The sequence below is a fragment of the Pollicipes pollicipes genome, unplaced genomic scaffold (assembly GCF_011947565.3).
Source record: "Pollicipes pollicipes isolate AB1234 unplaced genomic scaffold, Ppol_2.1 Scaffold_4219;HRSCAF=4965_pilon_pilon_pilon, whole genome shotgun sequence".
Classification (NCBI taxonomy): Eukaryota; Metazoa; Arthropoda; class Thecostraca; order Pollicipedomorpha; family Pollicipedidae; genus Pollicipes; species Pollicipes pollicipes.
The window spans coordinates 14,369,981-14,471,154 of NW_023596448.1; the positions used below are offsets into that span (position 1 = coordinate 14,369,981).

At 54.5% G+C, this 101,174-nt stretch overlaps 4 protein-coding genes across 6 annotated transcripts; 2 read left to right on the top strand and 2 right to left on the bottom strand.

Moving 5' to 3' along the window:
* Positions 1 to 7,182: 7,182 nt before the first annotated feature.
* LOC119095869 (rhomboid-related protein 1) lies at positions 7,183 to 32,249 on the top strand. Its single transcript, XM_037218731.1, has 5 exons — positions 7,183 to 7,644; positions 13,462 to 13,579; positions 28,945 to 29,126; positions 30,443 to 30,662; positions 31,150 to 32,249. The coding sequence occupies exons 2-5, from the start codon at positions 13,463 to 13,465 to the stop codon at positions 31,462 to 31,464; spliced, it is 834 nt and encodes a 277-aa protein (XP_037074626.1). The 5' UTR covers positions 7,183 to 7,644; position 13,462; the 3' UTR covers positions 31,465 to 32,249.
* A 2,373-nt stretch (positions 32,250 to 34,622) lies between these two features.
* On the bottom strand, positions 34,623 to 43,836 carry LOC119095870 (DNA-directed RNA polymerase III subunit RPC5). 2 transcript variants are annotated; one of them, XM_037218732.1, is made up of 11 exons: positions 43,743 to 43,836; positions 41,756 to 41,933; positions 41,031 to 41,132; positions 40,395 to 40,546; positions 39,242 to 39,435; positions 38,674 to 38,861; positions 38,115 to 38,322; positions 36,784 to 36,986; positions 36,302 to 36,465; positions 35,355 to 35,433; positions 34,623 to 34,807 (listed from the first exon to the last, which is right to left on the bottom strand). In XM_037218732.1, exons 2-11 carry the CDS (start codon positions 41,813 to 41,815, stop codon positions 34,634 to 34,636), a joined length of 1,524 nt encoding a protein of 507 aa, XP_037074627.1. In that variant the 5' UTR covers positions 41,816 to 41,933; positions 43,743 to 43,836; the 3' UTR covers positions 34,623 to 34,633. The 2 variants fall into 2 exon arrangements, with proteins under 2 accessions (XP_037074627.1, XP_037074628.1); XM_037218733.1 differs by lacking the exon at positions 43,743 to 43,836 and adding an exon at positions 43,638 to 43,715.
* Positions 43,837 to 44,667: 831 nt separating this feature from the next.
* On the top strand, positions 44,668 to 62,436 carry LOC119094911 (kinesin-associated protein 3). The gene is made up of 16 exons (XM_037217821.1): positions 44,668 to 44,685; positions 45,281 to 45,362; positions 45,650 to 45,838; positions 47,599 to 47,735; positions 48,949 to 49,111; positions 49,610 to 49,788; positions 52,510 to 52,672; positions 53,932 to 54,072; positions 54,626 to 54,807; positions 55,229 to 55,394; positions 56,197 to 56,322; positions 56,698 to 56,796; positions 58,936 to 59,021; positions 59,499 to 59,661; positions 61,953 to 62,001; positions 62,337 to 62,436. Exons 1-16 carry the CDS (start codon positions 44,668 to 44,670, stop codon positions 62,353 to 62,355), a joined length of 1,962 nt encoding a protein of 653 aa, XP_037073716.1. The 3' UTR covers positions 62,356 to 62,436.
* Positions 62,437 to 87,642: 25,206 nt separating this feature from the next.
* On the bottom strand, positions 87,643 to 89,899 carry LOC119095871 (uncharacterized). Of its 2 annotated transcripts, XR_005093940.1 has the most exons (3): positions 89,860 to 89,899; positions 88,951 to 89,133; positions 87,643 to 87,962 (listed from the first exon to the last, which is right to left on the bottom strand). XR_005093940.1 is itself a non-coding variant. In XM_037218734.1 (2 exons), exons 1-2 carry the CDS (start codon positions 89,242 to 89,244, stop codon positions 87,798 to 87,800), a joined length of 459 nt encoding a protein of 152 aa, XP_037074629.1. In that variant the 5' UTR covers positions 89,245 to 89,410; the 3' UTR covers positions 87,643 to 87,797. The 2 variants fall into 2 exon arrangements, 1 of the variants encoding a protein (XP_037074629.1); XM_037218734.1 differs by lacking the exon at positions 89,860 to 89,899 and having other exon boundaries at positions 88,951 to 89,410.
* Between the last annotated feature and the right edge of the window lie 11,275 nt (positions 89,900 to 101,174).

The following is a 101,174-nucleotide window of genomic DNA, read 5'->3' on the forward strand; positions in this document are numbered from 1 at the left end:
AACGCTGTTGGCGCAGCTCATACGGCTGAGTTGAAATTCGAGTCGTGATGCATGCATGGCTGAAAGTCAAACATCATCCAGTCCTTCTTAGGACCCCATAACATCTGACGACCGCCGGAAAGTTAGCTGGCCGAAGCGTTTCGAGCATACTGATACGCCAGACGAGGACGTCAGTCTGAACAGTCATTACAGCCGTGTTCAGCGCTGCTGTGCCATCGCCTGTTCGCCGGGAGTGCTGCAAACTCATGCTTTAACTCAAACTCCCGTTTCTACTCTCGGTGCCACGCATTTCACAGTCTGCCTCAGTTTGCCACAGTCACAGTTTGCCCCAGCAAAAATTTCAGTTCACTCCATCGCTACGTAACTGAAATGAGCGTTGTACCATGGACACAATTTTTATAAAATTGTCAATGGCCTCTGCCTACTGTCATCACATCAGACTCCCTGCTCTAGGTGTATTTTTAAACCAATATAATCTGAGTTACGATTTATGACCTCGTCAGCAGTCTAAAATTTCCCGGTGCTATATGCATTGGCTCGGACTGCGGGGACCTCACACCGGATGTGTTGACTAGTGTGTCACGGCAGACCTGCGCTGATGGACTATATTTGTTCGCTAGGAATAAAATGAACTAAAATAAAATAAAAAATCGCGGCGGCACCGAACCGCATAGGACTGCCGGCCGATCCCGCACACAGCTGATCGCTAAGGGGTAACATCGCTGATCGCTAATCGCTAACATCGCTGATCGCTTGTTGTCCCCGAGGTTTCCAAATACCGCCAGACACTCTTCCGAGCGTGAGCCAGCAAAGTGCAGTGGTTAAGCTGCATGTCTGGGAAGTCAGAGGCACGGGGCTCGATTCCCCGCGTTGCACGCTCTCCATGGCAGGATGGGATGCAGGTGACGCCGTATAACCTCAGCAGCTGAGTGCATGTAAGCCCCAGTGATATCCTTCGAGTGTAAGCAGCTACGTCAAACACAACAGCTTTTGCCGGAACGTTCAGGCACCGTTCCGCGCTGGTGCTTTGGCTTTGGGCGAAATTCCGTCTTCACCATTTATCACGTTGAATGTGTGACGATGCCTCGGTTCATGCCCTGACGAGAGCCGTCACCACCCCGCCGCACGGGCCCGTCGCACGACGGGCACTCAGGTGCGAGCTCCCGTCGACGGCGCCCCTCTCGCAGCGAACGGGCCGCCGGTCGCATACCGGCTGCCTCTCAGCCGCATTCCTGGGCGGCTGCCTGCGTCGCCCGGGGGCCCTCCAGACGTCTGGTCCCGACCGAGTGGGGGAGGGGGCGGGGGGGGGCGTGCACGGCCGCTGCCCGTCGGCAGTACCGTGCCTCGCATGCAGAGAGGGGGAGGGGGCGGGGGGGGGGGGGGGGCGTGCACGGCCGCTGCCCGTCGGCAGTACCGTGCCTCGCATGCAGAGAGGGCCGCCCCCGGGGTGCGACCCGGCGGCGGCGGCGGCGCCAGCCCGGCCTGCCGTGCCCCCCGGCGCCGCGGCGCCGCCTGTGATTTCGCGAGCTGCAGACCGGGCTGTGTGCAGTATGGTCGCCCCCCCTCCCCTACAGTATGGTCGCCCCCCCCCCCCTCCTCTAAACCCGCTAATGGTCATTACGTCGTTAGGCGTTTACTACAGGGATGTGCAGAACAACGAGGTGTGGAATTCGCAGAAGCGACCGGCGAGGACGAGCCTGCTAGTGTTTTGTGCATGCGATGTTTTAATGTGCCTTATTAAAGTGATTGGTGGCGGTTGGACACGATCTTCAGACTGGACCATTCGAGCTTTATTGGTTGGGCTTTAAATCTTCTCGGGAACAGCCGTTCTCCCAGATCGCGCGGACACTCTCCACACGGACACACGCAGCAGAAGCAGTTGTTCATCGGGCTGACAGCGCCGTATTAACGGGTATTTTCGTACTGGCGCTCGATAATTCAGACATTGACAATGGTTCGATGATTTGGGACCTATTGATCTGCTCTGGTTACCCTGGCAACGCGTCGATACACCAGCGGCTGTCGCTGCAGCTATCGATGAGCATGGGCCATGTCACTTTCGCCCCATCTGGACATCCGTGCATGTATGTGTGCATGTGTGTGTCTGCGAGATGTGCGCATGTATCCCGTCCAGCAAATGCGTAGGCAATGTGATGAGCTTACTAGATAGGTGGCCCTGTCCATGTTAACCGATTGACCGCCACGTTCAACGACTGGCACGACGCGGGATACTTTTAAGCTTTCTTTAAAAGCGCAGCAACAATGAGCCACTGCCGATCCAGCTCTTGAATGAAAAAGTCCGTGTAGACTCGCCGATGAAAAATACGATTTCAGCCAAAAGCGGGCACTTGATGGCAACAAGCGGCTTGTGGTCGGGTGTGGACAGACGGGGTGTGTCGAACTGATCCGGCGATCAGCTCTCGTTTGTGGTAAGACGCGCGATGAGCCGTACCTGCGAAACCGATTGGACTAAGCTGTAGGCTGCGGCGTGACGGTGCATTGATGGAACCACTCAGCGGTAACCTTGGCCAAGGTCGCTGATGAGCTGACCAGCTCGTGTGTTCATGTCGTGCGCCACGAACTAGGCACGGTTGATTCCATGTAGATTAGAGAAACCCTATCACTTTTGGAGGTCACCAAAATATACTCTGCAATGGATGTGCGTAGCTACGTGTTGCTATTTCATGATATGAGAAAGTGTGCCTAGTTATCCTAGGCATACTAGCAACTTATTCCGATGAAATTTCAAGCATAAAAAGCTCGGTCAAAGCTGCAAACAGCATTTTTCACTTGTCTTGTGACAGTCATTATTTTGCCTCAGGCGGCCAGCCAATCAGTTTGAAAAACCTCACGCAACGGCCGCATGCGTAGTGGCAGATTCTGCCGTCGTCCGTATCAGCAGACTAGGGCTGCACTCTGAAGCTTCAAGGAAGGAAAGGAGTGTAATGCTATTTCAAAACGGTCACAGCCTAATTTGGACTTGAAAACGATCCAAATTTATCTCTGCATCGTACATTGGTGGTACTGCTGTAGCACAACAGTGCTACTATTAGACGTAACTGACCCTGAGGCCTTACTAAAGTATGCTTTTGAAATATGATGCACAGGTGGGACACTTCCCCTAACTGACGTATTTATAGAGATGCAACCTGGTCAGCTGACAACATGTCAGGTTTTTTGCTGGCAAGTATGCATGTGAATAGCGTACCAAATGTCCTTCCAAAGCGCATTGTTCATTACCATCATTCAAAGAGCAGGTTGAGTTATTTCTCCCGGTCTGTGATTGCTAAAACAAGAGTGATCTCAAAAAAGAGCTGTCACGATTGTAAATGTTCCGGGTGTCTTATTGCCTCGCCCATCGGACGCGTCAAAAAACACCAACACATTAAGGCCTGATAATGCTTGTAACTCCTAGCGTGGAGCTTCGCAAATAGATACACCCGCTCGCTTCGTGAATAAGACAACATATTTTGCATGCGATGCCACCCATTTTCCAAAAATGCCACCTGAGAGCGGGAACGGGTGCCGGAAGCTGCGTGACGTCACGTCTGTCTGCGGTCTCGTTGCGGCGTGCCTGTCCCTCAGGCGGGCGGCGGGCCGCTGCCAGCCGAGCGCCGGCGGCGGACAGCGAGCCAAGAGCGCCGCCGGCGGCGACGTGGCGGGGCGGCCCGGCGCGTACCGGGTCTGTGGAGCGGCCAGCCCCGCCTCGGGGTCCACCGACGTCCCATCCAGCTACTGCTCCTGCTGTTGCTGTCGCAATGCACGCGGTCGGGTTGGGTGTGGGGCGGGGATCCCGCGGGGAATGCCCTTATGCCCTTGGGCGGGGGTTCTGCGGGGATGCCCTTTGGCGTGGGCCCGCGGGGGGGGGGAGGGTCCCGCGGAGATGCACAAGTGACTGATTCAGAGGAAATGAGAAAAAACGGAAGCTCAAAGGAGTAGGTTCAAAGTTTTCCATGGCGTCATCTCGAGCCGTCAGGTCCCCCCCCCCCTTTCGAGCTCAGCCCGGGCCGACACGCCTCGGGCGGCCGATGGGCCGCACGTGGCGGCCCTGCCTCGGTTTCCCCGAACTGGTCGCCCGGGGGCATCGGAGAGCGGCGCTGCAGCCGCCAGTCTCGGTAACAGTCCATCGGAGCGGTGGCTGAAGCCGTGTCGGCGGCGCGGACCGATCGCTCCTGCTGGGTCTGTCTCAGCTGGGTCTGTCTCGCTGGGTCTGTGCCGCTGGATCTGTCGGCGTCAATGGTGGGCACTGAGGTGAGGCTTCGGCGGCGTAGACTATGCGGGCCCGAGGACGGCCCTTTATCCCTGTACAGTGGCAGTAGGTCCCTAAGGACGACCCGTCGCCCATGCCCAGGGGTGGTGGTCCCTGGGGACGACCCGTCGTCCCTGCTCAGGGGTAGTGGCCCCTACGACGGTTTCGAGGACGCTTTGTCGGCCCTGTACATGGTTAGTGACATATGCGGCCGGGTTATCGCCACCTGGTGAATTAGTGCTCTTACATGCATGGCAGGGTTTGTGTTGCACACGAGATGGTTTCGCTCTCTGCAGACATATTTATGCCAGAGCATTTGGGAAAGCGGCGTTCACCGCGAAGAGTTCATGACCGAGATGCGTGGACGCATGGGGCGTATTCAGGGATATGGCCCCGCGCTTTTTACATTGGCTGGACATAACTTTGGTAGTCGGTGGTATGTGTGCCTCCGCTTACGCTTTTGACGGGTAGGCCTCAGGTGGCCACGTTGTAATTCTCCAAGCAATCTTACTTGGTGTATGTTCATCAATGCGATTGCTTCCGAAGCATGCCCGCTAACGTTTAGCGCCGCCTGGCTTTCGTGCGTTCTCCTGCTCTCTGGATTAACACACGGCTGCTTCTGCAGTCGTGTTCGGTGTCATGTCGTGTCGTGTCATGACCCAGAAGCCTCGGCAAACAGTCGTCAGCTCTCCTCGTCCCCCCCCCCCTTGTCCAATTGAGCTTCATACCTTGTCAGGGCACCCAATATTTACCTCTCCATTTCCCTGTTCCGCCCTTCACCCCTTTCCACTCCTTTGCCCCTTTTCTGCACCTGTCTGTCATTTCCTCCCCCCCCCCCCTGTGATCTTTTTCAGCCCCTTGCACCTTTTTCCGTGTTGAACAGCGCCGGTGAGCCGCGTGCTTCCCAGGCTGGCGGCGGTGACTCACGCCGAGAGGACAGGATGGGGAGCGTACCCTGGCCGCGGACGGGGCGTGGGACCTGGCTCCGAACGTGCGCCGGAAGTGACCACCAGCCGCGACCGGCGAGGGCGTGCGCTGCGATGTGCTGACACCAGGGTGGCTCCTGATCTGAAGCAAGACTTCACGATGTGGAGTTCCACCGCAGGGATTGCCTCTGAGGCCGCTCGCGTACCAGCCTCTGCTGCAGGTGACGTCACATTCGGGGGCGAGCGGGGCACGTGATCCGTCACGTGACTCATGCGGCCGTGGCTAACGGCGACGGGTGATCGGCTGCGATCGGCGAGTCAAGCATGAGTCGGCAGCCGTTTGTGGGGAAATCCCTCAGAGCGTGTAGGACGTGACAGCTACCGCGGGAAGTCGGATGTGGAGCAGCGGGAGAAACAAAGCAGGGGTGACTTGCTAAAGTGAAAGGCATTGCTGACTCTACCAGGAATACAAAATGATTGTTAGTGATCTATGTACAACATTGCAATACGGAATGACATGCGAATGTTAATGTGTCATATGCAGATACATATACATATACACACACACACACACATATATATATATATATATATATATATATATATATATATATATATATATATACACATATGTATAAATATATCTCAATGACATTTGTGTTGTAAAAATATTACTTATCGTTTTTAATCTACCGTGTGTTGCTTGATTCCTTACAGCACTATTTTGTACGTATTATTCGGGCATTAATGTACCCTGAATTTACCCTGAAAAGTGTCATGGGCAATGCACGACACATAGCATCACAATCACAAGGCGACCGAGCCGATCTGGCGACACGTGACGCCGGGTGTAGTATTGTGCAGGAAGCCCACTGCGCTGGCTCGTCACCTCTCAGTCACCCGGCCCGACTCTTGATGATGACACGCTTCGGAACCGGACGGCGGGCTTTCCTGGATTAGTAAAATGTTAGAAACCAAAACATTTTGAAAGCCGTCGTCGACCCTTGCTGTCATAGACCACCAACGACTGGTTCCTAATGTTCTGACACATATAACACGCTGCAGCGCAGCAGGCCTTTCCGGCCGCTATAACTCGTCGACACGTGACTTCAACACTCGTATGTCACGAGCGCCTGACGCTGCTGTCGGCGGCACTCTGACCTGTGATGTGTCGGCGCCCTATCTGGGTCATGAAATGCCACCGACACATGTCCTGGCTCCAGCCTGGGGTCAGGTTGACCCCACCTCTGGCAGAGGCGGCGCACGGTCCGCCAAGCGCCCGAGAGGGCGGCGCGTGCGGCGCGGCTGACCTCTTGACCCCCGCCCAGCGCCGTAGCGACGGGTAATCGCGAAGCCGGTCGTAATAGAAAATGCTCAGATGACCGTCGCAGACGGGGAGTCCGATTTTGACCTCCCAAGAATGGCTTCGCTGTCTACCGTCATCAATAAACGACGGGCCCGTTCGGAGGCTCCGAAATGTGTGGGCCCAGTTGCGACGAGGGCGCAGTTTCGCAGTGTTGCTGCACGCCACCAGCCCGGTTTGTAAAGAGGCGTGATGGAAGAGGTCAGGCGTCCCAACCCTTTTCTTCCTCTGCCTGATCTCCTTTCAGGGCAGGCCCTGAAGTGGCCTGAAACTGGAGCCGGCTCTCAGCGCGCCAGCGGGCGCGGCTCGAACTAGACTGGGCCGTCAGCAATCGGCCGACGCTGACAGCGCCGCACCGACCGTGCAGTCTACCCACCGGGACTGGTCCTTTCATGCCATGCCTTAGCGAAATCATCACGCTGCAAGAAGTCATGGATGCAGGAAAAAATTATCTTCCACGTCCTCCGCTGCCGTGCCCATATTCGTCGCCCACGCGCGGGGGGGAGGGGGCGGGGCGCCGGCAGTCAGCTGATGTGCCGATGTTTTAGCCGGTCGGCGGCGCCCGTCGGCGCGCTGCACGTGTTGCAGGGCGGGTCGGTGTGCCCGGTATAAAAGGCGCGGCCGGCCGGGGTGGGGCAGTCGGCCATTCAGCCTGGGGTGGGAGCGCTCGCGCCGGCCGTTCGCCGCCGACCCAGGGCCGGGTCAAGGGTCAGGTCAGAGGTCAAGGTCGGCGGAGCCCACCTCTGCAGACCAGCTGGTGATATGCGGACGGTCGCCGGTGACCTCTGGGGCGACTGGCGATCCTTATGATCACCATTGCCTCAGACGGTGTGCTGTTCACTGCAGAGGTGGGGGTGATCATCTGCTAGTGCCAGCGACCCGCGACAGGTACCAGTGACCTCTAGACCGCCGCGCGATCTTGGACAGCCCTTGGCTGGCTCTGGCTTTGGGCACGATGCCCGAAGGTCTCGGGACGGCGGCGCCGTTGCTAAGTGACCTTCTCGCGACCTTACGGCGTGCGTGAGCGAAGTGCTTGGCTGGGACGGGCGATTTCGAACGAACAGGAAACGACACGAAACCCAGCGCCCCCGTGAGCCTACGCTCAGGTATTATCGTCGATGCCGTCAGGTGCTGGCGGCGCTCTGCTTTCGCGTTGAGCAAATAAACTTAACTCCTGCTTAAGCAAGCCTTGCAGCCTAAGAATAGGAGCCACCTGTCGAGCAAAGCATTTCTCGTCTTGTCGTGTGCGAGATGTTTTGTTCCCTCTACTCGGAATACGTGCTTCCTGTCTGCTTTTCGCTACCAGTCTGGTGAGAGCTTTCCAAGATTAACATTTTTCCCTACTATCTTGACGCAACAGTCCCAACAGTAACCAGACAAGTGACGGCCGCTCTCAGAGGTTTGGCTGGCATTTTGTGACAGTCGCATAAACGCAGCTGTTGTCAGAACTTTGCTTCGGTTCCACTCATAGAGGATTTTTTTTGTGTGGACGAAGTACAAGAAGGGCAGACATTTTCATGTTTTAATAACCTAGGCAAGCATTGTGATCCGTTCTTGGCTACCCTTCCCTACTTTTTGGACACAGCTATCCCGGTAAATCATGGAGCGCACCGTCTGCTTTCAGACTCGGCGGAATCGAAGGTGTCATAAGCTCGCCCAACTTAACCGTGCGATTTCCGCTGAGAGCTTCCTGGGACGTGGAAATCTCCTCTCGCACTGACTAGTGTGGCGATATATTCACGGCAAAATTTTGTTATTGCTGTCAGAGGTCATCACCCTGCCATGACCTCAGCAGTGGCAGTGATTTCCACCGACAAAGCCTAGCATTTTCATGCGCTGCTTCAGGCGTTAGATCCCCGTGGCCTGCTTATCAGCTTGCGTGCGTCCTTTGGCTCAGCATTGGTCGAAGCCTTCACAAGCTTAACGACCCTGCTAGTGTTGCCGTCGGTCACGTGGGCCAGTGACCGGTGGACTAACCCCGATGACGACATGTAGCTGGAGCGATGGGGCACAGACGACAGCAGCTCCCATGCCATTGAACGCTGTTTGAGCTGTGTAGTATGCCATTAAACTGTCGTGTTCTATTTGATAACGTCAAGCTTAAAACATCAGCATTCGAAACGTCTTTTATCAGAGACGAGCGTAGGATTCCATAATGGGGAAAAGGGTACACGTGTTTCTAAAAGCTGAGTTCAACGCGTGACAGGCGCTGGCATTTGGTTGGGTGTCGTTTGCCGACATGGCATATTCACGCTATCTTGTTTTTTTTACGCACATACCTGCTATTCTGAACTCAATGTTTAATCACGCATATTTTAACGCATGCCATAAACCTATTACGGAGGGAGGGGCACGCACTTCCAAATATGGGGTACAGTAATTGTTTTTGTGCATGGGTATGCCCAAAAAGATCTTAACACCAACAAAATGTCCGTATTTAATAACTGGGATGGACGCTGCTTTGTGCGGACCATGATGCGCAGTGCTGCAAAGGGTAGCGTATAGCAGGACAGCCAATGGGAGCAAGCCCGCGGTTGGTGGAAACACAGGGGGGGGGGGGGGGGCACATGAGAAGCTGCCCCTTTTTGTCCCCCGCCCCCGAACAACACAGTAGCAAGTGTTGATTAAGTGCAGTCAGAGTGTCAGCTGCGTCTCAGATTCATTGAACCTGACATTAGCCTTGTCACGTTGCATGGGGTTAAAGGGACGGATTGTGTTTGCCTTCAAAACCCCTTGTAGGATTTTTCGTCATCGGAAGCGGTTTGACCCGAGGCCAACAGACCGCAGGGTAAAAGGACAGAACCAACTTACAATTGGATATCACTTGTATAATGCCACACTCGTCATGTTCAAAGCTTTACATTTTGCGTTCACCCAACAGCTGGATTCGCCGCTTTTTACACGGTCTGTCTTATCTTCCTTGTGGTCGGAGCTGTTCTTAAAATTGAACCAATCAGAGTGGAATCCAGGAACTGTCACAAGCATGAACAGCACCTGTTGGTCTTAACATTACCCAAACGGCGGCACATATCATCGCCAATCAGTTTTAGCTGACAGACGTGGACACTAAAAAAATAAGATCGAAAACATGCGATTGTATTTTAGGGCACGCAAGAAATTCTGCGAGCCTGTCTTGCCGATCTGACCTGTCCTGCCTAACCCGTGTGACACGGACCTGTCTGACGTCCTGAAAAACGGCTTCTCGCCCGTGTTTGATCCTCTTCCTGTCTCATTTAAGAACAGCGGAATGTTTGGCCCCATACAGAATGCTTAGTGTCCACGGCGACTCCGACCTCGGCCTGAGCTGTTTCAAAGGCCTGATCGAACGTAAGCTGACAGAAGATCCAGTTTTCGCGGGCGGTGGGGGGGGGGGGGACTGATGGGGATTACCCCCCCCCCCCCCCCAGCTAACATGATAAAATAGACCCTGTGGTGAACAACTCTTGCTCCACTTAATGGCGCTGATCGCCGCCAGGGTTTGTATGGTGAAGGCAATGTGCGGTGCTGGTGTGGTGTGCTAGGCTCTTACGTAATGTGGAGCGACCGTTGTGAGCGGAAAGCGGCCACACCTGACACCGGGGATACTTTTGAGCCTCACACGTGTACTCCATGCATATTTTCTTGTCTCCATCCTTGAAACATCTGAATAAGTACTGACCACGTATGCTGAAGAGGATGTCACGCAACGGCTTAATGCAAGACGCTGAAAAATATTCATGCTCGTAAGGCTTAACGGGCTTCCGATCTTCTAGTTCATGTTTTCTTCGTGACGATTGGAACTGCATAATCAACGACCGGAAACCGGTTTTCAGTTTTTCAGCGCGAGAAAAAGTGCGACGAAATTGGCGCACCTGGCGCACCTGGGGAGTGGCGCCATGTCCCGTGTCATGCAGGTGCATAACACGGCCTCACCCGGACATTACGTGCTGAGACGGAACTCGCATTCAGGAACGCAGTCACCTGCGGCCAAAATGGCCGACTGCGGAAGAAAGATGTGCAACAGCTGCTTTCCATGAGTTGTGCGAACGTTTTTCGTGATCTAGCCGTAGTCCCACCCACAACACTCTTGGATGAATGCGTTCTCCGTTTCGAAATGGTCCTGGCCGTCGCTAGGACGTAAAACCCCAATCATTATTGTTGTTGTTATTGAATGAATTCCATCCAGCCCGCATAGAGAGGTTGACCGGGTCCACCTGACCTGATCAAAGTGGTTCACTTCCTCCTCTCCATGGTCCAACCTCTCACTCCCAACCAAGGTATCCTGTCCTGAAATAGGGGCGGGGTCAACGCTTGCCGGGCAGCCCCAGTCCGCCGCCCCCTCCTACCCCGCGGCGCTTGACTGTGCTCGGACAGCCTGATCCGGGCCGTGACGTTGGTAGTGTGATCGGACGGCGGTCTACTGACGCTCTTCGCCGTTCTCCATTTCCGACCGTCGCTCAAGAGTGTGATGGGGTGAGGGTCTACTGACGCTCTTCACCGTTCGCCATCGCCGACCGTCGCTCGAGATCGTGATGGGGCGGCAGACTACTGACGTTCTCCTCCGTTCTCCATCGTCGACAGTCGCGCGGGAGTGTGGTGGGGCGGCGGTCCACTGACGTTCTGCTCCGTTCTCCCTCGCCGACCGTCGCGCCGCCAACCTCTCCCCGCCCTCGGCCCGTCCGCCGTGACCGTGCGTGCCTCAGAGTCGGCCGGCTCGCCTCTCGGGAAAGCCCGCCGGCTGATAACTCGATGCCACGTTATGGACGGGTGTGCCATGTGCATTCGAGGCATGTCTGACCGCAGTCTGCCACCGCGGCGTTGTGCACACTGCGCTGACGGCGATCATACACATTACGCGCAAATGATGCGTGCAGTTCTTCACGGAGCAGCGTGGTTTACCTTGACGATTCTTCGCGTCCCGCCCGCTACGCCAATTAACTGACGTGTTCTGTCATTTTCACTCCCGTCATTGTTCCTGCACGGCGCGTCAATTGCAAATGTTGCAATTCTGTACGTGTGCAATGCAAATGTATCAATCATCTTGCCATGCAATGGGACGCACAGGCCTCTATCGTCAGTGAAGTATTTGGAAGCATACGGCCTCTGGAAACGGGCTTTGTAGTTCGAACTGCATGAGGTTCTTGGTGGGTAGTATATCTAAGGGTTTGACTGAAAATATAAATGGTTGTTTTTATACGCTGTTGTGCTGTTACATGACATCACGTGAAAGCCTCACATTTATCGCTATAATAAAGGACTTGTCCCTTTAAAAACGGTGCAGGTGGACCATGCGGGCAATCGCTCTCAAGGTTCAAAACTTCGTGAGATATATTAGCCGATACGTGTAGCTGCAGTGAGCGGTGCAGGATCATGGATGTTCTCGCGTTTCGCTCTCGAGAATATGACCGGCCAATTTAAAATGTTTATCGTAATTTTGGTTGCAGAATACTGGCTAGCATGGAATATGACGAAATAATTGCATCATGCGCGTGTATCTTTAATGCATGATCGTTGGTGCATTTTGTCGCATATCTACCATTAAGGTGCGGGATGAAGGTGGAGAGTCGCATGTCAGTGACATCATTCACATCGTCAAGTATCATCATCACTCGAGGGGGCTGCCACCTTTTGAGGCCGCCATAGGGGTGCTCTGCAATGAAAATACGGGACTTTAAGTGGGATAACGCCACTCCTTCAGATGGGTTGCAGTAGAGGGCACAGTAGAGAGCGCGCCTGGGCCGCAACAGAGGGCACACACATTGGAGGGCGCATCTAGCTGTCGGCATGGGCGACGGTAGAAGGTGCAACTTTGCCATGCAATGCATGCAGAAGCAATCTGTTTGAATCAAATTTCAACTCAAAAAGAAATAACTGGACGGAATCGCAGATGGGACCGATTTATTCCACGTATGGTGGCAAGCATAAGGCTGCTGGCCAACGAGTCTGAGCGACCTGACGAATTCATCACATCGTGGCAGCGACCAGGCTTTTTCGTTGCTCGCGGCCGGCAGGGGCTTTCTGATGCGCCGAAGCCTAAGCCGCAAAGTTTCCGCAGCATTTGAGTGTTTCGATGGTGTGTTTCTAAAGAAGCAATGCCTTCTAAACTTCCATGCGATTTATAATAGAATGCGTTTGTCACACAATGCACCAAAGCAACACTGGCCGCTGATAGTTGAAGCGAACGTAAGTCTTGAAGACGAGAATGCGTCTTTTTATAGTGTTAGGGAAGGAGTAGATGGAAGAAAGCACAGAATTAGCCATTTTCGGTACAAGGATTCAACTAAAGATGAAACTTTGACGTAACTGCTTTTCAATCCGTGGCGAACGCGCACACTCTAGGTACACTCCTGCGCAGTTGAATTAATGACCTGGAAGTGGGCACTCCCTCCCTTTGATGCAAAACATCGGACGCTTGTTTGCCGAGGAGAATGTCAGAGGCATGCCTCTCCCCGGCTCGCCCTCAGCTGCCCCGTGCCGAGGCTACCGACGTGCTGAGCATGTCCGGCGGGACGGCTGCCGGCCGCTGGTGAAGCCGTCCTGGCACGGGGCAAACCGAGCCGCTGTATCTGCTGGGGCGGAACTGCGGCTGTGTGCCAGAGAATGCCGTCCCAGCCACCACTGGCATGTCCTGCACGAGCTGTTGCGCTTCTCCAGCGCGCCGCTGGCTGCCAGTGAAGGCCTTGTGGACTCGCAGCTGGCAGGACTATACAAGACCTTTGATTGGACGCAACATACCGACGTTGTTATGCCAAGCATGGGACGAGAGGGGGTGGAGAGGAAGGCGTCTCTTCGACGATGGGTAGCGCGCTGACTGATGACTGCGCCTCGTCATCATCGGATGACCTCGAGTCCTGCGTGTTCTGTGTCATCGGCCGTGTTCTGAACCCGCCGCGATCGTGCATGAGCGGACCACCGCCGCTAACCGCAGCGCCGCTTCGTCGCAGGATGGGCAAGCGGCGCGGCGACGTCTGCCTGCTGGAGGAGCGGGAGCGCAAGTACTACGCCGACCACTACCGGTGCTGGCCGCCCCCGCTCTTCATCGTGTCCGTCACCCTGCTGGAGGTCAGTTCAAGGCTGGTACCGCCGCCCAAACCGCAGTCACTTCAGATAGCTGAGAGCTCTTCTAATTAGCTCTCTTCAGAACACTTCTAGTACATGACTTCTGACACCTGGCCGCTGTATGTGAGCCACCAGTTAGCGCTGTTTTTTACAGCTGGAGGTCACGCTCAGCGTCGCTCGGGTTACCTGACACGCTGTACTCGATCTGAATCGCTGCACTCGACCTGACTCGGTGTGGGATCTGGGCGGAGTGAACCTCAACGTGGCACCCCTGTGGTTGTCGCCGTTCGGGCTTGCTGAGTAGGCAGATTGTTTTTTTTTCTGGTCTGGTCGAGCCTTTTTCTGCCGCCGCCGGGATTGGCACGGGGAGCCGTCATCAGTCTTCTGCTGTCGTGCTGGACGGCGGATACGCTGAGCTGTGGTCAGCCTTTTCCTTTCAGGGATGCACTGGAAATAATGTAAGCTGAGCAGGCTTGTGGAAGAAATACGCTAAATTCGCCGCGAATTCGCGATGACCAGGGCTGATAGTGAAGGCCGTTCAGCGCAGTGACGACGGGCTTAGGCAACGCGTGTGTTGTGATAACTAATGCCCACTTTGACGTACCTTGTGGACACCGATCCTAAGACATTTGACAACTGGACGCTTCGGCTTTGGCGTCTTATCAAGCAGCGGCGTGTATGGATGTCCTGCGTGCTTGCATGACGCGATGCTAAGGCCAGCGTACTTAAAGAGCGTACATGTCTCCCCCCCCCCCCACACACACAAAGTGAAGAGGCAAAGCCTTACCTACACCGCACTTGCTTCTGTGTAACGGCTTCCTGGTGCGATCGCGGTTAGAGTTGCGTTCGCGAAGTAACTCGCGCGGAGGGCTTCAACAGCTGTTCGTCGCGAGCGGTCCTGCCCGGCCCGGTCGTTTTCGCCAGGCGCTGAACTACGGAGCGTGGCCGTGAGACGTGATTGATGCGCCGTGATCGCCACATCATCAGACACGGCGCTAATTGGCCGCCGCTGACGGCCGAAGCGCGTCGGGCGCGTCACGTTTGCCGCAGTGCTGGCGGCTCGGATCCGGCAGGAGCGCGGCCGCCCTGCGCCGGTATCCGGGCAGGAGTCCTGCCGCCTGGCGCCGCTGTCCGGGCAGGAGTCCCGTCGCCTGGTGCCGGTGTCCGGGCAGGAGTCCCGTCGCCTTGCGCCGGCGTCCGGGCAGGAGTCCTGCCGCCTGGCGCCGGTGTCTGGGCAGGAGTCCCGTCGCCTTGCGCCGGTGTCCGGGCAGGAGTCCCGCCGCCTGGCGCCGGTGTCCGGGTAGGAGTCCTGCCGCCTGGCGCCGGTGTCCGGGCAGGAGTCCCGTCGCCTGGGGCCGGTGTCTGGGCGGCGGGCACGACGGGTCGGCGTAAGGTCGGATCTTTTGTGATTGGCTCAGAGGCGCATCTCGAGTGATGCACTCGGAAGATAGGGCGGCAGGATTGGACTCATCGGGCGCCTGGACGTGCTGTCGTCTGACTGCATGTTCACCCCTCCGGTGCGTGGGATTGCAGACATGATATCTGCTATCAGGAGTGTACGCAGGGTTTCACAATGGAAGAGGGGCACAACTTAACAATTTTTTTTCCTGAAAACAGAGCTTAGCGCGCCGCGTGATTTCCCGGATATCGTTAAGAAAAAAAAAACGTTGCGTGCTCTCTGATTGTGATTTTTACGTGTCTGGCTAGGATCTGACCTATCAACAATCACATGCATATAAGTAAGTACATGCCATAACTTTGGAAAACGAGGTGCACGTACCCCCGGTAGTTGCTATGTGCGTACGCCTCTGTCTACGGTACTGATGAAAGACCATGATGTACTTCATTGCCCATTTTTATCCACCCGTCGCTATTGTTCTCGATGCAAGAAACGCTTTTGAACAAATGCTCCAGCACGCTCATGCAGCAAAGTCACACTTTTACACCGATAAGCCATCGGGCTGTTCTCTGAAGCGGAGACGCAGGCGAGATAACACGACAAGCGCGACGAACACGTCTGCCTGCCGTCTGCCCTGCGCTCGGCGTGAGGCGGTGACATGCCGTGAGCGGGCTCACTGGCGGCCCGCCGGCGCCGCTAATCCTGCGAGCACGCGGACGGCGACGGCTGCACGGCAGCGGAGGCGCCAGACCCGGCCGAAGTCCGCCGGAGCTGACGGCCTGCCGTGCCGGCTGCCGTAGCGGCCCCGACAGGCTCCTGGCCACTCCTGACGACTCCCGCGGGCTCCCGTAGGCTCCCGTAGCAGCCCTGCCATGCTCCTGGCCGCTTCTGACGACTCCCGTAGGCTCCCGTAGGCTCCCGTAGAGCACCCTGTGCTGCTTCCCACATCTGTTCTGAAGCGGTGGCCTTGAGCCACTGACGGACTCGTCCTGCGCATCTTTGTGCGTTGCCTCCTGAAGGCTTATATTGCGGTACATCAAGGGCAGCGATTGTTCTCTCCGGAGTCTGTGCAGATATGACGCGGCAACCGATCGTGTACAGGCGAGCCGCTTGCTGCTGCCTGCTTCGGGTGCATCACGTGGTACCAGTCGTCTTTTCTGACGCCTGCTATACCAGCTGGACTTGCAGGCTTACCAACTAAGTGGTTATGAAGCCCGCGGGAGGCCATCTGCGTGCGCGTCAGCTGATCTTGTAAACTAGACTACTATATGCGCTTTGGTTGTGGGCTTCACGACTCGGTGCCTTGCTCGTAGCTCCAGGCCTGATGCAGTTGTACACAACAAATACTGTATGCAAGACGGCTTCGTACACAGGCATGCGGTGACAATTGCGCATGCATGTATCCCATGCACCGCAATTATGTACAACTGGAGATAATGCATTGTAAAGTAGCTATATACGAGGGCTTGCTGGTCGTAGTCTGAGCGGCCTTTAGAGGGCTGCCGGCCAGATGAACAAAGCCCTGTTAGTGTGAACACCTTACTACACGATGCACAGCAGGCAGCGTTGCGCGGATGCTGTTCACCGGGGTGAAGCGACACAGCTGGAGTTGATGGAGAGTGAGTCCACCGCGCCTGTGGGTCGTGGCGCGTGCCTTCTTTCCTCGACGTGCAGCACTGCTGGGAGAGAAGAATTGAGGAGTGAGCCCGGCGCACCTGTGGGTCGGCTCGTGGCGCGTGCCTTTCCTCAACGGACGGAACCCCTGGGAGGGAAGAATGAATGAGTGAGCCCGGTGACCTGTGAGTCGGCTCGTGTCTTATGCCTTCTTTCCTCGACGGACAGCACCCCTGGGAGGGAAGAATTGAGGAGTGAGCCGGGCGCACCTGTGGGTGGGCTCGTGTATTATGCCTTCTTTCCTTGACGGACAGCACTCCCATCAAGGGGGCTCACGGATTACACCGTCTTAGGCACGTGCCGAGTGAATGCGGTGTGCAGCATGTGCACGTGACAGCCGGCCACGTGCACCGTGCAATTTGTATGAGTGGTGTGTGGCGGCCGTACATCGCCAGGAGCTGGCGGGAAAACTTGTCTTGCCGGAGAAGGAGCGTACTGGGCTGCCAGCTGGGTGGCGCGACAATCCCTCTGACAAGTGGATTCTGCCGGTGTCTAAGAGGAGCTCAGCTATCTAGCGTGGTGGGTGGTTCTCCATCATTCATTCGTTAATCTGAGGACAAACGGGCGAGGACCCACGAACAAGCTGGAAACGTTCTGTAGGTTTCGTTCTCACAGGGCCCCGGAGTATGCGGCCGGGTAGGCGTTTGTTCGTAAAATGCCTCATGTTTTGCGTCTTTCAGCGCAGCGTTTGTGAGCTGTGTCTATGTCGCCTGCCCCTCCATTTTTGGGGGTCTTTCCCTCGGGTCCGCCCAGCTCCCATCCCCACCTCTGCCGGATGCAGGCAGAGCGCCTGGTCTGCAGACCTGACCTGACTGTGATGCCGCAGCGCGTGCGGAATAGACCTTGGTACAGGTTACAGTAGACACGCTGGCAAAAACGGGTGGGCACTCAGAGTAAAGCTGCGAGTGACGTTTGCAAGTATGGCGAATGGTGAGGGCTCCAGAGGCAGAAGGTGTCCGCGGCCATGACCGCTCAGGCGGTGATAAGGTCATGTGGCCCGCATGACCCTTGCGGCCTCTCAGACGCAGCCTGGTGTGACAGCTATGCGGGCTCCAAGCCCGACGTGTCAGTAATTCGGCCTTGCTCGTTCCCCACACGGAGACCAGGCCACTTTTGTCTGCGATGCCCGCGGGAGGCGTGATGGCCGAGTGGTTAGCACAATTAGCTCCCACGTGGGGGTTTCCGGCTTCGAACCGCGGTTTCCCCATGCGTCCTAAGCGCTAACGTGGCCTCTGAAGTCTCCGACGCTCCATGACATAGCGCGGGAACACGTAGGCCGTCTTTCCTTCAAAAAGGAATACAGAAAAAGAGGGCTTACTTCTCGTAAAGTTGGAGCCCACCAGCTGCGAGCCCCAATAAATAGCCGACCTATTCGAACAGGTTCTGCCGCAACGCTGAATGTGAAAGACGCTCTGGTCCTGCGAGTGTTCCAAGCGGACCACTTGTAATGACGTTCCGCACGCAGTGTTTTGGGCTCGGAGGTCGGGCCTCCACATGGGGTGTGCCGCCGCGTCTCGGGCGGCGCCCTCAGCCTCGCCCTCGTGTGGGCGCGCGGAGGCCCATCAGACCGGCCAGTGAATGCACGGCAGTGTGCACCCCGTGCATAGGTTAGGCGGTGACTCACAAACGGCAGTGCAGTGGGAACCTCGCATCGCTGGGATGAGTCAGGCTAGGAGCGATTTAAACTGAGTCAGGCTGTGCACCGGGCTTTTGCGATCCCCTGGACCGTATTCACGGGAGCGTTCATTCCCTGCGGTTACGACTGGATTCGAAGGCAAAGACGGGACGAACGTGTCATGCAGTTCTTACTCAATATTACGGCACTATCCGTATTCCCATGGGTGGCGACTGGGTTTGATTAAGGTGTTACGTCGTGCGCTGAATCGAGTCGCGTGGCGTGAAGTATCATGTCTTTAAAGGCGTGCGTTTTCCGTAGTTTGGAGACGCTGATGCTAGATATTTCAATAGTTTTTACGTCATCTACATATGTCAGTTCACAACTGTGTCAAATGGTCGACATTGTTAGCATGGGGTTGACTTAACGGAAAAGCTATACGGAAAGCTAGGATGGGGAACATTTTAAGCAAAGTGTCCTTGCTGCTCTCTCGACTATGATGTGTCACATGCGGCACCAAACGGAGGGTACTTAATTTCAGTTCAAATAAGGCCACTGTCGACGCGGAATGCACGCCTGACCCTGGTCCCGACGGTTTTTAACTTAACTATGCCCATGAGAGCCACAGCTGGTAAATGGATGCCGCATCCATACAAGGCATAGGTCTCTTTCAACAATTTTAAGCAGTTGAAAATATAACGAATCTTTCTTTCAATGTACCTCTACGCAGTATCGTGCTTTTCGTCCAGTACTTTCTATCAATGACGTACGTTACTGTTCGGACCGTCAACAGTCCTACCTCACAACAGCGTCACTCCTTTCAGGCATGCTGATCACACCTCACTGGGACGTTATGGTTAGGATTTATATATATATATATATATATATATATATATATATATGTGTGTGTATATATATACATATACATATATTCATATACATATACATATATACAAATGCATATATGCTTATACATATATACATACATCTTTTCTCTTTCTTTGCATTTTTACAGAGTTTTAAGCGTGCACCCCAGATCAATTCGATTAGGTGCATATTTCCTCTCTGCGTTTGTACATATTTTTTGTGATAGGACATCGATAAAAGCTATCGAACCCAAAGGTGAAACGGGAACGTACATTTGGCGTGATGGTGATGCATATGGTGATGGTGATGCATATATATGCATTGTGCACATATATATATATATATATATATATATATATATATATATATATATATATATATTACACAAATCTATATTAGGGTTTAACATAAAGCTTAGGTGTTCATGCGCATCTAACTCTGACCACTGCGTGGAAACTCTGCTGCCCAGGAAGCAGCGCGCAGCCCTGTCTGCCATGGCGTCCTGTCTGAGGCCTGTGTTGTAGGAGGATCAGGGGGCGGGGGGAGGGGGGAGGGGATGATGTCGGGTCCGCTGAGAAGGGCGGTGTGCAGTTCTGACCGTTCCCTCCCCTCCCCTCCCCTCATCTTCAGGACCCGACGCCCCCGGAATCGAACGGTATTCTCCGTCGAACAATGGACCGCGGCGGGCTTTGATGCCGACACTGGTGTGTCTCGACCGTCCCCGACCCCTGCTGCCGCTGCAGCCCCGGAGCCAGGCCCCCACCCGGCCCCGGAGAGCGCCCGCGGTCGCCACGGCTCCGAGGTGACCGCGGACGTCGCTCCGCAACTTCACGTTCAGTGACGCTGTTATGTGACGCGCGTTCAGTGACGCGGGCACAATGCTAATGTGATCAGCGGGTCAGAGTTGGTCGGACCTTTACAGGAGCAGCATTGGATCCACAGGGTGGATCAGCCGAGCTGGTGGTTCTGAAGTGGGTTAGCCCGTACCCCGGGTTAGACAGCGATGCCTCGGGCGGCTCCTGGAGCCGTCAGAGAACAATAAGCCGACGACGATAGTTAGTCACCGACCCGCTGCCGTCCGAGCGCAGCGTAACTGGGTGCATGAGCACTAGAGACTTTCACTTCGGCACTGTAGCATTACGTGTGAATCAGGATTACATGATATGGGAACACATATCAACGAACAGTGTTCCCACTCATGCTAAGAGAGATGAGAATTCGACAACGCCAGCAAATCACCGGCCAGCAATGCCGATGGCTCCTTTATTCCGGCGATTTAAATAACGTTAACGTTGTCGTGCTTCAAATGTGCCACGCCTGCATATTTTGCAGGCAATCAGTTGGCTCGCCGCGTGGCACGTTGAGACGCTGGTGACCTCGGTAATCGGCGCGTCTGCGCCACAATCGCTTCTTACGACTGAACGGTTGTTACCGTTCCGTCGCGAGCGCGGCCGTGTTCCGGCCGGCTGTCTGGCGACTTTCTCTCCGCAGACGGCACCGCCCTGAGCCGTGGCTTGCAGCTCGACCCCTGACCCCGGTTCGCGGGTCGGCAGGGGCCGCTCGTGCCCGCGCCGGGCCCGTGCGGCCTCGTTACGGGGATTTATCACGTGGCAGGCTGGCTTTCGTCACGGACCAGGTCAGGGCTGCGGCCACCCGGCTCGCACCGTCGGAGGGGGGGGGGGGGGGAAGGAGCTGAAGCTGGAGCTGGGTGCGATCGGGAGGGCTTCGACCGGTAACAAGCCAAAACGAAATGATGTCAAGCTGTCTTACTTTATTACCGGCGCACAACACAAGGCTTTTCTTCTTTTGAGGTAGAGGTAGTTGCGCCAGAATGTTGGGGAACGATGCTCTGGGCTGTGAAGCAGCGGCCTCGGCCTCTCGGTACCGTGGTCTGTATGCCATGCGAAGCTATCACAGCGGGAGGTGTCTGTATGCCATACCAAACTATGACGGTGAGAGACGTGGCAATCAGATGGCGACGTTATTCGGCCGACAAAAAATGACGCGCTTCCGTTTCTTTCTTGGTCTCCTTGCAAGTTTGCAATGTCATTCACCCAAAGTGTGTATGGACCCCCCCCCCCCCCAATGGAAATTTGAAGTCCCGAACACGCGTTTGACCTGGCTTCGTAGGCAAAAGCCAGGTCAAATGCATGCACGAATGTATACAATTTGTACGAATGTATTGAACCATATCATACATAGTCCGCCTGAATTTGCGTACCGCATCCCGCTCGTTGCCGTTTACAGAGAAGAGCAGGGGTGTAGTTTCCTGTTCAGTTTGGGTGGGATAGGGGGGGGGGGGGGCTCCATGTCCCAATTTGGGCTTGAGCCTCCCCCTAAACTCTAAGAAAAATGGGCCAAATTCGTGGAGAAACCCGTCGGCCTTATGTGGTACGTTTAGTTATTTTTCACTGCTTAACCCCCAACCCATTTTATAAACTACGCTCGTGGAGGGGCCGTGCCGCGTAATGCTGCAGCACGTCCTCCTGTCTGGCGAAAGGGTGCAGGCAAAAGTACTTGTTGCAGTGGACGGCGCAACTTGGGTGGTGGTATCAGGTTGCCCGTGTTGAGCTGTGTTTTACAGGGATCCTGAACCAAAAGTCAGTCGCGGAAACCATTGGGAAAAAATTGCTAGCATTTTTTTTTTGTATCTGCCGAGGCGTGCAAGCTACCGGAATCAAGGCCAGCACTCGGTCGTCAGGCGGCGCGGCTCCATCCTGGGCCTGTGACGTCACTGGGGCGGTGGCCAGACGGTGAGGTGGGCCAACTTCCTGCCGCTCCACCCAGCTGATGTCTAGCGCTGGGAGAGGGGGGGGGGGGACGGGAGTCAGACCTAATATTTGGGTGGTGGGTTCACAGGTGCACAGCGCGCGGGGATGGAGAGAGAGTGCGTGCTTGGACTGCTGGGACTTATGATGTCTGTTTGGCTCGTAGAGTGGCGTGTTGGCGTGCCGTCAGCTGATTTTTGCTCGGCGCGTTTACTGTTTTGGCGTCTGTTGTGATGTGAAACAACTCCACGAGTTTACCACCAAATAAATCAATGACCGCATGGGTTGGCTTGTGGACATAAGCGCTGAGTTCTAAATCAATCTTTCTTTTCAATTAAGTGCTGCTTGGGAATCCAAGTTTCCGAGCCATCCATTTAAAATTTCTGGACAGTCGGGCAATTCTTAATCCAAAGCGCAGCCTTTTAGCCGGAGCAAATTCCGAACGCCTAAAACACTGCCACTTTTGCGCTTTGTCCTCGGTTGCAAACCCGCCCGCTAAAAGACTGCCATCACGCAGTCAGTGCGAGGTGGTGCCCGTTTTCCGTCGCACTGGTCCCGTGTTGAAGCGAAAACTTGTTGAAGCGTTACAACGCCGCGAGATTACTCTTATGAGAGAAAAGGATACGGCTGGTAAGAGGAGAGCGTTCCACCGCGTCCTCCATCACCCCAACTACGCGGACTACCATAACCATCGTCTCTCGTGGAGCTCTCTGAACACCTTGGCATTTTTTCTCGTGTAAGCGCTCTTTTCTGTGCCTTGTGTTTACATTATTCAGCCTCTTCAGAGGCGGTTTGGCTTTCTATGCGTCTCAGTTTCTTCGCTGTATTGGTTTTGTCTTTCCATGGCACGCGCAGTTGAATTTTGTTTCGAATTTTACTTCCGATGCAAATCTTACAAATTGCAAATGGCAACCTGCACAAGCATATCTTTACAATGGAGTGCCGCCCTGCGTCGCCGTCTCTGGGATACGCAGATTCCATCTCCATCTCCGTAGCAATCTCCGAAACACGGAGGCTCCATCTCCATCTCCGTCGGCATCTCTGAGAGACAGAAACTCCATCTCCATCTCCGTAGCCGTCTCTGAGATAGGTAGACTCCATCTCCATCTCCGTCGCTGTCTCATGACGGGGCGGCTCCCACGGTCGCCGCCCCGAGAGGCTGGGAGCGGCGGGAGCCGCCGGAGCCGGGCTCCCACAGCTGCAGCAGCTCGTGTCGGCGGGGCCGGGCCTACCGAGAAACGACACAGCGCGTCACGGAGGCTGCTCCCGCCGGCAGAGGCGGCGCCAGGATATCGGCAGGGGCGGACATGGACAGCAATGCTGGAGCGGGTTTGGGGTGCGGGAGAGACGGCGGGTTTGGGGTGCGGGGGGGGGGGACCAGAAGCGCAATCAGTCATCGGGCTGGAAGATATGCCAGCAATGGCCACGCAGCGGTCTTGGAGCCGCCCCTGCAGACACCGGCGCCAGCGGCTTGCTGGCTTTCAGCAGCTTGGCGCCAGTGTCCCAGTTTTCACAGCGCGTGGGAGTGCGAGACTAATGGGTTCGCTCGTGCCCGCGGCGTGGAACCGACAAATTGAGAGGGCGCGGGAGGAGGATGCACCCGCCGGCTTCAGCGCTGGCCAGCTGGAGACGTGGTCGGGGCCACCGTGGCGCGAGACTGGTGTGATGTAGAATGGAGAGTGGTCTGGAATGTCGCAAGCTCCTCTTTGAAGTCGAAATGAAGGGTGTGGCTTTGCCATTTTAAGAGACGGAACGTTTCTCCAACGAAATTTTTCGAAAGCTTGTTAATGACGATCGGTAATGAAGCAAGGTAGGGCGATAGGCGTGGGATCGATCATTTCTGTGGTGTGTATTTTACACAAGGTCTACAACAAAATCACCGTGCTTTATGCAATTCATGTATGCTTGTAAAGTACATTTTAATACATTTTTTGCGCTTTACTGTGTCAAAGCGGATGTTTTTCATCATGGGTATGATTGTTTTGGTGACCAAAATGACCGCTGAATGCAATCCGCTTATGGCCAGTGCCAGGCTGAACGGGTTAAAGGATCTTAATACTTTCGTGCTCAAAAGGTGCACCAAGCGCTACTTAACACTGTAAATATGTGATTACACGCTGAATCACATCGCATATGCAACTGCCAATATGTTCCATGCGTCCGTAGCCCTCGGTCGTTTAGAAGTTAATTTATGAGGCGGCAGTGAAACACCCACACGCTCGGATGGGCAAGAACATGCCAGTATTTTGGTTCCTTGCCACGGAACACCACCCCTCAGCTTCCACGCATCTATCTTTAATCCATGATGCTTGACAACTCTATTCCAAGCCTCAGCTCCGCACCATTCCCCACGTGACTCCTGAGCGATTGACAGCCAGCTCGGCACCGGAAATAGTTTTCCATTGGCAAATTACCTTAAGCTGCTACCTATAACGTCACAAGTGCCACGTCACATGCAAGAAGCTGTACTCCTAAGGATAGCAACTGTTGTAGCGAACTTATCTTTGACGTCGCAAGTTGCAACTCGGGGACGGGGTTTTGCAATGGGGAGCGCGGGCCTTGGCCGACCCGAGCTGGACGTGACCCCGACCTGGCTGTGACCCCAAGCCGGACGTGACCCCGACCTGGACGTGATCTTGACCTGGACGTGATCCCAAGCTGGATGTGACTCCAAACTGGGCGTGACCGCGACCTGGACATGATCCCGACCTGGACGTGACCCTAAGCTGGACGTGACCCCGACCTGAACATGATCCCCACCTGGACGTAACCCTAAGCGGGACGTGACCCCGACCTGGACGTACTCACGACCTGGACGTGCTCCCGAGCTGGACGTGACCCCGAGCTGGACGTGATCCGGAACTGGACGTGACCCTGAGCTGGACGTGACCCCGAGCTGGACGTGACCCCGAGCTGGACGTGCCCCGAGCTGCGGGCCGGTCTGGGCTGTTGTTATTGAGGGCGGTCGTGTTTGGCTGCGTCGCCGCGTCCCCGGCCGTCGGTCGCCATTGTTCGCCAAACATTGTTCAGCTGTTTTCAATGCGATCCCATCTGCATAACTGTGTTGTGATTTGAGCGTGTCAGCGCCGCTAGCGCGGTGCCGCCCCTGGCCGCCGCTCGGCCCTTCAGGGCGCGTCCCAGAGCGAAGAGCGTGGGCGCTGCCGCTGCAGCTTCGGCTCCCACGCCCCGATGAGCGGCAACTTAAGCGTGTTTGAGTTGTGGCTCGACCAAGCTCTCCGGGGTGAAGAATGCGGATCAGATGTTTTTGTCTGTTCGTGTTCACCCGCCGCTTCCTGTTTCAGAAATATCTCGTCTGCTTTATGTACGTGCCTTGTTTTCGGTTTTCGATTTCACGTCTGGGCTGCCGCCAAATCCCAGTCTAATTTGGAGGCAACGGTTGTATCGGGTGACCGGGTGGCGGCCATGGCCACACCACCCCGCCACCTCCCTCAGCGCCGGTGCGCACCGGCGGCGCTGGGGGCCGCCGCTGAGTGAGACGCCCTCCCGGCAGCGCTGTCCGGTGGCGCGCTCCGGCCGCCGCGCTCACCGCAGCCGCCGCCGTCGGTGACGCCGCCGACCGCCCCAGTTGTTGCATTGTGTTCGGTCAACAAAAGGTGCCGGCGCCGCCACGTGGGCGGGCGCGCCCAAAAAACTGCGCGCCCCAAATTGGCGCGCCGTCCGGCATGAGGCGGCGGGGTTATGAGGCGGCCGCCCCGGCTCCGGTTACCCATGCATTCTAATGCCCCCCGATGACGGGTGGTGTAGGCGACTGGGCATGTGACGTCACAGATGCATGACGTCACATGTGGTGTGACGTCAGTAGCGGCTGGATGCCGCGCCCAGCCAGTTGGCTGCTCATAGTGCACGACGCTGGCCAGGACAAACTGATATGCAATACCTGTTGGCTATACTGGTGACGCTAGTGTAAGGTGTGACACCGAAATTCTGCGAACGCCAACACAACGCAGCGCATCACAACAACACAACACGCTTTCTCAGGAGGGTAACGTCGTAGTCACCTCAACCGTCGCCATCTCCAAGCCTGCTCCGTGACGATATTAGACAATGCACGCGGATCTGCCGGTGGTGACTGAGGTGTTGCAAAAGTCACGGCTGACTCCTGGCAGGAGATGGGCTCTCTCCTTAATTTTTGCCTCAGTTTGTCACGCAAAAGGATTTGGTAAGAACAATTAAATGTGGCCCAAGGCCTTCCACCCCGTTTGCCATCTCACCAAGCCGTCTATCGAGGGCGTTCCGTGCCGCCCAGCTTAGCAATGCTGGCCTGGCCCTACTGTGGCCAGCGAACGCGTCGGAGAGTCGTGACTCGAGCGGGCCGACTCTGGCCTTCGGTCAGGGAGCCTTGGAGACGCTCCAGCCGTTTGCGGTGCGCCCAATTTAAGACGAAAATGATTGGCTATCGAATGGACTCGAAGCATCCACTTCGCCTCTGCGAACAGGCTGACGCTGGCGGCATGGCGGAAAACCCGGCGCTTATGCCCCGAGCTGGGAACGGGCTTGACCGCACTAGCAGCGTATCAGTTTGTAATGCTTTGTGAGGGCCCTGGCCCGCCCATGGGTGATTTCCCCCTCCCCAAGCTGGTTTTGGCCCACAATTTTCTATTTTCAGACATCTCACAAAACCGGGGAAAATTCAGCATCACGCAAAGCCACCTTTCTTTGGGATTATTTGATGGCCACGGCTATGACGCTCCCAATGTATAGGACCGCTTTCCAAATGTCTTTTGTCCGATCCTTTTGAATGGATATCCATATCTGTGCTCAGACCCCACTCAAGGCAGTGACGGCTACGTGAGCACTGACGCCGCCATCCGGCCGCGAAATTTCAGATCAACGGCGGAATTTGGCGTCGAACGCTCAACGCGCTGCAGTGCTCGGCACAGGTCGTCCCGCCCTCTGACGTCACCTGACCTGTAGCGCGACCCGTGCCGCCGAACGCAGGCCGTTCCATCCAGTGGCAAACAGAGAGCGCATAAACGACTCGGAGCCACCTCGCCACGTGCTGGTGGATCGGAAGGCACATGCCGTAGCCAAACGAGCTATCGAAACGACATTGCAGCCATTAATTACACATGCTAATAATGGCCGCACAAATTAGGCATGCAACGGTAATGTTGTTTCCAGTCTCCATGTGCCCCTAGGACATGCACTATTTTTGGCTCGGTTTACTCGTCATTTGTTCTCATGCAACAGAAACACCCCTGTTGAACCTATTGTGACTTCAAAAGCCCGCTCCACAAAGCAGTCTGAGGACTACAAAAAAGCATGGGCTTTAAAGGCACGCGCCAAACATAGCAGTCTAAACTGGCACCACAGTGGATCGTAACAGCCAAATCAATAGCAGTGCACTGGTCACGCGAACAAAGCTTTGGACTGCTCACTGACCGAGCTGTCTGCTATCCGCAGCACTCGTCAGAAGTCTGCCTCTCCAAGGGAGAAGGGCGTTTGTTGTATGAAATGTTTTGGGGCCTGTTTCTTAACACCCGTCGCTGCGGCTCAAGAAATGAAGAATGTCATCCTGGAAGCAAAGGTCACCGTTATCCAGTTATCCAGATATCCAGTTATCCAGTTTCCAGTTGTAGGATGGAACTTCTTTGTTCGTTGCAAATATTTGCGATGTCTTGGGGGAGGGGGGGGGGGGAGGATCGATATGCCTACTACGTGACTAATTCGATTTAGTCAAAATATGTCAACCGGTTTTCTTCTTTGGTGTGGCAAAGATGAAGACCCAGTTGGTCCAACCTTAATTATCTGTCTAACCGGCCGGTCCATTCTCAACTATCACACCTCTTCGCCATGAAAGTCACTGCAATTATGCTATGCCATATTACGCGCGACAGCTGTATACTATCTTCACCCGCCGGCGTGAACAAACATCGAGGCATTGGGACCTCGGAGTGGCGGGGAGAGGCAGTCATCAGTTTGGCAATTACCAGAATGGCAGTCATCGGTTTCAGAGTCCGTCTCCAGCGATGGGTCGTCCTCAAGAACTAACGGCATCAGCCCAACTAGAACCTTTGGGGTGTGGACGCGGTTGGTGACACATACTGCCCCCACCAGAGTGTAGAACAAAGTGCGAAGCCCTCCAGAGCGAATACATTTCTGACCAAAACAACAGACATCCTGGAATTTTGACCGCGGTGACCTTACTTACCATCACGCTATACCGCGTTGGTCTTAAGTTAAGTTGCGTCTATGCATCACGTCGCAGCTTGCAAAAGCTGATGCTGAAGAAAGAAAACACCATCATCAGTCCTGCGTTTTGAGTACAGACTTAAGCAATGAACTATGCTTTTTTATTCATCCATGAACCGAATTCATCGGTAATACATGCAACCGGGGGGCGTAGCAAAGCAATGAATGCTCAATGCTACATATTAAAACAGAACGATCCCAGTGATTCTAAAATTAACATGGGGGTCAATTGACGCTGTAGTGAAAAGCTTACCGCAAATTTGAACGTGCTTCCGATTACTTTTGGGACACGAAGACACAATTTAATGTTGGATTGAATTAAGAAAGACCGTAAGCTCCTGGTTTGGGCATTTTGGGCTTAGAGAGTTTATGTTGACAGCAACCAACCTTCAATACACCAGAAGGTACCACACACACATTATTCATAAAACATCGGCTACATTCTCTGACTTCATATTTATTTCTTCTATTTCCGGCTATGAAGTACCGCATAATGTAGCCTTTTTGTATGCAGATGGTACGTGCACCCCACAGGCACTGACAATTTGAACATGAAAATGGATCATGAACAAAACACAGAACATGAGGTTAACTTTTAGGCTGTGTATAAAAATTATCAGCAATGTTAAGCTTGTTCATTTCCCTTCAACTTCAAGAGGTACAAGCTGTTTCATCTTAAGCAATACCCCGTTTGTCTGCCGTGAGATGAATGTGGTAAAGAGCATCCATGACCTGTGTGTTTTTTGCGAGCTTTATCATGGATGTTATGTAGTCGGTTACTAATCTGTGCCTCAGCGAACCAATGTGTCTGAGTCGATTTTGTCCGTTGCAGCTCGGCTTCTTCATCTACTACACGGCGGCCGGTGGTGCCACGAGCGCCACGACCCCGCGCTTGACCCCAGCCACCCCCTTGACCTCGATGGGGGTGGTGCCGCTCGACTCGGTGCTGCTGTACCGGCCCGATCGCCGCTGGCAGCTGTGGAGGTTCGTCACGTACATGGTGCTGCACGCAAGGTGAGCCCTCACCTCACGGCCACGTCAGGCGGGCCGCACTGGCGCTCCGTCGGCTTCTGGCCGGTCACAACCGCCGCGCGCAGCCTTTGGCCGTGCGCTGCGCAGAGCCCCGGGCGTTGCGCAGAGTTACGGGCGTTTCGCAGAGCTACGGACGTTGCGGGCGCGCATCCTTCAGAGATCCAGTACGGATCCTCTCGCCTCCAAATCTTAGATAACTGTGTTAAGCGCCATTGATCAAAAAGTATTTCCAAAGCTCCCGATCACTTAGTTCTTCATCGTAATCTAAACGGCCCTGGTTGCTTTATAGCTAAATCTCACGGCACCATAATCACTCCTACACGGCATTACGTCATCCTCGCATGCACTGCGGATGCTGATGATGCCCCAGCCCTTGAGAGTAGTCCAGTTGTTGATGGGCATACACCCCGCCCCCCCCCCCCCGCCCCCTCCAAAGCCAGTATGCAGCGTGTGGGGGGAGGGGAATAGGCAGCATGGCGCCGGGTCTGTGGGTGGGCGTACGTGTTTCAGACCGTACCCTTAGGATTAGGCCAGACGAGCACTGGCAGCAGGCGCTTAAGGACCGGCCGGTTAGTAAGGCTCACTCTCGTCAATGGTGGAACAGGCCAACGCTGTTATCATTCGTTCGGCCTCACCGGGGTCGAAGCGGGTTGTAGCAGCCTGGAGGCCCTTTCGCTTTATCTTTGTCACACGCCGGAGTGGGGGACGCCGAACTGTCTCAGAGACTGGGTAGGTACAGAGGCGGTGCGCTTGCTGAGAGCGGGCACAGCGTGCTCAGAGGGCGGGCGGTGTCCGGCAAGGCGTACTCGGAGGGCGGGCAGTGTACGGCATAGCGTGCTCAGAGGGCGGGCGGTGTCCGGTATAACGTGCTCAGAGGGCGGGCGGTGTCCGGCATGACGCAACCTAAAAGCGAGCAGTGTCAGGAGCGTGGTTAGTGCCATGCTGGCCGAGTGCGGGTGTGGATAGTGAAAGACCGTCCGCGCGTGGAGGGCGGCTGGTGGCGGACCTCTGTCACCTCCATGACGGCGCGCGGCGTCCTAGCGGGCGAAACGGCCGCCGCCTCCCTGCAGCCGAACGTAGGCGCGTCGGCGATTGAAAGGCACTGGGTTTAATGTTTGAGGCGACTCCGTTGGGCGTGGGCTGTTGAGTGCCAATGACGGCTGGCTCACGCTGACGTGCTCACCGCTGTGCTGTCTGGTGTATCGCCTGTTCTCTCCGCAGGCGCGCGACACTCCCTACCCCCATGCGCAGCTGGGAACGGTGGAGCGCTGGAATCTGGCATTTCGCCCTGTCCGCAGCTGGTGGCACCTGATCTTCAACCTCCTGGTGCAGCTGGTGGTGGGCCTGCCGCTGGAGATGGTGCACGGCTCGGCCCGCGTCCTCACCGTCTACCTGGCCGGTGTCCTGGCGGGCAGTCTCGGAACTTCTGTCTGTGACACCAGCCGCCAGGTGTACCTAGTAGGCGCCTCCGGCGGTGTCTACGCGCTCCTCACTGCACACATCGCGAATGTTCTGCTGGTAAGACGATGCAAGAAACTACCGAATTTGCGCCTCTTGATGCCACAGGAGCTGCTGGGAGTTTTGGGGAGGGGGGGGGGGGGGTTAATGGATGGGATGAGTTTCCTCCGAATCACATGTGAATAATTTTCACGTATGTCCCGGCGTGAAAACGTCCGTCGAAGCTCGTTTTCCACCGAAGCCTTCATTCCGTCTTAGTGTGAAGTGCGACGTTAGCGTTCCTGCATGGTGTGTATTCACACCAGGAGGGCGGAAGCTGTAACCGTACTTTAGCCATTGTCGCCTCATGCAAGGCCTGCATGACAGGTGGGCCGCATATCCGTTTATTTGTTTATTTAGGATATACGGATTTCACAGGCAAAAGCCCAGTTGCGGAAACAGTCCAGTTTGTCCATAGTCCATATCCTTGAGGACAAAGGTTAAGGCGCCTCAGTGGTGCGCCCTTTAGCCTGGCTGCATTTGTTAACCTTGATTCTGTTCTTTTCAGAATTACAACCACATGGAGTTCGGCATCATGCGCCTGATAATCGTGTTGCTAATCGCGGGCTGCGACGTCGGATTCGCTGTGTACCACCGCTATGCCACGGTCGTGCCATCCGTGGATCCGGCCGTAAGCTATGCTGCGCATCTGGCCGGCGCGGTGGCGGGCCTGTCGCTCGGCGTGGTCGTCCTCAGAAACTTCGCACAGAAGCTGCACGAGCAGCTGATGTGGTGGGTGGCGCTGGGGGTGTACCTCGCCTGCACCCTGTTCGCTGTCCTCTTCAACGTCCTTCCGACGACAGAGCACGGAGGGTACGTGTGAAGAGCGCCTTACGTGTGAAGAGCGCCTTCTGAATGATATAACTGTGGATGGTGGAGGCTGCCCGGACGGCAGCCTTTCGCCAGCCCCAGGAAGAAGCCGAAATAAATTTGCGGTCGTGGAGAAAATGCAATGAACAGTGTAGGTGCGATGGAACCTGTGTGATCTGGTAGCATTGTGACAGCCGTGGGTACGGAGCGGAGTGCTGATGATCTGGGGGCGTGGTGGGTGAGTTCTTCTCACCCGCACTAGATGTGATATTGCTGGGTATTCGGGACAGAATCTCGGGACACGGGGTTTGGAGCGTCGTTGCATTTAAGACTGATATTCCGGGCGCGTTTTGCGCGCGGGTCGCGCCGTGATGTTGCGCAGGTAGTTGTAGACACGCCTCTTGCGCCGCCGGGCTGGCGCATTTTCTCGCGTTTGGGATGGGCAGGCTGCTATTGCGTGGATAACTGTTCTTTGTCCGTCGATAGATGCAAATTTCCAGAAATGCTGCGTTGCGGTCTTTGTCGTGCGATATTTGTTGGCAAACGTGGAATGGGTTTCAGCCGTTTGTTCCTTTTCCCGATCAAATACCTTACTTGATGCTCACCCGTTAGAAGTGCGGGAGTCGTCGTAGCGTTGCCCGTGCATTTGTGTATACCAAAGATAATACTGCCAGTGGAGTCAGCGGCGGTACGCCCTGCCACACTAACCGAGGCACCGGCCCGGCCCGGCCCGGCCCAGCCCAGCTCGGCTCGGCCCGGCCCGGCTCGGCTCGGCTCGGCTCGGCTCGGCTCGGCTCGGCTCGGCTCGGCTCGGCTCGGCTCGGCTCGGCTCGGCTCGGCTCGGCTCGGCTCGGCTCGGCTCGGCTCGGCTCGGCTCGGCTCGGCTCGGCTCGGCTCGGCTCGGCTTGGCTCGGCTTGGCTCGGCTCGGCTCGGCTCAGCCCACGCTTCTCGGCCGGAGGAGAGGAGTCATGCGCAGGCTCGAGGGCCCGCCGATCCGGCTGCGCGTGGGAAGGGTCAGGGAGGGGGGGGGGACCGGGACGAGGACCCGGCGCAATGAGCCCTGTAAAAGTGCCGAGAGGTTTCGTCAAAACGGCGCGCACATGTTTGAGGCTGCGTCAGACAACTCGTCGGGTCGGCCGGTCTGGTCAGACACACCTGTCGCTACATGACGCCGAGTCTGGCCAATCACGTGGCGATGTCATCGAACGTGGCCAATCGGGTGGCTTGAATCAGAAGCTCAAGCCACCAGGCGTCGACGGTGTCCGAATCCACCAATCATGTGCCACGTCGCCAGTCAACCCACGTGACAACTCTCATCACGAGCGATGTCGCCCGGTGACCCGCCTTCCTCAGTTGAGAAGCTGGATAGCTGGGCCCAGTGCCATCGCGGGGCAGGGCTATCCTCTGTCAAACTTTGAGCTTGCTCTGCTAGCCAGCGCTCCGAAACGAAAAGCCACGCTGCAGCCTGTTCACGTGCTCAGTACGTAATGTGTCCATTCCGTTTAGTTGCATTTCAGCAGTAACGAGTTCCTCTGTGTTAGCAAAGGGTGGAGAGAGCAGAGTGGAGAGAGCGAGGAGTGGAGACAGCAGAGCCCACCACAACACCCGCGTCCCAAACAGGATCCGAACCGGATCCGAACCGAACCTCAGCCGTATCGTGGATCTGAACCGAATCGACGTTGCGTCGTATATTCCCGTGCCCGCGCTCTGTGGACGGGCCCGCAATGCAGAATTGGGTGGTCTGATCAAGCACCGGTCTGCGTGGTCTGCCGCGGGTCACGAACTGTTACATGACCCATCGTAGCCCACTACGTGACACGCTTTGGTATGTTATGATCTGTCACAACCCGTCGTGAACTGTCTCGGAGGTGTCGCGCGGTCAGTGCCGATCTGTCGCGTCATGTCGCCCGCTCTGTCGTGCTCCGTCACAGCCTGTCACGTGACGTGTGACGTGTGGCCGCCGGTCATGTGCGGGGTCAAGCCCGGGGTCGGGCCCGTGGTGGGGTGGCCGCTCCAGCAGCGCGGCTCGGCCACTCGCCGCACCCCGCCGTCTGGGAGTGTTTCTAGTCATAGAATACAGCGTGTTTGTACAGCAGCGTGTTCACCGGCGGGCGAAGACGGAGGAGGCGGGTGGTGCGCACTGACAGCCCCTGGCCCACACGCGTACGCCACAAGCATCTACCATTACACATGTGCGTCATCAATTCCGAGTATATCAAGCACACCCAGTGGGCGTCCGCAAGAATGCAAACAAAATGGTCTCGTCTCCACAAGCTGGTCCTGCTGCACGCGGTGTCCCCGTGAACACTGCACAACCAGAGCGGCGGCCCTCGCCTCCGAGCACCGGGAGCGGCAGGTGTCCCATGTCCTGGTCCACACCATTGGCGGTCTCGCCTCGCGTTCGGCGTCCTTCCCGGCGTGGTCCCCGTCAGCCCCCCTCGCCGCCCGCTGAGTGAGTCCTACCCCGCGCCGGCCGCCGCCCCAGGGGCCTGTTCGGTCACGACCCTGCCGCCGCCGACCCTCAGCCCATGGACGCGGAGGGACACCGAGAGGTCACAGTGTCAGAGGTGCTGCGCTGGTGCACCGACCCGCCGGCCTCGGGAACGGGTCGACACATCCCAGTGAGGAGTGGGTCACCACATCCCAGACTCGGAGCGGGTCACCACACCCAAGACTCAGAAGCGGGTTACCACATCGCAGACTCAGCAATTGGCCACCACACCCCAGGCACAGGGGCGGGTCATCACATCCTACTCAGAAGCGGATGACCACATCCCAGACTCAGAAACGGGTCACCAGCCGGGACACTAGGAGACGCTCGAGTCGCCACTCTCTCCGTGCAGACTTACCGGAGACGCCTGTGGGATCAGCTCTCGCCAGCGGGTCAGGCAGACCGTACTCAGGTTTGGGCCAGTTTCCAACCTCCCACGCTCTGCCACATCGTCAGATGTTGGCCTCCTCTTCAGGCCTCCCATTGGGCAGATCGCAGTTCTCTCGGACATGTCCGGCATGACCACTTCACGTGTCCGCATCTCAGTTTATTCGATAGTCCATTTCTTCACTTCTTCCGTCTATTTTCCACCCCTTCTCGCCAGCTCCTGATCTCCCGCCCCCCGCTCCGGTCAGCTCAGACCACCCCAGGCCCCCCCCCCTCCCTCCCACTCCTCCCACCGCGCCGCCGCTAGCTCTTGGCCTCGGCCGGCTCCGTTTTCACCTTCACGCCCGAGTTGCGCCTCTGTTTGCGCGAGCCGGCCTCACCGCTCGACTCGTTGTCTGACGAGGCGCTGAAGGAGTCTCGCTGCGAGCGCTGGCGGCGGCGGCGCGGCTTGGCTGGCCCGGCGCCCTCGGTCCGACCCTGCCAACACCACCCACCGCGTCAGCACAGGGCGGCGCCCAGCTGAACTCAAAACGGACTACAACAGCCAGCAAATATAACGCGGGGAGCTGGGGCTTGGGTGGGTATCGGCAGAGCTTTGACGACAGACACGGCTTTGCCCGTGCAGGCTTGGATGGGCACATGAGGTGTATCGCGTCCAGAAGCAAGCCAAGGGAGCACGAAGCGGAACGCTACCATACTGAACACGCGTCACGCACAGCTGAAGCAGGGTTCGGTGTGTCAGGGAAGTGCGCGCAGTTAAGCGAAAAACACTACATCAGGTTCCCGTACATTTGGAAAGGCAACTCAACCCCACCACCGCGGGTTTTGAAAACGCGAGTCAGCTACGCATCCATCGTCCCGATGTACTCGACCGGTGTTTAGGATGCCGCGCATCTTAGACACCTGCTGTACCCACGCAACGAGCGGTGAGCGAGTCGCAACAGCCACGAAATGCCTGGTTATGAAGCCGACATTACGTCGCCTAAGCCGCGACAGCAGTGCCGGTGGGGGGAACCTGACTCACACTCTCCCGGAACGCCTTCATCAGCTGCTGGTGCTTCGCCTCCCAGAGCATCTGCTGGCGCTGCACCACGTCCGGGAAGCTGCGACGGAGGGGCGGGGTCAGGCCGAGCCTCAGCGGCCGCAGACAGACAGAGCGGCAACAGACAGACACAGCGGCCACAGACAGACACGGCGGCCACAGACAGACGCAGCAGTCGCACACAGACGCAGCGGTCACAGACAGACACAGCGGCCACAGACAGACACGGCGGCCAGAGACAGACACAGCGGCCACAGACAGACACGGCGACCACAGACAGGCACAGCGGCCACAGACAGACACAGCAGCCACAGACAGACACAGCGGCCACAGAGATACAGCGACCAGACACAGACACAGCGCTGCCCGGCCTGGCACCACGCCGGTCTTCACATCTGAAGAACAGGGCTATGGAGAGCTTGGTGAGCCAAACGCCCCTCTCCAAGACATGACTCACCATGAGAGGCTGCGGCGGCAGCCAAAGTTTAACTTCCCCCACCCGCGGCTGCTCCTTTAGCGCTAGCACCGCGGTACACGCAGCCTAAGTACAGTTTCACAGCACCAATCGTGGCTCAGATCCCACCGCCGTTTCCACGTGTGCAAGCGCCGGCCGCAGCACACAGCAGGCGCTGCCCGAGGCGGCGGTGACCCTGTGCCCGGCAGCGGGCGCGCCCCGGGCGGAGGCGAGCTGCCCGAGGCGGCGGTGACCTCGTGACCGGCGGGGTGCACGCCCCGGGCGGAGGCGAGCTGCCCGAGGCGGCGGTGACCTCGTGACCGGCGGGGTGCACGCCCCGGGCGGAGGCGAGCTGCCCGAGGCGGCGGTGACCCTGTGCCCGGCAGCGGGCGCGCCCCGGGCGGAGGCGAGCTGCCCGAGGCGGCGGTGACCTCGTGACCGGCGGGGTGCACGCCGCGGGCGGCGGCGCACTGACCTGCGCTCGTGGTGCGGGTCCGGCTTCAGCCGCATCCTCCATCCGCGGCCTGGCATCAGCTCTGCCACCTGCTGCAGCAGGTCCAGCACGTCCTCGGCCGGCAGGCGGATCTGCTCAGCCAGCTCCGCACGGCCCACGAACGTCCGCTGCGTAAACTGGTACAGCTGTCGACACAAGGGGAGGTGCTGCAGCTGCGGCCCGTGAAAGGCGGCACAACGGCGGCCCGAGGGAGGCGCCACAGCAGCGGCCCGAGGAGGGCGGCACAGATGCGGGTGTTTGTGAAACAGGGCAGCCCCGCAGGTACTGATAACTTGGAACAGCCACAGCCGCGCTGTCCTGCGACAGTGGCCACGCGCACCGGGGCAGATAGCTGCAGCCGCACCCAGCGGCTACAGACTCAGACAGAGAGAGCCGTCGTGGTCGCCGCCACAGGGGACCTCTAACGGCCAGCCGCGGGCGGGCGTCCGGCCGGCCACGCTCACCATGTAGTCACGTCCGCGGGCCAGCAGGTCATTGGGGACGCCGGTGCGGGGCGTCTGGCCGCCCTTGGGGTAGAGCACATCACTGCGCACCACCCAGAGGCCCCGCACCAGCTGGGCCGTCTGCTGCAGCACGCGTACCGCGTCACCGGGCGCCGTGCCGCGCGGCAACAGCGGCAGCAGCGAGCCGAACTGGCACACCTTTACTGCCGGTGGCGAGAGGAATGGTGTTACAGACGGGAGAGGGGCCACGCGGCAGCAGCGGCAGCAGCGAGCCGAACTGGCACACCTTCACTGTCGGCGGCGAGATGGAGGGTGTCACAGACGGGAGAGGGGCCACGCGGCAGCAGCGGCAGCAGCGAGCCGAACTGGCACACCTTTACTGCCGGTGGCGAGAGGGATGGTGTTACAAACGGGAGAGGGGCCACGCGGCAGCAGCGGCAGCAGCGAGCCGAACTGGCACACCTTCACTGCCGACGGCGAGATGGAGGAGATACAAACGGAGAGAGGGGTCACACAGCAGCAGCAGCGCACCGATCGTGCGCACCTCCACTGCCAGCGGAGACGGGGGACACGCGGCAGCGGAGCACCGAACTGGCACATCTTCAATGGCAAATAGAGATGGACAGTGTTAAGAGTGGGGAGAGTAAAGTGCCGACGTGCAGTAAGGGAAGGCAGCAGTTAAAGTCAGGTTGGATCGTACTTGTCGTGGGTATGATACAGGTGACCACGACGTAAACCGAAGTACCCTTTACAGACGTGCATGCCACGATACCCCAATGGAGGCTCAACAACAAATGGAGATGACGACCTGTCATCCTAAGACTGGGAACCGCTCACACTGCTTGCCCTGCCAGCTTCAGAACGTTGGTATATGCGTAACTCTAGTATTTCTTCAACCTAGACTACGTAAGTTGTTCAGTGCATTTGCCAGGAGCATTATTCACATATGTAAGACAGTAACAATAGCCTTATTCCTCAGAGAAAAGCCAGGATCTATATCTCCATCCTCCTGGTTTTTCTCCGACGAATAGGGCTATTACTGCTGTCTTGTCGATCCAAACTACAGTGCTCAAAACTGACATAATCTCATTGTGCCCATTGCTTCATTCAAAAACATAACTACTGCCAGCAGCGCGATTTTACTTCTACAAGAGGGCTGGCTGCAAAAAGGTTTCTAAGCAGTCCAACACGATCTTAGTAAAAAAAAAACTCGGTGGCACGCCGGAACAAGAATCGAAGAAGACGCGATCTTGGGTTCCTTACGAATTGTAACAAAACATAAGATATCCAGCTTAACGATGTCATTACGACAGCCAACGAAAACCACTTACGCCTTATCATCAGCGCACGAATCTGTTCGGCAAGTGGCAGGCCGCGCAGTGAGCGCAGCGACATCTGCTGTTCATTCTGTAAACCACGCTTGGTAATGTCTTCAACAGATGGCTCTGGGAGCAGGCGCTGCTTGTACTCGCCCTGGTCCATGGTGGCCGCCAGGGAAAGGTCGTCCGTCCGCGAGCAGAGCAGCTTTTGCCACTCCGTCTAGCGGAAGAAGACGATCGCATCGATACAAGACCATGAGGTGATACGTGCGCAGCTCTGCCCGCCATCTCATTATGTAATGACAATTTTCACACCGTGCAATCAAACAATTTTCATACTGTACAATCTGTCAATGCGGCACAGACGTTGACAAGCAATGTCCCAAACAGCATGACTTCCACATCCGAAACACCGCCCAAATACCTTATTGTCCAACCCAAACAATTCTGGCAAATGTCGACCACACCCGAGATCGTCAGAGGCCACCACCCCCGACCCCCGCCACCCCCGCCACCCGGCGCGCGCGCACACGTCTCGTGTGCCGGAGCGCGGCGGGCGGTGGCAGCCCACCTCACTGCTGGCGCTGGAGCGCTTGTGCACAGTGGTGGGCACCCAGGGCTGCTCGTCCTGCTTGCGCTTGAGGTACTGGTAGGAGCGCTCGCGAGCCTGCTTGATGCGGTCGGGCTCGGGCCGAGCAAACTTGACCGTCACACGCTCCGTGCTGGGCCCGTCCGGCTCGTCCTCGTCACCCGACACATCTGAGGGACGAGGGCCGACGAGCCGGGTGTAGACGACACGCCGCCCCCCTCTCTCTCTCTCACACACGCGCGCAGAGACCCCAGACTCTGACGCATTGCCGTTTTTGTCGTTGCGGCTTTACCATGCATTCAGCAGCTGAGGCTGACTGACGCCGCCTGCCTCTCACCCCGACAAAGGGTTGGCACCGCGGGGAATCGATCCCGTACCGCTGATTTCCCAGACACGCCGCCCAACCATACTGCGCTACCCACACCCCGACACTCACTCCCTAATACTGACAGCAGTGCGATAGCACACCGATTTGCTGTGTAATTGAGTAAATTCAACACATATCGCAGCGAAAACATCGACGATAACAGCAGGAATGACGCCGACACACCTTCGCCGAGTTCGCGCGCCTCCTGGCGGCCCTTCTTGTCGCCGCGGTCCAGGTAGTCGAAGCTGGGGCGCAGCGCCACGACGGCGTCGACGGGCGACAGGTGGAGCTCGCCGTCCGACACCACGCCCAGGCAGTAGCGGCGCGAGCACGGCGTCACCAGCGTGGAGGACAGCGTCTGACGGTCCATCACGGAGCTGGCCGGGCGGACGGCGCCGCGTCACGGCGGGGAAGGGGGCAGGGGGGGGGGGGGGCACGGCCGGGGCATGGCGCGGCCGTCACGGGGACGCACGGAACGAAGCCAGCAAGCCCCGCACGTCGGCCAATCAAGATGGGGTCAAATACGCGCTTGGCGCAGTAGAGACGACTACGTAAGTTGCTGAGGACATTAGCGAGGAACATTATTCACATAGATAAGACACTAGCACTAGCCTTATTCCTCGGAAACAACGGGATAATGGGGATAAAGTTAGGTTGATATTTCGATAAGGACATGTTGCCGAAATATCAGTCAACTACATCTACATTCTCCCGTTTTTTCTCAGAGGAATAAGGCTAATACTACTGTCTTATCAGTAGAGGAGACAATGGAGTCCAGCTAAATGGCAAATCTCACAAAGACGCTTCAGTTAGTGTGAGCACATTTCCTGGCGGAAACACCATTTCACACCGTGTTCTGACGGAAGTGGTAGAACACCATTCAATCAGTGTGCCGTAACCCAAAATGGCCCCGATGCTGACGCGCCCTTAAAAACCAAATCACCAAACCAACCAGTGTGCCGTTACCTACGTGGCAGTCCACGTCACCGCGTCACATTGTCACATTGTCATGATAAAGATGGGGCACCGGGTCGCTGCCGCTCAGGGCGTGAACACACCCTGGGCGGCGGGACACGACGGGACACGGCGAACTGCAGCGTGACACAGCGGTACGCGGCGGGACACAACGGGACGCGGCGTGACACGACGGGACGGGGCGTGACACGACGGGACGCGGCGTGACACGACGGGACGCGGCGTGACACGACAGGACGCGGCGTTGCACGATAGGACGCATCGTGACACGGCGGAGAGCGACGTGACACGACGGTACGCGGCGCGACACAGCGGGACACGCGGCGGGGCACGTGGCACGCCTGGCTGCAGGCCGACTAACCCGCCGTAGAAGAGGTCGTTATGATCACGCGTCAGTCGCGTGCCATCGACATTGAGGGCTATCTGCTCGCCCTTGCTGGTCTCGTAGCTGGCGCTGGCCGTGTTGATCTCCAGCGACAGCTTCAGCTGGTGCTGCTCCGGCTTCAGCTTGGCCTGCAGCCGGGCAGACGCAGGCGTCAGCTTCCGTGATGCCGCCGCGGCCGCTGACACCGCGAACCGTCCCGCCCGCCGCTCCGGCACAGTCACACACGCACGCAAGCGCTAGAGTCCGTCTTGGGCTCCCGCATCACAAGTCCGCCGGAAGGCAATCCTTGTCTGTTAGCTTAGTGGTAGAGCGCTGGGCTCGTGGCGAAAACACCCGGGATCAAATCCCAGCAACGCCAAGGAAAAATCGGATGGGGCGTGAACATGGCTGGAGGCCGAACACAGGGTTGCTAGGTTAAGCACGCTCACTACCTAGCAGCCCTAGGTGCATACTAGATACAGAAAAGGTATGCTGCTATCTGTTAAAAATATCCCACCAGCTCACATAAGGGTAGCAGCTGATGTAGAGGCCTGGTGCAGTCAATGCAGAGGGCTGTAGTCCTGCACAGGCCCACATGCCGAGACCCAACATGCAAAAATGAATGTGGCATACCTCCAGGAAATGGGCATGGTCGTACGTCATGTGGGCTGGCCGCACTGGATACTGGAGTACCCACAGCTTCTCCTGCAGCCCCTTAGACAGATACACTGGCATCTGAAAGTCCAATCACGGCACATGTGTTGGGAAGATTGTACAAGCAAGAAGGGTGAGTTCAGTATGTGATTCAATTGTGACGTACTGCATTCATTGCATTTAGCACCGTGGTACTTTTGCGTGGTTTTTAGACCATCTACTTCACTTTAGATAGTTAGGCATACAACACATGGAGATTAGATGGCCAGCAAACATTGTGATGTAACCTGTGGTTTAGGCACTTCACAACTTGTTTGCAAGAGCTTGTATTTTACAGTTGGGACATTCATGCATGCCATATCATATTTCTTATTTTGGAAGTAAGAGCAGATACTGCACTGTCATGTTACAGACAAGGGACATTAATATCTAACAAACCACAGCCAGGTTGGTTTTCACACCAGGAAGTTGACTCAGGCCTTACAGTTGATAATTCCTTATTTGATCTCCTACCTGTTCTATTGAAGGCTAAACTTTTGTAGATTAAACCTGTATACTTATTGCAGACCAAATATTTTTTAAACTCACTATCTAAAGGTTTGAATCCAAATATACACAAACTCAAGCACATTTCCACCACTGTGCAAGAGTTAACAAATCTAAATGGATGACTGTTGCACAGCTTTGTTATAAGCTTGTCTTACCTCTTGGACAACTTCATCATCTTCATCTTCCTTTTCCTTTTTTATAACAGGGGCCTGCATGGTGAATATCTATGGCCTTACAATTATCAACACACTTGTGATTCACTTCACACAGTAGGGTGGCCAGGGTGCTGTGCAGACTGTTCACTCAAGATACAAAACAGTTTTTGAATTGAGCCTGCAATAATGAACAGCATGTCAGTGCACAGACTAACATGACCACCAAATGGAGTCATATGACAAAACTGTCCTACAAAAAGACATTGCAACGGGTAGAAGCACAAGATTAGATGTCTATGGACTGGCCTTTTGCCACATACATGTATGGAATCTTTTGAACCTGCATACCAAATCACCACAAGCCACCAATCACACTAACTTGTGAAACAATGGAATTAATATGTCAGATGGGCATTATCACACTTAATCTTTTCCTGCAGCTGATGCCAGCATTATGTGGTAGCAAGAATTTATTGGAGGTCAGGGAATATTATAAAGATGATCAACCCCAGCTGCTTTACTGATATACTTGCACATTTATTGCCCACATCTGGACCCTTTATGATCCATCATATTTCCACTGTATGCCAATATGTCATCCCTGAGCAAATTCCCAAACTATTTGTCATCCCCTCAACCCACCTCTCCCTTTATCCATCATTGTCATTTCATTAATATGCTAACAATTCAGCAGAAATACAACACATGTCACTTATGCTTTGAATGCTGTAGGTCATGCAGTGCCCACACATGTCACTTATAGCAATCAGACATGCATAAACCTATATGTGTTGTTCAATGAGCAACCACCATTGACTGCTCTTCAATACTCTTGTCTTAACTGGTTAGGTAATGGAAACCAGTATCCAGAAAAGGATTGAAACAACTGCATCTTGGTTACATGCTGGTTTAATAACACTATCTCTGTAATTAGACTTGGTGCCATATGTCATCACACACAACCAACATACAAGCCTGCAAGCAGCCCATCACCTGTGCTGGATGTCTACCCAGCACAGGTGTGCTGAGCCTCACTCTCCCATTTGCCAAGCACAGACAAGACCAGATTGTGCTGATCTCTCATCTAATATTGCCCTGAAAACTTGCTAAAGGCATTTTCATCTGAAATTGCCTTTTCAACATCATAATTCTCTAACATTATAATTCTTAATTCAAACTCCACACCAATTTGTATGGTAGCCTAACTACCCAGCTTACTTTCTATCACCAGACATCAAATTCTGTCAAGAAACAAATGGCATGAGCAATATCAATATTTCAGATCAATTCAAAGTTCATACCATTATAAAATACCAGGATACCACAAAATATGTTACCATCACTCAGGCTCCTTGCAGTGATGCCTTACTGAATAGAATATCCATTCTCAATATCAGAATACACATTTGGTGCAGTGAACTAAAAAAAGTGTTCCCAAGATGGAAATTATTGCCATACTCTTTCCAACCATGCTGTGTGGTGCCCATTGTGCAAAAAATCCATGCATTGCACCAGATGGCTGCAACATTGATGAGCTAAACCTCATGCCTGCATATACCAAACTCAGGCAGGGCCAAATTCTGCTGATTTTTGGTGCGCCCTAAACTCAGGCTATGCCAATTTGGGCTGACCTGTTCAATAATTCTTTCACAGTAAAATGCTTTCAGAGTATTTCAAGCTCAAAGAATCTTTCCAACATCACAATTATTTGAGCCATCAAAATTTGATGAGCTGAACTTGGTGCTGACAGCATCAGCCTTGGGGTGCTCATATCTGCACTACACGAGGTGAAATTTTTACTACAATGCCACTGCTGTGCCAGACGCGGTCAGCATGTACATTACTTGCAGTCGTTGGTGGTGCTGCAGCCTAAATTACCTACCCGCTGTTCAGACCTCCTGGCCGTCTCCACAGACGTCCTGCCAAGGATTGCGTGCCGGCAAATTATAATACTAGTGTTGCAAAACATACAACCGTGCCGACCTACCTACAACGCTCCATAGGCCGAACTACTGACCACCCAAGCAACATTAAAACTCAATTGATTCAGAATCGTCCTGCGAGTAAACAGGCTGCGCGATATTTCGTAATACACGCGGCATATCTGTCTTTACATGTACTACATGCCTGACGCATATGTTTCAAATAGGTATAAGTGACGCAGATGCGCGTAGCATTTGTCCTCTAAGCCTGCTCATACAAAACAAACAGTGCGAACTGAGACCGACCCTAATCGATATCGATGTCCATTGAATGTCTGCGTTCTATGTGAATTGGTAGGCCATCTTTTTTGTTTACTGGAGCTCTGCAGGCATTATGCCGTGTTTGTAGCTGGAAAATGACTGTCTTATGGATACGATACACCACATTGCTGAAAGCTGGCCGGGGTAGGGCATCAGAGACAGCATAGATCAGTAGTTGTTTGTTGATCGTCTTTGGCCGCCGTGGTTATGCTTGTAACTGAAAATCCATCAATACACAGTAAGAAGCCTCTCAGCATACATGCTCTGCCCCATATTGCATATTAAGAATTGTTATGGAGGTCAAACTGCTTATTGATGTTCCTGACATTTCAAATGCCCACAGCGCAGTTCACTTAGGGATGGAATAAACCACATATTTTTGTTTTTTGCTCAAGTTACTATAGTCCCTTAACCACAACTCTGATTTACTTTACTACATATACCCCTACTGCCAAAGGGGTACTGCATGCTCGTGTGCTGGGCATGTTGGGTTTCTAACCATAATTTTGGCTACTATTTCAGATTTAGTGCACAGCAATGCAAACAGAGGATGCAAAGTACCTAAAAAAGCGTGTTAAAACTGGAAGCATTGATGTGCATCCCACTGAAAAAGCCCTTCTTGTTAACTATGAATTGGAGGCAACAATACTTGGTGAATTGGGTGACCCCATGCTTGGTGACAAAAAGGTATGGTGCCTTAACTTCCCATAGTTGTTCTGTAGTTAGCATGACAAGTGCCCCTGATAATGATCATTAACAAAATATCAGGTACCGTCATAAACCAGGTGTGACACATGATTAATTGCACTAGATAATTTTGATGTGTTGCAAGCAAATTAGTATTGCTTGTCACACACAGTCAGATCATTATTTCCTTGGGAACTTGTGTATGCAGTAGCAGGATTAGTGTATCTTGTTCACATGTGATTAGTGTCTGATCTCTGGGTACAATTCATGGTGTTTAGGCAGCCCTCAGCACATGAATCATCAGGGCTTGGGCCTTTGTCTTTGTGTGAAAGTAGAGGCATGTTGAAATATAATTAATTAACTCATAACTCTTTCAACCCTTTCAAATAATAGCCAGCACACTATGTTAACTGGAAAGCTATGTGACAGGAACCTAAAGGGGATCATGTAATCATCTCTGGTCTCAATGTAGGAAGCAGTACCACAGACAATTGTCCAAATGTTGAGTCCTTCCACATTGTTCTTCCTTCCAACATTTTGTAAAACCACAGTTTTATTTGCCCTTTGGGCACTGACACCATCCTGCTGTTACCAGGAGTGCCAGAAGATCATCCGTCTGACATCTCTCAGCGAGAAGACGAACGTGGCGCAGCTGGCGCAGGAGGTGGTGGCGCGCTGTCAGCTGATCCACCCATCCCGGCGGCCGGAGGTCGAGCAGGCCATCTTCTATTTGCAGAACCGGCGGCCAGCGCGCGGCGGCCAGCCGCGCCAAGCACAGCGCCGCAGGTCAGGGTCAAAGGTCGGCACCCGTCACCGCAGGTCAGCCGGCCCAGATCGGCATCAGCTGCTCAGCGTCCGTCGGAACTCTGCGTGCCCACCCTTGCTGCATATCCGTGCGTGCGTGCGTGCGTGCGTGTTTGGCCGGTGGCTGCCGCGCTGACCGGGGTTCGCGCCGTGCCAACAGGTACCTCCGACTCGGGCGCGGCCGACTCTGCGCCCTCCTCGCCGGAGCCGGCCGTGCCCGCCTGCCTGACTGAGGTCGATGCGTATGTGGAGCTGCTGTACGAAGAGGTGGCTGAGAAGGAGCGCGGCTCGCGCATGCTGCTCCAGCTGGCGCGCAACCCGGATAACCTGGACGAACTGGTCAACAATGGTGAGTGGGCCGGCCGGCGTACGGGTGGGACGGGTGACGGCTGGCGCGTGGCCAGCGACCGGTCAGGCTTCCGGGACAGGGGCGTACGCACATAGCAGCCCCCAGCGGGACATGTCCTCCCCAGTACCAAATGTGTGACATGTACTAATATGTACGTGACTTAACATTGAGTCACAACTTTCCAAGCAGTCACGCAAAAAACAACACACGATGCTGTTTTACGACACTCAAGAAGTTACATGTGCCCAAGGTGTGCCTAACTCAGTTTTCAGTGGTGCTTTTTTAACATGTCAAACACCGTCAGGGAAGGTCTGGCGCCCCAATTGGGCAAACTTAAGCAAGGATAAGGGATGACTGGAGAACCTTGATGCTAGACGCTGTTACCTAAATTCATGTCATGGAGATCTTGACAACAAGGTGAGAAAGATGTCCTTCGTTCATTCATCATATCACATGTATTTACTCGCTGCAGTATCATTATTACTGTCGTTCAGGAAATAACATGTACAAGATTTTTGGCGAATCCTTTGTTTTGAATAACAATGGATCCAAACAATAAGAACATGATGGACAGGGCCGGACACACAATTAAATAGCATGGGCCCTGCAAGCTTTGCTTTTTTGACACAGCCGAATGCAGGCTGCCCAACGAATTAAACGAAACTGCAGCCAGTTGTCATTGTGGGTAGGGGCCCGCTTCAAATGTCTGATATGAACATATTGTGAAGCTATTACTGTTAGTTCCGGTGCAGTCCGGTACCATGGAAAGGGATTGATCAAGCATTGCAAGCGATTATGCTCAGGTTAAATGATAAGACGTTGGCCGGGAACCGAACCCGGGTCAGCTGTTTGGAAGGCAGCTATGCTCACCACAATACCACCATCGCGCGGCTCGCGTCGCGTACATGGTAATTTCGGCTGCTGGGATTACCGACAAAAACACGGGCTGAGTGCCTTTTCGTGACGGTTCCAGTTCATCTCCGCAATTCGGTCTTGGTCTGTAATGCGAGCAGCAACGGATGTGGCTAGTAATCACATTGGCACACAGATCATTTTAGATTTCATTATTACGGCCTATCTGGACCGATTTCACGTAATAAAAAAAAAAACACAACGTGGCAAAAGGTATGCTCAGTCAGGTGATTAGTATGCAAACACTCTATCCAATGCGCCAGACGCTTACGCGACATCAATGCGCGGAATCCGGCACACGCGTCGCCGAGCTCAGGCCAGGCCGAATTGCACTAATTTTTAGTAAATTATTTCAGCTTGAAAAAATGTCTGGCAACTTTTTTTTTGCTGAAACTGCCCTTGAAACATGGTCCATTGAAGCATTAGCTCTCTATGCGCCGAAATGAGTGGCGACTTTGCGCCGAAGTTTGAGCCGCTCAGATTTAGTGTGCGCTGAAATTGGGCCACCGTCGCTTCCGCGTCGGACGTGCCTGGCGTCGGTCGTGTATTTGCAGACTGGAGCTGAAACACAGAGCATGGGTATTACCAGTTGCACAGTATTTCCGACGTAGTGTTCCAACAGCTGGCGAAAATATCTGGTGACTCGCCACGAATCTCCGCTTCATGACTTGCCTCTCAGTAGTTTGATGATAGCGTAGAAGCCTGCAATATATTTTCATGGCGTCCGCCGTGTGTTTGGGCTTCCGAACAGGACTGTTGCCGAACTAACCGGGGGCCCTGCTTTTAGCAAAGGCGTGTCGCTTCAGGCGACCATTCGGTGTGATGTAGCTGTTCGTGACGTGTTCCAGAGGCCATGATTGGTGCCTTGTCGCGAACGCTGCGGGAGGAGTGGAAGAAGTCCACCGTGCTCGCCACCAACATCGTCTACATCTTCTTCTGCATGTCCACCTTCTCCCAGTTCCACGGCATTGTCGTCAAGCAGAAGGTGGGCGCGTGCGTGGGCAGAGCCTGATAGCACTAACTGATAGCAGCAGCAAGGGAAATCTGGCGCCCAGATTCCAGGGATTTTTTTGAGTTCTCGTATTCTGATTAGCGTGATACAAGGAAAAGTCGGGCGATATCATTCTGATAATAGATGATTTTCAGTGCACAGAGAAATCCTGGTTGAACGTGTGACACAGGAAGTATTGTAATATTAACAAACATTTCGTTTTTGTCCGGACTTTTATCATTGTTGCTAATGACTCCTGTATAGCAGCGCCCCTGGTACACTGAAGGTCGATTAATGCTAGGATAAGATCTCCTAACTCACAACGACTTAAGATTAGATCGCTCCATGGTCCAGTACTGACTTAAAGTAGTGTTTGTTGTGTGAGACCGACTCCTCCAGCCGGCCTTGCACCTGCAGGCCAATGGTAGAATTTTGCGGCGAAAGGTTAGCGTGCCGCATCGCTCGGCACCGTATGCCCTGCTCTGTGACGTCATATGGCCTTTTGCGCGGCTGCGTCCACCAGCCGCAGGCCATCATAGTCAAGGGCAAATAGCGAGCGCCTTAAGGGACTCGGACCCATCCCACCACGGTTGGGGGGATCGGAACGCAGATTTTAGCCAAATGACCTTTCAGTACCGACAAACGCATCGGCCGCTTTTGAGGGCCCTCGGGTGAAAACTGTGAGCTTTTCACGTATGGCCACTGCAGCTCCAACCGGTGCCAACAATGATGAATACTGCGTGCCAAAAGCCGCATTTGCAGCCGATTGGGTGCGGTTTTCATTGCAAACACAATGAGAGCGCCTCTCAGTGACGCCTCTCAGTCGATACGTCGCTGAACGCCAAATGTCGCCAATGTACTCTGCCCCCTCCGCGGGTTAGGGGTTTCGATTACTAGGACATGACTTCCCAACCAGCTCAGCTCCGGTCGGCCTTTGCCGTAGTCGAAGGAGGGGGGCAGCGGAATCTGCCGCCGAAGTGCGACAGCTGTCTGAGAGTCGAGTAGACGTGAGACGCCTACAGTGAGCTTCGGCCGCGAGCGGCGGAAGCACAACGTTCTGGACCAACGGGCTCATCCCTCGTGGAACACGAGTGTTTGTCTTCTCTCTCGTCTCCTAATGGGCCGTCAACTTGTGGACCTGTCGCAGTGTCATGCTGACCGGGCTAGGTCAGCAGACCGACGGTGACAGCTGCCGCCCGCCGCGCAGATGGGCTCGCTCTGCATGGACATGGTGGACCACGAGCTGAAGCGACACGCCCAGTGGCGGGAGGACCTGGCGCGCCGCAAGCGCGCCGGCCCCGAGCAGGAGTACCAGCAGGCGCGCCGCACCATGGCCGGCCTGGTCAGGCGACAGAACCAGCTGCTCAGAGGTCAGGCGCTGGTGGTGGCGGAGGGACACCGGGGCGGCTTCACAAGGCGGTCCGAGGGGACGGACGCGGGCTGGTGGGGCTGTGACCACGGTCTACTCTTGGCATGCTACATGGAGACACGCCTGTTCAGACCCAGGATGTCTGGTCACATCTTACGCCGCGAGACGCCTTCCACAGCAGGCGGGAAGCCGAGCGTCATCCAGTCCTTCTCAGGACTCCATAATACCTCTCAGGACTCCATGACGACTGCCGGAGAGTCAACTGGCCGAAACGTTGTGCACACACAAACACTCCAGCCGAGGGCGGCAGTCCGAACAATTAGTCCATCCGTGGCACTGATACCTCGTCTCAGTCCTTGGGTAAAGCTAGAACGGCCTGCGCTGTGCTGCCCCCGGGTCACGGAGCCGGACAGGGGGCAGGTCTGCAGCTATAGGTGTGCAGCCTGGCGGCGCGTCGGTCGGCGCCGCTCACCCTCCGGCCTCGGCGCGCGCCCTGCAGTGTGCCTGTATCTGCTGCTGAACCTGGCCGAGGACGTCAAGACGGAGGAGAAGATGCGGAAAAAGGGAATCGTGCCGCTGCTGGTGCGCTGCCTGGACCGCGACAGTGCCGACCTCCTCCTGCTGGTCGTCACCTTCCTCAAGAAGCTGTCCATCTACGTCGAGAACAAGGACGATATGGTGAGACCGGGTTTACGCCGCGCTGGGTTTCCAACGGTGTGGTCGGATTCAGGGCCAATGCTTTTGAGTACCACTCAATTGTGTTTTATGTTAGACCTGGGTTTGAACCCACGCCATTTATCCAAGACAAATGGCTTGTGACCCTATCCTGTAAATGCCATGTCCTTATTGTGATCTGCATTGTACATGTCCTCCGTCGGCCGGGCGTTCACACCTCCTACGAGGTCCACCTGTTGTGGGTTATGCCACTGGGTCGGTTGGCAGGTGTGGGATCCTGCCTGAACGTTTTCAAGTAAGGTTTGATCGTTCCAGTCGTGTTCACTGGTAACTTATGCTCCGAAGGACCTCTGTTCTCGGCGAGTGACGATTCGTGTTTCCCACACGCCCCCCCCCCCCCCCTTCCTCCACCCACTTCCTCTATTGGCTGACACTGCAGCGGACCCCCTCCATTTTTTGGTGATGCTCATGAACTCTAGCATGTATTGACGGTCAATTCGATGTGTGTAAAAGGTCTTGTGACTCCTGCCTACAGCCTCTTCCCTTTCCTGTTCATCTATCCTGTCGTATCCTGAATTCGGTCTCTCTCCTGTATACTGCTGAAGGCTCCTAGGAAACCTTGTCCATATATACATGTGTACGTACATGCATACCTCGGTGTGTGTCTGGGAAGCGAGAGGCACGGGGTTCATTTCAAACGGAGCCCGCCCTTCCTGAGAGTCATCACTGGTGCTTCTCTGACGCCTCCAGCAGTTAGCTTGCTCGTTAAAGCCAATGAACCGCCGCTAGCGATCCGAAGGAAGTTGTCAGGCTTACGGTACGCTATCAAGCTGGTGAAATTCCCGCGTTACCCAACACAAAGGGCTGTGTTTTCACGCGAAACATAAGATGTTTACCAAGGCGAGCGGACGCAAAACGCAGCGGTTTTTTTGCCAGCGTGTTCACGATGTCCTTCGTGAGAGTAGGTTGAGTCTGCGGAATGTGATGCGCCCATTCAGCCTGCCGGCCCGTCCATGGACGCTAGTGTCGCCAGTTGCCGACGTGTCCCTGGCGCAGGCTCGAAAACAAGATATGATGCCATGTGTTGCTAGAGCTACAGCCTTACATCACATCGAAATGTATCGGGGATACAAAACCACATATACGGACGGTTCTAAAACGGATACGGGCATTGGTTGCGCATTGGTGTGCGGCTAAGACACACAGTCATTCACGATACCGACAGATTCGTCTGTGTATACGCCACAGCTAGTGGCGATAAGTAAGGCCTTCTGCTTTAAAATGGTGGACGAAGGTGCCTTGCACGTGCTTTTATCGTAATCGCTAAATAATGTTTCGGCGTTAAGACGTTTTAATCTCACGAATTCCGTTATACAGGACATTGTATTACGTCTTGGCTCCTTAAACCGGGCCGGGAAGGTCAAAGCGCTGTGCTGGCTTCCGAGCCACGCGGGAATCACTGGAAATGAGCTCGCCGACGCCGCTGCAGAGCGTGCTGCGCTTCGTCCATGCACAAGAGCATATCCACTACCCGACACGGACACATACCCAGCTATAGCTTCCTTTTTACGAGGGTGGTGGCAGAGCACATGGGATACAGTGGGCACCAATATATTTAAAATAAGCCGGCTATCCAGGAATGACAGTCAATCTATCGGAAGTCGTCACGACGGAAGGAAGTCACTCTAAGTCGCTTGCGGATCGGTCACACTTACGCCAGCCATAGCTACCCTTTGTGTCGCGAGGAACCGCCTCGGTGCTGGCAATGTAACGCAACGCTTACTGTGCGCTCTGTATTCGTTTCTTGTTCCGCATTACGTGTTAAACGTCTGATGTACTTCGGCCTGGCTGCTGGATCTTTCACGCTCTCCGATTTACTCGGTAATGACCCAGCACTCGACGCAAATTTCGTTAAATTCCTGTCGCGTACTATCTTCTGTTCTATTTATACACTGGCTCGGATCGTTCGCGGCATATGATAGGTCATTTGAGCTTCCCGATTAACTCTGATTAGGACATGCGCTATGGGCGCTATATGACCGCGCAGTCGAAGCGGCCGAAAACCCCAATTACCACGACTTCTCCTGCCAGGGTGAGAAACAGGCGACGCCATATAGCCTCAGCAGCTGGGTGCGTCGTAAAACCCCAATGACGGCGACGACGCAAACCTCAGTGTCCAAACGTCAACTTGAACTTCACGTAAAGAAATGCTTGTAGATGAGATGAAATGAATGCATAACGGAATGAATGAATGAATGAACGAATGAACAAAGAAATGAATGAATGAGCGGATATATATATATATATATATATATATACATATATATATATATATATATATATATATATATATATATATATATATATATATATAATGTGATATATGCTTATGAATGCATACTTAAATAAATACATGAATAAATTAATGAATAAATAAATAACTTAATAAATGAATGAATGAATGAATGAATGAATGAATGAATAGGTAGATGAGCAAATAAGTACTAAATTAGAATTAATACGTAAACTTTAAGAAACCGTATAACAGTCCAAGACCCGTATCTTACATCACCGGTCAATGGTTCGCATGTCGAACGAATACAACGTTCTGCAGCATTCAGAGGCGATCACGCACGCGGACACGTGACCGCCGCTGCGTACCGCGCGCTCGGCTGGGGTGCCCGCGTCCTGCGACTGACTGTAGACGGACGTGGCTGCCGACAGCTGGAGCTGGCCGTGGCCGAGAAGCTGTCGCCGCTGGTGCCGCACGACAACGCCGACCTGCTCAACATCACCGTCCGCTTGCTGCTGAACCTGTCGTTCGACGCCGGACACCGCGCCCGTATGGTCAACGTCGGCCTGCTGCCCAAGCTGGTGAACCTGATCCGTGAGTGGTAGACCCTCAGCGGCGCAGCGGCAGGCCGGGTCCGGCCGGGTCCGGCCCCGGCTCACCGGTACAGACCGGGTCCTGTACAGGCTCACCGGTACAGACCGGGTCCTGTACAGGCTCACCGGTACAGACCAGGTCCTGCACAGGCTCACCGGTACAGACCGGGTCCTGCACAGGCTCACCGGTACAGACCGGGTCCTGTACAGACTCACCGGTACAGACCGGGTCCTGGACAGGCTCACCGGTACAGACGGGGTCCTGCACAGGCTCACCGGTACAGACCGGGTCCTGTTCAGGCTCACCGGTACAGACGGGGTCCTGTACAGGCTCACCGGTACAGACGGGGTCCTGTACAGGCTCACCGATACAGACCGGGTCCTGGACAGGCTCACGGGCACAGACCGGGTCCTGCACAGGCTCACCGGTACAGACCGGGTCCTGCACAGGCTCACCGGCACAGGCCACTGGTCTGGGCTGTTTCCGCTAGCGACGTTGGCTCGTTTTTGTGTGGGAGGGTCTAATTTTCTGCCACGGGATGGTAGGTGCATCACGTTTTTTGCCGTTGTCTCAGGCAGGGTGCGTTGGTGCACGTTGCGCCCTTGTTCCACATTCGCTCACCGGTGGTGCGCTGTGCGGTTTGTACTGCGGCTGTCGCACGCACACCACATGTTGTGCTCAGTGGCGTGGGACGGAAGAACCCACGTATGTGAGAACACATAGGTGAGTTCACATTGAATAATAATTGGGCTCATAAGTGGGTGAGAACAGTAACAATGGCTCACTTCATATGGGTGCTGTGGTTGTGATGTCTGAAAGGCTAACAAAGCAACTGAAAAGCGAAATACATCGTGCGCTTATGGTAACGGACAACGTTCTATTCTCCAAGCATCGTTGTGTTTGTGTCGCTTACGTAAAAGCTTCTGCCATGCCGTAGCAGAGAGCACCCATGGTATACGACATGAAATGTAGCTGGGATATGGGGATGCCCCGTGGAACATGGCCGTTGCCCTGGGAGCCGCGGGCTCTCTCCCACGCCAGGCGAGAGCTCGTTGTGACGAAACTTGCGGATCTCTGCGCCAATTGTGGCTGCTACCTAGGCAACAGTGGGCTGCCCACAACACTAATATTGCACCCGGTCCTCATCGTGATCGTGATCCTGACCTTGACCCTGACCTTGACCCTGACCCCGACCCCGACCCCGACCCTGGCCTTGACTGACTCCGTGATCGTGACCGTGACGGTGTCGGTGCGGGCAGCGTCGCCTCGGCAGCGGTCGGCCGCCATCGCCGTGCTGTACCACCTGTCGATGGATGACAAGGTCAAGTCGATGTTCGCCTACACCGACTGTGTGCCACTCTGCATGAAGCTGATCCTGGAGTGGCCCGAGCCCAAAGCCGGTACGTGCGCCAGCCGCGCATCACCTGCCGGGCGCTCTGCGGGATGTAGATATAGGATGTAGGATGTAGGATGTAGGATGTGGGATGTAGGATGTTGATGTTTTCGTTGTTGTCGTGACGGGATGTGAAGCTGAGCAGGAGACGTTTGACTGACCTGTTGCGCCGACGGGAACGTTCGGCTCCGAAGCGGGTCCAGTCGGACCGCGTCGCTGCGCGGGAAAGCCGTCACATGCGCGCTCAAAGCGTGCAGCCGCGGCTCCATGTCAGTCGTATCGCACGTGTAGCCGCGGCTCCATGTCAGTCGTATCGCACGTGCAGCCGCGGCTCCATGTCAGTCGTATCGCACGTGTAGCCGCGGCTCCATGTCAGTCGTATCGCACGTGTAGCCGCGGCTCCATGTCAGTCGTATCGCACGTGTAGCCGCGGCTCCATGTCAGTCGTATCGCGCGAGCCTTCTCGCGGGCTCCCAGTAGTCGACGTCGCTGCGGCTGGCCCAGCGAGCGGCAGCGGCGACTCGCGCTGGCGCCGCCACCTTCCGCACGCTCACGCGCAGGCCTGGAGCTGATGGCGCTCTGTATCAACCTGACGGCGAACAAACGGAACGCCGAGCTGGTGTGCGAGGCCGACGGCCTGGCGCTGCTGGTGGCACGCGCCTTCCAACACACCGATCCGCTGCTCATGAAGATGATCCGCAATATTAGCCAGCACGATGGCCAAACCAAGGTGCTCTTCCTGGTGAGTGGGGGAGTGGGCAGGGGCGCGGCCGCGCTCGGGCCGCTGCCGGTGCACGGTGTAGGCCGCGTGCGGCGCGGGGTGGCCGAAGGTGCTGAACGGCAGACATGTGTTGAATCAACCGCCTCTGTCGTCTACTGAATCAGACATGCCTACGTTTTGCTGTTGGTCAGTATGCTGTGTTAAAGTTCTGTCGCCTTCAGTCTGCCTTGTTATGATTCTGTCGTTTTCAGTCTTGCGATTCTGTCGCCTTCGGCTCGTTTCCCTTTTCCGATTCATGGGCCGCTCGACACAGGCTGAGGGGGGACGGGGGGGGGGGGGGGCAGCCGCCAACGACTGGCTCGACACGAGCCGGGCGGAGAGGGCAGCCGCCGTCGACTCTCACCTAGCCGCCGGATCTCAACCGAGCCTGTTCGCTGCGCAGGAGTTCCTGGGCGAGTTTGCCGAGACGCTGCACTCCTGCAAGGACGAGGAGTTTGTGGTGGAGGCGGTGGGCGTGCTCGGCAACCTGTCCATTCCCAACCTGGACTTCGACAGGCTCTTCCGCCAGTTCAGCCTGGTCGGCTGGATCAAGACCAAGCTTGAGTCGGGTACGTGCCGAAGCGGCCGGCTGAGCGAGCGCCGCCGCATTATCTGTGACGGTCTTCTTTGACGAGGCTTTCATCTCGACGTGATTTATGTTGCGTGCGTACGCGCGTACGTGCGTGGCCGAGGGTCGGTTCAGATTGGCCGTAGAGACTGTGTCAACCGGGGCTGGACGACGATTGCGCTGTTGGCAGTCGGGCAGTTGTCAAGGTCGACGGAAGTTAGAACGTGGCTACGTCTGTGCGAACACCGTGAACGCTGTCCGGAGAACCCCGGTCCGAGAGCAACTGGCTGGTGTCTGCCTTATTCAGTACAATTGCATACCTTCTACCATATACATACATACATACGTACATACATACATACGTACATGCATGCATGCATGCATACGTACATACATACATAATACATACATACATAATACATACATACATAATACATACATACATATATGCATGCATACATACATATACACACATCATACATACATACATATACACACATCATACATACATACGTACGTACATAATACATATATGCATGCGTACACACACTTCTTACACACATGCATGCATGCGGGCATACACATACATACATGCATACCTGCATGCATATAAACATACGGCATACACATGCACATGCATACATATACGCACCTGCACACAGTTTGCTAACCACGTGTCCAGCTTTCACTGCATGGTGTCATGACCGCCGCGTGCCGCCTGACCACCGCACACCGTCGGCGTGCGGGGCCGCTGCTCGGCGTCCGGCGTCGGCCGGCTGTGACCTGCGCCGTGTGGTGCGCAGGCACCTGCGAGGACGACCTGCTGCTGGAGGTGGTGGTGCTGATGGGGACGGCGTGCGCCGACGAGGCGTGCGCCCTGCTGCTGGCCGACGCCGGCCTGCTGACCCCGCTGGTCGACCTGCTCAACGGTCAGTGCGTCCGGACGGGGTCGGCTGCGTGGCGGGGATGGTCTGACCCTCTGGGGCTCTGCTGACCCGCTGGTCTGCACCGCGGGGGTGGGAAGGATGCCGCGCTAGCGTACCCAGTCACCGGGACGAGAGGATAGACGGCTACTAGCGCTGTTGAGATGACTTGCAATCACAGGTGGCGATGGTAAAAAAAAAAGAAAAAGAACGAATGGATGCAACTTATTGTGGGCGCAAAATGACCATAGGCGTTGACGCGCCCTAAAACCCCAATCAACGGCAACAGCGAATTGCTAGATCTGCCAGGGCGTCACGTGTAGACCGGTGGGCGTGCTTCGCTGAGACCTCACCGCGTCTGGTCTCGTCTGGCCTCGACAGCCAAGCAGGAGGACGACGAGATGGTGCTGCAGATCATCTACGTGTTTCATCAGCTGACGTCGCACGGCGCCACCCGGGACCGCATCGTGCAGGACACGCGTGAGTGGGCCGGGCGTCAGTGGCGGCGGCTCCCCGCTCCCTGCGCCGCCGACTCCCCAGGGCCGCCCGACGCGGCTGAACGGAGCCCGGTGGACCGGCGGACCGGCGCTGCTGGGCCTGGTCCTGACCGGTGACACCGGGCCTGGTCTTGACCGGTGACACTGGACCTAGGTCCTGACCGGTGACACTGGGCCTGGTCTTGACCGGTGACACTGGGCCTGGTCCTGACCGGTGACACTGGGCCTGGTCCTGACCTGGTGACACTGGGCCTGGTCCTAACCGGTGACACTGGGCCTGGTCCTGACCGGTGACACTGGGCCTGGTCCCGACCGGTTACACTGGGCCTGGTCCTAACCGGTGACACTGGGCCTGGTCCCGACCGGTTACACTGGGCCTGGTCCCGACCGATGACACTGGGCCTGGTCCTAACCGGTGACACTGGGCCTGGTCCTGACCGCCGCTGCTGGTCCTGGTCCTCGCCATGTGTGGACTGCACCGCCTGTGTCGTCGCCATTGGCACTCCGCTGTGCCCTCGCGTGTTCGTCGACGTGGGCCGGGGACTGCTGTACCACCTGGAAGGGGGTATTGCTGTGGCCGCTGTTGAACGCGTGGCTTCTGGGGGTTTCCGTACTTATGCGGGATAGGACGGTCTCGCTTGAAGCTATTGCAGCCAGTACGCTCTAGGTTTTGCCCCGCATGTGCCTCACTAGAACCCAAATCACCTACTACACCTGTGACTTGAATGAAAAAAAAGAGAAACGCTGCTACATCTGCTGATAGGGCAGATGCGTGTCTGATCAGAGCTCAGCGTTCTGCCGTGCATCTCCGACGTCCTCCGGGAGCGGTCCCAGACGTACCGCGGCGTCTAAAGATGGCCCCTGCTGAGCCCCTCGGCATCAGTTCGCACGCCACACGTGCCCCGGGCGTCTCGGGATGGCCCCCGCTGAGCTCTTCGACATCAGCCCGTGCACCACACGTGCCTCGGGCGTCCCGGGATGGCCCCCGCTGAGCTCTTCGACATCAGCCCGTGCACCACACGTGCCCCGGGCGTCTCGGGATGGCCCCCTCTGAGCTCTTCGACATCAGCCCGTGCACCACACGTGCTCCGGGCATTTGAGGATGGCCCCCGCTGGCCCTTCGACATCAGCCCGTGCACCACACGTGCCCCGGGCATCTGAGGATGCCCCCCGCTGAGCCCTTCGACATCAGCCCGTGTACCACACGTGCCTCGGGCGTCCCGGGATGGCCCCCTCTGAGCTCTTCGACATCAGCCCGTGCATCACACGTGCCCCGGGCATCTGAGGATGCCCCCCGCTGAGCCCTTCGGCGTCAGCCCGTGCACCACACGTGCCCCGGACGTCCCGGGATGGCCCCCGCTGAGCCCTTCGACATCAGCCCGTGCACCACACGTGCCCCGGGCGTCCCGGGATGGCCCCCGCTGAGCTCTTCGACATCAGCCCGTGCACCACACGTGCCCCGGGCGTCCCGGGATGGCCCCCTCTGAGCTCTTCGACATCAGCCCGTGCACCACACGTGCCCCGGGCGTCCCGGGATGGCCCCCTCTGAGCTCTTCGACATCAGCCCGTGCACCACACGTGCCCCGGGCATCTGAGGATGCCCCCCGCTGAGCCCTTCGACATCAGCCCGTGCACCACACGTGCCCCGGGTATCTGAGGATGCCCCCCACTGAGCCCTTCGGCATCAGCCCGTGCATCACACGTGCCCCGGGCGTCCCGGGATGGTCCCCGCTGAGCCCTTCGACATCAGCCCGTGCACCACACGTGCCCCGGGCGTCCCGGGATGGCCCTCGCTGAGCTCTTCGACATCAGCCCGTGCACCACACGTGCCCAGGGCATCTGAGGATGGCCCCCGCTGAGCCCTTCGACATCAGCCCGTGCACCACACGTGCCCCGGCGTCTAAGGATGGTTTCCGCAGAGCCCTTCGACATCAGCCCGTGCACCACACGTGCCCCGGCGTCTAAGGATGGTCCCGCTGAGCCCTTCGACATCAGCCCGTGCGCCACACGTACCCCGGGCATCTGAGGATGGCCCCCGCTGAGCCCTTCGACATCAGCCCGTGCACCACACGTGCCCCGGGCATCTGAGGATGGCCCCCGCTGAGCCCGGCGCCTGTTTCAGACGCCCCAGCCTACCTGGTCGATCTGCTGCACGACAAGAACGCCCAGATCCGACGCGTGTGTGACGCAACGCTGGACATGATCGCGGTCAGTGGGCGCCGTCCCTGGTGTCGGGTGGGAGGGGCGGAGTGACCGGGGTGACCGGAGCTGGCGCCATATGAGGCGCCGGAAGCTGGTCCGTCTGCGGCCAGCGTGCTGTGTGTGGGGCTGCCGTATGTTCCGGCCGTCATGTCGCCGCCTGCCCCTTTATTGCCGGACTGTCGGAATGTCAGCCCTTTTGTGAGCGTGCCTGGCCGTTTTTGTTCTGTGGCTGCAGTCATGCACCAGCTCTAGCCACCTGGGATGCAACTCTCGCACCGTGTCAAGGCCCACAAGGTCATGTGTCAGTCGGACCGTCCATGTGTGAGGCGGCGGCGCCGCCGGCCACGGCCGGCGGTCTGCGTGGTTGAGTGTAGGTCGTCTAGGTCGTCTAGGTCGGGCGCGAGAACCGTGCCGCCACCCCGGCCGTTTCTGACGCCCCTCCCCCTATCCGCCCCCCCCCCCCCCCCCCACTCCATCCCTCAGGAGTCGGACAGCGAGTGGGCGACGCGCATCCGGCTGGAGAAGTTCCGCTGGCACAACTCGCAATGGCTGGACATGGTGGAGACGCAGCCGGCCGACGACGTGACCACCTACGACTCCGACATCGTGCCCTTCCTGCACGAGCGGGACGTGCTGTACCAGTCCGGTGAGCGCGGCGGCGGAGGACGCGGCCCCCCGGCCCGCGGGCCAGGGGTAGGCCGATAGCTGCCGTGCAGGGCGTGACACCACTCGTTTTTCGTGTTTGGTGTGGTCGTTGCGATGTGTGAGACGTCGGAGGGATCACTCTGGACTGTGGGTGCGGCTTGGTGCCGTGCCGTGCTGGACTGTGGACGGATGTTGGCGCGTGAGCGTGCGCCGGCCGGACAGCCGTGTTTGTAGATACGGTGCACGGACTGTGCTGACCGGGCGACGTCTGCCGTTCAGCTGCGCTCACTCGGTCGGTCCCGTAAGGTACAAACGCCCGTCTCGCCTGGCGTGCGCGGCGTTCGATGTGGCGCGCCTGGGCCGTACTCGGAAGCCGTCCCGACCGGCCGCGCCAGAGCCTCGCAGCCTGCCGTCGCTTGCTGGACGAACGGCCCGGCCACTGTCCCGCTCCGTGGCCTGTGGTGGTGTTGGTGTCTGGCCGCCGCCCGGTCTGGTGGCGGCCGGCGGCTGAGGGATGCTCTGCTCAGGCTGACGCCACATCTGGGCTCCGGCCGGCCGCTGTCTCTGTCGCTGCTCAGGCTGACGCCACACCCTGGCTTCGGCCGGCCGCCGTCTCTGTCGCTGCTCAGGCTGACGCCACACCCTGGCTTCGGCCGGCCGCCGTCTCTGTCGCTGCTCAGGCTGACGCCACACCCTGGCTTCGGCCGGCCGCCGTCTCTGTCGTTGCTCAGGCTGACGCCACACCCTGGCTTCGGCCGGCCGCCATCTCTGTCGTTGCTCAGGCTGACGCCACACCCTGGCTTCGGCCGGCCGCCATCTCTGTCGTTGCTCAGGCTGACGCCACATCTGGGCTCCGGCCGGCCGCCGTCTCTGTCGCTGCTCAGGCTGACGCCACACCCTGGCTTCGGCCGGCCGCCGTCTCTGTCGCTGCTCAGGCTGGCGCCACACCCTGCCTTCGGCCGGCCGCCATCTCTGTCGCTGCTCAGGCTGACGCCACATCTGGGCTTTCGTCGGCTGCCGTCCCTGTCGCTGGCGGGTTGTGCAGGGGAGAGGTGTCTTGAAGACCGCTGATTAGCTGCTGGCTGTGTGTGCGCGGACGGCAGCTGTCCCGGTACATCGCGACCGTTGCCCCAACTTCCCAGGCCCGGCCCCCATCCCCAGCGAGGGTGGCCCCCTGCCTATTCCCCACCCGATTCGCTGAAGCAAAATCCCCGAGCCCCGGGGGTGAGCCACAACTCTTGTAAAGCGAGGTGTCTCGTGCGGTTGACCTATCACCTTGGATCGAACGAGACCTGTCGGCGGGTTTTTTTCTGTTTCCACGCAGCTTTGCGCTCAAAGCACGTGCGCAGCGTAAAGCCGGCACGAGCTAAAGCACGCCACCATGTACTGCTACGTCGTCCTATGGAATGACATGGTGTCATCCGTGGCGTTGCATGGTCTTGACCTGGGATGATATTGTACGAGCGACATTCGTGCACGCGGATAATGTTGGGTGGATGTGAAATGACTGCTAACGTTCAGTGAGCGGCTTTTAGGACGACCCGATGTAACTTTGACCTTGTATGGTATTTATAATCCACTTGACCCACTCTGTCGTGCGATATATAGTGGCATGTCATGTTACCATATCCGACGCCAAATTCCCGGTAAATTTGAAGATTTTCCTGATCTTCCCTGCACCGAGAATGGCCGTGGAACAGGTCATGCGCGTTGATGACTTGTTTGCGAGTTGTCAAAATCTTCACACTATTGAAATCTGGAGAATATATAGTGCAAAAAAAACTGAGAAGGCGTTGCGGAGCGCCTTTTTCTCATTTTTACCGTAAAGGGTGTCAAAACTAGGTCATAGGTGCGTGAAACAATAGACTTGAGCTGAAGATCTGGAGTTCAGATGTCTACATCCCTTGGCTGTTGACACAACCAGTCAAACTTGTGTTGCATCGCGTTGAGCGTTTCAGGAGCAACCCCCTCCGGAAAACCGAAGGGGGTTGCGTCGGCCGCTGCTGTCCTGGCGCCTGTGGTCGCAGCGTGATGCCTGATGTGACCGGCGCCGTCGGCCTTGCCGTGCAGCGATGCCGGGCGGGTGCTGGACCAGTGGCGTTGGATCTGACGGGACCTCCTGTCCTCCTGACGCGCGTTCTACCGGTCCTCCTGTCCTCCTGACGTGCTGTCTGACGATCCTTTTGCCGTCCTGACGTGCGGTCTGATGGTCCTCCTGTCCTCCTGACGTGCTGTCTGACGATCCTTTTGCCGTCCTGACGTGCGGTCTGACGATCCTCCTGTCGCCGGCAGATACGTCCTCCGAGGTGCTGCTGGAGGATGAGAAGATCGGCCGGGTTAGGTCAGTGATGGGGCGGGCTGGGGAGGGCTGAGGTTCCGGTCACACGGGCCAGGGAGGGCTGAGGATCCGGTTACACGAGTCAGGGGAGGTGAGGGTGGGATTTGTGTCAGTGACTCAGGGCGCGGACCAGGCCGAGGTGAGAGGTCAGAACCTCGGGCCTCCCTGGGCCTTGCCACCGCAAGGCCCAGGGAGGCCCGAGGCCCGGATGCAGGGGACGGGAGCGGAGCACCTCAAGGATGGCCGTGCTGGATGAGTGGTGTGCGGCCATGCTGCTGGCGCTGGGCGCGGCCCGGTGCGACGGCCGGCGCCTGGTGACGCTACCGCCTCGCCGACAGGTTCGACGTGCTGGAGTAGGCCACCGCCGCAGGGGGACGACCACGGCCGGCGGCGGTGCCAGGGCCGACCGGTCGCCGCCGCCCGCCGCAGCGAGACGGCCACGGCCGGCGGCAGTGCCAGGGCCGACCGGTCACCGCCGCCCGCTGCAGCGAGACGGCCACGGCCGGCGGCGGTGCCAGGGCCGACCGGTCACCGCCGCCCGCCGCAGGGGGACGGCCACGGCCGGCGGCGGCGCCAGGGCCGACCGGTCGCCGGCGCCTGACCCCGGATCAGACCCCGCGGCGCTGTCCGGCCGGCAACGGACGTACTGAGAGGAGCGGTTCGTTATGGTTATGCAGCTGCTGGCGCTGTGTCGGATCTTGCAAGCTTTAAAGCCTGAGTCTGGACGTCTTCTGCCTGCCCGATTCATTGACGTGGGCGTGCTGTAGGGTTTTCACGGAGGATGTCTTGGGAAATTGGCTTGTTTTGGCTTGGCAAACGCTGGCGAAAATCGAATGGCCTTGGCGAGTTTCAACTAAATCCCTGCAGAGTGAAAGCGAGACGCGGTTTTGACTCGCACGGACCCGTGCGCGGGGCCTGTACCGAGGATGTATCATGGGCACACATTGTGGTACTGCCTGGTCGCCTTTTCCTCGCAAGGGTGTCCACGCTGTTAGCACCAAAGTTTACTAGTCTTCGGCATGGTTTTGAGTTCTCTCCGTGTAAGCGTGTGCTCGGATCTGAAGGTTTTATTTACCAGGCTGTTATCGTCGTGGGGGGCGGTGGTTGGATCTGACGCCGTATGTTGCCCGGCGAGGTTACCAAATGACCGTTAGTAGCTGTTTTGTGCCACACGATTCATTTATTTCACGTGCAATGTAGAGTCTAAGATGGTCTGTCATGTACTCGTATGCATTTAATGCTTCTGTTATGTAACTCACTGTTTTGAGCGCAAAGCGCACACGGCGCCGTGTGGTGTTCCGTATGCGAACGAATACGTTTTTTATGTACCACAGTAGTGACAATATTTTTAATAGCTGGAAGACGTTTCCTGGAATGTGTGTGATACGGACACTTGCAGAATCCGTGTTGTATTGCAAGTGGTCTTTGAATTGGTTCCGCGGCTTTTAATCGTGAGCTAGTACAGGTATTCTTTCGACATATTTCGCTGCTTTTCTATCGCTTTCAGTTGTACTTGACGGACAAAACCTAAAGTGATGCCTCTTTGTTGTCCTACGAACCACTCGAATGTTTTTCGATCGATCACGACCGACCGCGGACTATAGGACGCTTGGGACTGTGTCCCGCCCTGGAACAGGACCGAAATATACCACGATGTGCGAACGGATCGTTTGCAACAGCCTCACCTAGACTATGACCAGGCTAGCACCCGTGGGATGCTCGCCTATGATCACGTGGACGCGGCTTCGAAGCCTGGCGCCGGCTGTTTTTCGGTTCTTTCATGAACTCACTGCGGCAGCTGGACCGTTCATAACCGCGGCAGCTGCCCATGTCTTCAATTGATCGCAATGAGACATTGCAGTAAATGTCCAACATGTTTCCCGCACAGAAACATAGACATCGGCCAGCCCCCCCCCCCCCCCCCGTTGTGGGCGGAATTGCACTGAGAATACCTATCCCGGATCAAACACTGCCGTTGACAGTATCCTCCCGGCATGTATATTGTTTTTCGGCTAGTCATTTTCCGTCTGCACCACAGATAACTACTTTCGTGTGTGCGTCGTAAAATAATCAAAAGAACAAGGCCTGTCGTCATCTAATCTCCCCCATTTGGAGCATCTCACCAGCTTCCCACCAGCAGGAGGGGCTGCCTCTGACATACGCTGGCGGCGCTTCTGCACCAGCGCCAGTCCGCTGACGCCGCGCCGCCGCTCAGACTACTCCGTCCTCGCGGCTGCTACCTGGGCGGCGAGCAGACCGGTGGGCGCGCCTCCGCACCCGTCAGCGAAGCCTTGACCCGCCGCTATTTTTCGAGGCGCTTCGCCGACTGGTTTTCGAGTCGTAGACGGCGCCGTCTAACGCCGCATCGGCGCGGGGGTAACGGGGACGGGTGGATGCGGAGCGCGCTGTCTGCGGAGCGGGGGACGACCCGGCACAGTCCCGATGCTCTGGTGCACATCACCGAGCTGTGACCTGGCGAATACCGACCATTATTGCGGGCCTTGGTGAAACTCAGCGAGTGGCTGTTATAACGCCGCGTCAGAACGCACTATATAGATCAACAGAGAACACGCAACACATGCAAATGCGGTGCGACGCCAGCGATACACATACGATGTCATGAAACATGAACGACTTGTGGTACAATCAGCACATGCACGTCCTGGCCAGTTGGTCAATTTAGGTAAGTTCTCTGATGAAAGGCATTGCTTTGCCCTTGAACTCATTTAAGTTCTTTGCACTGGCGCGTGGCAGCAGGGAGGCGATTCCACGCCGCTACGGCTCGATAGGGAAATGTCCTTTTCACGCTCTCTAAGCAGGGGTGTTTTACAGCGCTCGTTTGCAGTACGCTCGTCATCGGTGGCTCTGGTGTGTCGCTGAGATACTTCAGATCGACGCCTGATCAGATTACTGATAGCCCGATAGACCAGGTGAATATCGCATCACTTCAGCGCAAGGTGGCCCGGCGGAGACGCGGAGTCTACGCGGGGGGACTGGGTTGTCACAAGCGGCCGCCGCACCGCTGCGGCAGCAGAGGGTCGGCCACGGAAGAACGGAAACCAAGCCCCCGACCCTCGCCGCCAAGTGTTGCAGCGGTACCGTGTACCCACGCGTGTTTTAGCGGTCACTAGCATAGGGCTGATGCGCAACAGCGCTTTAGCCCAGAGAAACGGCTCATGAGACGGCTACTCAGCGCCGAGCCGGACCTATCATTAGCTGTCTTTTGCTTACGAGTGGCTCATGCAGCCGGCGCTGATTGTTTGATACCATAGACAATGCCAGCGGCAACATTTTCAACCTTTTGAACCCTCTGCACCTGTCACTTGATCGCGCCACTCCACACGCATACATAGTTTGACATATGTGGGAAAATGGAAGCTTCAGTAATCATTTTGAGAACGTTAGGTGTAACGTAATGCCTGAGCCAGCACAGCGAGATTAGAATTCATTGGATTTTTTGCATGAATCTGACGACATGCTTCTTTCACAAAGGCATCGAGTCTGCGACCACGCCGAGGAATTTGAGCGGCCGTGAAGGTATGATAGGCTCTTAAACCATGTTATGTTGGAAATCCCAGCTTGTAAGTGTAAATCGCTGGTAAATGCACGTTTTCACGCCGTATTTATCAGATTCTGGACTGACTCGATCGGTTGTCAAGCTGATAGCAAAGCCTGCCCTTGACAGGATCAGTGCGCGAAAGGAAAACGAAAACTATTTGCAGTTTTGTAGAAGGATCAAGGCTTTCTACTTCGAAACACTCCACCTGGTCTCGCCTTTTCACCATACATGCTTTTAAAGACTCTCATTCATGACCTTGATCATCGTCTGAAGGACGACTCCATGCCCTACTGCAAACGGCTAAAAAAACAAAACAGTTTATTTGCTTGACCTGTTCCTGAGATTCCGCGCCAGTGGAAACTTTAACGTTAACACGAGCGCGTCGGGGACAGCTTTCGAGGAAGCCAACATCCGATATCCTGGTTGGCCGACACCCATCCACAGTCTTACATATCGGAACCATCTGGAAGACGGTTCCGGACTCGGCTCAGAGTTGGCAGACGGTTCCGATGCTACGACTCAGAGTTGGCAGACGGTTCCGATGCTACGACTCAGAGTTGGCAGACGGCTCCGGGCCACGATTCAGAGTTGGCAGACGGTTCCGGGCTACGACTCAGAGCTGGCAGACAGCTCCGGGCTACGACTCAGAGTTGGCAGATGGTTCCGATGCTAGGACTCAGAGTTTGCAGACGGCTCCGGGCTTCGGCTCGGAGTTGGCAAACGGTTCCGGGCTACGACTCGGAGTTGGCCTACGGCTCCGGGCTACGACTCGGAGTTGAATGAAACACCGGAATGCCCTGGGACCGACCAGGTCATCGAATTTCTGGTCGGTTACCTGGCTCGCCCTGTTCTCAAAGGTCACAAATGTGAGCTCTGCGGCGGCCTCCCCGTCCACAGGCAGAGCTTCGGCCAGTCGTCCGAGGTCCTAATAGCGGTGAACTAAATCCGAAAGGACGTGAGGGGGTGGAGGGCTCATGGGGAGGAAATTCCTCATATACCTGCAGAACCATGGGAAGTTGATCTGACCCACGTCCCTGGCCGTCGTCCTCTCCAAAGAACACATTCCAATTGGCAAGTGGTTGGTGAAGGGCAAGGATATTAGGTGCATCTTATTCACATGCCCCAAGCCCAAGGATACTTTCCGGAAGGTCATGGTAACCTTTGGGGGGGGGGGAGGTCCACGTCACGCGTCCACGTCAACCACAACGAGACAATGGGCTAAACAGCGAGAGGAAGAGGAGAAGTGAGCGGGAGTGACGTCACAGCTTACGGCCGCGACAGGGACAAGAGGCAAAGGCTGAAACGTCGAGAAGGACGGAATTTAAATGCCGTGTGAACTTAACTACGTGTGGAGTGAACACTTTGGGCATTGTGTCTGTGTTTTGCTTATTATTTCTAAACTAATGTACTTAGCCCAGTGTTTCTGGAAAACCCATCGAGAGAGCGGACTCGAGCGCCGTGTGCCATTGTTTAATTTGAAATTCTCATGAGCCAGCTCATCCCGAGACAGCACACGCTGGAGACCCTGACGTGCTAGTTCTGAAAACCAGTATATCCACGGCTGCGAAAGTCACAGCTAATCCCCATGCCCCAGATGCAGGACTATAAAACCTCCTGCCTGGGTGTGATGACCACTACACGGCCAACGGGCGGCAGAATAACCGGACCCGCGCAGCTGCCCCCGACAATGAAGGCGCCCACAGTCATATACCTGTTGCTGGTCTGCTGCCTGGCCAGCACCAGCGCCGCCAAAGCTGCCAAGAAGCTAACCGGAGCCGACAGGAACGGCCGCGGGCTAAGCTTCCACGGCTCCTTCGGTCTCGGCGTCGGCCTCGGCCTCGTGCCCCATGTGCACGCTCCCGTGTTGGTGTCGCCCCCCTATTATCCGGGAGGACACGTGCACGGAGGACTTGTGCACGTAGGACACTTTCCCATAGGACATGTGCACGGAGGACATGTGCACGGAGGACATGTGCACGGAGGACATGTGCTCGGAGGACATTTGCACAGAGGACATGGAAGATATCCGCATTGAGGACAAGGGGACGGGGATTTCTGGAAAGGAGGATACGCTTGGTGGCATCATGATGGTGATGTAGGTGCTGTCGGAATATTGGAGTGACGGCACTGATGATTCCCATGGTTTTCAATGACTCAAGGCGTGATACGGAAGACACATCCAGACATAACTCCGGAATCAAGTGCATCACGTGATGTACTTCTTGCCGATTTATTGGCCAATGCATGCAGTTGACTCGTGTTGATTTGTGTTCGTATGTATTGTATTGCCTCGCTGTATCTAAGCAGCCACACATCGTAGTCAACAGCCCACGCGTGCGGGGTCGCACACTGTTCGCTCTCCTCAGTGAAATGCATGTTGAAGATCGGGAAACAAATACTCCACAAAAATGGAGGTCGTAAAACTCGACTTTGGCGCTGCGACGCCGGGCGCTTATGGTTGCAGACAGTTAGTGTTGCATCAGGCAGGCAGGCATATTCGCTTTACGTCATCTGTGTAGCATGTACTGGTGCAAACAGCCTGTGCGGCAATTTGCTCTTAGTAAAGCACGCAAGCAATCACCACCCCAACTCTGCAGGCATGGAGGCCTTTAAAACGACCAGGTAATCCCTGGGTTAATGCGTAGGAAACACGTCATCAACGGCCAGGTGATCCTTGAGTTAATGTGTAGGCAACATCTCATAAATGTTGCCTTCCAAGTTGAATTCTATCGGCGTTAAACATGACTTCTACCCTTGGTGTGATCAAAGCCTCTCTCGAATCTAGCTCGGCGCCATAGACACCAGTGCCGGCCGGGCATACACCTGCCTTGGGTTTGGGGCATAGCACGTAACAGGCCATGAAGCTGCCGCAGAACTGGCTCCATTATAGAGCCACACTCTTACCTGGCTGGCTGGGACATTTTGGACCTGTCTAATCACAAAGGACAGCGTTGCACGTCTTCCAGTGTCCGCAAGTAACTATTACTCGTCGTCACCAGACGGAGACGCGCCAGACCCGCTTGGCCGCGGCTGGCTCGAGATGTTACCTTCCGTTATCTTGGTTAAGCTTATCTCTTTGTGAAACACGTGCACCGAAACCAATGGACAAGGACACGGAGCCTCTCTCGACCGATGATGCTTTGCAAGGTGATCATCATGAGTGTCTTTTTGGCACACATTAGACGTGTGCACTCGGTGCGTGTGCAACGCCCCTCTGTGTCGACGTCACACTTTTGCCGAATACGCCATGAACGTCACACGTCAACACGTCATACGTGAATACGTCATACGTCAAATATGTCGTTTCTTGCTACCTTGCAGCGCTAATGAGAATAAAGGCTCCAATGGTGAACGAATCTACCCGGGAACGGATCGAAGGAATGGAGCGCAACATTGAGAGAATAACGAACTCGAGATGGCAAATTGCATAGAGGGTTCAAAGATCAATGCAAATAAAGCGTAAGGAAATGCGGTATTTCACGCGACAAGTCAGTATATGCACTGGTGGAAAAGGAAGCTTCTCTCTCCCACTGCTGCGAAGTGCAAGCACGGGGCAAAGACGTCGACTGAAACCATCTATTCTCAGACGGCAAGCTGCGTCTCTCACCGAACGGATGCGCTTTTAGCATTGACAGCGGGTTGATGTGTGGTAGTTCTAAGTCCCGTGAGTCCCATTCCACTTTCCAGCCGCCTTCATGACATTTTTAAAATGGAGCTAAACCTACAGTCAGAGATGGTCGCTGTGGCCGCGCTACTTACTAGAAGCCCTCTGCCACTTAAAACTGAGAATACCAAGAAGCTGCTGAAAAGTAAACCTCAAAGCAAATCAAGTAAAAGAAAGCAGATTTAGAGGAAACTTAAGCGGTAGAGCTCGACGAACACCTACGGTTTTGTACACAAAACCTACAGGAGAGCACGCTCGATTACGACCCATTAACACTGGAATTTGCTGTTTAGCATCGACTTGTATATTCCGTCGCTGTCATGGGTGACAAGTTCAGAAACACTCTGCAGGTGTTGTTTGCTCAGCAGAAAAACTCAAAAGCACGAAAAAAGAAAACGGACCACAAACGTCGGAGAGCCGTACGTTTCACGCAATGGACGCATTTTTCCAGCATGACAAACATGACACCGCAAGCATGTCTGAACACCGTTTGATCAAATAACGTGATCTTCCGAATGAGCCCCGAGCAGAGCAAAGATGGCCCGAGTGAGTGGATGTGAGGCTCTGGGCCAGCCTCCATGACCGTGAATACATCACGGCCAACGGGAGAACGACGAACACAATCAAAGGCTAAAATATCAACGAACATAAGCGAAAACCACGCATGCGAAAACGAAATTGCGCGCCTGGGCAACGTTTCAGTGCAACGGACATTGGCAGACACCCAGCACTTGTGTTCAAGAAGCGCGCTGAGCAAATACCTCAGGCCAGCGCAACAGATGCAGCCAAGGATCAGACTTTCCCTTTATTTCTGATCTCTTTGGATCAGATCAGACCGTGGATCGGGACGCACAGCCAACAGTGAGTCAGTGTTACATCATGTGGTGCAGGGATAGCCCACTGGGCGTCAACAGTCCGAGCTGCATGCCGAAGATGTGCACACAAGGCGGCATAAGCTGCCAGATCACCAGCCATGGCGCCCGTACATAAACTACCAGATCACCAGCCGTGGCGCCCGTATATAAACCACCAGATCACCAACCGCGGCGCCCGTATATAAACCACCAGATCACCAGCCGTGGCGCCTGTATATAAACCACCAGATCACCAGCCGTGGCGTCCGTACATAAACCACCAGGTCACCAGCCGCGACGTCCGCACATAAACCACCAGATCACCAGCCATGGCGCCCGTGCATAAACCACCAGATCACCAGCCGTGGCGCCAGTATATAGAGCCCAGATCACCAGCCGTGGCGCTTGCACATAAACCATCAGATCAACAGCCGCGGCACCCTACATAAACTACCATATAACCAGGCTTAGCGCCCGTTCATAAGCCACCAGATTACCAGCCGTGGCGTCTGTACATAAACCACCAGATCACCAGCCGTAGCGCCCGTGCATAAACCACCAGATCACCAGCCGTAGCGCCCGTGCATAAACCACCAGATCACCAGCCGCGACGTCCGCACATAAGTGATGAAGACGCTAATGGAGGCTGAATTTGCGCCGACCGACAGGATGTAACCGCGGCGTTCACAAAAACATGCAGTGTCCCCAGCCATGCCCATCTGTGAGAACAAAGCCTGGAGAGGCTTAGCAGCGGCCTGCCGGGCATCCAGCAGAGCATATCTACATCCATCCAAAAATGGGCTAAGGTCACCATGAGGCGTTTATCCTCGGCAACGGGCGTCATGTCGGCAGTGCCGTATCGGCTGACAGTGGCGGAATGTGGACAGGGCACTCATGACGAAATATGGCAAACGTGTTTTGTACCGTTGCTCTCAACAAAGTCAATAAAAATGGTTTTACTGCAATTTCGTGTTACACTCGTATTACGAAAGAAAACTAATGAGCGCGTTACGTAAGACATACGAGCGTTCATGGGATGACTGAAACGATAATTATCTTCGGATTTCGGAGCTGATCTTCTCAAGGTGAGAATGATTAGTATGCCAGCCGCCTCAATCAAAATTCTCCGTGCCACCTACCTGCAAAGGATGTTGCACAGTTGGTTGGCCGCACAATGCGGTCCCTCAGATGCGGAGCACAGAAAACATGTGCGGTACCTCCCTTTGCCCTTACCCAGCAGGCCCATGTTTGATGCTTCCCTCCTGTGTTGCCGAGGAGGCACATGTCTGACACCTTCCTGTTCTATTACCAAGCAGGCACATATCTGGCTCTTCCGAGAGGACATATATCTGACGTCTCCCTTTTCTACTTTTTATATTACCAGGCAGGTACATGTCTGACATCTGCCCCTCTGTAATGCCGGGCAAGTACGTGTTTGACACCTCCATCTCAGTTCACGGGGAGGTACATGTCCGACACAACGCACCTATATCATCATTGGTTGCTGCATTCATTCTGTCGACATGCGAGCATACGAGCACTGGAACAGTAGACGGAAGGTCAACATGATAGCTTTCAGCCAAGCCCGGTTGGACCGCCGCGCTCACTTAAAGGTAATACTGCTGCGATTATTCATCGAATCCAAATGCAAATTCGAGCAACAAGAGGCAGAATTCTTTCAAGTATATTCAAAGAAGATATATAATTCTCTCAGCATACATTTCTACGCATTTGCAGAAAAGCGTATAGTAGTAAATTTTTTCGAAACAATTCGAAGAGTAGTGAATTATTGGAATTGGCTGTCAAACGCAGTTGTCGGAAGTCGCTTTCTGGCAACATTTGAAAATCATATCTTGGACAAGTCATATCAATCTAAAGATCTCACTTATAACTTCATTCAGGCAGGTCAGGTGGTAAGATCAGTTTTGAAGATGTGTGCGGAGCCTGAGGTAGGCCAACTTTGATAGACTCTCGTGGCTCTTTGTTGGCCTGATGTCTTTATATGTTACGCATTTATGTGAAACCGATAACCAGAAAGTAAGCCAGAAAAGACATAGCTAACTGGTTACGGGTCGCAGGCGAATAAACCTTCTATAACTTACTCGGCAATCTTGACACTCTATGACCCCTTGGTGCATCGGCAAGAGACCAGGAAGCTGCCAGATTTCCGAATCTGGACTCGAATATAAAATGCGTCGTGTAAGCCGGTAGATCAAGCCCTAGCCGGAACACTGGCGAGCTATCCATTAGGCTGCAACCAATATACATTAATCATGTCATGTTATCATATTACCAATTAGAAGGCATATTAGTGGCAATAAGTGGCATACAGCCTAGTTGATTTATCGTCTCGGGCCCTGCCCGGCATATAAAACGATTTTTAGTAACGTGATTTATGAAATGAGCCCGTGGACGACCCATAAAAAACAGCCGTTTACTAAGCTGTCACGAAATACAAGCTTTGTAATGATCTGATCAAACCCTTTGGCATGATGATCTATAAGAAGCCTGGCTTGACTCCCGGTTGGTTATGCCTTAGCTCGCGTATTTACCCCATCGAAATCAAGAGAACTGATAAGTTACTACCTCTCACGCGAAATCGATAGCTCACACGTCATGTTTTCTGTTAGGTTCTACATCGTAGCATCATATCTTGTGTCCCCTGCCGTTAACACCTCGTTCTTCTCGCATGATTCATCTTTCTGCTCATGGGCGGTGCCCGTAGGCACGAAGCACAAGCAGGTCTGAGCGAGGGTTGGCCTGAACATCACACTTAAGCTAATCAGTGAGGAACCTTAAACTGTAAATGATAACCTGAGATGCCATTGTTGTATTATATACATAGCTAAAATCTGCAAGTTGATTGCCATAAATGGTAAAAACAACAATAAAGAAGGTAAAATTGCACCACGCAGCGAACAATGAGCACAACATACAACAATCACAGGAAACCTTTGAAGGGAGTGTCATTCTTTTTTCGCCGTTCATTTGTGGGGGCAGTCGGCAGAGGCAGGGAGCCACCCACTTGCACTTGGATGGCCGACTTGCCTTCCCTCGCCAAACCGTTCTGGGGCCGTCCTGACCCGGCGCCAGCCTGTCCTGCGGTTCAGACCCGGCTTGTCCTGCGGTCTTGCGGTCTGCCTACCCGGACCCGCGACACCTGTTCCGCCGCAGCCAAGCCCAGCCATGACCTGTCCTGCCAGGCGTCAGCTGGCCTGAATCGGCCAGCGTCCTATTTGGGCCATGCGGTGGCCCTGATCTTGACTGGCATGTTCTGCGGCGGCGGGCTCGGCTAACGCGAGCAACACTTCTGCGAAAGGCGCAGAATGCCACCGCATGCACAGGTATGCGCAATACCGCACTACAAATACGCCTGCGTGTGTCAAAATAGAATTTCAGTTTACAAGTATCGACGCTCACCAGGGCTGTCTGCACGCATAATGCATGACATCATGACCCCACGGACTCTATTTCAGTTTCCGACCCTCTTGATGATGCGCATTCGACGCATATAAAACAAACACGGCCTTGTAAACAGGCTCATTGCCCACAATGCTATTAGCGGTAGAAGTCTTGCTTGACCTCTCCTAACCTGTTTTTACGCCGAACTGAATTGTTATAAAATGTTAAAGATTTTCTTGGGTAATATATTTTTGGCTTACTCTCTCCCACTTTTGCAAAAAGTATTGCATTTTATCTTCTGGGATACACAATTCTTGAAGTGCTGGGAGCTCCCGGACTGTCCGGAGAGGCGCGGAGAGCTTCATCAGACAGGCCATGCTCATATTAATGTCAGCTGCGATGTCCCGGTTAAGTAAGAAACTACCGCCAAACCCCCAAAGCCATTATTTGACTCCTTTGATCCCGTTTCACCTGAGCGACCAGGCCCATACTGCATAGCATCGCATCATCGTGTTTTTTTCAGATGCCGAAGATCGACGCTGGACTATACATAAACTGGGCATCGCATTACATATATGCGTAGCATTTGTGTCGCATACTCCAATCCATCATCCGTTAGCGAACGTTGGAGCGCAAAACGTGACCGGCATTATCTAGAACAAGAACACGTGACTCGCTACCTAGAAAAGACAGTTTTTCGACCTTTTCAAATGTACTCAGTCACTGCACCTTTGAATTATTAAATATTCTAGGCTCATCATTAAGACCTTATGGACGAAAAGTTGTGTCAGGAAAACCCCCGGGATCATGGAAGGTTCCGTTGCCTGACGAGGCCTAGCCAAGCGTAGCTCATGGTCTCGCTCCCTCGTGATGACCATAATGATGATGATAATGATGATGCTTGGTGGTGATGGTTACGGATGCGGATGGACTTTGGTGCTTCTCTCCGAAAGACGGAAAGTCGTGGGAGATGACGCAGAGGGCGGCGCATGCTTCTCTGCTGGGGATGAACTTGTCTGATTCGTTTGTGACGTAGACTACCTGACTGGTGGCAGTGGTGCGACCCCGCTGGCTGGCGGCGGATAGCCTCAGGAGGCCGGCCCCCAATATCCGGATTTTCTTGTTTGCCAAGGTCATGATCAGCTCGTCTCCAATTTGACGGAGATAAGGTCTTTGTAGACGACGCCGAGACCCTTGAGGGGGCCGAGACTGGCTAGGCAGCTTTGACAGCCAGCGTCGGCCACTGCTCGTGTGCGAGACTCGTGGCTGCGCGGTGTGGGGCTGTCACCCAGAGCATGTCACTGGCAGTCCTCAGCCGCCGTCTCAGCTGCCAGCTCCGCGGTGTGGGGCTGTCACCCAGAGCATGTCACTGGCAGTCCTCAGCCGCCGTCTCAGCTGCCAGCTCCACGGTGGTCTGGGGCATGGAACGGCGAAACACACACTTTTCTGCCATGTCTTCGGACACATGGTGCCCGATAACGATCTGACTCGGTGGTAGTCCAACAGAGACGTCGAAGGTGGCGCCCGTGTCGTCTTCTGCTCCATTGGACTGATTGGGGCGAGGTGTGGGTGGAGGGGGGGGGGGGGGGGCGGCCGTGAGTGCCGCTCGTTGACCCGGCACGCCCGGCCACAGTGTCGGCATGTCTGTCCGTGCGCTGGACATTCCTGCTGACGCACTCTCAGAGGAGCGTGTCGAGCGAGGCCGTGGTTGCTCCAGTATCCACATGGTTCTGACGGTTGGTCCTGGGGTTCTGGAGGTTCTAGTGGCGGCTGCGGGTTTGGTCTTTCCTTCCTCTGTCGGCGGTAGCTGCTGACGAACGCTGCAGCGGTGGCTGAGCTGTCATGCAGTTGAATGGCGGAACGTTATCCTGATTCATTTGCCTTGACGAGGCGGAACACGTCTTCCAGCGACTTGACCGATTTTCTCCGCCCTGGATGTCCAGTTGGAAGTCGGGGTCGGCGATGCCACGGATGAGGGTGTCGCGGATTATCTCTTCGGTGTAGTCGTCGTCCGAAGAGCAGTTGGAGCACCGGACTGATTACCTACATACGCTTTCTTGTCCCCTCAGGCGGCCGCCGAAGCCACGAATCGGCATGTCACAGTTCTGTCGCATGTTTGGCAGGGAGAGCCGGGTGACCATTGCATTTTCCTCCCTCACAGTCAGCCGATAGCTGCGAGCTCATCCTCCTCAGGCTGTGAGGCCAGGCTCTCGTCACCAACTCGTGTGAGATCCTTGAGCAGCGCCTCCTCACGGTCTTCCATAAAATGAAGGAGATGTCGGCGCACACCAGTATAACGGCGTCACGATATTCCTCCCATCACATGATGAAATACCACCAGCCAGTACTGCTGCTTCCCGCAGAGAAGGTAGGCTTCTAGAGCCTGCTGGTGTCTGGTTTGGGGGCACCTGATGATCACTGCTCTAGCTGACGAAGAGTGCAGCCGCGATAACCAGGTCGTAGTCCCGGGGTGAGTATCGGCACCCATCGGCACCAATCGGGCACTGGTCGGCCGGCATCTCTCTCAAGAGTCTGGCAACCAATGGACGCCAGCATAGATAAGCAAACGGCCTTTGATCAGATCTGTATCCATTAAGCACTCAATATTGGCGTCTATCTGAAAAGAGACAGGCAACATTAGGAAAACACTATCAAACAAGAAACAGCAGAGACTGGGCACATTATCCTCTACCATGACCAGTCACTTATCATGCAGCACTCAACAGCCGGTAGCCTACGCCACACTGGTCATAGCTGACTCGCTGTGCGGTAACTGAGTCATTATGTGATCAATTATGACGACGCGTGCCTCAAATGAGTCATGATATGGAAACTAAGAAAAAAACGTGAGTTGGCACAGACCAGGATATATCAGTTTAACCAACATGCGTGGGGAACTATTTGAAAACCATCCGGTCCTTGCGGCAATCCAACCACTACAGCCCACGTCAATTGTCCTACGGCTGATAAACGTGATTACACTTAAAGGGCGTGACCCACCTGTGAGACATATTTCAGAACATAATCAAGTGAAACCTCAGAACTAGCCACCCTTAATCAAAGCCATGGGTTGTACCAATGCAGCACCGTTAAGACACAATGAACACACCAACCTTAATTATTTTCGAGTCCAAATTGCGTTGTTCACGCTTTGTAACAGCACTACCCAATGCTACTATCTTCCTTCCTGCAGTCGCGACCACAGTCGTCATGACCACCATAGTGCACACCTCTATTGGTGCGAGTAAAATAACGTTTGTGCAAGGACCTGCTACCGAGAAACTTGTTGGTTGAAGTTTGAACCAGTGCATCACATGGATGATATCACACTTCCATTCCCAAAGTGCGCCTCGAAAAGAGCCACTGTAGTAAACGCCACAGGGGAGAAATTAACGTTGCAGTATAACTAACTAATGTTTCGTTGAATGAATGGGATGATAAGATCATGTTCGCATATCTTGTTGTCTAAACAGGACGTTTCAAGCTTTCGTAGCATTTATTATACAAACATTTTGATACATTAGTGTGCTGCAAAATTGACAGAGCACATGTTGGAAAAACAAGCAAAATAAAATGCTTTGCTTTCTTAGTAGCGAGCAGAAAGCCAAATCATATTTCTTCCGCTACTGTCGGCTACTTCAAATCGAAATTCTGAACTGTTCGGAATGATTGTGAGAAAACTGGTAATGCTGATCAAATCGTACACATGTAGTGTACAAATAAGCGAATAGCACAAAAGGTGGGATAACTTTCGCCTCAATCGGCAAAACCACACCAGAGATGCCGCTATCTAGGCACTGCTAGCCTTTGGTACAACATTTCAAATCTGGTCTTAATCCTGATTCTGGGAGACTTATAGCATGTTTTGATGCCTACTAGTCAAAACTGAAGAATACCCAGTGTTTTGCTGCCCTGACATTGCAGAGTTACGTCGTAAGAGCTGATGTATCCCTTGTCGGATGGGAACTACATTAGTAGCATTGTTCGTGATTAGATGTGCACACCCCTTGCTACTACACCCTTAACTTATTATTGAGGTGGCCAAGGAAATCGATAGAAATATAAGTAGTCTGGCGCTCACCAAGCCAACCGCAATAGATGGAACGCGCTGCAAAATAAGCTTTCCGGAAGATCGAATTGCATGCTGTGACTAAACGGACATATTTAGTCACATATAAATACACGTAAACTCTGGACGTTACAAGCTTTAGACATTATGGTACAGACCCATTTCGACAACCGCTTCTCGGCAGTCCGGACTCGGAGTGGCAAGCAATTTGCGCGCCTCGGAAGATAAGTAAACGACAAATCGCATGGTGCCAGATGTTCGGCATCAAGTGCTACGTGTCATGTGTGCCACGGCCAAGATTGTCGCCATTTTTACGGTTTCTCACATCTTATGCCCTAGCTCGGCAGCCAAAGCAGGTGGAGGAGCGAATGAAAATTTCAAGCGTCTATCGGTGTACCGTCTGCAATTCATGTGGGCAACAGGAGTTTGTGCGACGCACGGTTGCACCAACAATCGTCCGGCAAACCGGGAATGTCGGCATTTCAAAAACAGCACCGAATACAACACGCTGTCGCCGAAACTGTAACCACGATCGCGGCTAAGGTTGCACCACCACATACGATGATGCATTGTCTGTATTTGCCATCGATTTATAAGCCATTCTGTGCTTCGTCCGGTCCAAGGACGGAAATTCCACATTTTCGCGCCGCCAAAATGCCGCCGGTCGATCGCTCGGTCGCCGCCGGTGAAGCCGTATACGCTGTATATTAACGGTGTCCTTCAGTCGCAATCAATTAATTTGCATCCATTTGCATTCATTCATTCATTCATTCAATCAGTTATTCGTTCATTCTTTCTTCATTCATTTATTCATTCGCTGCGACGAGAAAGGTGAGCAATAGTGACGACCAGATGCATCACCCCAACTCCTTGCCTTAAGAAACATCGGAGAAACAACACATGTCGAGCGGATAATAATTCGTCAAAGTTGGTATCGTGTTAGTGCAGTGTAGGGAATGGTAAGTATAAAAAGGAATTATGATGGCCTACTTTTGACTGACATTTCCCTTTTGGCTACGGCCTAGTCCGGCTTGAACAGGGCCCACTATCTGATTTTAGGGGGTCCATTTCAGCATTTCGGAGTATGAACTCCCCAACTTGAACATAGCCCCCCGGCGTCTGACCACTGCAAATGCCAGATCTCCCTAATTTTGCCGCCGCCACTTGTTCAACGCAGCTGCAATGTTTTTGTGTTGTCAGTCATTTTAGCAACTCCAAAATACATCCCTCAAAGCTCCAATGGATGACCCGGATTGCGGTAGCAATAAGCTTCGCCAAAAAAATTATTACACTTCTAGGAGTTTCTTATCATACCCGATGGAAGTTCTTCGTCTAAGACGTTTGCATGTGTTATGGTGAATATTCCGATGCTTGAAAATGTAATATCGGTCGATAATTTTTTGGCGATGTGGAGTTCCCCGTCATTTGAACATAAATTTGACACTGAAAGGTGGCCTTGAGCTTCCAGGACTTTTTGACGGACAACAGGTCCTGGGCTTGTGAATATTCTGATGCTTGAAAAGGTGAAATCCCTGGGGAATGTTTTGGTGACATTAAGGTCTCCGCCACTTGAGCCTGAGTTTGACCGTCGTGGGTGACCTACAGAGGTCGGAATTTTTGGACTGACGCTAGTTCTTCTGCTTGTGAGTGTTCTAATTTTTGAAAAGGTGAAATCGGCCGGTAAAAGTTTGTTTATATGAATTTCGCCGTCCTCTGAGCCTCAATTTGACCTTGAAATGTGACCTTGTCTGTTAAGGACCTTTGCGGATGTCTTGCGCTTAGGAATATTGTAACGCTCGAGACTTTTAAATCAGCCCGTACTTGCTCAGTGAAATGGAGTTCTCCGTCCTTTGAATTTGGTTTTGACCTTGAAGGTCACACGCCATTTCACAATGCGCGCCATTTTCGATGTTCTCGTTCCGTCATTGATCTTGTGAGGTGCGTGCTGAGAAAGCATAACTCGTCACGGAATAAATCGCTCTGCATTAATCGGGCTGGAAAAAGAGCTTGTTCACTAACATCACTGCGAAAATATCAGTATTACACCTCCGCACGACGGAGAAGTGATGATGCCGCCAGCATGTGCTAACCACGGACCCACAGCTTTATCACACGGCAAACCGCAGTAAAGACGCGACTCTGCAGCTGCTTGTGCTCTCAAGGGACATGGAGCAGCGCTTGCCAGGATTTAGGCTGTAATTCTACAAAATTCCAGTATCTACCGAGGCGTTAACGGATGAGAGATAGGACGGCAAGGAGTACCATCACTTGCTTTCCTGGTACTCTAGTCGATTTTACGTCACCGACAGGAATAAAACGCTGGCTTACGTTATCAAACCAACGGCAAGGATACGACAGAGCTTACTAGCAGCTTTGCATTTGACCTAAAAATCTGCAAGATACTTCGCACATCATCGTGTTTGATGACACGCACGTGGGGGGGGGGGGGGATGAGACACGACCCTGGCGATCTTGCGGGTGCGAGCATCGCATGTCGCCTACGCCGCGGGTCGGCCTCGTGCCCCAGATCCCGCAGTATAAAGTCGGCCGCCTGGATGAGCTGATCATCACAGAACGCTTGACATTCCTGGACCAACAGTCCTGCGAAGCCACCTCCGACAATGAAGCCACCCGTTCTCGTCTGTCTGGTGTTAGCCTGCTGTCTGGCGAGCGCCTTCGCCGACGGAGATGCCAAGGACAAGGTCGGGGACGACACGGAAGGACGTTCCCTGAGTCTCCTCTCCAAGGGCCTGGGCAACCGCTTTGGAATCTTCGGCAGCGGCTACCAGCGGCAATATACTCAAGGGCACCGGCCTCACTACCGACCGACTCATCCGATCTACCGGCCGGTGCACCGGCCCCATCACCGACCGACCCATCCCACCTACAGGCCGCCTTATCGGCCCATCTACCGGCCTGGGACGGTGTATCCTCAGGGAGGAGTCGGAGGACCTCTCACTGGCGGACTGGGAGGATACGGAGGATATCAGCAAGGCGGATACGGTGGACATCAGCATGGAGGATACGGAGGGCATCACCACGGAGGGCAGCTCACTGGAGGAGTCTTAGGACTTGGAGGACAGCTCACTGGAGGAGTCATAGGACTCGGAGGACAACAGCCAGGAGGATATGGATACGGATATCCTCATGGAGTACATGGAGGCCTTATCCAGGGGTAATATGGCGCTTACACTGATGGATTTCGCCGAGGTTATCAGGTAAAGACTGCCGCTAATCATATGCTGTGTGGATGGTGACAGGGTGATGATGCAATGGCTACAGATTCAATTTGATGGTGTCACGTGACTGGACTCGGATGAAAAGTGCAATGTTCATCTGGTTGCTTTTGGGTGATAACGTTTGTTTGACGTCGTTTCATCTGCCAAACTTTATCGTGCATGCCCAATTCTTATCGACTTAAACACGCTGCACGGCTATTCATTCGCCGATGATTAATATCATATGGAATAAATTACACGCACGTCTGCTGTTATGTCACATTGCCGTCACGTCCTCGAAATGGAGAGTTCCACATTTGTAAGAGGTTTTAAACTGAAATAGTCACCTTAAAAGATCATTCGGAGCAGCTCACACCCCTGTCCTTCTTATAACCTAAACCCTTCCAGCTTCTGAGCCACATGCCGGCGTAGATGGGCAGGCTATTTGGTGTAGACTATTGAAAAGTATGCCAGGCATCCATGACATTATAATAGCGCTATTCAAATCCTGCCATTTCATAGGCCATGCGGGGATTAAGGCCAAGCAAAATCTAACAGTCAAGTCGCTCATATCTGGCGTTCGTGAGCAGTTCAACAGGTGTATTCATTGCCTAATTGTGAGTGCAACGGTATGTAATTTAATGTCTTTTGAGCATACATTTACCGTGCAGGTCTCCGTCGATGCAACAGTGACGGCCCGCCGTACTCGGTCCGCGAAATCGTCAGTTGCAGGTCATCGCCTGCGCTGGCCGTAGATCGCCGTGCAAAGCACTTAAAAACATTACAACTCTGAAACAAAAAATGCTGGGGCACGTTCTTGGTGTTGAAAAACGCGCGCAATAGATGCCCCAAAGGTCATCGAAAATTTAAGCGTGATTGCAATATATGTCAGAGACGTACACACTGAAAAACTTACGAGGAAGGGGACACAAGGGGGAAGGGGGAGGAAGAACGGATCACACCCCACACGCGGCTGGGGGTTTATGTGTTAACCTTCGCCCTGATTCACCGGTTTTCATAACGCGTACCGATAGAGTGGGTTGATACGACCCCCCGGCGTCTCCAAAGTAATAAAGATACAGCTTAGTGAAGAATGCAATTTAACTGGTCTCATTGAGATCTCGTGATTAACAGCTAGGTACTGGTTTTTGTATTGGTAGCTCAATAATTGACCTCATTATGGCAGGCCAAATGTCAAATGTTCCAAAAAATTGTGCTTTTTCAGCGTCACATGATACCCAAGAGACCATGCCTTCTGGTGGCACAAAAGGTGAACAGGCGTGTTTGTTATTCAATTCTGAGTACAATAGTGTATATTTTATGCATTTTGTTACATGTAAGACAGATGTTTTCATTAATGTAACACAGCCGGCCCGCCGCGCGCGCCCTGCGACATCGTCGGTTGCTGCGCGCCTGCCCTCCCAGACCGTAGATCACCGAGAAACATTTTTTCTAAAGCATTGTGTCATTTATCTTACATGTGGCACATCATGCACACATTCGATAAATACAAATACACATGTTATGCAATCGTTACAATGGGCGCTCCAACGATCAAATTCAAAGGGAACCAGCTGCAATGCTTTACCCGTTCGCTTTACGTCGTTTTGCAAACATGCTCCAAAAAGCCTCAACAAATATCTCACGCGTCACATTTCTGTCTCAGGTTTTCCCATTTCCTTTTATACTGGGACAAAGGTCCATTGAGTGTCGCAATCAGCCTTTCCATTTGTCTGCCATTTTCAGGCAAAGAGAGAAACTGATTTAGATGTAAGCCAAACCTCCTCTAATAATGTTTTTGGCACACAGCCACATGATTCATCAGTTGATACTTTGCTGTCTCCAGCATCACCGTTAAGTTGTTGAATTCAGTTATGCCCTTGATAATATCATTTTCTAATAAACGCGTTTTTATTTCTTACCAAAATCGTTGAACTATCGGGAAGTGCCAAAGTCTATGCTAAATGGGCCCCCTAACATTACTGTAATTCACCCAATCACTGCTTCCTACAATTATCTTGTGACACAGAAGCCTGTGTTTGATACATGAGTTCTTGTTATCATCTTATGATGTAGCGCCCTGTATGATGAACTTAAAGGGAGTGTGTCTAACGTTTTTGGTTTTCTCAATAGGCGGCTGAGGAGAGTTTGGCAATTGTCTGTTTAATTTTGGCTGCTAAATGCACATTTGGGTCTTGAAACAGTTTTGGTTTGTTTATTTTTATCAATCCCATCGATGGCTGTGTATGAAGGAAAGCAATCATACAATATAAACCAATTAGCGGGCACGAAAGGACGGATGCGCTGGCTTATATGTGCCGAGGAACTGCGCGCTAGGGAGATGACCATTATTTTGGTTGCTAAGCAACGTAGAATACTCACATTCCCCAAGAGTCCGGTGCAGCCGATTGATGCAACACTATACTTATTTCTCATTTCAGTATATAGTAGGCCAGCTTGAATTGGTGCGCATTATCCGACCCGCCTTCCCTTACGTTTAGACCCGTACACTCGCAGCCCTCAGCAGAATATAAAAAATCATCGCATTATGGCCGCCGCCATCGCCACGCTCGCAAGCTGCTGTCAGCGCTGACTAGCGGCATCCTCGAAAGGCCATTCGCTAGAGCTAACGATACCTTCTCAATGATATCGATGTGTTTAGTACTGAATACTGCTTGGAGCCAACCCGATGACGTCGTTCTTCCATACAAACCGAAGACAATTTAGCGGCCGTAGCAATATCTCGTCAGTGGAGGCGGATTTGTAGACAAAAATGGCACAAAAATTTGTAAATCAAAAATCCCCACCATCCTACGTGCACGGTCAAAAATCCTAACTTGATTGGACACACTCCCATTAATGAAGCTTCAAACAGATTCTGGTAAGCATCAAATAACACCAAATTACAAAGCACCAGCAAATAACATCACCATGTCATTCTCTCCACTTGTTTTCCCATTTATGTCCATGCCCCTAAATTTGTAATTGGCAAGCATGATATATACATATTTTGCCCCATTTGAAGCGTGACAAAAAATTTCATGCCACGTAAAAATCTACAATTGGGCTGTTCAGTGCTGCGACAACAAGTGTATATATGTTGGTTTTGATATGTTTTTTATAACGGTTACTTTTCCGTACAGTGTCAAATACCTCTTCTCCCAAGTTTTGTTGACGAGCCGCATTTCACCAATCTTCGTACCAAGATGGTTAGAGCATACAATCTCATCGTTGCTTTAGAAAACCATCTTTAGCACCTTCATTCTCTCCAACCACTGCATTTTCAAATCACGGCATTTAGACCCCCTTCCTTTGCGTTATTTCCTACCCACATTGCTTGTATTCTATTGGTGTTCATATTCTATTCTATTCTATTGTATTCATATTTGTTGCCAGTTGCGATAATTTGGCGCAAACTCTAAGGTCGTCAAAAAGAGTCGTACAACTGTTCACTGAGGCGTCCAGAATGCAAAGGTATCATCGCAGTGGCCCGATAACTTGCACTCAAACTCTCTATTCTTACTCCTCTTATCTATATCATTAGGATTGCTCTGAATAAGCGACGCTAAGCATACCATCACCAGCAAAAATGAATAACAACTCAGTCACCTTGCTTGCACGGCCTTGACAGACGAATGGGCCGTGTAAGATGACCGTCGTGCAAAATTTTTGCTACCGAGCTCTCGTGCAGTATGCTAAACTAGTCGATGACTTCTGGTGAAAAAAGTAGCTCGTAATGGCCTTGACCAGCCTCTAACTAACGGAGTTGAACGCCTCCTCAATGTGCGGCCTCACAAACAATGCATTCTTCCAATTCTGCTTAAGGTATTGAACTAAATGTGACATAGATCTAGTATTTTTCCGATCGATCTGCCCTCAATGTAACCCGTGTAACATGTCTTAATCAGCTTAGAAACTACTTGCTTTAATCTGTTGGCCCCGTTGGCGTATCATTAATTGCATTCTGGTCATAATCAAGGGCCAAATGCCAATCCCCATCCAGCGTAACTGGAATGTTATTTTCCATCGGGTCCAAAAATTATTCACTAGGCTGGAAAAACTCCGTAACATCCAGATTCGGTGCATGTATACTGAAGACGATCATTTCCAAAGCCTGATTAATTCTTGAGCATGTGATAATGTAATTTCCTCCCCTGTTGTTGCAATTTAGCAACCCCTGCAATCATTGGGTTGCTAAATTAACCATCTAGCTTAGCTGTAAAAATTGGTGCTCCTCTAGCATTGTTCGTGAGCGGTGCCAGTCTCTGTTCTTTCAATACAGTGTAGGCACGGCCACGCGCATCCGCCCAGGTTCCCGCAGCGGGCCTCGCAAATGGCGCCGGCGGTGCGTGGCGGCGTCCAGCAGCACCTAGCACCGCACGCGCGCGGCGGCAGAAGCGCAGGCTGCCGCACGCCGACCATGCGTTATGCCCCGCAGTCCCAGGCACAGCGCAGACACCCTACGACACGCCGACTCTTGTTGCGGTCGGCGGGCGGCGGCCGTGGCGCCTCGCCGGCGGGGGGGGGGGGGGGGGGGCGCAGGTAAGCGGGGCCACCGCCGCCCCCATTCATCAGCCTCAGATCAACAACCATCGTAAATAGTGGGGCAAACCCGTCGAAATCCTCATACCATAACGCAAGCATGAATACACCGGCTCTTGTCGCAACCACTGGATTGACAATCTAATGATCTAATGCATCTTAAGGCAAAGCACATCGTTGCCACTGACCTGCAAAAAAAAAATACAACTACAAAAACAATATTCACCCATCTGCGAATTGTTTGACCAACTTTCCACCTCACCCATCTTCCTTCCAGATAACCATCTAGTTTCAACGTGGGTTTGACTGGGCTGCGCCGTGCAGTATGCAAGGAGACACGCCTGTTTAGCACCGTGATGATGCAGCATCTATGTAGCCACGCAGCTTACGCGGATTATCCCCTTGTTGGCCGCGTCGTGAGCCGTTGGACAGAGGCACACCATGCCGTCGAGGATCTAGGACATACAGAGCCTCCGGCGACTGCGTAGGGCCTCTGGACAGCGCGATGAGCCTCAAAATATCCCCAAGCACCACTCCCTTATTATGCCAACTGTCAAACTGAGGTTTATTCAGAAAGTAGCACACCGTCCAGCCTGACACTTGTTCTGCAACACATGCAAAGGACTCGTTACCTGGCAACCAACCATACTCAGCGTGCAGCCCTGGGAGCCAGCATAGGAGCATACAACATGAAGCAACGAGAGCGTCTACGACTGCATGCAGCAAGCAACCACCATGCAAGCCAGTGTAGCAAGAGACACCAAAAGCACATGCACAATCACCAGGGCATGCACATGCAGCATGTCACATTATTCAGGGAAGAATGACCTCTGTCTGTGCATGAGCTTCTCACTTTGGCTTGCGACGTTTCTTGGTTGTCTGGAAGTCTAAAGACGTCCAATTTTGTTATTTTGTGTCAGGAAACTGCGTCCGTTCAGCAGGCTATGAGTCTCTTCGGAGCCTGTGACCCCTCGGGGCAGAAGGGGAGGGGCATGGCCCGTGTCCCCTGGATCCACCACCGGCCCGAACAGCTCAACAGGTGGGCCCCCGACAACAGCGTAGGGCCCTCCATTCAAATAAGAAGTACCCATGACCCAGTGTGGAGACCCACCGAAAGTTTGACTGCACCCAAGCAGGTTATCAAATGCCCCAGATCGGAGCATAGGGCCCTCCATTAAGATAGTAAGTACCTAAAACCCAATGTGGGAGACCTCGAACGATCGAGTGTTCCCGAGAGGGTTGAAAAATGGGGCCCCATCAAAAGTGTAGGGCCCCAAAAGCAACGTCTACGGGCGGAGGGCTCACAGAGAGGTGGAGTTAGTGCTCCAAGCGCTCTCAGTTGCAGTTTCATACCACTGGACAAGCAGGGGAACTAACATATTTCACTTACGTTGGCGGGCGTTGCCCTCGGCCCTTCAGTTGCGCGCCCTCAACACTGCTGCTTAAAACAAAACCTCAACGCTCCCTGGTAAACATCTGTATTCAGATTTTGTCGCGTGTCCAGGGAGTTATTCATTCTTTCCAAGCTTCATGCACTGTGCGGAGTCAGACGATGACTAGAACATTTGGCAAGACCAAACACTCAACGTTAAAAATGACAGCAGTCTGCAAACAACACTCTGTGCACCCTCAGTCAACATTTGCCCTGACTCTACCAGGAGTTGATTGGGTGTCTTCTCAGTAAAAGCGCAGGCAGGCAAGAAGGCAAGAGGGCGCATTGCAAAAATAATTTCGCAATTAGCTTTGATGCGCCTCCTGCTGGATATTTATAAGGAAACTTTTTCCTGATCGCACTCATTAAGTAATTGTCCCTGCCCCAAAAGGCTTCCCATCTATTCGCTCAGAGCAAGGAGAAAACTGAACCCAAAAAGCATGATTTCTGTCGTAACACAACGCTAACGCTTAAATTGCCGTTCTGTTCTGCGTTGTCTTCCTCTCTATCATGTCCACTAAAACGCTGTAATGATGGAAATACCACTATGCAGTATGCAACTTCAGTTAGACCGCGTTTTGGCCTAAAATCGGTAACTCTACAGCACAACAGAGAAAATCGGGCAACAACGTTGCCAACGGAGTTAGGGAGTATGCTGTGACGTTCCGCCTACCAACTTCGAGATTAATTTCTTTGGGGGCAGGCCCAGTGCCATGAACGGGCCATTCATTCTCAAACACTGCGTGGCGATCCTTCCGGCCAACGTGTCGGCATTCGATCCGTACAGATTGTGACATGAATGCACCAGTTTTGCCCTCAAAACACAGAGTGCTTCACATGCCCCGTCCACGCTCAACACTGCCGTCGATGCCTCCATAACCCTCAGGCGTAAAGCGTTTGGTCATCGCAGTTGCACGTTGAGCGCGTTCGTACGGTCCGACTCGATCATGGCGCCAGCAAAACACGCTGACGCCGGGTGATACGCGCAGCTGTAGTTCGAGTTCAATCAACAGATGGCACCACCCGGCCGAGTTCTGAATGTCACCACTAGATGTCACCCTACATAATGCTGCACGCCGCACCGCCACACAGGGGGAGACAAATGGGGATCGTCTTGCCTCCCTTGTCTTCCTTCTGCTTGGAGCCTCCATGTGCTTTGTACTTGCCCTTTGCCTTGAATCCCGTCTTGGTGTTGCCGTTCTTGTGCGATTCTTTAGTCTTGAACTGAAAGGCATCGTGACGGTAAAAGCCGCACCAGTGAAAGTTGGTACACGACTGGGAATGAGGTATCATCCACTGCCCTGTCCTCTCCTTACCCGGCATCGCTGTATTCTAGTCGTGAGCATGTGCTGACTGTCAGCCCTGAGTTGACCTCACGGCTACCCCCGCTTAGATTTACTCCTGAACACTCGCAGGGGCCTCGTCGAATGGCCTCTAGGTGGAGTGGGAGTCGGTGCCACACCTCCTACCTCTGTGCTTAAAGTAGACAATAGTGTTTGCATAGTGTTCTGACGTGGAAACCATGAGTGGAATGCCTCCAATGAGGAACTTTTTGCACGCAAATTCCCCATACTTAGCAACGGTGCAACTAGTAGCCAAGCTCCAAGCCAAGGCTGGCGTCTCTTTGCCTGAAACACGTTAGTGCTACCCAAAATGTATCCCTGTAGCCCTATTCACGTAGCCCTATAATGGTCATTGACGGACGAAAAGAGTTCAGCACAGCCAGAAGCAGAAATGTCAAATGGCGGAGCGGGGCCCTCTCCCCCTCACCGGTCTTATACCCATATCCGCTTCGCTGCAGACACACTTTACTACATACATCCAGGGTAGAGGAGAGCTTTGAACTAACCCTGTCCTTGTCTCGCTGAACGTCATGCCGGTACAAAAGCACAGTCAGCGCATTTGTGCATGTATGCATGACCCCATTACGCGGTTGGGTACAATGGGACGAGTCTCGGGTCAGCAGGCAAAACGGGCTGGGCACAGCACACTCTTCCAACTCTGATTAAGTCCGTCTCGTCGCATTCCAATGCCATCACGGGGAGGCTTTGCCCAGCTTCTCCGCGAAGACCTAGAAAAAGCGGACAGTTGAGCGCACTCCGTTGGCTAGTGAGACGCGGCAGTTTTAAAACAGGCATGCCCCCATGGCGACGGTGACTGGCGTTTCCGAGCGCTGCCGCTGCTCGGTCGGAGCTCTCCGTAGTGGAGGTACCTTGGTCTCGCAGTCGGCGTCGTCCGGCGGGTAGTACACGCCGGGCGTAGCGCGCTGCTGCTGGTCCTGCGAGTGCGCCACCTGGGGCCGCTCCGCGTCCGGCCCGCTGCCGGCCGGCTCGGTGACCTGAACTGACCTCGAGCTGACGTCACGGCGCCGCGGGCCGTCCGCGTACGTGCCGTCCTGGAGCGCCAGGGGAGGGGGTCGTCCGTCAGACATAGTGCCGACCTGGCAACTGTTGCGGTCGGGGGAGTCAGCTCTGCTGCAGGAGAGCAGCGCTGCTATGTCTGTCATGTCAACCGCAGCAGGGTGCCACTAACTGAGGCCTATGGTCTGGGCAGTCAGCTCTGCTGCAGGAGAGCAGCGCTGCTGTATCGGTCATGACGACCACAGCGGGGCATCACTCACTGAAAGCAGGCGCGATGTTCAATTTGCGTGACTCAAGTGCAACTTCTGAAAAAGTGGAGCTGGTGCAGCTTGTGTGTTTAAACGTAGGTGATGAACTCTGGTAGCTGACGCACAACTTAATGCATGTACGGCTTGTGTAATTGATATGCTGAATCAGTTTGGACGAGACGCCCTGTCGAGTTTACACAGTTTCAGGTTAGTTTTAGTTAAGGCAGCAGGAGGCTCACAACATCAGGCTCGATGTGACTCAGAGCACCGTAGACAAAATACAAGCACGTCTCGCAAACATTTGTACAGGCGCTAGGCGTAGTTGGGTTGCACGCGTCTGTTTATTTAGGATCCAGCGTTAATCGATTATGCTTTTAACCACCAGTCCTACGAAAATCAATAAAACCTCTACCACTTGGTGAGCACGCGACCGAAATATCCCACTTTTAGTGCCGCATAAGTCAGTTCCAAAGAAAACGGCAACAGAATCCCTTCCCCGGCTCCTAGCCCCACCTGCGGTCCGGACGGCACCAGCGGCCTCGGCGCTCCGTCTTCCCTGGTCGTCTCGGCGCCGGCGCCGTCGTACCCGGAGCAGGGTGCGCTCCATCTCCGTGGTGACGGTGCGAGTGTGGTACCGCTCCGCCTGCGGACCCGGGTAGGGCGTGTCGTACGGCGAGGGCGGCCGGCCCAGCGGTGCCGGCGCCGCCTGCGAGCGCGTCTCGTGTCGCTCGACGCAGCTCTCGGTCCCAGCAGGCGGCCAGGGCCGACTGGCGGGGCCCGTCGAGCTCTGCTGGCGCATCTCGTACCGCTGCAGGCTGCTGACGGTGCTCTCCGGGCCGGCCGGCGGCCAGGGCTGGCTGAGAGGTCCCGGCGGGCTCTGCTGGCGGGTCTCGTACCGCTCCAGGGTGCTGACGCCCGAGTCGGGGGCGGTCGGCGGGCCGTCCGGGCCGCCGGCGCCATAGTTGTAGATGTGGTAGTTGATGGTGGTGTTGGTGCCGGGCTGCTGCGGCGGCGGCGCCGGCACCCGGTCCAGCGAGGACGCCGCGCTGGAGCGCTCCGTCACCGTCATGTGCGTGAGCTCAGGCTCCCGCGGCGTCGGCCGCGGCTTGGGCGGCACCGCCGGCGGCGTCTTCACCGCCGGCGGCGCCTGCACCGCCGGCCACGGCTTGGACAGGACGTCGCGGATGTCGCGAGGCGTGAGGTCGGGATGGGGCGCTGCCGGCGCCGGCTGCGGGCTGACGGAGCGCTGCTGGGAGCTGCGGTACTGGTACTTGGTGACGCGCATGTGCCCGGCCGGCGCCGGCTGACTGATGTCCGGCACCAGCAGCGACGGCTCGTCCGGCAGCCCCGGCGACCGACTGTGGCGACAGGGCAGGGAGGTGAGGGTCAGTGCGGTCGCCACCCCAACCACGTCGAGAGAGAGGGAGGAAGATGCCACACATCAGACTGCAGATAAGTCTCGCCGCTATTGGGCAGGGTAGCCTTTGGAGAAACGGGATGTGTGCCATGTCCGCATGGCCAAATGGTACGCAAGCAAACGCTGGCCTAGCTGAGTATCGATATCCACATTCCAACGGTCCACATTGCATATCATAAGAACGTTCTCAAAGCATGCCATCGGCACATTGTGGCATATTTGCTGCATGCTGTTCAGTCAGCTGTCGCTGCGGCGTCCCCGCCGCGTGCGTGGTATCGTTGGCGACGTGTCGCGTGCGCGGTATGCTCACCCCTTGGAATGGGGCCGCGGAGCTGCATCTGGAAACAGGCCGGGCAACAAGTGAGCTCCAGACTCGCACGATGTGCTTGATGTACGCCTGATGATGTGATATCTCTGATTGAATCGCACAGCCGATGCAGCCTTGGGAGGGCCAGACAATCGCATGGTCGATGCAGCCTTGACAGGGCCAGACAATCGCGTAAAGGACACTAAGGTAGTGAACTATGGGTCCTCCGATTTGGCTGGCGAGGAAACAAATTACAGTGTTCATTTTCACGCTACATGTTCAATGATGGAAGTGCCCAGCAGAACTGCTCCCATCTCTTGACTTACTTGAGGCTGTCGTATTGTTTGAAACGTCGATTTGATCAAGCAGGCTATCCATGTCCACGCCATTTTCCTTCGTTGGCGTCGTATCAAATGCTGGGGCTGGAATATCGCGAATGTGCCGTTACAAATTTAAAGCGTATTTAACGTCGTTAACAATTCAGAACTCTGGCCAAAGATCGTCATTTTCCCTTTCAATGATCCGTGAACTAAAGTACGGATCAAATCTTTAAACTAAACCCTACAGAGGTAAAAGTGTCATAAGGCCTCCTCGCTATGTGCGCGCACCACTGACTCCCTGGTTAACGACCAGAGGAAACGATGTTTTCGTGCGGTGCAAACAGCCGATACCTTGCGTTCACAACTATCAAACATTGCAACCGCTGGCAGCACAAGCTACCACGCAGGTCAAATACCTTAATCAAGGACACTCTGTTGTTTACTGCTCACCTGGGGGGAGGACCGCCAGTTGGCCGGTGCTGCTAGAGTGAGAAGACTTGTACATCTGTCTGGCGACCATCTGTCTCTGGAAAGAGGTCAGCACAGGTCAGGCTCCGCCGGCCCACCCGAACCTAGCTTACAGTGGAGGTCAACACGACGCAGGAGCATTGGGGCAGCCAGGGCTAATGAGCCGTCATGACGCATAGTGTGAACCCGGCCAGGTGATCATGCTGCACCTGCTGTAAACCCGTCATCATCGGCGCTTTTGGTTCCAACACGATGTACGACAAGTGCCCCGCCAGCACATCGCTACCACCCAAGGCGCTACTACGCGTTATATGACCTCACTGCCATCAGTGCTAAATCCACCACGTGCTCATCAACATTGACATTACGGACGTGCAACAACACCTGGGCGGCCGGCGGCGGTGAGCCGACACGCCGCCAGCGTCGAGTTCGACGCCTGGTTCCGTCGGAGTCGACGGCAAACTCACGCCGTCGCCAGCGCGCGCCGTGCGCTGGCTGCGCTCCTCCACCGTACGCGTGCGCTGATCGGGGCTGGTGTACTCGCAGCGCTCGTGAAAGTCCTCCGAGCCTGGCAGCGCGCCGCCCTGGACGGGGGCGCCGCCGCGGGCCGGCGGGCCGCCGCCCTGCCCCGGCCCCGTGCTCTCGTTCAGGTCCGACAGCAGTGTGTCTGCAACGGCAGACCGGCCGGATCGTGCTACTTATGCGACTGCAGGGACTGGTGGGTGCTGCGTGTGTGGCTGTTGCGAACAGATTTCCAGATATTACTCAGCAAGCAGTTTTGGTTCGATCTCACTCGAGGTATCCCTATCGGCTTCCGACCTTTCCAGTTGAGAAATGCTTGGGAAAGCTCCAGAAGTTTGTCAAGATATTGGCAAAGGGATCGCCAACCTATTCCAGACTGTTTCCTTTTTATTTTCGGAAGGCCGGGTCGGGTGTTCGAGCGTCGGGTCCTCAACCGGGGTGTCCGGTGAGCTCACCAAGCGGCCTATGGCGACTCCACCCTGAAACATGTCTGATCCCAATGGTGCTCTGATCTGATCTGATCTGATCCCAAAGCCTTTCCCCCAAATGTCCGTCAGGGAATTCCAAGCGCTCCCAGAACTGCCTATGGCGATTGCGCACTGAAGAATGGCCTCATCAGGCAAATCCCAAATACGATGGTCAAGGAAGAAAATTTAAGAAAACCTAAAATTTCTCCAAGTGATAGCCGATGGCAGGAGCTCAATCGAAAAACCTTGGAAAATCCACAATAATTTTTAGTCCAGTTTGCAAAGCTTGGGTTTTCCCAAATTTTCCCAACATTCCCTTATATTCCCAAACAAATTGTTTCATGGGCAAAGATATGGAAACGCTCCATGAACCATGTGTGAGCCAAAGCAAAGTTTTCAGTCAGTTATTTTCATGCACAGTTTTCAGAAACGAATAGTTCATTTTTACATGTGTCACAGCAGATCTAACCTTTTATCACATGCTTTCACCGCTGCTTTTGCATAACACAACACCACCGTCTGCAGTCGTAGATGCAGAAGCATGCTGTCACCGAAAACTTTTAAAAATCGCTAAGCCTGATAAGCACCGCCTCGCGCACAGATTATCCCTGCGGCCGTTGGCTTCTTACAGGCGCGTGCCGCGGCCATGACCACCGGTCCCCACCCGCGCGCCCGGTGTGCAGGTCACGGCAGGCCACCGCGCGCCCGGTGGCCTGCCGTGACCTGCCACCTCCGCCACCGGCTTACCGAGCTGCTGATCCCAGTTTTCCGGCCTGCCGGGCCGGCCGGTGACACTTCTCTCCTGATGCCGGTACTGGGAGCTGGTGGTCGACGCCATCCTGTTCGCTCGCCCCGCCTGCGAGACAGAGGGCGTGCGGTGATGCAGGGCGCGGCGGACTCTGCCGGCAGGCGCTCCCTCAACGGCGGGACGTGCGGTGATGCAGGGCGCGGCGGGCTCTGTCGGCAGGCGCTCCCTCAACGGCGGGACGTGCGGTGATGCGGGGCGCGGCGGGCTCTGTCGGCAGGCGCTCCCTCAACGGCGACGGCTGATGGGATCAATCGGATCGGATTCAGAACTTGGAAAACGGCAGGCTGAATGGCAGCATGAATTTGAACGTGCTGGATCAGATGGATTAAGGTCGGGGAAGCTCAGCCCGAGACCAGCTCAGCAGCCCAGATGGCTTCTCCTAGTCTTTTTAAGGCGTCCGCCAGCCAGTCCGCTGTGAGTTAAGGCGTCCGCCTGCCAGTTCGCTGCGAGTTAAGCCAGCTAGAGATGGAGGATCCTGGTTATCAGCTTGGTTACTCCACACCGGCTTCTCCAAAACGGCATCCAAAACTAGTCCGCCATTTCCATTCATTGACGACATTGACCGGGGCCATTCGACCCGGACATTGGAAAGCTGCACCTAGATTAGGTACCCCCGGCCCCCTGCAATGGCTGTCGCGACTGGGATCACCTGTCTGCGCCCGATGTGCCCCCTGTAATGCATGTTATGGCTGGGATCGCCTGCCTGTGCCCAATGTGCCCCCTGTAATGGATGCCTCGGCTGGGATCGCCTGCCTGCGCCCAATGACGCACGTCCGCGCCCGAAAACATTCCCACCGTCAAAACACGACCTGCTTAAAGAGCTGACTAACTCAGCCGACCGTCGCCACAGAGGCCCAGCCGGGTCCCGGATCCGCCTACAGAGTGACTGAATCTGCCCACGGCCCACTGACGTCACAGAGGCCTGGGTAGGGTCTAGCCCGCGATTCACTGTCGAAGCTCACGGAAGGTAAAGCCCACGGCCCACTGACGTCACAGAGGCTCGGGTAGGGTCTAGCCGACGAGTCACTGTCGTAAGCTCACAGAGGGTAAAGCCCACGGCCCACCGACGTCGCAGGGGCTCGGGATTATCTAGCCCATGGAAGGCAAATCCCACGGTCAGACGTCGCCATCAAGCACGGTTGGTCTGGGGCTGTCGCCATCAAGCACGGTTGGTCTGGGGCTGTCGCCATCAGGCACGGCTGGCCTGGGGCTGTCACCATCAAGCACGGTTGGTCTGGGGCTGTCGTCAGCAGCGCGCAGTTTGAGCGCCATGACAGCATCCCCCAAACGCGCTGGGCGCATCTGCGCCTGTAAGTCACTGTCAGCGGATGTGTCATGTCAGGAAAAAGCCAAGCTTGTTTCCTGGAGCGGGCGCCGGCCCAATCACATGTTTTACAACTGCTCCGTGAGATAGCACATTATGTTGGGCTTTGAGCCAAGTGCCAACGCTTCTCCAGGCGTGTGGCGCCAGTATGAGAACAGTGCAATAACCATTTTACCTCTGCGGCAGAGCCAACGCTATGTTAACTGTATATGAATCTGACTCGCAGTGCAAAGGTCTAGTTTGCCGGTTCAATGCTCGGCGATAATTTACGCACCAGACAGCGGAAAGAGTTACTGGTTTGTTCGCTTGAGCGTGACAGGCGGGTAATTCCGTGCCGATTAATTGTGCCAGAATGAACAATTTCATGACTTCATATAACCAAAAGTAGATTTGCGTTTGCGTCAAAACGCCATTGTGGACGGATGGAGTGGATCGATTGTCGCCGTGCCATATGCAAGCAGCCCCTTATCGTCAAGGAATGTTGCACTTACAGGGGGCAACGCCCATTCTTTCTTTTCAGTCCATAACTAATGATCGTTACTTCCAAACGTTTTGTAACGCCTCAAACCTAGCGTTACTCAAGTATACGCAAGCTCAGGAATTACTTCAATGCAGCTGGGAGATGTGTTTTACGCGCGCCCCTAAATTTCATATACAGCTGTTACATCAAAATACACACCAAGCACCACCAAGGGCAGGGGACCCAAGAGTGCCAGCGATGCTACCCGTCACCACCAAGGGCGTAGGACTCAGGAGTACCACTGATGCCACCCAGCACCACTATGGGTTTGGGGTCCAAGAGCGCCGCCGATGCCTACCTCTGCCGGATGCTGCAGATCCCTCTTGCCCGTCCGATGCACCGCCACCTGGCAGCCCCAGCCCGTCTCTGGCTCACGCGCGCCGAGCGAGCAGGGCCCAGCCCGCCGCCGGCACCCACGTACCAGGTCAGCCGACGCACCAGCTGCCAAAGTCAGCCGCTCGTCAACGAATCCAAATATTGCCGGCGACGCTGGCGCCGGCGGCGGCCCGCTTCTGATCGACGCAGGCTGGCGGCGGGGCGGATTTAGCTCGCTGTGTCATAGGGGAAGGCCACGTCACGGCCTGCGCCGGATGCGTGACGTCACTGGGATCTCAATGGAGCGCCGTGGCGCAGCGTACACGCGTGACGCGCCACGAGTCACGCGCTTCTAAAGTGATGTAGCTGGCTGTGGACCGCGCTCCTGTGTGATTACGCTCTGACCGATTTGATAGTCTTTAAAATGAGCGCCTTTGAGCTTTCCTAGGGTAATCAGGTGGCCCGCCTCGATAATCGAAGCCGACAGATCAAACACACGCTGGAACGCACAGGATGAGATGCATGGTGAAGGGATCGCCAACTAGCGATCCCTTCACCCAGCTAGCCCGACTGCAGGAGCTAAAAATGGTTCCCAGGTTTTGCCCCGTGAGTCTATATCATTAAAATCTTCTAATATGAGTGCAGTATCACATTCTGAGTATGGCGATTGCAGGTATTATTTACATTACTATTTGTTGTTCATAAACAATAATTATGCGAGTGATATCTTAAAAGCTTTTTACAGCGATCATGCTCCTGAGCTCCTTGATAGTGACGTAATCTAAAGTCGGCGGTTTTGATTCTTTACCCGTAAATTCCTCGCCATGGTGTCATAAGGCTGGCACGCGCGAAACACCTGGTGTGTAGAACACAAGGCCACCATAACAAACTTCGACGATCACCGCAGTCAAGTCAGTTCTGAACACCTCGCACGGTCGAAGATCTCTATTGATCTCTCCAATTCAACACAAACGACGCCCAAGTCTTGTTGGCTCGCCTTGATCAGCAGATCAGCGTCGGCCATGCATGCGAGGCTGCTTCTCGATGTAAGTCCCTCATGCATGCATATTATTAGCATGCAGTAACAGGGAAGTCTACAGAGCAGACTGGCGCGTGCCAGCTGAGCCCCACGGCCCGTGCGGCATATCTCCGATGCTCCGCTCTGTAAGTTGGAGGTTGTAGTTTTCACGTGGGTGCGGCCGCTCTCACACAGACCATAAGCCGTACGGCGCTTCTCTGACGTCATCTTTTCAATTCAACGCCAAATCACGGCCCATCGATTAACCTGCAAGTTCAGAGGTGTAAACATTCGGCCACTTAGCCGCATGAACTGCCGGGAGATCCAATCACCTCTACTATATTTTCTGGGTTTAAAATCTGGTCAGCACAGTGACTATTACGAGGTTACTAACCATGACTATTTTCACTGCGCACAAGATCGCTTTGGTGGATTGTGATGTGACACTGCGCACAAGATCGCTCTCGTGGATTGCGATGTGACACTGAGCACAAGATCGCTTTGGTGGATTGTGATGTGGCACTGAGCACAAGATCGCTTTGGTGGATTGTGATGTGACACTGAGCACGAGATCGCTTTGGTGGATTGTGATGCGACACTGGGCACAAGATCGCTTTGGTGGGTTGTGATGCGACACTGAGCACAAGATCGCTTTGGTGGATTGTGATTGCGACACTGAGCACAAGATCGCTTTGGTGGATTGTGATGCGACACTGAGCACAAGATCGCTTTGGTGGATTGTGATGCGACACTGAGCACAAGATCGCTTTGGTGGATTGTGATGCGACACTGAGTACAAGATCGCTTTGGTGGATTGTGATGCGACACTGAGCACAAGATCGCTCTGGTGGATTGTGATGTGACTCTATGCATGGCTTCAGCTTCTGGGGCTGTTTAGTCTTAACCAAACACAACGGAGAACACATTGTCTTGTGTTGGTGTATGTAATGATGTATTACAACGTACCTTATTTATACATATGCTCACTTATCCCCATGTTTAACTCATTAAAGGAAATGCTCGATCTCGTGCAACAAATGTCCCTGGTGCATCAGCACATCGTATATATATATATATATATATATATATATATATATATATATATATATATATATATATATACGTCATACACGTCTCGTATATGCATATATACATATATATATACGAGATATATACGTATATATTATATATATATATATATATATATATATATATATATATATATATATATATATATATATATATATATATATATATGCATATATTTAGATTTAGCAAGCAGGTTATTCTTTATACTAGCTTGGCTGAAAATCACAGCGGACCCAACATTTTTAATAGTTTTGGCGTCAACTCTGATGTTGGTCCCAGCAGTGGAAATGGAAAAGGAAATAGAAAGCATTTCTAAGAAAAGCAATGTGCCTTACGTTGAAAAATGACGTCTAGTCCTCACTCCATCCAGCTGTCAAATGGGGTGAGAAGTTTTTGTCTCGCTACCTACGGTGGTAATATTCTTAATGCTGCATGGTGCAAGTAAATCATGGTGAGCATCTTCGACCAGCCGCAGCCAACCGGCCCGTCTCATGTCCTGGTGACCGCACCGGTCCCCAGAAGTGCGATGTAAATGGTTAACACTTGCATCCTACACGCCAATTCACTGCCCTGTTTCTGACAAGGCGTAAAATAGAAAGTGCCTTCACGCTGGCAGCATATCTCCAAATGTCATGGAGGAGCTTTCCCCGTGACTTCACCCACCTGTAAAATATTGTTCCTAGGCTGATATTACCAGGAAGTCCATAATCATCTTTAAAGTCTAACTCCCACTGTTACTTTTCAGTTCGTTGTCTGTGGCAGGTTCCGCAATAGCAAAATGACGCTACCATATCGACTGTGGGTGGCGTCACACTGTAAGGAGACATCACTCACTCTATCTGCAGCAGCGAACCGCGAAGTTTCAGACCACCGCTTTAGTACATACCTGTTCATGCAACGCGGGACCTTTTTGGGTCTAACTTAATGTCGGCAGCAGCTGGACCATACATCTGCCGCTCCTGTGACCCCCCCCCCCCCCCCTTACGGCAATCTGGCGTCCCGTTAGTTGATCCAGATAATGATCCAACCTGGGCTGTACAGTGTGTAGGCTACCAACGATTTGCCAACTTTACACTGACCTATTAGCCCACAGACCTCCAAGTAAGTTACAATCATGCCCCTTACTCAACAACTTCCACAACGCATACAACACCCGAATCACTCTCCGATATGTCACATCTGATGCTGAACAGTGCTATATTTAGAGTCTGACCGCAAGGATGCGTCGCATCGCGTCAATTACTGTTTAGTCACGCTCGTTTAATTCTCAGTCGTCACCCACGCATCCTAGGTTCCATCACTGTTTTGCTTCGCCCTCTACCGCAACGAACACTTCCACTTCTCTCGGGATAGAATTGCAGACACAGATTAAAAAGGGTAATCTGCTCAGAAATCTGTATGAACCCACAATGCCCAGCATGAGCCTCAACCTAATTCCAATTTCTAACCAAGGGCAGTGCTCAGCCTTCCTCTCATATGCTCTAGTTGCTGGGACCAGCGTCGATACCTGATATTTCGCTTGCGCTATGTTAGCCCGTGCCATCTGACAGCTCTCACTTGCCATCTGACGGTAGTTTACTGCGATCTTTTGCTCTAACCTGTCATTTGACGGATCGCACCTGCCATCTGACGGCGACGTCAAGACGATACCAATGTGTGGCCTCCCTGCCGGTTTTCAATGACGACACGTCTGTACTCGTACGCTTGCATTGTTCTTTGGAACACCTTGATTTCTCGCCTGCAGATGCATGGAGTGATGCGGCGCCATTCATCCCGCTATCAGCTGACTTGCTTAGCCTAGCAGCCAGCGTTCCAAAAGCCGTTCTCTCCCAAACCGGCCGTTGGCACACCGACGCCGAGTGATCGCAGCTATCTCAAAACCTTTCACTTGATCTACCTTGTGAAGTCATATGACATTCAGCCTATCCAAATTATATCTGGGAAGTTCGATCCAAGCCCATGCATTACATTTTTAATAGAGAAAATCGCCCTTTGGTTCCGAAGATTAGGAGGGAGGAAACTGCGCTCCCTTGTAAGTGTAGTTCATGGATGCATATCCGAGTATGCTTGTGTCAGTCATTATCAGCTTTCTGTGATAGCTTACAATCTTCTTTGTTTGGATTGGTTATCCTGGTGGTACCTTTCCACCCAAGCACCACACCAAACGCAGTCCGTGACGGTGAAACTTAAGTCTACTCCGCCCACCAAAACAGCCCGCAGTGTGCACGCGCGCCACAGCTGTCTGTCACCATGCTGCGCGTCGGCGACCTCTGCGCCCAGCCCAACATGTCTGTGGTTATCAGCAAGCCGTCGTTGTAGAGCACCAGTGCCGGCGCCGGATCGCCCGGCGCGCCAGCAGCGTGACTGACGACCGCAAGAGTTGCAGGCGTTTATCACGGAGTCGTCCGCCTGAAGGACGTGCGGTCGCCGAGTTGGCAGATGCAGCCACGCGAACCAAAACATGCTGCCAGAATTAGACCAGGCGAACTTGTCAGGCAGGTGGCCGGTCCAGGGCTGTTTCGGGGTGAGATGGGCAGACGTGCCAGCAGGGTTGTGTTGTTGCCATGGCCCAGACAAGTTTGTGAGTTTGGTCTAAAATGAAGAGCCATGCTATGCACTTTATGATGTGCAACCCTTTTATTGCCATCTTCGGGGGCTTGTGGATTACGGATCTGTAGGGCACAAATGAAGATAACTGTCCACCTTCCGCTATAAGCTACAAGGCAACGTTGCTAATTTCCAGAACAGCCCCCTGCATTCGACGCCAGACAGGATCCCGACGCGTTGCTATGATTCAAGGAGACACATTTTCACAATTCAAAGAGGTCCTTCAAAGAGATCTCACGCGCAGTTCGGCACGATTTGTTCCATCTCTCCGCGTCAAATACTGTGAAATATCCGACACATGTTCATCTGTCATCTGTATCCTCCGCCGTGCTTCCGCCGCTAGTTGAATGGGCGACCTTTTTCGGGTCGACCAATCCAATACTTGCCTAGTAAGCGATGAAAAAAAACATATTTCCGGCAGCGCAAATTGGCAGAAATCTTGTTCAACAGCGCAGCAGCCAGGCGCGTCGCGCTCGTCCGTCGGCTGCGTCCCCCCCCCCCCCCCCCCCACCCCTCCTGCACACACGGCGGGCACGCAGGTGGCGGCGCTGGCTGGGCCGCCAAATCACCTATGAGTCAGGCGCTGTTGTCTTTGGAGCGTGCCGGCCACCACCCTCACCTTGGCAGGGGCTCAGCCGGGGGGCGA

Bases quoted from the DNA above. Each gene is read 5' to 3' on its own strand.
- LOC119095869 (XM_037218731.1), top strand. From the start codon at position 13,463: ATGGGCAAGCGGCGCGGCGACGTCTGCCTGCTGGAGGAGCGGGAGCGC. The intron at 29,127-30,442 runs GTGAGCCCTCAC...CCCTGTCCGCAG, and splicing joins TACATGGTGCTGCACGCAAG to CTGGTGGCACCTGATCTTCA. The intron at 30,663-31,149 runs GTAAGACGATGC...TGTTCTTTTCAG, and splicing joins ACATCGCGAATGTTCTGCTG to AATTACAACCACATGGAGTT.
- LOC119095871 (XM_037218734.1), bottom strand. From the start codon at position 89,244: ATGACAGACATAGCAGCGCTGCTCTCCTGCAGCAGAGCTGACTCCCCC. The intron at 87,963-88,950 runs GTACCTCCACTA...GATGCCTTTCAG, and splicing joins ACGCCGACTGCGAGACCAAG to TTCAAGACTAAAGAATCGCA.
- LOC119095870 (XM_037218732.1), bottom strand. From the start codon at position 41,815: ATGCAGGCCCCTGTTATAAAAAAGGAAAAGGAAGATGAAGATGATGAA. The intron at 35,434-36,301 runs GTCAGTGCGCCG...CCTCCGTCGCAG, and splicing joins GACCCGCACCACGAGCGCAG to CTTCCCGGACGTGGTGCAGC. The intron at 34,808-35,354 runs GTGAGTCAGGTT...TGGTGTTGGCAG, and splicing joins TGAAGGCGTTCCGGGAGAGT to GGTCGGACCGAGGGCGCCGG.
- LOC119094911 (XM_037217821.1), top strand. The intron at 54,808-55,228 runs GTGAGTGGGGGA...TTCGCTGCGCAG, and splicing joins AAACCAAGGTGCTCTTCCTG to GAGTTCCTGGGCGAGTTTGC. The intron at 56,797-58,935 runs GTGAGTGGGCCG...CGCCTGTTTCAG, and splicing joins CCGCATCGTGCAGGACACGC to ACGCCCCAGCCTACCTGGTC.